Here is a 117,724-nt window from a genome sequence, read left to right as displayed (position 1 = left end):
CTCCACTTTTTCACAGCATTTGGGGTGTTTCATTATGTTATACATTACACACAACATGATGATCTCAAGATTCATCCATGAAAATCAGTATGGAGGCTCCTCAAAACACTGAAAATAGGGGTTGGAGGTGTGGCTCAAGTAGTAGAGCACCAAGCAATAAGCAAAGGCAAGCATCATGAGTCCTAGTCCCAAACAAAACAAAAACCCCACAAAAAAATAGACAAACTTCCTGACCTGCTATATATCCAAAGGAAAATCAGCATACAGAAAAGAAAATTGCATTATTTTCCGCTCTGTTTATAAGAGTTGGACAGTGGAATCAGCCCAACAACTGATGTCTGGGCAAAGTAAAGAAAAATATATACCATGTATGTATGTATATATGTATGTATGTGTGCATATATGTGTACATATATACATGTAACACCATGCAATATTATTCAGCTGTTTAAAAAATGCAATGTGCTGGGCCCTGGTGGTTCATACCTGTAATTCTAGCTACTCAGGAGGCTGAGATCTGAGGATCACAGTTTGAAGACAGCCCAGGCAGGAAAGTTGGTGAGATTCTTATCTCCAATAAACTACTCAGAAAAGACTGGAAGTGGTGCAGTGGCTCAAGTGGTAGAGCATTTGCCTTGAGCAGAAGCAGCTCAGAGACAGTGCCCAGGCTCTGAGTTCAAGAACCAGGATTGGCAAGAAAAAAAAGAAAGAAAGAATGGAGGGAGGGAGGGAATGAGGGAGGAATGTCATTTGCAGAAAATGGATTTATCTGTTAATTTTGAATATGATCTTGCTTCCTTTCCCAGGTTCATGCCTAGACTATGATTTACCTATTTTAAGCTTTCTGTAGTAGTTGAGGTGATAGGCATGCCATACCACCATGCCCACATACAGATACAGTTTCCCAGAAAGCTAGGATTACAGGAATGCCCTAGGCTTGCTTGAATGATTCCATTTCAACTGGTACTGGAAAGTAAAGAAGTCTAAAACTAAACTCCCCACCTTCCTCTTGAGAAAGACTTCTCCTGATGTTCTACTTCCATTAGGCAATTATTGCCCACTTACTCTGGAATCAAGTCCTGGCACTCTCTTTGACTCATCTTTCTAAATGGGTCCCACCCTTGCCTTTGCAACTCATCTAATTGCTTATGAAATCCTTTACCCTTGAATCTGCTCACACTCTCACCCTTTTTCTGCTACTATATCCAATTCCAAACTAGGCTTCCAATTCCAACTCATTCTAGCTACTCAGGCTAATTCATTTTCCCAAAGGAAAGCCTTAATTTTTGGTCAAAAATAGTTCCCTTTTACATACTTTGTGAAATATAACTTCCTTAGCTTTCTACTCAATGGCCTCCAAGAACTGCTGCTAACTTTCTGTCAATCTTGTGTTCTATTATCCAATATAAATCTTGCCCTAAAATCAAATGTCCAATCCCATATATACAATGTATTTCCTTCTCCGTGCCCTGGCTTTTACTTTTATGCTATTAGAAATTCTCTAGGGGGCTGGGGATCTGGCATAGTGGCAAGAGTGCCTGCCTCATATACATGAGGCCCTGGGTTCGATTCCCCAGCACCACATATACAGAAAATGGCCAGAAGTGGCGCTGTAGCTCAAGAGGCAGAGTGCTAGCCTTGAGCAAAAAGAAGCCAGGGACAGTGCTCAGGCCCTGAGTCCAAGCCCCAGGACTGGCCAAAAAAAAAAAGAAAAAAGAAATTCTCCTTGCTGCGCGCACACTCTCACACACACACGTTGCTTATATATATGAATATATAATATAGAATGTATTTTATGAATGATGATATATAAATTATATGAATATATATCAATGGTAAAATATTGATTTACCTTTCTGAAGGAAATTACAGGAATATTCTAACCATATTCAGGCATGCTCACACATATTCATTTATATCCATATGTAATACAATCATTCCACATATGCTTGTTTGAAATTTGTCTTTTTTCTATTAATAATACAATTTGTGCATTTTTCTACTCCAGCAAATATAGGTTAGCCACATTCTTTTTTGAACAGTTGCACAGTGTTCTATTAAGTAATGTCCATCATTTTTGTAGAAACTTCCCTATTGATGGACATGTATATTCCAGTTATATTCCTCTCCTCAGTAAACATTCTTGTACATTTTTCTTTGCATACTTGCATAGGTCTATAGGATAGCAATGGTTTTACAGGGCCAGATAATCTGTAGAGTTTACACCTGAGTTACTGCTGAATTGTCCTAAAAGTTTTCACCAGTTGTATGCTTATCAACACTAAGTTTGAGTTTCTGTTTCTCCAAATTTTAGCCAGCCAAAGGTGGTTGAAGTTATTCATCTTTACCAATTTAACAGATAAATATGAACAAAATATGAGAAACAGTAATTGTTTTATTTACTTTTCCTCACCATAGCACCATCATTTAGCCTGTTGGTAATCTATATGTCCTAAAACATTGATTTTTCCTCCCCATGGTTGGTGATAAGACTGCAGCCTCGCCAGTGTTAGGCAAAGCCATACCACTGATTTATATTCCTAGCTCATATATGTACTTCAAGTATCTGATTAAAAGTCCAGGGCTGGGGATATAGCCTAGTGGCAAGAGTGCCTGCCTCGGTATACCCGAGGCCCTAGGTTCGATTCCCCAGCACCACATATACAGAAAACGGCCAGAAGCGGCGCTGTGGCTCAAGTGGCAGAGTGCTAGCCTTGAGCGGGAAGAAGCCAGGGACAGTGCTTAGGCCCTGAGTACAAGGCCCAGGACTGGCCAAAAAAAAAAGTCCATCTCAGCCAGGTGCTGGTGGCTCATGCCTGTAATCCTACTGGAGGCTGAGATGTTAGGATTGCAATTCCAAGCTAGGCTAGGCAGAAAAGTCCATGAGTCTCTTATCTCCAATTAATCACAGAAAAAGCCAGAAGTAGCACTGTGGCTCAAATAGTAGAATGTAAGCTTTAGCAAAAGGAGCTCTGGAACAACACCCAAGCCCAGAGTTCAAGTACAAGGACTGGCAAAAAAAAAAAAAGTAAAAAAAGTCCATCTCTTAGCCAGGCACAGTGACTCACGTCTGTAATTCTAGCTACTCAAGAGGCTAAGATCTAAGGATCATGATATGAGGCTGTCCCAGGAAGAAAAGTCCAAGAGACTCTTATTTCCAATTAGCCACCAAAAAGTAGGCCCAAAGAAAAGTTGTGGCTCATGTGGTATAGCACCAACTTTGAGTAGAAAGCTAAGGGGGCGGTGCCTATGCCCCAGTGCCTGCACACAAAATAGTCCTCCACAGAGATTTTCCATCACATTTCTCCCATTGCTAAACATCTACAATTTTTCATTTGTACATAGTGTTCACACTACTTTGAATTCAGAGTTGGGTCTATGTTTTATTTATTTGTGGGTTTTTTTTTTTTTTTTTTTTTTTGCCAGTTCTGGGGTTTGAACTCAGGGCCTGAGCACTGTCCCTGGCTTCTTTTTGCTCAAGGCTAGCACTCTACCACTTAAGCCACAGTGCTACTTCTGGCTTTTTCTGTTTATGTGGTGCTGAGGAATTGAACCCCAGGCTTCATGGATACTAGGCAAGCACTCTATCACTAGGCCACATTCCCAGCCCTGTTTTATTTATTTGATGACTGTATATTACAAACTTTGGGAGTAAGGACTTAATATTATTTATAGAAATGTTGAGTGTAGGGGTAAACATTAATTTTGAGGAGCATACTAACCAAACCACTCTTTTTGCCAGTCCTGGGGCTTGGACTCAGGGCCTGAGTACTGTTCCTGGCTTCCTTTTGCTCAAGGCTTTTTCTGTTTATGTGATGCTGAGGAATGGAACCCTGGCCTTCATGCATGCTACGCAAGCACTCTAGCAAGCACTCTACTACCGCTAAGCCACATTCCCAGCCCATCCACTCATTTTAATAAAAAGAGTACAAGCATGTGTAGAATGTGTTACAGTTCACAAGGGCCCTTCAGAGGCATTCATTATATTAAATCCTAATATTAAACGTGTAAGAAAAACACTATGGTTATCCTATCTTACATAAAAGGAAACTAAACCCCAAATTTACTGAGAAAAGCGATTGGCTCAAAGCAGGTACAAAACTAGCATCTAGCGTCCTTGACTACTTCCAATACATCCTGGCCACCTCCTCTCTTGTTTTCCTTAAGTACTGAACACCATCATCAATATTTGTAAATGCAAGGTCTCAGAAACAGAAGCGTCGGTGACAGTTTAACCATCTGCAATTAAAGCAAATACGCTGATGGCTGAGGACGTACAGCTAGCTCTACACAGATCTTACGCTCTTCCCAGGGTAGTTAGCAGCTTTCCAGTCTCTGGTTCCGGACAGACGTGAGAGGCTAAGCTTCACGGTCACTAGACAAACACGGCTGCGCGGGGACCCTTTAAGACGGCAGGCGGCGCGTGCCCGCAGCCCTTTCAAACGGACCAATAAAGGGGAAGCAGGCGGTTCACCGCGGACCAATCAACAACGAGAACACTGCGGGGTGTGCGGCGGCCCAAGCGGTTTCAAACGGCTTTGGAGCAGGCCCCTCGGTTCTGACCCGGCGGAGGTGAGTGGACGGTGGGCCCGACCCAACAGGCTTAGGCCTTCGGAACCGGGCGTCGCGCGCACGGAGAGTCCCTCAACCCGGGCGGGAGGCCTCCGCGGACGCGCGCCTGCTTTGCCGCACGAACCCGGCAGGTCTGAGGCGGCGTAGCGGGGCGGAGGCCGGGAGGAGACCCGAGGAGGGCCGGCCGGGCGGGGGGGCGTGGGCGCTCGCGTGCGGTGCAGGCCGGGTTGGGATTCGGATGACCTGGAGCGCGCTGCAGTCGGGCGCGGGAGGCCGAGGCCCGGGGTATGCAGGCGGCGCTGGGCCGCCCCTGGACCTGCGGTGCGCCGGGACTAGGGCGGGGGCCTTGCGAGCCGGCCCCGGCGGAGGGGAGCTTCGCCTTATAGCTAAATGAATGAATGAGGAAGAGCCTGCGAGGGTTGTGGTGGTTGGGAAGGGCCCGTTCGCCTCCGAGCGTGACAAGGACGAGTGGTACCGGGGCCTGGCCTCTCCTACATCCCTGTCCCTACCGGCGGCGGCTTGAATGATTCCGATCCTTCTCCGGTCCGCCCTTTTGCATGGCTTCCGCCCGAAAGGTATCGAGTAGGAGAGTTCAAGTATCTTTCCTGCTCTGAAGGTTTTAACCAGCAATACAATAGCGTAGCAGCGTAGGCAGGCCTTGCTGCATGCTGAAATATAGAGGAGCTAAGTAAAGCTAGATTCTTACTTTTTGGCTCCCCTCCCCTGGTGCCCCCCATTTAGTTGAGATCGCTACCTACAGTCATTATCATCATCTTGGTCGTCGGGCGAGGAGATTTAACTCGTTTTGATCCTTGCATAGAAAAAATGACGGGAGAAATATTGCTAGAGTGGCTGTTGTGTGTTAGAAAAGAGATCCACGTTCACGAATCTTTTAACAATGAAGTTTTTCATTCGGCATCAATAGAGGGGGAAGTTTTTGCAGAACTTGCTCCAAATTGATGCATGGCTCTAATTGAATTCTCTTGGGAACCAGGACTTCGAATCTTGGCCCAGATATGATGCGTCTCTCTTATTTTATGCATAATTATAGTAACTCAAAACTCATTTTTAAAAAGGTGAGCGCCTCTTTTCTTCATTTCCACCACCCAGATAAGCCCTTTGACCTACCAAGCAAATAAATTAAGCTAACAATCTTTTGAAACTTTTCTGAAGTTCCTGGACAGACTATAATGTTACAAAATAATGACGTGAAGGTAAGTTGAATTACTTGGCCAGCACAAATTGAACCTAGTTGGTAAGCTTGTGAGGAAAAATTTTGCACGTTTTTTTTTTTTTTTTTTTTTGGCCAGTCCTGGGCCTTGGACTTAGGGCCTGAGCACTGTCCCTGGCTTCTTCCTGCTCAAGGCAAGCACTCTGCCACTTGAGCCACAGCGCCGCTTCTGGCCGTTTTCTGTATATGTGGTGCTGGGGAATCGAACCTAGGGCCTCGTGTATCCGAGGCAGGCACTCTTGCCACTAGACTATATCCCCAGCCAATTTTGCACGTTTTTAAAGGCCATGCATCTGTGGCAATGGCAAGTAAAGGTATTCCATCACAATATGTCCTATACTTTGCTAGTTTTAAAGTTGTTTTTTTTGTTGTTGTTTTGTCGTTGGTGATACAGTGATTTGAACTCCAGGCCCTACGCTTGGTTGGCAGGTACTCTCCTGCACTATGTCCCCACTACTTTTGCTTTGGTTATTTTTCAGATAGTGTCTCAAGATCTCACCCGTTCTGGTTTTAGATCCGAACCCATTTACCTACAGCCTCCAGAGTAACTGGGATGACAGGCATATTAAGACACCTGCTTATTGAATAAGATGAGTTCTTGAACTTTTTGTTAGGACTGGCCTCAAATCCTTCAATCTGCATAGCTAAGAATATAGGTGTGAGCCACAGTGCTTAACCTACTTTTAAAGTTTTGGTTTTTTGTTTTTTTGCCAGTCCAGGGCCTTGGGCTCAGGGTCTGAGCACTGTCCCTGGCTTCTTTTTGCTCAAGGCTAGCATTCTACCTCTTGAGCCACAGCGCCACTTCTGGCCGTTTTCTATATATGTGGTGCTGGGGAATCGAACCCAGGGCTTCATGTATAGGAGGCAAGCACTCTTGCCACTAGGCCATATTCCCAGCCCTACTTTTAAAGTTTTTTTTTTTTTTTTTTTTTTCAGGCAGGAGAGAAAAGTTTATTACCGAACTGCTAGCCTGTGGCCAAGATGATCCATGGCGGGAGAGAAGGGAGAGAGAGAGAGAGAGCGACCTCCATACTTTTAAAGTTTTGATCACCAAATTTCAGTTATAAAGATATAGTCTTCTATAATTGATAGTTTTAGTGGCAGCTATAAGTGCAATAGTGAATATCTCAATATTATGAGCAGCTGTTCTAGATTTGGGAGAATTAAAAATAGGGAGAGAGCAAGGGAATGGGTGACATTGTCCAATAAGAAATGCACTCTTTACCTAAGTTTTGTAACTGTAACCCCTCTGTGCATCACCTTTATAAAACAGTAAAAATTTAAAGAGAATTAAAAATAATGTATTTAACAATACCTTTAGATAGTGTTAAAAATGATGAGGAATGAAAGCTTCATATATCAGTAAAGGTAGGCTTTCTCATGCTTCTTTGACAAGATGGGATTTTTGTTTATTTATGCACTGTTTTGGGCTTAGGAAACACACTGATGGGGGGGGGGGGGTGGTGTGGAAGACCAATCCTTTGACTTAGGGAATCTGACAGTTTAATTTTTCAAACAGACAGACTTCTGCCTTAGTACTGGTCCTTGAACAAAGTAAATTCATAAATGCTTTTGCAAACTAGCATTTACTGAAAAAAAAATTTTTTTTTAGAACCTATACTGGGGCTTCAACTCAGTGCCGTGTGCTGTATTTTAGCTTTTTTGCTCAAGACTAGCACTTTACCACTTGAGCCACAGCTCCACTTAGCTTTTTGGTGGTTAATTGGAGGAGATAAGAGGCTCCTGGACTTTCCTGCCTGGCTAGCTTCTAACCTGGATCCTCAGATCTCAACCTCTTGAATAGCGAAGATTATAGGCGTGAGCTACCAGTGCCCTGCTTACCTTTTTTTTTTTTTTATCTGTATTTTACAAGTGAAGGAGCTGAGGAAGGTGATAAAAAATCATATAAGTGATAGAATCTAAATTTAAATCCAAGTTGTCTGTCTCCAGAGCCTTTTTTCTTAAGGTTGTACTATATGAGCCTTTCTATTTAAGAGAATTCAAGAACAAATTTTGGGCAGTCTTCTACTCCTTCTACACCTCTTTTGCTTTGCTTTTCTTTCTTACAATTTACCAGATGTATGGTGAAATATGAAGGACAAGCTGGTAGTTTTTATAAGGTCAGCTCAAAAATCAGTGTTTTGAGTAACTGTGACAGTAGAATAGGTCTAGTGGGGTGTTTAAAATTGAGATCTTAATCTAATTCTGGTGGAAAGATTCTTGATGGTATTGGAGAAGTCTGAGGTTTTTATTTTTATTTTATTATTATTATTATTATTATTATTATATTTTTTTTTTTTGCCAGTCCTGGGCCTTGGACTCAGGGCCTGAGCACTGTCCCTGGCTTCTTTTTTGCTCAAGGCTAGCACTCTGCCACTTGAGCCACAGTGCCACTTCTGGCCATTTTCTATATATGTGGTGCTGGGGAATCGAACCCAGGGCTTCATGTATATGAGACAGGCACTCTTGCCACTAGACCATATTCCCAGCCCCCAAGTCTGAGGTTTTTAAATGGTTAAATTAACCTTACATTCTTACATCTTCAGTTCAGAATAGGTGACTTGAGTTCTTTTTTCTAATTCTTTTTTTTCCCCAGTCCTGGGATTTGAACTCAGGGCCTAGGCACTGTACCTGAGCTTCTTTTGCTTAAGGCTAATACTCTACTACTTGGGCCACAGTGCTACTTCTGGTTCTTTCTGTTTATGTGGTGCTGAGGATTCAAACCCAGGGCTTCATGAAGCATGCTAGGCAAGCACTAAGCCACGTTCTTGGCCACTTGAGTTCATTTTTATCAGGGTAGAGTGCTGCCTACTTGAAACACCTATAACAAACTAAGCTTATTCCTTTGGACTTTGCATTTGCTTTTCTGTAGCCTGGGATGCTGCACCCATTCCAGCTCTGCCTCAAGCTTAAGCTCCACCCAGTTCTCAACTCTTTTTTTTTTTAATAATATCTTTTTTTACAAGTTTAAACCTTTAATTTTTTTTTTTTTTTTTTTTTTGCTAGTCCTGGGCTTTGGACTCAGGGCCTGAGCATTGTCCCTGGCTTCTTTTTGCTCAAGGCTAGCACTTTGCCACTTGAGCCACAGCGCCATTTTTGGTTTTCTATATATGTGGTGCTGGGGACTCAAACCCAGGGCTTCATGTATACGAGGCAAGCACTCTTGCCATATTCCCAGCCCTATATCAACTCTTTACAGAGGCATTTTTCTAAGTTCCCAATTACAGTAGCGGGCTGCCTTGGTGACTTTTCCTTACTTTACTCTATTTACTGAGTTTATTGTTATGTGATATGTTGTTTTGTTTGTGTGTGTCCGAATTCCTCAGAAGCATGCTTTATTTTCTAACTGAGGTTATCTCAGTGCTTCAAACAATGCTTGGTGCAAAGTAGATGGTTAAAAAGTATTTGTTGAGCCAGAGGGACCATAGTTTTCTTTGTGGGATAAAGTGATACAGTGTATAACTAACCAGTTGGATGTGTTTCTGTATCTTTTAATATGAGCAGCATCTAAACAGACTACCTCAAAAGTCCTCCATTAAGAAAACTAGAGTGGGCGCTGGTGGCTTTCACCTGTAATCATAGCCACTCAGGAGGCTGGGATCCGAGGATCATGCCCTAGCAGGAAAGTCCCCATGAGACTCTTCAATAAACTACTCAAAAAAGGTGGAAACAGCACTGTGCCTCTAGTGGTAGAGTGTTAGCCTTGGATACAAAGAGGCTTGGGAACAGCACCCTGACAGTTCAAGCCTGAGGACAGGCAAAAAATAAAATAAAACTAGAAAAATTTATATATGTTTATGTCCATTGAAAAGGAATGTAAAGCTAGGTCTCTCCTCCCATTTTATTTTCCAATTTAAAAAGGTTTTGGGGCTGGGAATGTGGCTTAGCAGGTAGAGTGCTTGCCTAACATACACAAAAGCCCTGGGTTTGATTCCTCAGCACCACATAAACAGAAAAGTCCGGAAGTGGCACTGTGGCTCAAGAGGTAGAGTGCTAGCCTTGAGCACAGAGACAGCGCTCAGGCCCTGAGTCCAAGCTCCAGGACTGGCAAAAAACAACAACAACTAAGGAACAATCCCCATCTTACACTTTACAATACTACTGTTGTTCACATTGTTATAGTTTAGTTCATTTGAGAGCTGGGGTATTTTAATGTATGTATGTTGGTTAATTTGGTTGACTCTTTTATTTATTTGAGTTGTTTTGAGCACTTCTTTACTTTCTGACAATAGAAGATAATCCTTATTCCCCGTGCAGAGCTAGAATTAGTCATTTCTTCAAGAAATCTTGCTTCTTATTGGAGAATGGTATTAGGAATCAAGGGATAACCACTATGTGTTCTCATTGTTATACAACATTAGGTTCTTTCAACTAATACCTATATTTGAATTTTAAATGTCTCCCAAAGACTCTTAAAGACTTAATATCCTCCTTGGCAACATTGAAAGCTGGTGGAAATTTAAGATGTATGGCCTTAGCCAGGTGTGGTAGCTCATGTCTATGACCTTAGCTACTCAAGAAGCAGAGATTAAATTATAGTTAAAGGCCAGACCAGATAACAAGGCCCTATTTCAATAAATTGTATGTGATATTGTATGCCAGTCATCCCAGCCTCACGGGGAAGCATAAAACAGGAAAATCATAATCTAGGCCCACCTGTGCATAATCATAACTGCAAGACTCTGTACCAAAAATTACTAAAACAAAATGGACTGAATTATGGTTCAAGTGGAAGAGCTTGTACCCAGCAAGTATAAGGCCTTGAGTTCAAAGTCCCAGTAATGCTAACAAACAAGTAAGATGTGGGGCCTAGTGAGAAGTCTTCCAGTCATTGGAAGTATCTCCCTTAAAGGGAATATAGTGGTCCTAAGCCTTCCTTTTTACTTTGCTTCTGGCTATGAGATGAGCAGTTGCATTCTTCTAGGTACTTTTGCCATGATGTGCTTCTGCTATCACATGCAGTTGAGCCAATCCATCATAGATTAAACCGTACAAAACTATATGCCAAAATAAACCTCTTTTCTTTCTGTCTCCTTTTTAAAAAAGTTTTTTTTTCCCTTTATTTTGCAATACTCAGGATTGAACCTAGGGCTCTACACATAGTAGACAAGCATTTTATCATTTAACTGTATCCCCATCCCAACCTTTTTTCTTCATAAGTTTATTTATATCTAGTATTTGTTATAGTAACTGAAAGCTGACTCATAGCACAATGTGTATATATAAGCAAATCTCAGTTATACAGATATATCTATAAATATTTCTGAATATAGCTATCTGTGTTTATATTAATCTAAGCATAAATTCTTACTGATGTCCAACTGAAATCTCACCTTGCTATAAATTTACAATCCAACAGCAGAAAGCCTGACTTCTATCTCGGTTTGGGGATATATGTATAGCCTGATTGTTAATCTGGACTCCTGTAAAAAGCAACTTTATCAACTAGAGTACAGTATATTTGCCCTTTTTTTTTTTTTTGCCAGTCCTGGGCCTTGGACTCAGGGCCTGAGCACTGTCCCTGGCTTCTTTTTGCCCAAAGCTAGCACTCTGCCACTTGAGCCACAGTGCCACTTCTGGCCATTTTCTACATATGTGGTGCTGGGGAATCAAACCCAGGGCTTCATGTATACGAGGCAAGCACTCTTGCCACTAAGCCATATTTACAGCCCTATATTTTCCCTTAACCTTACAAACTGCACTCAACTCATTTCCGAAGTTACTTAGGTCAATACCATTTCCCTACTCCCTTTGGTGAAGTTGTTTCACACACTTGTAATAGAGTTAGATTCTATTTTTGTAGTCTTCATTTTTTTCTGCATCCCCTCAAACTCTTAAATGTCTTCTTAAAATTTGCACACATTCAAGTTCTCTCTTCTAAGAGTGTATATATTTTGACAGATGAGATACATAGTGTCATTTTTCCACCATTATAATACAGAACTACAGTGCATAAAGCTAATTCCCAGGGACACAGAAATGGCATCAAGAAACTGATTACAAAGATGAGTCCAATTACAAAGGCTCATTTATTGTTTTGCCTTATTCTCTGTGCTTTTTGTGTCATATTCAAAAATATTGGCAAGTTTAGTGTCAAATGGAGGAGTAACTTCATTCTTTTGCATGTGGACTTCCAGTTTCCCACTACTATTTGCTAAAAAGACTTTCTTTTCTCAATTGAGTAGTCTTGGCACTATTACTGAAGATGAGTTGACTATATGTGGAACAGTTCATTAATCTACTTATCTTCATGTTAGTATCTTACTGATAGGTATGTGTGTGTTTGGCAATGTTGGGAATTGAACCTAGTTCTTCATGCATGCTAGGCAACCATTCTACCGTAGAACTACACAGACAGTTGATTACGTAGCTTTGCAGTAAGTTTTCAAACCAAAAAGTGTGAGTTCTTTAACTTTGTTTATTTTCAAAATTATTTTGTCTATCCAGGGTCCCTTTAGAATCCATATGATTTTATAGTGACTTTTTGTGCTACTGGGAATTTTAAATGGAAATATTGGATCTGTATGTTGCTTTGGGTGGTATGGACATCATGCAGTATTAAGTTTTCCAAACCATGAACATGGGATGTCTTTCTACTTAGTTACATCTTCCCTAATTTCATTCAGCGGTGTTCTGTAGTTTTTAGTGTAAAGGGGTTTTTGTGTTTTTTTTTAACCTCTTTGGTCAGAGTTATTTATCTCTCATGTATTGTATCCTTTTCTATACTGTCATAAGTTTCTTAGTTACTTTTTTGGATTATTCATTGTTAGTATGTAAAAATATAGTTGATTTTGTGTCCTGCAACTTTGCTGAATTCTTATTTTTTTGTACAATCTTTAATTTTCTTACATGAATTAATTCATCTTTGAAGAGAAATAATTTTGCTGCTTTTCTAATTTGGACAAACTTTATTTCTTATCTTCTCTAAGATTGTTAATCCTATGTTGAGCACAAGTGGCAGAAGCCACTTTCTTGGCTCAGGAAAAGAATTAGTCTTTTATCAGTGTGATAGGTTTTTCCATAATGAATAATATTTTGTTTTGTTTTTACCAACATTGGAGGCTTGAACTGAAGGCCTCATATTTTCTCAGCTTGCTTGTTCTGCTGGACCTTTATCTACTGCTTTGAACCATGTTTCTATCCAGGCTTTTTGTTAGCGCTTTTGAAGATGGAGTCTCATGGACTTTTTTGGTGAGTGTAGCTTCAAACCATAATCCTGTAGATCTCAGCCTCCTAAGTAGTTAGACTGATGGACATTAGCTACTAGTTCCTGGCTAGAGTGCTGTATTTTGTTTGCTTGCTTTGGTAAAAGGGTATTAAATCTTATTAAAGGGCTGGGAATGTGGCTTAGTGGTAGAGTGCTTGCCTAGCATGCATGAGGCCCTGGGTTCAATTCTTCGGTACCATATAAACAAAATGTTAAAAAAAAAAAAAAAAAAAAAAAAGGGCTGGGGATATAGCCTAGTGGCAAGAGAGCCTGCCTCGGATACACGAGGCCCTAGGTTCAATTCCCCAGCACCACATATACAGAAAACGGCCAGAAGGGGCGCTGTGGCTCAAGTGGCAGAGTGCTAGCCTTGAGCGGGAAGAAGCCAGGGACAGTGCTCAGGCCCTGAGTCCAAGGCCCAGGACTGGCCAAAAAAAAAAAAAAAAAAGACAAGCTGGGCACTGGTGGCTCATGCCTGTAATCCATACTTCTGTATGTAGAAGGAGGCTGAAATCTAGATCTGAGGATCACAGTTCTAAGCCAGTCCCTGCGAGACTCTCCAATTAACTATTCAAATCTATTCTTCCACTCCAGGAGTAAATCTTTCTTACTTGATCATTAAGTGTCATTCTTTTAATGTGCTGTTGAATTTGGTTTTCTAGAATTCTACTGAAGATTTTGCATCAGCATTCTTCAGAGACTTTTATCTGTAGTTTTTTCTCCCTTTCTTTATGCTGAGATTTAAACTCAGTGCTTCCCATTTGCTAGGTAAAGCAATCTATACTTTAAGCTAGATTTTCACCCTATAGTTTTAATAGTATCTTTGTTTGGCTTTAGTGTCAGAGTAATGTTGGCCTCTTGATTTTTATTTTTGAAAAATTTGGGGTTACTGATGTTAATTCTTTTGTTTTTAGTAGAATTCTTCACTGAAGTGTATTACTTATTTTGTTTGTTTGTGTCAGAGTCTTCTATGTAGCCTAGTCTGGACTCAAACTCATGATCTTTCTGCCTCAGACTCCTAAGTGCTGGTAGTATGTACCACCATGCCTGGCTAGTGTATCACTTTCAAGTCCCTTTCCAGTAATCATTGATAATAGAATATTCAGGTAGGTGTGGCACCTTGTAAACAAGTCATAGGAAGGCCTGTTCAGAATCTGATACTACCTACTTAGTATAATAAGTTGTATTGGGTGTGCTAAGATGATCAGAAACTCTCCTCAGTACTCTGTATGCAGAAGGAAATAAAATTCAGAATTCTGACTTCCTTGGGTTGGGAATTTAGCTCAGTGTAAGAGCATTTGCAAAGCAAGTGCACGGCCCTGGATTTAGTCCTCTCCTTTGGGGGAGAAAAAGAATTCTGACTTTCTGAATTAGTGTTTTTCATTGTCTAACACATTACTTTCTTTTCTAGACTTAGTAAGCTGATAAATTTTACTTTTCTGAGTAACCTGTTTGAATCCCTACTTTTTTTTTTTGGCCAGTCCTGGGGCTTGGACTCAGGGCCTGAGCACTGTCCCTGGCTTCTTTTTTTTGCTCAAGGCTAGCACTCTGCCACTTGAGCCACAGCGCCACTTCTGGCCATTTTCTGTATATGTGGTGCTGGGGAATCGAACCCAGAGCCTCATGTATATGAGGTAGGCACTCTTGCCACTAGGCCATATCCCCAGCCCCGAATCCCTACTTTTTGACTGCATGTACTACCAGAGCTAAAGTGCTTGAAGAAGGCAAATGACAGTTTATACAAACTATCCTGATTGTCATTACTGATATAATACTAAAATAAAATCAAGCTACCACTTTTAAGGACAAAGTGGTTTTTTTTTTTTTTTGCCACTGTTGCAGTCATCTTAGTACTGAGAAACTTGGTATTGCATGTGTGTTGTGGAGTACTACTTCATAATTTTCAGAGGTAGAAAAGACTTCTTTTTTTTTTGGCCAGTCCTGGGCCTTGAACTCAGGGCCTGAGCACTGTCCCTGGCCTCCTTTTGCTCAAGGCTAGCACTCTGCCACTTGAGCCACAGCGCCACTTCTGGCCATTTTCTGTATATGTGGTGCTGGGGAATCGAACCCAGGGCCTCATGTATATGAGACAGGTACTCTTGCCACTAGGCCATATCCCCAGCCCCAGAAAAGACATTTTTGTTCTTTCTTTCTTTCTTTTTTTTTTTTTTTCCTTGCGTGGGTACTAGAGCTTGAATTTAGGTCTTCAAGCTCAGCATGTTCCCTCATAGCTGGCACTCTACCACTTAAGCCATGCTTCTTTTTTCAGGTTTTGCTGGTTAATTGGAGATAAGAGTCTCTTGAATTTGTCTGCTCAGGCTAACTTGAAACCACAACCCTTAGATCTCCTGCACACTCATTGTTTTATTAGAACACTAAAGCCTCCAAAGATTAGGTAAAATCTCTGGAATTTCACGGGAATGTTTTTTCCTTTCAGGTCTGGGCCCTTCTCAGATTAAAAAAAAAGTTTGAACTGAGTGTGGTAGCACCTGTCTGTAATCTCAGCACTTGGGAGGCTGAGCCAGGAGGATCATGAATTTGAGGCCAGCCTGGGCTACCCACCTCCTCCCCCACAAAATATCTTCCAACACTTCTTGAACACTATAGGAAAAATTTAAATTATAAGATCCCTTAAAGCCCTACCTATGTCTTAGCTACTCAAAAGGATTGAGGCTTAAAGTCAGCCCCAGAAAACAAATCTAAGAGGCTATTATCTCCAATTAACCGGTAAAAAGCTGGAACTGCAAGAGTTGATCAAGTGGTAGAACACCAGCCATGAGTGAAAAAGCCAAATGAGAGCTCAAAGTCCTGAATTTTAATCCAATTACCAGTACTATAAGAACACCTCCTCCCATTTTCAAACCCAAACAATAGTTAATATTAAAAATAATTGTTGGCTGGGCACTGGTGACTCCCACCTGTAATCCTTGCTACTTAGGAGACTAAGATCTGAGGCAAAAAAGCTCTTGGGACCCTTTTCTCCAGTTAACATTCCCCAAAAGCCATAAGTGGAGCTGTGGCTCAAGTAGTAGAGCACTAGACTTGAGCATAAAAGCTCAGCTACGGGCTAGGAATATGGCCTAGTGGCAAGAGTGCTTGCCTTGTATACATGAAGCCCTGGGTTTGATTCCACAGTACCACATATGTAGAAAACGGCCGAAGTGGCACTGTGACTCAGTGGCACTCTGTGGCAGAGTGCTATCCTTGAGCAAAGAGAAGCCAGGGACAGTGCTCAAGCCCTGAGTCCAAGGCCCAGGACTGGCAAAAACAAAAAACAAAAAATAAGAGCTCAGGTACAGCACCCAAGCCCTAAGTTCAAGTCCCAGGACTACTGGGGGGAAAAATTGCACTAGAAATCAGTAGTTATGTTTCTTGGTGTTTGAATTCTCATAATTACTGTGGGCCGCATGTGTAAGGATGTTTCTTATAGTTACTTTGACACTCACTATACTGCTTAGCATTCCCACTCTTGGAATAAAGATTAAAAACTAATGTTTACACTAAAATCTGTATGAGAATGATGATATTTATTTCATAATATGGAAGCCTTTAAATGTCTCCAGCTGGTAAAATAGATATCTAAAATGTGTTTATATTATGTCATGGATACAATTCAACAATAAAAAGAAACTGTCATGACATGTACCTGCATGGATGACCTCAGTTGTTTTTGTTTTTGGTTGTGCTGTGAGGGAGGTGCTTGTGAACATACAGCAGCCATTGCTCTGAGTTGAATTATGCTAAGTGAAAGAATCCAGACCCAAAAGATAGCCTACTGGATGACTATATGTGTTGATGTTAAGATTGTTGAAAGAACGAAACAATAGGAACAGAATACTTACCAGTGGTTGCCTAGGAGTGAGGACAGGAGTTGACTACAAAGATCACAAGGGAATTTTTTGGGCTGATAGAGATTTGTGGTGATGAGGATATAACTCTGTATTTGTCACAACTCATACTTGTATATAAAAACAGTGAATTTTACTATATATCTGTTATAGTTCAATAAATGTGATTTAAGATGAAAGCTCTTAGCTCAGGGAATCTCCCCTCTCCCTCAGTACTCCTTAGTTATTATTGCTTATACATTTAGGAACACTGGAACCTAGGATCAGCCAGTACAAGGAATATTTGCTTTTTAATTTAAAAAGGAATATGGCAGAGGTAGTATTTCTTGGGAATCATAAATATTATTCAATGTATCCAGAATTTTTCTAGGCGTTATTCTAGATGCTTTGTAAATCTAATAGTAAACATTTAATTTCTCTAATAACCTTGAGCCTCTACTATTTTTCTCATATATTCTCATAGAGAAACCCAGAAAGGTAGGAATTTCCCCAAAGCCACAACATCTAATAAATGGCACAATCAGGTTTGAGTTTCTTTTAGCTTTAGAATCAATACTATTAATCACTGTATTTGGCTTTTCTTCATTGAATGTGATTTGATAAATAATTCTGATAGATGCTTAGAACTTTCTTCCCTTACTAGTTATATGTGTATTATTTATTATTCGGTCTTAACATTGACATTACAATGAAGAGATTTTTCTTAAGCACAAGTGCCATCTCTAATACATGAATTTTCCCATTTTCCTTTCCAGGTTCCATTCATGTACATGTGTACTATTTATAAAATTATTCTCAGTAGGGGGAGGGAGGAGGGCATGAGGGACAAGGTAACAAACAGTACAAGAAATGTATCCAATGCCCAACGTATGAAACTGTAACCTCTCTGTACATCAGTTTGATAATAAAAATTTGAAAAAAAAATTATTCTCAGTATTTAGGAAGACTTTACTCCCAGTAATTTATAGAATTATAAATATTTTGTGTCTAGTTTTTTCTCTGTATAGAAAAAAATACCAGGCTGAGAATGTGGCTTAGTGGTAGAGAGCTTGTCTAGCACGCATGAAGCCCTGGGTTCCATGGGCCTGGGTAACATGTAAACAGAAAAAGCTCAAAGTGGCACTGTGGCTCATTTGGTAGAGTCTTGAGCAAAAGCAGCTCAGGGACAGTGACCAGGCCTTGATTTCAAGCCCCAAGACTGGCCAAAAAAAGCCATAACTAAATTAAGAGTAGAGATGTAACTCAGTGATAGAGCATTTACTGTGAAACAGTGCTCTGGGTCCAATACCAGCACCAAAAATAATAACTAATTATTATTAATGATAATAATTAAAGTGTTTTTCTCTGATTTTTAGTTCACTAAAAAACACACCACTGGATATTCATTTATGTGTGTATCTATGCTTATTTAGATCATATAAATTACCAAAAAAAGTTATATAACAGCTTTCTGTTATATAATGACCATGTCTTTTGTAATCAGTATTTGTTGAGTACTTACTTTGCTTAACACAATGGAAAAAAAGATAATTAAGATATTTTCCAGCCCTTGCTGCACTCAAAACTTGACCTACAAACCTCACTCATGGGTGGACTTAATTGGGGCTGCCTTCAAACTGTGGTCCTTAAATCTCAGCCTCCTGTGTAGCTAGAATTACACATATGAGCCACCAGCTCCTACCTTTCTGTGCTTGTCTATCCCCCTGGAGGGGGATTAGGATTGTGACATTGGAAACTGGTCCTTTCCTTTGTCACTGGAGCATTATACTCGAAATAAGTCCACCCAACTTCAATAGTCTTCCTAGTTAGTTTATCCTTAATTTACCTTAGAAAACTTGTAGACTGGATGTAGCACCCTGACGCTTGCAAATCTCTGATTGAAGGTTCTATATGTTGCTGCCCCTTTAAGCCTCTGATGAGCATGCTGAGGGCCCTTCGTGTGCTTTAGTTCCTGCCCAAAGGATGTGTTTCCAAGCAGCCAGCCTTACCAAAGTTTCTGGCTCCTTTCCACCGGCTGCCGAAGGATCAGCAGGAATTGGACAGTAGTGCCCAGACCCCTCCCTGCCAAGGGAGCATAAGTGTCAGACTGGGAATGAGGGGCAAGCATCTTATACCTGTGTTCCTGTATCCCTGTGCTAGAAATCCTGGTGGACAGTCCCAGAGACTTCTCTGGCCTATCAGGCTAAGGCTTTGAAAAAGTATAAACAATGCTGGCTACAGGAAGCTAAAGCCTGGACATCTGCTCTACTTATGAGTAGTGACAGCAGCCCTGGGGTGCTAGTTTGGATATGCAGTGGGTGAGCATTGCCTACAACCTGGTATTGCCATAGCTTGGTTCCTCTTTATAGTGAGGAAAGAATTGTTTTTACCCAAGTATAGCTGATTTGGAGACCTTGAGTAGTATCATTGGGATGAGTAAGCATAAAGTTTTCAGCCTCCTTGGTACAGTTGAGCTGTATCTCGAAAAGTTGACCTAATTTACAGCCAGTTTAGCTTTCTATCTCCCTAGAGGCCTGTGTTGGTATTTGGTCCCCCCTTTGGAAACATTGACAGTGGTCATCTATTAGAGTCCAGTTTAACCTTCTTTCCTGCTGATAGAATAGCACAATGTGAAAGACAGAGCTCTTTACTCTGTCTCTGAGGGAATATGTGGGAGGCCTCTGTCCTAGAACAAGGAAAGCAAATACACCAAAATTTGTTAAGATAACCTTCTAGGGAAGTAGTTCAGATTCCTAGTCCCCTGATAATACACAATATGCCAGCAAGAGGATAGCATTTGTCTTTTCATTATAATGGGGAGTACCTAGAGGCAGTGGAGGTTTTGTTTTAATGAAGGAAAGACTTGGCTTTTTTTTTTCTACCTGCTAGATTTTACTTACTCATAGTCTGTGATAGCTACATAATTGTTATGCTACTTTAATCCAGTTGTCTCTCCTGGACACAGTTTAATAAATTTCTCATCATGCATTGTTTTATTTCATTACTACTCTGTGTGTGGGTGTGGGTGTGGGTGTGGTGTTTTACTTGAGCCCATCATCACACATAATTATTGGTCATTTAAGAAATTTTGTTTGAGATGGATATGGGTATGTTGTCCATGTTGCCCCCAAACATCCAGGCTCAAATGATCTCCTGCCTCCACCTCCTATGTAGCTGAGAATAGCATGGGTTACCTTTAGACTATGAGAATACAGGAATTTTAAATGAAAGGCTACCATACTTGAACCCTTGGGTGGTTGGGGAGAAGACTATGAAGCTGGAAGCTGTCTAGTTCTAAGCCCAGCCCTAATATTGCTCATGTGATCTCTTTGTGTTTTACTTTTAGTGGGTTGGAGAATGAGAAAATGCTTGATTTCTGTGGCTACGTTTTATGATAGGACATGGTACATATTTAATAGGAAATTTGTTATTCAACCACTAAGCTGAGAAGTTAATATGGATTTTATTCTATGTTTTACCTTAATGTATAACCTTGAAAACAATTCTTAGCCTCTAATCTAGAAATAAACAATTACATCTCACCCTTTTTCAGTAGCAGTGTGTACTATATGACATTCGAGGTCTTTGGAGCCATTATTAGATAGGTCAGTAGTATAAACTGATCATGTTTCTGTAGAAATTGTAGCTAGTTTCTTTGCTTTTGCCTCCATTTTAGATTGAAGCAAAAGCTCTCGATAATTGTGACTATTTTAGTAGGGATTGGGACATAAGAACCATAGCAAGCATCATATATAGTTCAGATTAATTGTACTAATGCTTCTCTTTGTTGGCAGTCTTATTTTCCAACAAAGACATTAAATCATGCTGTTTAATAAAAACCTTAAGTTTTTTTCTGTTTATGTTTATAAAATCCAGACTCCTCTGTTTATTCCTGATCTACATTTCTATTTCTTTTTTTTTTTTTTTTTTTTTTTTGTCCAGTCCTAGGCCATGAACTCAGGGCCTGAGCACTGTCCCTGGCTTCTTTTTTGCTCAAGGCTAGCACTCTGCCACTTGAGCCACAGCGCCACTTCTGGCCATTTTCTGTATATGTGGTGCTGAGGAATCGAACCCAGGGCCTCATGTATACGAGGCAAGCACCTTTGCCACTAGGCCATATTCCCAGCCCCTGATCTACATTTCTAAACACTTGAAGATCATATTTCGGAAGTCTAAAACCAGACTCCTATTCCCAGTTTCTCCTCTTCTCCCCATGTACAAATAACTCAAAACTCCTTTCCTTAACTGCTAGACTGGGACTGGAGCCTTCTGTTCCCCATCAGACTTACCCTCTACTTGCACCTTCTTAGTTACAAGGTGTTATTTTTCTCCTCTCTCCCTCTTCCCACTCCTCCCACTCCCCCCTTTCTTCCCCTCCCAGAACTAGGGGCTTGAATTTCCAACCTTGTTGGAGAAGTACTCTGCCACTCGAATCACATCTCCAACTTGGCTGGCTTTGAACCATGGTCCTCCTACCTATGCCTCCTGCATTGTTGAGATTACATGCATATACCACCATGCCTGGCTTATTTGTGAGATGTGGTTTTCCTTATTGCCTTGGCTGGCTTTGAACTTTGATCCTTTCCAAGTAACAGGGGTTGTAGGTGTGCCCCTCCTTTACTTCTATTTTTTGGGGAAAAAAAATATCACATCTCTTATTGAAACATTCATCATTGAGTTCAGATACCATCTTTTTTGTGATGTTGACTAGTAGTTAGCTCACTGGTGATTAATGGCATCTTCAAACTCCCTTTATATCTCCTTGAACTCATCTTTATCTCTTCCTTCTATGGAATTTTCATATTATGACCATTTGTTTACATGTCTTATTTGTACTATTGTAAACTCTTTGAAGACATTATAGTTTACTCATAGGAAGACAGTGAATGAGTGAGTATTTTTGGTAAAGTTGCGTGAGTAATCCCTTATTAAATCTCGTTATTATTTAAGAAGAATCTAACCTTTACAATTAACCCATTCTTACCTCCTCTGGACTTTGGTTAGTAAACTTTGTTAGTTCTTATGTTCTTTTATGATTTCTTAATTAGTGTGTATTAATTGTACAATTCTGTTTTGTTTTGTTTTTTTCCCAGTACTGGGGTTTGAACTCAGAGATCACACTTTCTTGGCTTGCTCACTTAGCTGCTACTCTGCCACTTGAGCCACATCCCCAATAAACTTGCTTATTTGTAGACTTTTCTGCCTAAGCTGGCATCATAATACTAGCCTTCAACTAGCCTTCAGATCTCAGCCTCCTAAGTAGCTGGATTATAGGAATGAGCCACCGGTGCCTATCTAATTTCGTTAGCCTTTTTTCTTTCTTCTTTTTAAAAAAATTAATTAATATGATGGAATCTTTGTGTAGGTTCTATTTGCATTTTCTTTATGGATAAGAATAATGAATATTTCTTCATGTATCTCTTGACCATTTGTATTTTTCTTCAAGAACTGTATTCAGTTCGTTGGTCCATTTATTAATTGGGTCCCATGCTCTCTTACTGTTTAATTTTTTTGAGCTCTTGGTATGGTCTGGACACTATCTTTTATCTGTTGAGTAGCTTGAGAAGATTTCCCATTCTGAGGGCTGTGTCTTTGTTCTGGAAATTTTGTTTCTTTTGCTATGTAAAATTTTTAATTTGATACAGTTCTACTTGTTCATTTTTTTCTGAGCTGTAGAGTCATAATTCAGAAAATAATTGCCCCAAGTTGTGGTGCTTTCCCTTTGTTTTCCAGTAGTAATTTAAAAGTTTCTGATCAGCCAGGTGCCAGTGACTCGTGCCTATAATCCTAGCTACTCAATGCTGAGATCTGAGAGTCGTGATTTGAAGCCAGCCTAGGCAGCAAAGTCCATGAGATTCTTCAGTTAACCACAAAAAAAGCTTAGAAGTGGAGCTGTGGCTCAGTTGGTAGAGCACTAGCCTTGAACTCCATTTGGAGTTGAACTTTTGGTAAAGTAAGAGGGAGTAGTCTAGTTTCCATCTCCTGCAAGTAGATAACTAGTTTTCTCAATACTGTTTGTTGAAAAGCTGTCCTTTTTTCTGTTGTATATGATTTGATTTGTTTTCTGTTGTATTTGTCAGAAAATAAATGACTGTAGCTGTGTGGTTTTATTTCTAGGCTTTCTGTTCTATTCCATTGGTCTTATGTATGTCTTTTTAACAATAGCATGCTGGTTTTGTTATCATGGCTCTGTCATATAATTTGAAGTCCAGAATTATGATCACCTCTATCTAGCATTACTCTTTCTGCTCAGTATAACTCTTGCTATTCAGAGTTGTTGGTCTTTCTATATGAACTTTAGGATTGATTTTTCTTTTCTGCAATTTTTTTTTTAATTGAGGTAGGTGCTAGAGGCTCTTGCCTGTAATTCTAGCTACTCAGGAGGCTGCAATCAGGATTTTGATTCAAAACCAGCCTGAGCAGACAAATCTGAGAGACTGTTACCCTCAATTAACCAGAAAAAAAAAAAGAGAGAAAAAAGCAGGAAGAAGAGTTAGGCTAAAGTGGTAGAATGCTAGCCTTGAGCACAAACAGTAAGTACAAGGCCCTGAGTGCAAGCCCTAGTACCGGCCTATAATAACTAATACAGACACACACGTATACCAGATATTGTATATTTTCACTTCATATGTGATCATTATACCTAAAAGACATACTTATCATGGCTAGTGGCATACATTTGTATTTATACCTATCTATGTAAATATAGATTTAGATAAATGTAAAACCTAACTAAAAGACTACTTCGAAAAGGAAGGGGAGGGCTGGGGATATAGCCTAGTGGCAAGAGTGCCTGCCTCGGATACACGAGGCCCTAGGTTCGATTCCCCAGCACCACATATACAGAAAACGGCCAGAAGTGGCGCTGTGGCTCAAGTGGCAGAGTGCTAGCCTTGAGCGGGAAGAAGCCAGGGACAGTGCTCAGGCCCTGAGTCCAAGGCCCAGGACTGGCCAAAAAAAAAAAAAAAAAAAAGGAAGGGGAAAGGGAAAAAGAAAGAGTAAATAATTTTGAAATACTTTGCAGCTGTATATGAAAACTGTTGATGAGTAAGATATTGGGAAAGAGAAACAGTTTGGGAGAGTACTAGCTGGAGGAGGTTGTGTTAACAGAGAGTATGAATATAGTGTGTTCAAAGTGAATGGTTTACTGGTATAAAAGCAGAACAGTGAAACCTGTTAAAATTGTTTTAGGAAGGGACTAAGTGATAGGATGGGACTGGAAAATATTGTATACAAGAGTGTAAATGTCACAATGAAATTCCTCTCTGTATTACTCATGTATACTAATAAATATTGTCCTTAATGGAATTAAGTAGGTATCCTATGAGAGAATGGGCTTTTTTACTCTTGTTAATACATGCATTATAAAAGAATCTTAAAAGTCTTCTGATTTCTTAAAAGATTACCTGATTGCTAGAGTTAATAGGTACCTACTTTTATCTGACAGGAACTACTATTAATTCCAAGGAAAAACTGGAAGCACAATGGGAGATGACAGCGAATGGTTGAAACTGCCGGTGGATCAGAAATGCGAGCACAAAGTAAGGCTTTTCTGCAATTTAAATTTCAGTATCATTGGTTTGTTTTCTCAGCCAGTTACATTATTGCCTTATTCAGACATATTGTGATTTTTAAAAACACTAAAGCCTTCTTAAATACTGTTATTTTATGTCATTAAAAATAGGTCAATGTAAAAAGTTTTTTTTAATCTCTGGAAAAATCCAAATATGAAGTGAAAGTGCTTTTAACTTTAAGAAGTGACTTCCTACGGATTTTTTTTGGCCAGCCTGGCACTTGAACTCGGCCTGAGCACCGTCCCTGAGCTTCTTTTGCTCAAGGCTAGCACTCTTACTACTTGAGCCACAGTGTCACTTCTGGCTTTTTCTGTTATGTGGTGCTAAGGAATTGAACCCAGGGCTTCATGCATGCAAGGCAAGCACTCTACCACTAAACTACATTCCCAGCCCTTCCTAGGTGATTTTATCATAAGTGATACCACCCTTGGGCATTTACCCATAGCATTCCAAATCAGAGTAGAGAAGACACTTGCACATCCATGTTCATTGTTATACTGTCCACATAGCCCATTTATGGAAACAGTCCAGATACCTTATAATGAATGAGTGGATCAAGAAAATATGAGTGTAGGGCTGGGGATATAGCCTAGTGGCAAGAGTGCCTGCCTCGGATACACGAGGCCCTAGGTTCGATTCCCCAGCACCACATATACAGAAAATGGCCAGAAGCGGCGCTGTGGCTCAAGTGGCAGAGTGCTAGCCTTGAGCGGGAAGAAGCCAGGGACAGTGCTCAGGCCCTGAGTCCAAGGCCCAGGACTGGCCAAAAAAAAAAAAAAAGAAAAGAAAATATGAGTGTGTGTGTGTGTGTGTGTGTGACTTTTACTTACCCATTCAGGATAATAATACTATGTAATTTACCGGGGAAAGGTATGGACCTGGAAAATATTATGTTAAGTGAAGTAAGTCAGGCTCAGATGTAGAAGTTAGATCTAAGTTATAAACATATGAAACATAGACAGGTCATATGCATGTATACACAAACAAAATGACTAAGTATAGTATATGCAGGGGAGAATTCCAGTAGTGTAACTGCTTTGAACTACTAATTTACAGTTTAACAAAATGAATACTAAGAAGCTGACATGTTTTATCAAGTTATAGGAAAGTCAAGGTAAGAATGGCAGATGAATGGAGAGCAAGGGTTGGGCAAATGTAGTCATAATCAGTGTACATATGTAAAAATAGAACCAGCTTGGTTCAAGGTGGGCTTCAGAGAGATGGAGAGAATGATGGACGAGATGATGTTAATCAAGATGCATGGCACTCATAAACTGACATGTTGGATTGAAATCCCCTTGTACAACTCTTTTTGGGGTTTATTTTTATTTTTTATCTTTTTTCTTTATTGTCAAAGTGAAGTACAGAGGGGTTACAGTTTCATATGTAAGGCAAGTACATTTCTTATCCAACTTGTTACTTCCTTCCTCATTTCCCCTGCCTCCCCCCTTCCTATTGCTGTTGCAGTGGTTTGTCTTTTTATCCTTTGTCCCTTGATTTTGGTATTCCCTTTCCCTTCCCTAGTTCCAATACACGTATATACAGTATCCAGGGTTGTGCAACTTCTTAAAGATAATAAACAATAATTAATTTAAAACAATTTATGGAGAGCTGGTGGCTCAAGCCCAAAACTAGTTACTTAGGAGGTAGAGGATAGCAGTTCAAGGTTATTGTCAGCATATCTCTCATCTTTCTCTCAGACAGGATTTCGTTGAGTAGTTCAGACTAGCTTCAAAATCACTGTATAATCTAGGTTGTCTTCAAACTTATCCTACTCCCTCAGTTTCCTAAGTGCTGGAAGCTGTGTCATCTACCTAGCTTTATCAATGAAGTCTCTTTCTTGTTTATTTTTGTTGTTGTTTTGTGTGATAGAACTGGGGCTTGAACTCTGGGCCTGGGCACTGTCCCGTACTTTTCATTCAAAGCCAGCATTCTACCATTTGAGCCACAGCTCTACTTCCCTGGCCATCAGTATAATTTCTCCTGTTTGAATTGGTGTGTGTGTGTGTGTGTGTGTGTGTGTGTGTGTGTGTGTGTGTGTGTGATAGTATAATAATACCTGGATACAAGCTGGGCACCAGTGGTAATCCTAGCTACTCTGGAGGCTGAAATCTGAGGAATTCAGTTTAATGCCACCCTGGGCAGGAAAATCAATGAAACTCTCATCTCCAATTAACCATCAGAAAAACAGAAGTGGCACTGTGGCTCAAGTGGTAGAGTGCTAGCCTTGAGCTGAAGAGCTCAGGGACAGTACCCAGGTCGAGAGTTCAAGCCCCACTACCGACAATAAATAAAGCCTGGATAAAAAGTAAATAAAATGCATTTATATTGTATAATTACTAAGAATTTTAGATAACCTTAGTAAAGCATTCATTAGAAGTTTTTTTACTAATCTTTTTTGAAAACTGTTTCTTTAACTCTTTTTAATCAGTTAGTCTGCAGACATTGGGTTTATTATTTAAATTACCTAGTGTGGGGATGTACTCATTTTTTTATCTTTTCTCCTCCAGAATATTAATAGATAATATATTTATGCTTTGTTTCAAATACTTTTCTTTTAGTTGTGGAAAGCAAGATTAAGTGGATATGAAGATGCCCTGAAGATCTTCCAGAAAATAAAGGATGAAAAGAGCCCAGAATGGTCCAAATTTTTAGGATTGATTAAAAAATTTGTTACGGATTCCAATGCAGTGGTTCAGTTGAAAGGACTAGAAGCTGCACTTGTTTATGTTGAAAATGCTCATGTAGCAGGAAAGTAAGTAGTTTTATCACTGTTCTGATAAAAAAAAAAAAAAAAAAACCTTGACTGGTACTAAGAGAGTAATTTTTGAATGTTTTTAGATCCTTAGTTGTGAGCAGCTTTAGAATATACTCATTTTCATTGGGCACTGGTGGCTTACACCTATCATTCAAGATACTCAGAAGGCTGATATCTGAGGATAGTGATTCAAAAGCAGCCTGGTCAGGAAAGTCTGTGAGGGTTTTTTTTGTTTGTTTGTTTTTTGTTTTTTGTAGTGGGGTTTGAATTCTTGGCCTGGATTCTCTCCTTGAGCTTTTCAGCTCAAGTGAACCACAGTGCCACTTTCAGTTTTCTGAGGGTTAATTGGAGATAAGTGTCTCAAGGACTTTCCTGCCTGGGCTGGCTTTGAACGGTGATGCTCAGATCTCAGCCTCCTGAGTAGCTAGGGTTACAGGTGTGAGACACTGGCGCCCAGCCTGTGAGACTCTTAATGTACTTTACATCCCCTTTCAAAACATCTTTCCTACTGTTTCTACTAAATTGTGTCCTTTGTTTGTGGTGTTGATTGTTTATATTACAGAACCACAGGAGAAGTTGTGTCAGGTGTTGTAAGTAAAGTGTTCAATCAACCTAAAGCCAAAGCCAAGGAGCTGGGCATAGAGATCTGTCTTATGTACATAGAAATTGAGAAGGGAGAGGCTGTGCAAGAAGAACTACTGAAAGGCCTGGACAATAAGAACCCGAAGATCATAGTGGCCTGTATAGAGACACTGAGGAAAGCCTTAAGGTAAGATACTTTATGCTTTAGTTTTGTTATAGTGTATCAATTGAGTTTCAGGTATAGATGGAAATAGAAACTGCTAAACTTGCCTGGGCATGCTATCACACCAGGGAAAAAAGTAAAAGTGTTCCTTAAATGTGGCCCTTGGCATTGAGTAATTTTTAGCCTTCAAGTGTATTATATATTACTTTCTTTAAATCTCATTCTTGTAAAGGTAAACAGCAGAGTCATTGTAATCTGTTTTCAGATTGAAAATTGACATGTAAGCATTTTCTCTTGTTATCCTCGGTATATATGCTCATAAAGACATAGTTTGTTGGCTAAAGCAAACTATTGACAAAGTAAACCTTATTTATAATAATAAAGCCCTTGTTTTTCTGAGACAGAGTCTCACTATTATATCTTAGGCTGGCCTTGAACTCTAGATCCTTCTGCCTCAACCTCCTGAGTGCTCAGATTAAAAGGATATACCACCATGCCTGGTATATTAAGTTATTTTCAATTCTATAATTTCTTATTGTTTGGCATTGATGTTTTTTATTAATATGATTTCAGGACAAGTGACTGAAAATTAGATAAATCACTATTTTATTCTAATTATACCTTAGTCTTCTAATGTGATATCCTCTCTCCAGTTATTGGCCATGTTAAATACTTTAGTGTGTGTGAAGGGGTACTGGAATCCAGGGACTTGTGTATCTGCATTATCTACTTTAGAAAGAACTTCTAGTGTGTGTGTGTAAGCTTAGAAAGAATTGGCTTACCAAAACAGGGCTGGGAGAAATAGAGAAGGGAAAAAGAGTGATATATCATCCCCACTCAACTAACTCTCTTGCAGTTTTATGTATGATCTATGTCTTGGAGAAAATGTTTATTTTATGTGCAAGTATCAGCCTTCTTGTTTTGTTTTTTTTTTTTTTTTGGTCAGTCCTGGGGCTTGGACTCAGGGCCTGAGCACTGTCCCTGGCTTGTTTTTGCTCAAGGCTAGCACTCTTCCACTTCAGCCACAGCGCACTTCTGGCCATTTTCTGTATATGTGGTGCTGGGGAATTGAACCCAGGGCCTCATGTATAGGAGGCAAGCACTCTTGCCACTAGGCCATATCCCCAGCCCAGTATCAGCCTTCTTGATTTTTGTTGAAACTCGCTTTTTTATGTCTTAAATGTTTTCATTGTCTTTTACTTAGTTTTGAATGTTCTGTTATAAAATTTGACTTTTATCTGGATTCTTTTTTTTTTTTTTTTTTGCCAGTCCTGGGCCTTGGACTCAGGGCCTGAGCACTGTCCCTGGCTTCTTTTTGCTCAAGGCTAGCACTCTGCCACTTGAGCCACAGCGCTACTTCTGGCCATTTTCTATATATGTGGTGCTGGGGAATCGAACTCAGGGCTTCAGGTATACGAGGCAAGCGCTCTTGCCACTAGGCCATATTCCCAGCCCCTTATCTGGATTCTTGTATGATAACAGTTTGTCTGTTTCTGGCCTACTTGTTACATTACAGCAGGCACGTATTTTTTTGAACAGTAAATAATATTCTTATTCTATCATCTTAGAAATTTAATGAATTAACTTAGTTATCAGAACTGTGCTTGTATCAGCAGGCCAATTTGTCCTGAATAAGATAAAAATGTATGTTTTATTATAATTTACCTTTAAATTAAAATGATCTAGTCTTGTATATTGTATGTCATTTCATCTTGAAGCAACTGGGAGAGTAAGGATAGGAAAAGAACAAATTAATTCTGTCTTATGTTGGTACTATCATCATCATTATCATTTGTTCTGCTGCAGATCAGTTCTCTAAAACTGAATTACATCCATAGATCCATAGTCCTGTCTTCCTTGTTGATGTTATTTTGACCATCCCTGTATGATTGTTTATTTGTCCTAAAGCATTTTAGAATCTAGTAGAACTAGGTAAGTCTATAGGCCCTTGAGGCCAAATTCTTAGTTCTTTAAATAATAGCTTTAAGAGACCAGAAATAATAATAATAATAATCTTCTCCTCCTCCTTCTTCTCCTTCTCCTTGTCTTTCTCCTTCTCCTTCTCCTTCTTCTCCTTCTCCTTCTCCTTCTCCTTCTTCTTCTCCTTCTTCCTTTGCCAGTCCTGAAGCTTGAATGTAGGGCCTGGGCACTGTCCCTGATCTTCTTTTGCTCAAGGCCAGCACTGTGCCACTTGAGCCACAGGGCCACTTTCAGCTGCTTCTGTTTATGTAGTACTAAGGAATTGAACCCAGGGCTTCATGTATGCTAGGCAAGCACTCTACCAGTAAACCACATTCCCAGCCCCGAGACCAGAAATAGTCTTGTCCCTAGAACCAGCTTCTAGAAAGAATCCTTTCATTTTGTTTCCCCTGTAGTAATAAGTGTGTTAAAATTAGGTTTTGTTTCATTACCTATTTTTTTTGTAGACTTGTCTTCAGCAGTAGGCTCAGATGATACAGAAACAAAAAGAATGAAATAATAAACAGTAATAATGTTAGGAAAAAGTTTTTAGTTTCTTTTTGTCTAAATGAAGAGAAGAAACTAAATGTTAGGGGCTGTAGGCACTATATTAAGTAACACTGAAACAAACTAAAGTAAGATCACGATAATGTCTTATTTTTCCTTTAGTCTTGGGGTCTAACTAAGATAAGTCAAATTTCTTTTCCAGATGTGTAAAGTACATTTTAAAGGAAATCTTGGTGGTCATCTGGTTTATTTTCATGGTATGGTATCTCTATTTGAACATGATCAGATACCTTATTAAAAATCACTTTATAAAGGAAATGTTTTCACAGTTTAATCTGCTGGTCTACTTCTTATTATTGAATAGTTTTGTTACATTTATGCAAATGAAATAACTTGTGCATATTAGTTAACACATTAACAATATATTCAGCTGAGCATAATGGTGAACACCTATAATAATCCCAGCAGTTGGGAGGCTGAGCCAAGATGATTTCAGATTAATGGCCAGTTTGAGCTACATAAGAAACCCCACCTCAAAAAATGAAAAAGGCTGGGTGCTGGAAGCTCATGCTTGTAATCCTAGCTACTCAGGAGGCTGAGATCTGAGGATCCTGGTTCAAAGCCAGCCCAGGCAGGAAAGTATGTGAGTATCTTCAATTAACCACCAGAAAACATGAAATAGAGTTATGGCTCAAAGTGGTAGAATGCTAGCCTTGAGCTAAAGAGCTCAGGGACAGTACATAGGCCCTGAGATCAAGCCCCATGACAAACAAAAATATAAAAATATATAACAAAGAAAGCTACTACTTTTTAGTTGGGAACTTGGAAAATATAATACTTGGGCTGGGGATATGGCCTAGTGGCAAGAGTGCTTGCCTCGTATACATGAGGCCCTAGGTTCAATTCCCCAGCACCACATATACAGAAAATGGCCAGAAGTGGCGCTGTGGCTCAAGTGGCAGAGTGCTAGCCTTGAGCAAGAAGAAGCCAGGGACAGTGCTCAGGTCCTGAGTCCAAGCCCCAGGACTGGCCAAAAAAAAAAAAAAGGAAAATATAATACTTGGCAGATACAGAAAGTTAAATATTCTTTCTTTTTCTCTCTGTGTGTGTGTGTGTGTGTGTGTGTGTGTGTGTGTGCGCGCGTGCGTGTGCGCGCGCACCTAAGTGCATTTGTTCTGGTCCTAGGGGTTGATTTCAGGTCCTGGGCACTATCTCTAAGATTTTTCACTCAAGACTAGAGCTCTACCACTTGACCCACAGCTCCTTTTCCAGCTTTTTTTTTTTTTTTTTTTTTTGCCAGTCCTGAGGCTTGCACTCAGGAGCTAAGCACTATCCCTGGCTTCTTTTTGCTCAAGGCTGGCACTCCACCACTTGAGCCACAGGGCCCCTTCTGGCTTTTTTCTATGTATGTGGTACTGAGGAATTGAACCCACGGCCTCAAGTATGTGAGGCAAGTACTCTACCAGTAGGCTATATTCCCAGCCCCTTTTCCAGCTCTTATGCTGGCAAATTGGAGCTTCCTGGCTGGGCTGACTGTTAACCACAATCCTCAGAACTCAGCCTTCTTAGAAACGAGAATTATAGGTGTGAGGTACCAGTGCTCAGCTAGACATGCTTTCTTTTTAAATAATGTGAGAATACAATTGTTTTTCCCATAGAAAACACTGAGTCAAAGAAAGTTAAATTGCCAAGAGTTACAGTATGATAGTTGCAAAGAATGAAATGCACATTGCCAGGATTTGTGGTTTAATTATGGGGATATTATATTTGTGTGTCACTTTAATTTTTATATATATTTAAGTTTTTACTGCCCCTTTATATATTTTAAATCCTCCTTATCTGATTACCTACAAAGCTAGGTTTTAAATGTTAGGATTGTTTTGGGTCTTAGACATAAATATTATTGGGAGAATGACACAAATATTTTCATGAGAATGTATTCACAATAGTAAATTCATTTTGTTGCCTTAAAGAAACTTAGCCTATGTAACTATTAATATGAAGTATCGAACTATTTATACCTAACCCAAGTACATTGCATGTTGATTTTCTTTTCTCCACCACTTTTCACTTCTAGTGAGTTTGGTTCCAAAATTATTTTACTTAAGCCAATTATCAAAGTATTGCCAAAACTCTTTGAGTCTCGTGAGAAAGCTGTTCGAGATGAAGCCAAACTAATTGCTGTGGAGATTTATAGATGGATTCGGGATGCTTTGAGACCCCCATTACAAAATATAAATTCTGTCCAGGTGAGTTACAAAGTTCTCCAGTTGTCTTTACATGAAGTGAATATGAAGAGATACTTTCTTGTTCTTGTTGTTATTATCTCCTTACACATATTTTTCATTCATTTGAAAGTCAGTTGAATTTTCCTACATAACTCTCTGTATTGCTGCTTTGCTTTTCAAGTATGTCTTCTGTGAGTGTAGTATGATAGTAATCTAGTATTAAAGGTAATGTAGGGCTTGGAATATGGCCTAGTGGTAGAGTGTTTGCCTCACATACATTGAAGCCCTGGCTTCTATTCCTCAGCACCGCATATACAGAAATAAGCCAAAAGGCACTCGCACATATACTAAAATTGTAACAATACAGAGAAGATTAGCATGGCCCCTGCGCAAGGATGACACGCAGATTTGTGAAGCATTCCATATTTTTTAAGAGCTCCTGAGCACCACACCCACAAAAGCAATAAAGAATTGTCAAATTTCTTTACCACCAAAAAATAAGAATGAAAGAAGCCAAAAGTGGTGCTGTGGCTGAGTGGTAGAGTGCTAGCCTTGAGCAAAAAGAAGCCAGGGACATGCTCAGGCCCTGAGTTCAAGCCACAGGACTGGCCAAAAAGAAAGGTAATCTAATCTTTTTGAGGGGAGGTGTCCTAGGAAGTAAACCCAGTCTTGACTATAGTAAGGACTAATCACTGAGTTAAATCCCTTTCTTCTAATATTAAAGTATAAAATGCTATTATCTGGCAAGATTTATTCGTTGTGATGAAATAGTCTACCTTCTTGAGTAAATTATTCTTGGTGATTTTTTTTCGATTATGCAAATAGAGATGGGCTGGGAATATGGCCTAGTGGCAAGAGTGCTTGCTTCGCAAATATAGATGAATTCATGAAATAGTGAGAGTGTCCTAAAAAGTGGACTTAGTACTCTTCTTCCTTAGTACTTAGACATAAATATTCAGTGTAGTGACTAATGTGAGTCAGTTTCACTTATGCTACAAAATATATATAATTTAAAGTTTTTTTCTTGTTTGCCTGGTTAGAGCTACATACATGAGTTCTAATATATGAATGAATACAAATATTAAGTATATTCTCTAGTGGTGCATTGTAAATAAGATTTTTTGCTTATATGAGTTATATGGGGAGATTTCATTATTACCTTTCAATGTATGTGTAAATAAGTTTTTAAAATATTTTGTGATAATTTCAGTTGAAAGAGCTAGAAGAAGAATGGGTCAAACTGCCAACAGGTGTTCCTAAACCAACTCGGTTTCTGCGTTCCCAGCAAGAACTAGAAGCTAAACTGGAACAGCAACAGTCTGCTGGTGGCGATGCTGAGGGGGGTAAGCCTTTTTTTGTGTGTGCCAGTCCTGGGGCTTGAACTCAGGGCCTGGGCACTGTCCTTGAGCTTCTTTTGCTCAAGGCTAGCACTCTACCAGCCCAGTAAGCCAATTTTATACATTAGTTTATATAAATATTATCAAGAATTAACACTGCCACAAGAATCTGTGTTTACTATGAATATTTTAAAAGGGTGTTTTTAATAAAATTTAGATTGAGTGTGGCAAGAATAACACTCATCCTTTCTGTTAAGATTTGAACTGTTAAGATTTCATCAGGGAGCTGGATGCCATTGGCTCACACCTGTAGTTCTAGCTACTCAGGAATCTGTGATCTGAGTCCATGAAAAAGCCAGAAGTGGAACTGTGTGGCTCAAGTGGTAGAGTGCTAGTCTTGAGCAAAAAGCCCAGGACTTGGGGGGGAGGAGAGGTGGTGGAGAAAAAGATTTCATCAGGGATGTACAGGAAAGTCCTTGAGACTCTTATCTCCAATAGACTACTCAGAAAAAGTTGGAAAGTGGCGTTGCATCTAAGTGGTAGATTGCTGCTAGCCTTTAGCACAGAGAGGCTGGGGGACAGAGCGCAGCTCCTGAGTACAAGCCCCAGGGCCAGCAAAGAAAAATAGGACTGACAACTAACAAAGAAAAAACCATTCCAGCCTTTTAACATTTGTTTTGTTTTTCTCCTGGAAGGCGGTGATGATGGTGATGAGGTGCCACAGATAGATGCTTATGAGCTTTTAGAAGCAGTCGAAGTCCTTTCCAAACTTCCCAAAGACTTTTATGACAAAATTGTAAGTAATAGTTAAACTTCCTTCATTTTAAATTATAATTTAGATCAGAGAGTACTATGCCTAGTATTAGCTCCACACTCCTTGACCCTGAATCTCTCCCTTAAGAGAGCAAGTTACTGCTTCTGTACCTTAACATTACTTTGTAGATGCAATTATTATGACACTTTCTTTTAAAATTTTGTCAAAACCACAACTTTGTTGTTGTTGTCTGATAATTTTTTTATTTATCTTTAAATAACTCTCTGGTTTATCTAGCCACACATTATGGCTCATGTTTGTGATCCTAGCTGCTTGAGAGTCTATGATTATGGTTCAGGATTAGCCTGGGCAAGGACAAAGGTTGCCAAAGTTAGTGAAATAAAGCTGGGCTTGGTGGCACAGTCCTCCCAGTTGTGTGAGAGGTATAAAGTAGGAGGATCAAGGTCCGGGCTGGCTGGTCAAAAGAAGTGAAACCCTACCTATAATTAGTTAAAGGAAAAAAGACTGGGGTCATGGCAAGCATGACTTATGCCTGGCATGCATAAGGCCCCAAATTCAACCTTCAGTACCACCAAAAATAAAAAGTTATCTCCTTTTGTTCATCCCCTTTGTCATTTCTTGAGCCCAGAATTTCTTGACACTTTTGTCAGATGACTTCTGTTTTGGTGGGGCTATTCTGTTTATTGCAAGATGTTTACCCACCAGGCATTAGCAATACCCTCTTCCCAGGTCATGACAATCAAAAATTTCTGTAAACATTCCTCTTTTTCCCTCTTCCCTTCCTTCTCTTCCCCTTTCTCCTTCCATCATCTTTTACCTTTTAAACATTTTTTATTAGCTTACATAGTTATACAGAGGGTATCCTCCCATAATATTAAGCATCATTTTCTTAGGAGAGATCCTACTTGACTGCTTAAGTTATGTTCAGTCAACAAGGCATGATGGCAACATCTGTAATCCCAGCATACTGGAAGCTGAAGCAGGAGAATTGCATCAATGAGTATTCCATTGAATCTGTAGATAGCATTTGGCTGTATGGTCGTTTTCATGATATTAATTCTGCTAATTCTTGAGCATGTGAGGTCTTTCCATCTTCTGACACCTTTTTACTTTCTTTCTTCAAGGTTTTATAGTTTTTATTGTAGAATTCTTTCACTTTAACAGTTAGATATTTTCTTGTTTTGTGGCTGTTGTCAATGGAATTGTTTACCTGATTTCTCACTGTATTCATTGTAGATATACAGAAAAGCAACAGATTTTTTGTTGTTGTTGTTGGTCCTGGGGCTTGAACTCTTGGCCTATATGCTATCCCTGAACTTTTGCTCAAGGCTAGCGCTCTGCCACTTGAGCCACAGAACCACTTCCAGATTTTTCTGAGTAGTTTATTGGAGTTAAGAGTCTCACATACTCTACTGCCCTGGCTGGCTTAAAACCTTGACCCTCAGATCTCAGCCTCCTGAATAGCTAGGATTACAGGAGTGAGCCACCAGCACCTGGCATCTATGGATTTTTGAGTACTGATTTTATTTCCCTCTACATAATACAGTTTCTATTTCTCTTTGATGCTTTTTTACTAACAAAAATGAGAACATGGCAGTTGACTTATTTCTGTTGCTTTATGACTATGAAATCTTAAGAAAATACATTTTATATGTGAATAAAAATTATATGAGCAAAATATTTGGCTGGATATACAGTTTTTTTTTTTTTGTTTTTTTTTTGGCCAGTCCTGGGGCTTGGACTCAGGGCCTGAGCACTGTCCCTGGCTTCTTTTTGCTCAAGGCTAGCACTCTGCTCCTTGAGCCACAGCGCCGCTTCTGGCCGTTTTCTGTATATGTGGTGCTGGGGAATTGAACCCAGGGCCTCAGGTATACGAGGCAAGCACTCTTGCCACTAGGCCATATCCCCAGCCCCTGGATATACAGTTTTGCAGGTTATTTTGTTTGTTTTTTGTTGTTACTGGGGTTTGAACACAGGGCCTTTTGAACTTCCTAGGAAGTATTCAACTCACTTGACCTTTTTTGAGATAGGGTCTTGCTTTATGGTCCGGCCAGCCTAGATTTCGATCTTCTTATTTGTGCTTTTCCACATCACTGAGATGACAAGCTTGAGTAGACTGACAAACACCATCACAAGATGAATTCTCAAGAACTTTTTCCCCCAGGCTCGTCTCAAATCATGATCCTCCATCCTCTTAACAAGTAGGTAGGATTACAAGCTTGAGCCACCACATACAGCTCTAGTTTTTTTTAAAAGTTTATTTATTTTCTGGTAGTACTGGAGTTAAACTCATGGCCTCCTACTTGCTAGGCAGGCATTCCACCATTTGAGCCACATCTGTAGCCCTACAGTTTTAATTTTAAATTAACTTTTGAAACCAAAACAGAAAAATTGTCTTTGAATAAGTAGAGTGTAAGAAATATTATTTTATTCTCTTTTATTTTCTATTACAGGAGGCAAAAAAATGGCAAGAGAGAAAAGAAGCTCTGGAGGCTGTAGAAGTACTAGTGAAAAACCCCAAACTGGAAGCAGGCGATTATGCAGATTTAGTAAAAGCATTAAAGAAGGTAAGTGGGAGGAGTTTCAGTTTTGATATGTTGGCAACAACCCAGACCATTGATTTTTCTCTTTATCAATAATTTAGTGATCTTTTCTTATCACAAACATATTACCATTTAAGGGACACTTCTAATAGTATTTGAATTGAAGGCTATATTTTAAAAGAATTTTAAAAGTTTGTTGTCTTAGTTTTCAAGATTTTTTTCCCAGTCTTTATACATTATCATTTTGCCTTTCACACATGGTTTGATATCTTCTGCACACCTCTTGCCAATCTAGAACTAAATATTGCAATTTTATAATTCTGTAAGATGAACTATTGAAATAAGCTATCCTAATCTATAGTTATAAGGTTTTTGTTTCATCGCAAAGAATACCATACTTATTATATCAGCATGTTAAGCAAAATGTAGTAATATACAATGAATTTTATATATTTTTTAAATCATAAGATATAAAGGATTTGAGACAACTTTTTCCCAGAAGAATTGGGTATTTGGCATTATGTTCTTAGTAAATGAAATATGTTTGTCAATAAAAATAGAATTGAAAGTGAAGCTTTTTTTTTTTTTTTTTTTTTTTTTTTGGTGCTAGTCCTGGGACTTGAACTTAAGACCTGGGTACTATCCAGAGCTTTTTTTTTTTGCCCAAGGGTAGTGCTCTACTACTTGAGTCATAGCTCCACTCTGGTTTGTTGTGGTTCATTAGAAATTTCTGCCTAGGCTAGCTTTGAACTGTGATCCTCAAATCTTAGCCTCTTGAGTAGCTAGATGTCAACTACTGGCTAGTAAATCAGCTCTTTAGCACCAAGTTACTTGGTAATTTGCCATAGTAAAAATATTACCAGGAAGGAACCCAGTCTTTCCGAATTGACACTGATGCATCTACAATCCTTTAGTTCAGATAAGTGCTGGGCTCTTTGAGTCATGTAAGTGCAGTAGTGTAAACATGAAGGACAATAATCTGCTAAGAGCCTCCAAGTACAAACTTAATGATCATTATGTGAGTAAAATGGTATCTGCAGGGCCAGGAACTCCCTCAGAGAGAAGAATGATTGCAATAGCATTTGCAATTTAGAATCCCTGTGGACTTCCAGAAGATGCCTAAGATAAGTTTCTACTGTAAGAATATTACAGAGCTGCTGCCTAATGGTGTCTTTTACAAAACAGTATCGCTTCTGCTTCTCTCCTATTATCAGGGTTACCCTCCTGCATTTGTATCATATACCACGACTGAAAAGTCAATAATTTGAGATTGTGGGTTTATATGTGTGTTTTTTTGTAACTGTTTAAGATAGACTACATGTAATGGAGGGAGAGACAGGAGGATGATGGTGAGTTCAAGGATAGCATGGGCTACATAGTGACATTCTTGTCTTCCATACAACAACAGAAAAAAGTCATAATAGGTTCCCAGATTCACTATTATAAAAATTTTCTCTTGTAAGAAATAATATTAGCCATCTATTAGCATAATAGCTTTCAGAGCTCTTTTGAATACATTTTAATACCATTCAACAAAATTGTGATTTTTTTTTTCTTTTCTCCTAGGTGGTTGGGAAAGACACCAATGTTATGTTGGTAGCTTTGGCAGCAAAATGCCTTACTGGCCTGGCTGTTGGGCTAAGGAAAAAATTTGGACAATACGCAGGACATGTAAGTAACACTCTTTTTTTAGCTATAAACCTGCAAATTTATTAAAAATGCTAATCTAGATTGCTTTATGCTTTAGAACAACTTTCTAATGTAAATCTTTGTATGTTGGACAGTGTAAATTTCTCATTCCTTGTTAATATGCAATCTAGTATCTCATAACTACCAGGTTTGAAGCTGTAATAACTTTTTTTTTTTTTGCCAGTCCTGGACCTTGGACTCAGGGCCTGAGTACTGTCCCTGGCTTCTTTTTGCTCAAGGATAGCACTCTGCCACTTGAGCCGCAGTGCCACTTCTGGCCATTTTCTGTATATGTGGTGCTGGGGAATCAAACATAGGGCTTCATGTATACAAGGCAAGCGCTCTTGCCACTAGGCCATATCCCCAGCCCTGTAATAACTTCTTATGTAGAGTATCTGTCACTTTAAAATATGTACTTGAGTTGATTTATATGCTTAGTATTTACTTAAAAAGATCTTGCTTCATTTTGGTGACTATATATGTATAACAAGAAGAAGTAAAATTTGTAATAACCATGGGATTGTATATAACTCATGGGTAGAACACATGTTGAACATGTATAACACCTTGGGTTTCAGAACCTCCCCTACTTAAAATACAAAACAGTTCCTAGTAACCAGTACCATAATGAATTTGTGTGTTGGAAAACACTGTAAAACTGTGAAGTTAATATATAAAATGTATTATAGTGTTAACCCACTTAAAAATTATATACTTGAAGCATTTTGTGTATATTACTTGATAATCTCGCAGTTTATTTGAAGAAAATCGGAAGACAGTTTTTGAATATATTTTTTTCTTTTGCTGGTAGTGAGATTTTTTTTTTGTTTTTTTGGCCAGTCCTGGGCCTTGGACTCAGGGCCTGAGCACTGTCCCTGGCTTCCTTTTTGCTCAAGGCTAGCACTCTGCCACTTGAGCCACAGCGCCACTTCTGGCCATTTTCTATATATGTGGTGCTGCTGGGGAATCGAACCCAGGGCCTCATGTATACGAGGCAAGCTCTCTCGCCACTAGGCCATATCCCCAGCCCGTGGTAGTGAGATTTTTGTTGTTGTGCTGGTACCAGTTGTGCTGAACTCAGGGCCTGGGTGTTGTACCTTAGCTTTTTTGCTCAAGGCTGGTGCTCTATCACTTGAGCCATAACGCCACTTCTGGCGTTTTTTTGTGATTAGAGATAAAAATCTCACAGACTTTTTTTTCCTAGGCTGGCTTTATACTGATCCTCAGATCTCGGCCTTCTGAGAGCTCAGATTATAGGCTTGAGCCACTAATGCGAGACTGATAATAGGTCTCTTGCTTGCTTGGCTTACTTGCTTGGCTAGAGTTCTACCACTTGACCATGCCTGTAGCATGATTTTTTTTATTTTTTTTTCTTGGCCAGTCCTGGGGCTTGGACTCAGGGCCTGAGCACTGTCGTTGGCTTCTTTTTGCTCAAGGCTAGCACTCTGCCACTTGAGCCACAGCTCCACTTCTGGCCATTTTCTATATATGTGGTTCTGAGGACTTGAACCCAGGGCCTCATGTATACGAGACAAGCCATATCCCCAGCCCTGTAGCATGATTTCTGCTGGTTATTTGAGATAGAGTCTCATGAGCTTTTCTGCCCAGGTTGGCTTCAAATGATGCTTCTTAGATCTCAGCCTCCTTTGTACCTAGGGTTGCAGGCATGAACTACGAGTGCCTAGATGATTTTCTTTGAATAAGTATGGTAGCAGTAAGTTTAATAATAGAGGTAAATGCTCACTTTGGCACCAGATATATTAAAACTAGGATGACAGGGAGAATAGCATGGCCCCTGTGCAAGGATGACATGCAAATTCATGAAGCATTCATATTTTTTGATAACTATAAAAAAAAAACCCACTGGAGTTAAGGAGTTGAGTTGCTTTCTTTAACTATGGAAATTATCAACAGACCTCTAAATCTGACCTGAATTACTTAGAATGTCTTACCATCCTAAAAATTGAGTATATTGAACTTCAATTTCTAACATGCTAGTACTGTCAAGTTATTTAACTTCCTACACTTGACTTCAAGTTATTTGACTTCTAGTTGTATCAGTCTTATGGTATGAAATTAATATGCAACCTCACTTGAGGTATGGTATTTGAACTTGCATACTCATAACATTAAAAATAATTTCTGAGGGACTGGGAATGTGGCTTAGTGGTAGAGTGCTTGCCTAGCATGCATGAAGCCTTGTGTTCAAATCCTCAGTACCATATAAACAGAAAAAGCCAGAAGTGGCACTGTGGCTCAAGTGGTAGAGTGCTAGCCTTGAGCCCAGAGAGGCTCAGGGACAGAGGCCGGGCCCTGAGTTCAAGCCCAAGGACTGGTCAATTTTTTTTTTCTGAAAACATGACTTCACAAAAGTAGACACTGCCAAATAAAAATCATCTCTATTTAAAAAATCATGTCTATTAAAAAGGTCTAATGTAGCTGGGTGCTAGTGGCTTATGCTTTAATCCCAGCTACTCAGGAAGCTGAGATCTGAGGATCATGGTTCAAAGCCATCCTGGGCAGGAAAATCCGTGAGACCCTTATCTCCAATTAACCACAGAACCCTGGAAGTACTGTTATAGCTCAAAGTGGTAGAGTATTAGCTTTGAGCCAAAGGGCTAAGGGACAGCACCCAGGCCCTGAGTTCAAGCCCCACAACTGACCCCTAAAAAAAAGTCTAATGTGGGTGTTCGGTAGTGTATACCTGTAGTTAGAGGGCTAGGCAACATATTGAGACCTTTATTCCCGGGGCTGGGGATATGGCCTGGGGATATGGGGATAGTGGCAAGAGAGCTTGCCTCGTATACATGAGGCCCTGGTTCAATTCCCCAGCACCACATATACAGAAAACGGCCAGAAGTGGCGCTGTGGCTCAAGTGGCAGAGTGCTAGCCTTGAGCAAAAGGAAGCCAGGGACAGTGCTCAGGCCCTGAGTTCAAGGCCCAGGACTGGCAAAAAAAAAAAAAATCAGGAAACCTTTATTCCCAAAAAATAAAATAGGTAAAGTATAAAATAAAACAATAAAACCCTTAGACTTGGTGAAAAATTCGATCAAAATTATTTTGTGGCAGTACACATAGCTGTATATTTATATGTACAATCAATACATTAACTTTTGGTCAATTTTATATTGTTTATTGAGATAATTTATACTTTTGCATTAGGAATCACGTATTTTCAAGATAGAAAACATTTTTTTTCTTGTTGGTTGTGGAACTTGAACTCAGGTCCTGGGCGCTGTCCCTGAGCCTCTTTGTGCTCAAGGCTAGTGTTCTACCACTTAGGTTACAGCATCTACCACCAGCAGGCAGAAAACAATTGTGTGTGTGTGCGCGCATGCGTGTGCGTGTGTGTGCACACGCATGCACATGGCCAGTCCTTAGGCTAGAACTCAGAACCTAGGTGCTATCCCTGGTTTTGTTTGTTTGTTTTGCTCAAAGCTAATGCATTACCACTTGAGCTACACCTCTACTTCTGGTGACTGCAGATAAAGAGACTCAGACTTTCCTGCTTGGGTTGGCTTTGAACTGGGATCCTCAGATCTTAGCCTCTTGAGTAACTAGGATTACAGACATAAGCCAATAGTAGTTAGGATTACAGGTAAGAGTGCCTGGCTAAAGTCCATCTTAGTTGACAAAACTGAGTTAAGTTTATTCTGACTTTGTTTTAATTTGTTGTTCAGCTTGAAGATGCCTCCAGTGCTCCATAGTTGGAAATTTTTTTCCTCAACAACTATATACTATTTAGTATCAAACTATTCAACAGTTTATATTTCTCATGGAATCATATTCCTGGTCAATATCACCTCTGTAAGCTTTTAAAAAGTCTTTGAAGCTAGTGCTAGTGGCTCACACCGGTAATCCTAGCTACTTCGGAGTCTGATATGTGAGGATCGAGGTTCAAAGCCAGCCCAGGCAGGAAAGTCCATGAAACACTTATCTCCAATTAACCACCAGAAAGCTGGAAGTGGTACTGTGGCTTAAAAGTGTAGAGCACTAGCCTTGAGCTGAACAGCTCAGTGACAGTGCCCAGGCCCAAAGTTTAAGCCCCACAACTGGGGGGAAAAAAGTCTTTGGTATTAGAGATACAGCTCAGAGATAAGACTGCATTCTTTTTTTTTTTTTTTGCCAGTCCTGGGCCTTGGACTCAGGGCCTGAGCACTGTCCCTGGCTTCTTCCCGCTCAAGGCTAGCACTCTGCCACTTGAGCCACAGCGCCGCTTCTGGCCGTTTTCTGTATATGTGGTGCTGGGGAATCGAACCTAGGGCCTCGTGTATCCGAGGCAGGCACTTTTGCCACTAGGCTATATCCCCAGCCCCAAGACTGCATTCTTAACATGTGTGAAACCCTAACATTCTCCTAAAAGAATCTCTTCTTTGGGCTGGGATGTAGCTCAGTGGCAAAGTGCTTGCCTAGCAAGTCCAACATCCTGAGTTCAATCCCCAGTACCAAAAAAGAAAAGACAAAGAAAAAAGAATCTTTTCTTTGCCTGCTAACACAGTGCTTGGCACTTTGTGTTTGTGTGTGTGTGTGTGTGTGTGTGTGTGTGTGTGTGTGTGTGCATGTCATGTTTTATGTATGAACAGTGCTTTAGAAGATAACACTAAAAATTCTTTTTAAAACTCCCCAACTGTACTACCTAAAATTATTCTGTTCATAAGCCAGGTGTGGTGGCTCACGCCTGTAATTCCAGCTACTCAAGAGACTGAGGTCTGAGGATCAGGGTTCAAAGCAAGCCAGCACAAAAGTCCCTAAGACTTATCTCCAGTTGACCACCAGAAACCTGGGGATGGAGCTATTGCTCAAGTGATAAAGAATTAGCCTTGAGCAAAAAAGCTCAGGGACAATGCCCAGTCCCTGAGCTCAAACCCTAGGACTGACACCGAACCAAAAAAAAAAAAAAAAAATCTGATCACAAATTGGTATGCTTTTTTGTTATTACTTCTTTTATTCTTTGGTGTTGTGAAGGGGTGGAAGACATCTCACCCAGTCCAAAGAAGTATATAGAGAAAACCATTATGTACTGAACCTGTTCTCCTACACTGAACTCTCAGTCTCATTTTGCAAAATGAAAGATGTTATCGTAGAAGTGACTCTATGGCTGCATGCAAGTTATAGAGGCAGAAGATAGAGAATTCGAAATTGTTACGATGTAAGATATTTCTTTTCTTCCAAAAAGGAAATCACCAGCCAGCTGCTGTGGCTCACACCTGTAATTCTTTTTTTTTTTTTTTTTTTTTTTTTGGCCAGTCCTGGGCCTTGGACTCAGGGCCTGAGCACTGTCCCTGGCTTCTTCCCGCTCAAGGCTAGCACTCCGCCTCTTGAGCCACAGCGCCGCTTCTGGCCGTTTTTCTGTATATGTGGTGCTGGGGAATCGAACCTAGGGCCTCGTGTATCCGAGGCAGGCGCTCTTGCCACTAGGCTATATCCCCAGCCCCACACCTGTAATTCTTGGTACTGAGGAGGCTGAGATCTGAGGATCACAGTTCAAAGCCTCCCAGGCAGGAAAGTTCATGAGACTCTTTTCTCCAGTTAACCACCAGAAAAATGGAAGTAGTACTATGGCTCAAAGTGGTAGAGTCCTAGCGATGAGCAAAAAAGCTCATGGACAGTACCCAGGTCCTGAGTTCAAGCCTCACGAACTGACTAAAAAAAAGGAAATCACTGTGTATTCAACTTTTGTTTTAGTGATGTAATTGTTTTTAATAACAGCTTGAGAGGTAACTTAAATATTATAAAATTAATGGTCTTAGTGGATACAAGGAAAAGATTATTTAATCCTCATTGTCTAATTTCATAACATTTTCAACACCTTCCAGAGAAGCCTAGTATTAGCAGTCACTTCACATTCTTTTCTGTCTTAAGACCTCAGTATCCATGAATCTCTAAACCCTATATCTATAAATTTGACATTTCATTTAAAATACAGAATCCTACACTATGTGGTCATTTGTGACTGGCTTCTTTCACCTCACACAAATTTTGAGATTTTGTTTCAGCTATGTTATAATAACATGTATCACTAATCTTTTCTTATTGCTGAATATTACTCCAGCTGTTCACTTTTGTAGGTTGTACCAACCATTTTGGAGAAATTCAAAGAAAAAAAGCCTCAAGTGGTACAAGCCCTGCAGGAAGCAATCGATGCCATCTTCCTTACTGTAAGTTGCCTGTATGAATTTGTGGGTTTTTAAAAGTAAGTTTTGTCATTATGATATTTTGAGTAGTTACAACTTTAAAAAGTTCATTAACCACATTTTTTTCTTTTTTTTTAAAATTTATTTATTAAATTTTTTTGACAAGGTGTTGTGCAAATGAGGTACAGTTACACAATAGGGCAGTGTGTACATTTCCTGTGATATCTTACACCCTGTTTTTCTTTCCCTTCCCTAGATCAGGTAGATATATATACAATACACAGTGTACCAAAAACATATGCAGTAGCCACGTGGCATACGCCAAAGGAAATTCGCCTAGGACTTTAAATATAATAGAGTTTGCTTATGCTTGTCTTTTATAATCATACATACATAGCTTTTGAGCTATTGTGATCCACTGAGAGGTCTATTTTTGACCTTTATATGTTGAGTAGTTGTTTGGTTTTAGTTACATAATAGAAGGTCGCTGACCCAAACCTGTGGGAAATACCATTTGACAAGAAGTTTTTTGTTTCACAGACCTGGTCTCTACTGTCTCCCCCTTCCCACACCTTAACAGTCATATATCAAGGAGATTACGCTCCTGTGTTTTCTGTGTTCTAGGCTTGTCTTGCTCAACATTATTTGTTCAAGTTCTGACCATTTCCCTGCGAATACCAATATTTCCCCATTTCTAATCACTATGTAGTATTCCATTATGTATAGGTACCATATTTTTTGGATCCATTCATCTGTAGAGGGGCATCTGGTTGTTTCCATATTTTGGCTATTGTGAATTGTGCAGCAATAAACATGGAAGTGCAGATGTCTTTTTGATATCTTGAGACCTGTTGTTCAGGATAGATGCCTAGGAGTGGTATGGCTGGGTCATAGGGTAGGTCTATGTTGAGCTTTTTGAGGAACCTCCATACTGTTCTCCAAACTGGTTGTATTAATTTGCACTCCAACAATGGAGAAGGGTTCCTCTTTCCACGTACCCCCTCCAGCATTTATTAACCACATTTTCTTTCCAAAGACCACACTACAGAATATCAGTGAGGATGTTTTAGCAGTAATGGATAATAAAAATCCAACCATCAAGCAGCAGACATCTCTTTTCATTGCAAGAAGCTTCCGGCACTGCACTGCTTCTACCCTGCCAAAGAGCCTACTAAAGCCCTTTTGTGCTGCTCTACTTAAGGTATGGACTGTCAGTGTAACTGGGATGATATATGTTATACCTAGGCAAATTTTTGTTCTTACAGTAACTAATTTTCATGATGCAAATTATGGTCTAGTCTATTTCTATTCTTCCAGGAAAAGACAAGTTAGCTTTACAATTCCACTAACTGCTGCACATTTTGTTAACTTGGCCACATAGTGGTATAGCCAAGCATAGACATCAAATCTGGATTATCTGAAGATCATGTGGGAGTGAGACATCTTAAGAGGAAACAAATCATGTACTTACTGTATTGATACAGGAGGGTTCTATAATCCAGAAACAATTTGTGAAAGAATAACTGTTAGTTGATAACTTCAGTAAATTACGAAAGGTGTATTCTTTGCCAATAATTACTGATCTGAATTAAAATTAATAATACCTCAGGTGCTCTATATTAAAGATCATTTTGCTTATTTCTGGAGTATAGCACATCAATGATTCTGCTCCTGAAGTCAGAGATGCTGCGTTTGAAGCATTGGGTACTGCTTTGAAGGTTGTTGGTGAGAAAGCAGTAAATCCATTCTTAGCTGATGTAGACAAACTCAAACTTGATAAGGTAGGTCAATAACAATTGTTATAATGAAAGTGAACAAAAGAATTTGCCTTTTTGTATACAAGGAAAGCACTCTTGCCACTAGGCCATAATAGTAGCCGAATTTGCCTTTTTGTATTGTGAATTTACCTTTTAGAAATTTGAAAGTATAGATACCCATTTGATAAAAATTTCTCGAGTGTTTTCTTGTTGTTGTTTTTTTTGGTTTTTTGGTTTTTTTTTGCCAGTCCTGGGCCTTGGACTCAGGGCCTGAGCACTGTCCCTGGCTTCTTTTTGCTCAAGGCTAGCACTCTGCCACTTGAGTGCACAGCGCCACTTCTGGCCATTTTCTGTATATGTGGTGCTGAGGAATCTAACCCAGGGCTTCAAGTATACGAGGCAAGCGCTCTTGCCACTAGGCCATATCCCCAGCCCCTGGGTTTGATTCCTTAGCACCATATAAACAGAAAAAGTTGGAAGTGGCTCAAGTGGTAGAGTGTTAGTAGCCTTGACCAAAAAGAAGCTCAGGAACAGTGCTCAGGCTGAGTCCAAGCCCCGGGACTGGCAAAAACAAAAAAAATAGGCTGGAAGTGGAGCTATGGCTCAAGTGATAGAACACCAGCCTTGAGCTAAGGGAGAGTGCTCAGGTCCTAAGTTCAAGCCCCAGTACCACATACACACAAAAATAAAGTAGAAAGGAAATTTCATATTATACATACAATGCAATTTTTGGAGAAGGACTGCTGAGGATTGAACTCCTGCTAGGGAAACACTACATGTGTGGCAAGTGCTCTCTACCTCTTGAGTCATGCCCCTAGACCTTTTATTTTCATTTTACTAAAAGAGGATTTTGCTATTATCTTTTCCTAAGCTGGCCTCGACATTGTGATACTCCTGCTTCTGCCTCCCTAGGAGCTCAGATTATAAGCATGCTCCACCACTCCTGGTTCTCTTATCAATTGTGTGTGTTCTGTTTCATTTAGAAAAAAATACAGATAATCCACTCATGAAATTTTATTTTATGCTCCACTGGTAGTTAAGACTTGAAGTATGAAAACATAACTTTTGAAAATGTAAGTTTTATTCTAGGCTGCATTGGTGATATTAGTAGAATTACTGTTCTAATTATAGCCAAACAGAATTTGAGTGACCTATCTGTAAAGAAGGCAACTTGGGAAGTGAACATTTTAAATATAGTCTTCCATCAGAACTATGGCCATTGTCTGTCAGAAATCTTAATTCATGAAAAAGTAAAATGGGCTGCCAAGAAGGTCAAATAATTTAATATTTTTTGAAAAGGAAATTTTTCTGAATTCTCATGTATAGTTGAAAAATGCCTTATCTCCTCCCTCCCCGCACACTCCCCCAATACTGGGATTTTAACCTAGGTCTGGCAGGCTCTCTACTACTTGAGCCACACCTTATTTTTCCTGATTTCTCCCTCACAGAAATTACTTACTAAGAAACTAGTGGATGTGCTTAAAATTAAGTGCAGCATAATGATGTTCATTCTAACTTTCATTCTGCAGATCAAAGAATGTTCGGAAAAAGTGGAGTTGATACATGGTAAGAAAACTGGACTTGCAGCTGAAAAGAAGGAATTCAAGCCTGTGCCTGGAAGGGCTGCTGCTTCAGGGGCTGCGGGAGACAAGGACACGAAGGATGTTTCAGCACCAAAGCCAGGACCCTTAAAAAAGGCACCAACTACTAAGGTTAATAGATGGCTGAAAAATTAGAATTGGATAATGCAGAGTCTGAGTGTCAGGTTCATGATTGTTTTTCCAGTGTAGCTTACAGATAGGTCGTTGAACACCATGAATACTTGTTAATGACTACAAAGTGTTAAAAAATACATTTAGCTTTTTTAAACCTAATTAGAGATTAAAAGTTGTATTGAGCTTAGGGCCAGTAGTCCATGCCTATAATCTTAGCTACTCAGGAAGCTGAGATCTAAGGATCTCAGTTTAAAGCTAGGCTGGGCAGGAAAGTCCATGAAAAGAACTAGAAGTGGGGGCTGGGGATATAGCCTAGTGGCAAGAGTGCCTGCCTCGGATACACGAGGCCCTAGGTTCGATTCCCCAACACCACATATACAGAAAACGGCCAGAAGCGGCGCTGTGGCTCAAGTGGCGGAGTGCTAGCCTTGAGCGGGAAGAAGCCAGGGACAGTGCTCAGGCCCTGAGTCCAAGGCCCAGGACTGGCCAAAAAAAAAAAAAAAAAAAAAGAACTAGAAGTGGAGCTGTAACTCAAGTGGTACAGTGCTGTGCCTTGAGTTCAAGCCCCAGAACTAGCACCCCCCCCCCCAATTATTTTTGGTGTTGTGCAAAAAGGGTACAGTTACATAGTAGGGCAGTGTGTACATTTCTTGTGATATCTTACGCCCTGTTTTTCTTTCCCTTCTCTAGGTCAGGTAGACATATATACAATATACAATGTATCAAGAACATATACAGTAGCCATGTGGCCAGGCCCAAGAAAATTCACCTAGGGCTTTAAATGTAATGTCGATATTAGACAATATGTTGACAGTAGTCTTATATGAACGTACATACATAGCTTTTGAGCTATTGTATTCCACTGAGAGGTCAATTTTTGACCTTTATATGTTGAGTAGTTGTTTGGTTTTAGTTACATACTGTTGGGTCGCTGCCCCAATCCTGTGGGAAATACTATTTGACAAGCAGTTTTTGGTTTCACAGACCTGGTCTCTACTGTCTCTTCGTCTCCCTTTCTTTTTTTTTTTTAATTTAATTTATTAATTGAACACAAATTTTTTTGACAAGTTGTTGTGCAAAAAGGGTACAGTTACATAGTAGGGCAGTGTGTACATTTCTTGTGATATCTTACGCCCTGTTTTTCTTTCCCTTCTCTAGGTCAGGTAGACATATATACAATATACAATGTATCAAGAACATATACAGTAGCCATGTGGCCAGGCCCAAGAAAATTCACCTAGGGCTTTAAATGTAATGTCGATATTAGACAATATGTTGACAGTAGTCTTATATGAACGTACATACATAGCTTTTGAGCTATTGTATTCCACTGAGAGGTCAATTTTTGACCTTTATATGTTGAGTAGTTGTTTGGTTTTAGTTACATACTGTTGGGTCGCTGCCCCAATCCTGTGGGAAATACTATTTGACAAGCAGTTTTTGGTTTCACAGACCTGGTCTCTACTGTCTCTTCGTCTCCCTTTCTTTTTTTTTTTAATTTAATTTATTAATTGAACACAAATTTTTTTGACAAGTTGTTGTGCAAAAAGGGTACAGTTACATAGTAGGGCAGTGTGTACATTTCTTGTGATATCTTACGCCCTGTTTTTCTTTCCCTTCTCTAGGTCAGGTAGACATATATATAATATACGATGTATCAAGAACATATACAGTAGCCACGTGGCCAGGCCCAAGAAAATTCGCCTAGGGCTTTAAATGTAATGTCGATATTAGACAATATGTCGACAGTCGTCTTATATGAACGTACATACGTAGCTTTTGAGCTATTGTATTCCACTGAGAGGTCAATTTTTGACCTTTATATGTTGAGTAGTTGTTTGGTTTTAGTTACATACTGTTGGGTCGCTCCCCCAATCCTGTGGGAAATACTATTTGACAAGCAGTTTTTGGTTTCATAGACCTGGTCTCTACTGTCTCTCCATCTCCCTTTCTTAACAGTCATATATCAGGGAAATCATGCCCCTTTGTTTTCTGTGTTCTAGGCTTGTCTCGCTCAACATTATTTGTTCGAGTTCTGACCATTTCCCTGCGAATAACAGTATTTCACCATTCCTAATCGCTATGTAGTATTCCATTGTGTATAGGTACCATATTTTTTGGATCCATTCATCTGTGGAGGGGCATCTGGGTTGTTTCCATATTTTGGCTATTGTGAATTGTGCTGCGATAAACATGGAAGTACAAATGTCTTTTTGATATCTTGGGACTTGCTGTTTAGGATAGATGCCTAGGAGTGGTATGGCTGGGTCATAGGGTAGGTCTATATTGAGCTTTTTGAGAAACCTCCATACTGTTCTCCAAATTTGCACTCCCACCAACAATGGAGAAGGGTTCCTCTTTCCCCGTATCCCCTCCAGCATTTGTTGTTGCCTGAGTTCAGAGTATAGGCCATTCTAACTGGGGTGAGGTGGTATCTCAGGGTTGTTTTTATTGCGCAACTATATTTGTAAATGAAATGTTATAAAAAAAAAAAAACAACCTATTCTTATTATGAGAGTTCTCAATTTTATTATTGATTTTTTTTTTTTTATCAATTATGGGGCTTGAACTCAGGGCCTAGGTACTGTCCCTAAGCTTTTGTGTTCAAGCCTAGTGTTCTAACACTTTGAGCCATAGCTCCACTTCTGTTTTGGGGTCGTCAATTAGAGATAAGCATCTTATGGACCTGCCTTGGTTATTTTTAAACGGTGATCCTCAAATCTCAGCCTTCTGAGTAGCTAGAATTACAGGAATGAGTGACCAGTGCTTGGCTTTCCTCGTGAGTGCCTGTGTCTAGACAAAATAATCTAGATTCAAAACCTGTCTGATTTTCTTACAGTATCCTACTTCTAGCTACTCAGGACCCTGAGGTCTGAGAATCATGGTTCAAATCCAGCCAAGGCAAGAAAATTCATTTAAAAAAAAAAAAAAGGCTGGCCAGGCAGTGGCTCAAGCCTGTAATCCTCATTCACAGCTCGGATCACAGCTCAAGCCAGCATAGGCAGGAAAGTTCTTGAGACTGAAGTGGTGCTGTGGTTCAAGTGGTAGAGCACTAACCTCGAGCTGAACTGCTCAGGGATAGTGCCCAGGCCCAGAGTTCAAGCTTGTGACTGACCAAAAACAAAAACAAAAAAACTTGAAAGTGGAACTGTTGCTCAAGTGGTAAAACAGTAGCCTTAAGCACAGGACAGCGCACAGGCCCCGAATTCAAGCACCAGGATCGACCCAATGATAAAAAGAATTTTTTTTCTTCCATCTCTCTCTTATTTTCTCCTCACTGGTACAAGGTTTGAATTTGGAACCTAGTACTTATTTTGCTCACTTGATCATCTGAAATTGTACCATCTAAGTCACTACTCCAGCCCTGCTTTTTGCTGTTTATTTTGGAGATGACTCTCTTGGGCTTTTCTGCCCAAGTTGTCTTCAAACGATACCCTAAAATATTTGACTACCTGCAAGATAACATTAGCTTCATGAAGGGTGTAGATTGTTGAAGATGAACTTGGTGCGGTATTTTGGGGTTTTTTTGGCCAGTCCTGGGGCTTGAACTCAGGCACTGGGCACTGAGCACTGTCCCTGAGCTTCTTTTGCTCAAGGCTAGTTCTACCACTTGGCCACAGTGCCACTTCTGACTTTTTCTGTTTATGTGGTACTGAGGAATCAAACCCAGGGCTTTGTGCATGCTAGACAAGTACTCTACCACTAAGCTACATTCCCAGCCTTCCAGGATCCTTTTCAACATGGAAAATGACATTTGTGAGGGTTTTTTTGGTTTGGGTATTTTTGTTGTTTTTTTTTTGTTTTTGTTTTTGTTTTTTTTTGATTGGTCCTGGGGCTTGAACTCTGGGCCTGGTCCCTGAGCTCTTCAGCTCAAGACTAGCACTCTACCACTTGAACCACAGTGCCACTTCTAGTTTTCTAAGTGGTTTATTGGAGATAAGAGTCTAACTGACTTTCTGGCTCAAGCTGGCTTTGAACTGCCATCCTCATCAGATCTCAGCTTCCCAAGTAGCTAGGATTAGAGGTGAGAGCCCCCAGCACCAGCACCGGCTTGTGGTGTTCTTTTTTTTTAAACTTTCACTATTAGCTCATGCTGGCTTCAAACCTAAGATCCTTCTGTAAGGCTGCTATTACAGATGTGAGCCACCAAGCCTGGAAACATATATCCTTGATTAAAATTCTTAACCACATAGGAATTAATTGATATTTTGACAAGCATTATTTAATGCAGCTGGGGATATGGCCTGGTGGCAAGAGTGCTTGCCTCGTATACATGAGGCCCTGGGTTCAATTCCTCAGCATCACATATACAGAAAACGGCCAGAAGCGGCGCTGTGGCTCAAGTGGCAGAGTGCTAGCCTTGAGCAAAAAGAAGCCAGGGACAGTGCTCAGGCCCTGAGTCCAAGCCCCAGGACTGGCAAAAAAAAAAAAAAAGCATTATTTAATGCAGAGAGGTCTAATGTACATAGCTAATAAAGAACACATTAAACAAAAGCTGTGTGTTATGGTTAATAAAATTGTGACATACTGGATGTGTTCCTGTTACAGTGACAAAACTAAACAAGATTCAGTGAGATTGCTGTCTTTAACAATAACTCAAGGTTTCTTTTACAACAACTCTTAGCTTAGCAAATCGTGCAGTTTTTTTTTTTTTTTTTTTTTGGCCAGTCCTGGGCCTTGGACTCAGGGCCTGAGCACTGTCCCTGGCTTCTTCCCGCTCAAGGCTAGCACTCTGCCACTTGAGCCACAGCGCCACTTCTGGCCGTTTTCTGTATATGTGGTGCTGGGGAATCGAACCTAGGGCCTCATGTATCCGAGGCAGGCACTCTTGCCACTAGGCTATATCCCCAGCCCCAAATCGTGTAGTTTTACAATGAAAAATAATAAATTCTGATATTGGGAAACATTGGGATTAAGTCTTGAGTAAATGTTAAAACTATCTTTTACTATTGTTGTAAAGATTTAGAGGCATTTTTAAAACATCAAGATGTCATCTTCACATTCATTTGCAAACATAGCTCCATCATTTTTTTTTTTTTTTTTTTGGCCAGTCCTGGGGCTTGGACTCAGGGCCTGAGCACTGTTCCTGGCTTCTTTTTGCTCAAGGCTAGCACTCTGCCACTTGAGCCACAGCGCCACTTCTGGCCATTTTCTGTATATGTGGTGCTGGGGAATCGAACCCAGGGCCTCATGTATATGAGGCAGGCACTCTTGCCACTAGGCCATATCCCCAGCCCCAGCTCCATCATTTTTGTTTCATTAACTTATTCTGAATTAGAAGTGCTGTATGCAGACTATTTCCCAGGCTTTGGGACCTGTGCTAAATTCTGTGTACAAGTTTAGCATATATATTGATTTTTTTTCAAAGGTTTTGTTTTTGTTGCCAGTCCTGGGGCTTGAACTGAGGGCCTGAGCACTGGCCCTGGCTTCTTTTTGCTCACTCTGCCCCTTTGCCACTTCCAGCTTTTTCTATAGTTGTGGTGCTGAGGAATGGAACCCAGGGCTTCATGTATATAAGAGGAGCACTTTACCACTAGGCCATATTCCCAGCCCTTGATTTTTTTTTTATTAGCCTCTAAATTTAATCAAAATTTCAAGGAGTTGGAACTATTATTCAAAATTCTTATTTTACTCTTTAAAATTTTCTTCTAGGTTGGTGGGCCACCTAAGAAAGGGAAACCAGCTGCTCCAGGAGGAATAGGGAGCACTGGAACTAAGAATAAGAAAGGATTGGAGACCAAAGAAATAGTAGAGCCAGAACTCTCTGTGAGTATCATACTCTGTTTCTCCAAGTTTGCAACTGAAATGTTGAGCTCTATAAGGACATTTGAGTTCTTTCTTTGCTGTGTTCTACAATAGAGAATTACTATATTATTGCTTATTGAAAGTACCTTGGAAAAACTTTCCCATGTTCCCAATGTTCTTTATAATTGTAGCAAAGATATTCTTTCTGCCACTATTTCTCTAATACTTAATTTTTAATATAAACTATTTATTAACAGAAAATGATTTTTAAATATTTATATTAAGTTATACAAAGGGGTTTTATTTCCATAAGCCAGATAATGAGTACAATGCATCTTGATCAGTGTTACCCCTTCCGTGTTCTCCATCTTTCTCCCATCCCATCCCTGTCCACAAGCTCCATAATTTAGTTCTTATATACTGTACAACCAGTTCCTAATTTTATTTTTGAATCCCACAGCTAGAAGTGTGTGAAGAAAAAGCTTCAGCTGTCCTTCCCACTACCTGCATACAGCTTTTAGATAGCAGTAACTGGAAGGAAAGGCTAGCCTGTATGGAAGAGTTCCAAAAGGTAGGTGTGAAGGAATGAATGGAGTATGAGAAAAAGATTATGTGAAAGCAGTGAAATTGTACATGAAAGTTTTTTTTTTTTGTAGCTGCTTCATGTTTTATCTCTCAACACCTGCATTGTATGGCTTTTTTGGTCAGTTTGTAGATTAATAACTTAAATAAAATTTAAATGTTGATATTTGTTGATAAACTAAGCACATAGCTTAAGAAGTATAAGAGAAAAAAAGTTCCGCTTATTAACTCTTTCTCAATGGTTCTATTCTCTTGCAGAGGTAAGGAATTAATTGACTTTGATATTACCCTACCTTTGGAACTACTCTTTAACCCTTTAACTGTCTTATTTTCTTATTTTATTTTAAGGCTGTTGAACTAATGGAGCGAGCTGAAATGCCCTGTCAGTCATTAGTGAGGATGCTTGCCAAAAAGCCTGGATGGAAAGAAACCAATTTTCAGGTATTTTTTTCTTTAATTTCTAGACTTAATGTTTTTACTTGAAATAATTTATATTCTATGGGTCAGCTTATGTAATTAGAACTTTGTAAAGAAAATGTTGGGGCTGGGAATATGGCCTAGTGGCAAGAGTGCTTGACTCATATACATGAAGCTCTGGGTTTGATTCCCCAGCACCACATATATAGAAAATGGCCAGAAGTGGCACTGTGACTCAGTGGCACTCTGTGGCAGAGTGCTATCCTTAGTCTACCCACGTTACAACACCTCAGCGCTATCAATTATCTATATGTATTCTTGTCCTGCCTTCTTGCCCTCCTTCAACCACTTCAAACTTTAAAACTCTTCATGCAGTTTCTATGTATGTGAAAGGATACCTGATCTTCATAAACAGAATAATTTTATGCCTATATGTTTCATAACAAATTAGAGACTGTAATAATACTGTTCTAAATTAATATAGTACAATAAGTTTTACTTCTGCAACTCTGATTTTATAATATTTTCATCATCCACAAGAACAAACACATACTAAGTTGCAGTCACCTACTACTGTCCTCTAAGCCCCTAGCTTTTTTACTTTTTTATCTCTGGATTCACTTCTCTTAGATATTTTAGATAAATAGAATCTTATTACCAGACAATATTCTATCTTATAAATATATCCCATACCCCATCATTCATCAATCATTGGGCTTTTAGGTTGTTTCAACTTTGTGCTATTGTGAGTAATGCCACTATGATCATTGGCATACAAATTTTTATACCAACAGTTTAATTCTAAACAGGTATTACTCTAGTAGAATTACTGAGGTCACATAATAGCTGTTTAACCCTCTAAGGAATTGACAAACTGTTTTCTAAAATTACTGTAACATTTTATATTCATAACAGCAATATATTAGATTTTTATTTTCTCTACATTCTCACCAATAATTATTTTCATTTTTTATTCTAATCATTCAAAATATCAAGTATAATTTTATTATAATTTTGATTTGTAGCCACCAAAGTCTCTGTTCAGTTGGCATCATAGCAAGCCAGTGACTAACAGAGATATCCTTAAATGTTTTGAACTGTTATGCTTCCCACCCTTTACCAAAGTAATCTACCTGTATGTGTTGGGGCAAACCTTCAGTGCTCTGACACTTTCAACATCACTTTTGCCTTCACTTTATTTAGCTTTTGCAGAGTCTGAAGGGCATCCAGAGGTGAGCAATTAGAAGATCTTTTGTATCTTTCCTGGAACTGCATACAGCCTTGAAAATACGTACAGTTGTCTAGATTCTTATAAATAGGAACTTTTCAAAATCATCTGACATCTTAGTCTCCCAACTTTTAAGTATTTTACCAAATTTCTTTGTGTCAGCTGGCATTGCTACCTTGGGCCAGCTGCAATATTACAGTTAACACTGATTATTTTCAACAAATTTCCTAGGAATAGAGCTTTTCCCACTGAGCTAGCCAGAGTCAAGTCAAATAACAGGTCCTTCAAATGGAACTTTTGCAGGAAATTGTCGGATAAGTCAAATAATGACAATGTTTTGTTTAGGTTGGGACTTTTTAAGGAGCTCTAAACTTATCCGCTACCCTGTAGTAATATTACATCTCTAGTTTACACAGTTGTCATGATTTTGAGACTGCTGGTTTTGAAGATTATGATGGATCTGGGGAAAGGAGGATAAGAGTAAAGTAAATTAAATCTCTGGAAAATTCAGTCTTCTTACTGAGACTTGGTAGCTTTTCTTTAAATGTTTGCTGTATTAATTGAAGTCTGTAGAAAGCTGAAGGCATGAGTCAAGTGATAGACCTCCAGCCTTGAGCAAAATTTGAGTGAGGGCTATGAGTATAAGTTTTTGGGTAATTTTCAGAGTTCAAATTCTTCCCATTGCTCTTAATGCTTTTAGGAGCATCACCTTTACCAGAGGTACTTGGTCTGGTAGTCCCATCTAAGATAATTGCACTTTAAAAGAGGGTACTTATTTCCTAAATGGATCTGTAGCTGATGGAAATTCTAGTAGCTTAATAAATAAAATATCCAGACAATACACAGGAAAAAACTTGTGAGCAAAGAGGTCCTAACTCCCATTAAGCATGTGTAGTACTAACTCTGAGCTATGCAGTTACTATGGCCATTTATTATACATTTTATTCAGATTGATTTTTTAAAAATATGAAAATCATAAGAATAGGAGAATGTGGGAAACTGATTTTTCAGCTCAAACTTCTGTATAGAAACTGGTTTGGGTTTTTTTTTCTCTTCACTGTCATCTAGGTACTAATATGTTTTAAAAGAAGAAGAAACAAAGAATACTTTTTCTTTTTCAGATTTTAATTTTAGTGTGGTTGTAGCAGTTTTTTTCTACTGGTATTGAATCTAAAGGCTGCTGTATGATTAAATAAATGTTTTATGGCTGACCCATAATTTTATGATACATATCATTGTCCAGGTGATGCAAATGAAGCTTCATATAGTTGCTTTGATTGCCCAGAAGGGAAACTTCTCCAAAACATCAGCCCAGATTGTATTAGATGGCCTTGTAGATAAGATTGGAGATGTAAAATGTGGAAACAATGCAAAGGAAGCTATGACAGCAATAGCTGAAGCATGTATGCTGCCATGGACAGCTGAACAGGTTAGTGTCACAGAGCTTTCTTCTCTAAGTTGCCCTAGTGTTTTCCCTCCCCCCTTCCCCAGGAATTAGGGATTAGACTCAGGTCCTAAGCTCTCTTGGTAAGCAGATACTCTACCATTTTATCCACATTTCCATACCTTTTATGCACTGGTAATTTTGAAGATACTACCTTCCTATATGCCTGGACCTACTTGGGCTTTGATGTTCCTACTTCCGCTTCTCCATGTTGCTGAGAATGACATTGTGCTTCCCCTGTAGCAAGAATAACATGTGCTCCACCATGCTCAGCCATAGATTGAGAGTCTTGTGACTTTTTATTCCTAGGCTAGCCTCAAACTATAGTCTCTTAGTCTCCACACCCCAAGTACCTAGGATTACAGATTTGAGCCATTGCACATGGCTCCAAATATTAATTTTTTGCTTACTAATATACTATTGATTGATAATGAAAATTTAGTCCAGAATACTTAAGAAACTAAAATCTGAGGATCATAGTTCAAAGTGAGCCTGGACAGAAGAGTCTGTGAAACTCTTACCTATAACTAGTAAAAAGCTAGAAGTAGAGGAAAGCCAAGACACCAAGCTCCATGACTGGCACAAATAAATAAATAAACAAACAAATAAATAAGCAAGCAAGCTGAGAAAATGGCTTTGTGGCAGAGCGCTTGCCTAGCATGCATGAAGCCCTGGGTTCGATTCCTCAGTACCACATAAACAGAAAAGGCTGGAAGTGGTGCTGTGGTTCAAGTGGTAAAGTGCTAGCCTTGAGCAAATCAGCTCAAGGACAGTGCCCAGGCCCTGGGTTTAGGCCTCAGGACTGGAAAAATAAATGAATAAAAAATAATAGCATTCTGTAGGAAATTGCAGTGATTTAAAAAAAAATAGAAACATTATAATCCAAAATAATAACTAATGAAAAGTTTTAAGCAATCAAATAAGGCTTTTTTGTGGTTCTAGTTCTGTGGCTTGAACCTCGGGTCTGGGTGCTATCTCTGTGCTTTTTGGCTCCATGCTAGTATTCTACTACTTGAGCCACAGCTCTGTTTCTAGCTTTTTGGTAGTTGGAGACATGAGTCTAAGGATTTTCATACCTGGGCTGGCCTTTTCCCCCAATAAATCATGAGGCTTGAACTCAGTGTCTGGCCCCTGGCCCTGAGCTCCTTTGCTCAAGTTAGTGCTATACCACTCAGAGCCACAGCTCCACTTCTGTTTTTCTAGTGATTAATTACAGATAAGAATTTCACAGCCTTTCCTACCTTGGCTGGCTTTGAACCTTGATCCTCAGATCTCAGCCTCCTGAGTAGCTAGAATTACAGGTCTGAGCCAGTGTTACCTGGCCCATAAAGCTTTTGTGTTTGTGTGTATGCCAGTACTAGGGCTTGAACTCAGGGCTTCCCAATCTCATTCTGCTTTTTTGCTCACAACTTGAGCCATATTTCCACTAATAATTCATTAGAGATAAGATTTGTCTGCTGGGGCGGGCTTTAAACAGAGATCCTCAGATCTCAAGTCTCCTGAGTAGTTAGGATTATAGATATGAGCCACTGGTGCCTGGCTTTTCATACTACTGTCACTTACGTTGTTTTCTTGTATATGTTAAATCTTTTGTTGCTAAGCTCTTGTAGTTGTAGAAAAGACAAGTTTAGCTGGGTACTGGTAGCTTACACCTATAATCTTAGCTAATTGGGAATCTAAAATTAGGAGAACCATAGTTCTAGGCCAGCCTGGACAGAAAAGTTAGAATTCACCTCCACACAAAGAAGCTGGGTGCGGTGATGTGTGCTGGTCATCCAAGCTATAATGGAAGATCTAAAACAGGCTGATTACAGTCAAGAGATATACCCCAGGCAGAAAGTGAAACACTATCATTAAAGCAGCAGTGGCTCAGGAGGATCAAGATTCAGAAACACTCCTACAGAAAGTTTGTGAGACTCATCTCCAATTAATAAGCAAACTGCCAGACAAAGTGTGGCTCAATGGTATAGCACTGACTATTAACATAAAAAAGCAGAGTGAGGGCTGGGGATATGGCCTAGTGGCAAGATGCTTGCCATGTATACTTGAAGCCCTGGGTTCAATTCCCCAGCACCATATACACAGAAAATGGCCAGAAGTGGTGCTGTGGCTCAAGTGGCAGAGTGGTAGCCTTGAGCAAAAAGAAGCCAGGGACAGTGCTCAGGCCCTGAGTCCAAGCCCCAGGACTGGCCAAAAAAAAAAGCAGAGTGAGTGATTGAGATCTGAATCAAAGCACTGGTGCTGGCACCAAAAAAAAAAAAAAAAAAAAAACACACAAAAAAGCAAAACAAAACAGTAGTAGACCACCTACCTACCAAGCAAAATCCTCAATACTGTACACACACAGAGAAACAAAGTACATTTATACCTAACCCAGTTTTGCTTAAACCCATGTTACATTTCTAGGAGAAACTACAAATCTGATGTTCATTTTCCATTTCTCCAGGTTATGTCACTGGCTTTCTCACAAAAGAATCCAAAGAATCAATCAGAAACTCTGAACTGGCTAGCAAATGCAATAAAAGAATTTGGTTTTTCTGGGTAAGTCAGAAAGAAATAAAATAGAAAATATTTGGCTCCTCTTTAACTTGTGATTATATTTTTTACTCTCTCTGATTATTTCTAAAGAATGAGTTACCAAACTTACTTATAAAAGAATCTACCTTTGTTTTCAAAAGTCTGTATTTGTTTGTCTTGCTTTTTTTTTTTTTTTTTTTGTGGCCAGTCCTGGGCCTTGGACTCGGGGCCTTAGCACTATCCCTGGCTTCTAAATTTGCTCAAGGCTAGCTCTGCCACTTGAGCCACAGTGCCACTTCCAGCTTTTTCTATATATGTGGTACTGAGGAACTGAACCCAGGGCTTCATATATATGAGGCAAGCACTTTACCACTAGGCTATGTTCCCAGCCCTACTTTTCCTCAAGTTTTAATAGCTGTCTCACAGAAAGCCAATTCCAGAGATTTCTAATCAAATGTATTCAGAAATTACTACATATAATCACATTTGTTAGAAAACTAGAAAGCATGTTGATGAATTAAATGTTCTTAGAAATCTTGTAATAGAAGAGCTTGTTTAACCCACTGTTTACCAAATAATTTGTATATAAAACACAGTTTGGTGTTTTATCTAGGCTAATAAACTACTGGACTCAAAGAATCCTCCTGAGACTATATGTGTACACCACTAATCCCAATTACTTTTCAGAATTGCCTTTCAAATGATAATTATTTGATCTTCCTGAAGACCACCTACCTGTAATATATGTTTTGGGTTTTTTTGCCAGTCCTGGTGCTTGAACTCAGGGCTCATCCTTGAGCCTCTCTGTGCTCAAGGCTAGTGTTCTACCTACCACTTGAGCCACAGCACCATTTCCAGCTTTTTCTGTTTATGTGGTACTGAGGAATTGTACTCAGGGCTTCATGCATGCTAGACAAGCACTTTGCCACTGAGCTACATTCCCAGCCCTGTAATATGTTTTTGAGAGGGGTTGGGGGCAAAGCTCAATGGTAGGAGCACTTTTAGCATGTATGAGGCCTTGAATTTGATTCCCGGCACTACAAGGGGAAGTGTGCATATGCAGAAAAGTAGCAGAGTCATTCTTAATATAGTCAGAATGAATAGACAGCCAAAGACAGGGATAATAATGGTAGGTTAATCAAGTAATTCTTGCAAGAAATTATAATGTTTAGGCCTGGGGTATGGCTCAAATGGTAGAGCACAGATTGTAGAAATGAGTGTTATAAATCAAAATATGTACATATATTTTTTAAATTGTTACTATGAATGTGATATACAGAGAGGTTATAGTTACATAAGTCAGGTAAAGATTTCATTTCTCAGTGGTGCCAGCAATTCATACCTTAATCCTAGCTGTTCAAGAGACTGAGATCTGAGGATGGTGGTTCAAAGCTAGCCTAGGCAGGAAACTCCATGAGACTCTTATCTCCAATTTATCACATAAAAATACATAAGTGGGACTGTGGCTCAAGTGGTAGAGTGCTAGCTTTGAGCAAAGTGAGCCCAGGAACAGCACCCAGGCCCAGAGTTCAAGCATCAGGGCTTGCAAAAAAAAAAAAGTACGTTTCTCTTTGGAAAATGTCACCCAAAAATTATATAGTTCATTTTCAACATAGTGTTTAGTGCGTATCACTCTTTGTCCCTCCATTTCTGTGTCCCCTCCTTACCCTCCTAAAGACAGATAAACAAAATAAAAAGAAAAGGGAAAAAAAACAACCTGTTTCCGTTTACTGGAGTTCATTTTGATAATTTTTTTTAATTTGTTTTGCTTTTGTTGCCATTCCTGGATCGTGGACTCAGGGCCTGAGCACTGTCCCTGGCTTCTTTTTGCTCAAGACTAGCACTCTACCTCGTGAGCCACAGCTCCATTTCCGGCTTTTTTCTATATATATATATATGTGGTGCTGAGGAATCAAACCCAGGGCTTCGTGCATAGGAGGCGAGCACTTTACCACTAGGCCATATTCCCAGCCCCGATAAATATTATTTTATATGATCAAAGGTACATAGGCATTATGCCTTTGTGTTCCTCCCCTAGGAGTATCCTCCTTTAGTCTCACTGTGTGTGAATGCCTGGAGTCCTGTATAATTTATCAAATCCTGGTATATTTTAGATCTAGCTTCCACATATGAGAGAAAACATATGACTTATGTCTTTCTGAACTTTGTTTACCTCAATATAATTTGTTTTAGGTTCATCCATTCCTCTGAAAATGACATTCTTTCTAATGGCTGTGTAAATCATAATATATTTTAAAAATAGAATTGTATATTGAGAGAGAGAAATCAAGGATGAATCTGAAGAGTGAAGGATGGCTTAAGCAACCAAGAATAGTTTGGCTTTTTACTAAGTTATAGAAAACAGGGAGTAATATGTTTGGGGGTTATGGTATGAACAATCAAGAGTTTTGATGTACCGAATATAGACTATCTAATCTGAGTTCAGCAGAGTTCAAGACTAGACTTAGGAATCTTAATCATAGTAGGATTATTCAGTAAACAGACTATGTTTAAAGCACACTTTCAGCATGGGGAAAGAATAAGAATTCCTCCAGTAGGAGCCAGTCTTATAGTCTGGCTTTATAAACTATTGCATATTTTGAAAGTCTCATTTGTTTTCATTTCTAAATGTTGTTTCATCTAGGTTGAATGTCAAAGCTTTCATTAGCAATGTGAAGACTGCTCTTGCTGCAACAAATCCAGTGAGTACATTCTAGCACACATAGAAATATTGTAGACATCTTTATGGGTCTGTTCTGATTTGAAAAGTTGTGTTTGTTCTTTCTGCAGGCTGTGAGGACTTCTGCTATCACCCTTCTTGGTGTAATGTATCTATATGTTGGTCCATCTTTGCGAATGTTCTTTGAGGATGAGAAGCCTGCTCTGCTATCCCAGATAGATGCAGAATTTGAAAAGGTAAAAAGTTTCACAACAGTAAAATCCATTGGTTGACATGAGAATCTCATATTAAGACAAATTTGTTTTAAGTCTTTAGAATAAAGAGAGAGAGAGAGAGAGAGAGAGAGAGAGAGAGAGAGAGAGAGAGAGTGTGTGTGTGTGAGTGTGTGTGTGTTCAAGCAGTGTCCCTGGAAGAGTTCATATGAAATACATGACTTTGTAAGGAAGAAAACTGAGAAACTGTGGTGTAAGGTGAGAGATTTTCCTCTGTGTCCTTTTGTGCCTCTTGAATTGCAAGTATCATGAATGTATTGATTATTTTTGAAGTACATGAATTTTCGTTTAATAATTTAAAGTAGCTAAGCACCAGTAGCTCATGCCTGTAATCCCAGCTACGCAAGAGGCTGAGATGTAAGGATTGTCGTTCAAAGCCAGCATGGGCAGGCAAGTCCATGAAACATCACACACACACATACACACACGCTAAAAGTAGATCTGTAGTTCATGCAGTAGCTGTGAGCAAAAAACTCAGGGATAGCACTCAGGCCCTGAGTTGAAGCCCCAGAATTGGCACCAAAATAATAATAACAATCATAGGAATTCAAAATAAAATATTATTCCTCCTTGAATAACTTATCAACTAAAATTGCTCAGTGTTAAGCAAACTTTCTCTATATTATCTAAGAGATTGATACAAGACAAACAGTTTTATTATAGAGAAGTCAGATTTGAATAGGCTTATATAGTTTCAGAATTAGAATTTCAGTCATAATTAAAATGTCTTTTAAAATACTGTGTGAATAAGTACTGTGAAAGAATGAGAGACATTGACCCAGGCACCTTCTTCAATCTGTTTGCTCTCATATTCTTCATCAAGTTCATTAGCCTCATTGATTTGTGTGTAGATGCAGGGGCAAAGCCCCCCAGCTCCAACCAGAGGAATTTCTAAGCACACCACAAGTGGTACAGATGAAGGAGAGGATGGAGAGGAACCAGATGATGGAGGCAATGATGTTGTTGATCTTTTGCCAAGAACAGAGATCAGGTAGCTTTCACTTTGAGAAAGTTTATTTGATTCATTGTACTAAATTCTCAGTGATGCCTTATTTTTTAACAGTACTTGGAATTTCTGTGATATAATATTTAAGAATCTAGAAATTTAAAAAGCTTTTGTTTTTCAGTGATAAAATTACTTCAGAGTTGGTGTCTAAGATTGGTGACAAGAATTGGAAGATCAGAAAAGAAGGCTTAGACGAAGTGGCTGGAATTATTAATGAAGCAAAATTTATCCAACCAAACATTGGTGAACTTCCAACGGCCTTGAAGGGTCGACTCAATGATTCAAATAAAATCTTGGTATGTAGAGCATTTGCCTTTTCTCTTCCTCTATAGGAAGTTCCTTTTCAATGCAGACTTCACTAGCAAAAAATGAGTGATTCAGAATTCTAGATACTGACATACAGTGAGACTAAAAGGATAGTCTTAGGAGAGAACCACAAAGGTGCAATATTCAAGCACCTCCTCAATATGTACATAATATAATATACATACCAAAATGATCTCCACAGATAGGGTAACAAAGGACTTTTTTCTTAATTTGGTTTTTTTTTTTTCCCCCCCTTATATAAAGTGTGTTCACATGCACATCTGCGGGGGGAGGGGGCACAGAAACAGAGGGAAAGTGGGAAAAAGTGCAGCAGTGGATAGCACTGGCTGGTCATTGATGAAAGTGAGCTATGGGCTCTCTTTCCCTTTCTCTCTTACTCTGTCTTGCTCTTTTCTCTCCTTTTCCCTTCTTCTTTCTCCTCTATCTCCCCATACCTCCATCTTGTATGTGCTGGCAGTTTGCTTTCCCCCCCAACCAAGGGACAGCTGCTACTTGCCTTCTCCCAGAGGAACCACATCTACACCTTTTACCCCTAATGTCGACGCCCCTTGCCAGAGAGTCGGCACCCTTTTTCATAATTATTAAAACGCCAGAATGTAATGTCCACCCCCAGGAGGGCTCCATGCAGATGCCCCCAATTGTTTTAAGTCTACGCCCAGTACTTGATTTAAGTAGATAACTGGCACTCCTGGAGGCAGTTACTTCCTCCTTCTCTGAGGTCACATCCAATCCACCTGGCCATATCTCCTGCCTTTCCGTATATATTCCGGCTCAACATGGTCCCCTTTCTCTTTCCTTTTTTCTCTTACTCTCTCTTGTTCTTTTCTCTTTTATTCCCTTCTTCCTTCCCCTCTAAATAAAAACTTATAAACAGAAAATAAAATAAAAAAGAAAGTGAACCATGCAACTTGCCATAGGTAGAGATGGGAAGGAGTGAATGGGAGAGAATGAGGGAACAAATAACACTCTTTGAAAGGAAATGTACTTATTACCTGACGTATGTAAATTACCCCTGCTGTATATCACCTCTAAGACAACAGTAAATTTTTTAAAAAGAATAACCATATTAAATGAATATTCTTATACTCATTTAATAAAATAAAATTAAGAATTTAAAAAATGTTCATAGTAAACAATGATTGATTGCTTTAAACCAGAAATAGATTCCTTAAATTCTTAAGTATATCTCAAGATGTACAGCTTTATTAATGAAATATTCGTGAATTTCAGAGTTTACTCTTTATAAGCAATGTAGTGTTAAATAACTTGTTTCTTATATATAAGATTGCTTAATTTCTAATTTTTAAATATGTTTTTATGTCAGGATTTTTTAAAATTGTAAAGTGGGAGAAAAAATGTAAAGAATAACATCTAGGCTAAAATTCTAATAAGACAGTTTTATGAACTCTTGATAAAAACAGGAGCCTAAGCAGGGCACTGGTGGCTGGTGCCTATAATCTTAACTACTGAAGAGGCTAAGATCTGAAGAGTACAGTTTGAAGCCAGCCTGGGCAGGAAAGTCCGTGAGACTCTTGTCTCAAATAAACTACTTAGAAAAAAACTGGAGGCTGGAAATATGGCCTAGTGGCAAGAGTGCTTGCCTCGTATACATGAATCCCTGGGTTTGATTCTCCACCACCACATATATGAAAAATGGCCAGAAGTGGCACTGTGGCTCAAGTGGTAGAGTGCTACCTTTGAGCAAAAAGAAGCTGGGACAGTGCTCAGTCCCTGAGTTCAAGGCCCAGGACTGGCCAAAAAACAAACAAAAAACTGAAAGTGGTGCTATGGCTCAAGTGGTAGGGCACTATCCTTGAGCACAAAGAGGCTCAGGGACAGCACCCAGGTGCTGAGTTCAAGCCCCAGGACTAGCAAAAGAAAAAAAGAAAAACCTATAAATTACTTATGGGCTAATTATGATAGTGTAAAACAAGTTGATTTTCCCAGATATTTTTTTGTTCTTTTATTTTTAAGTATGCCAAAAATCTGCTATATTAAATGTATAACTGCAAGTCTTGGCTCTTAACCACTCAGGTGCAGCAGACATTGAATATCCTACAGCAATTGGCAGTAGCCATGGGCCCAAACATCAAGCAACATGTAAAGAATTTAGGCATCCCTGTGATAACAGTCCTTGGAGACAGCAAGGTAAATTTAACTTTTCTACTACAACTCTATTCTGGAATAAGCCAGCTTTATTCTTAGGTTATGATATTTACTTTTCTATAATTTTCTATAATGTAAATTTAAAAGTTTGTAAAAATAGGGCTGGGGATATGGCCTAGTGGCAAGAGAGCTTGCCTCGTATACATGAGGCCCTGGGTTCAATTCCCCAGCACCACATATACAGAAAACGGCCAGAAGTGGCGCTGTGGCTCAAGTGGCAGAGTGCTAGCCTTGAGCAAAAGGAAGCCAGGGACAGTGCTCAGGCCCTGAGTTCAAGGCCCAGGACTGGCCAAAAAAAAAAAAAAAAGTTTGTAAAAATAGCTGGGCACCCATGGCTCATGGCTATAATTCTAGCTACTAAAGTGGCTGAGATCTGAGTATCAAAGCCATTCTAGGCTGGGAATATGGCTTAGTGGAGAGTGCTTGCCTCGTATGCATGAAGCCCTGGCTGGGTTTGATTCCTCAGCACCACATATATAGAAAAAGCCAGAAGTGGTGCTGTGGCTCAAGATGTGGAGTGCTAGCCTTGACCAAAAGAAGCCAGGGACAGTGCTTAGGTCCTGAGGTCAAGCCCCAGGACTGACTGGCCAAAAAAAAAAAAAAAAAAGCCATTCCAGGTAGGAAAGTCCATGAGACTTTGTCCAACGAACTACAAAAAAAAAAAAAAAAAAATCCAGAAGTACTAGCCTTAAGCAAAAGAAGCTTAGGAAGAGCACCTTTGGCCCTAAGTTCAAGCCCCAGGACACCGCCCCCCAAATAAATAAATAAAAAAGAAAGTGTAAAAATGAGCTATGTGTGGTGGCATAATCATAGAAGTTCAGCAACTCAGGAAGCAAAGGTCAGATCAGGAATTTGAATACAACCAGGCCAAGTTAGAATGGCCCTATATCTAAACACAAAAAATCCTGGAGCTAGAGATTTGGCCCAAGTACTTGAGAGTTTGCAAAGTTCCTGAGTTTAAACCTAGTGCCACCAAAAAGAAAAAGCAATAAGGGCTAGAGGCATAGCTCAAGTGATACAGCACTTGTTTATTAGCAAGTAGTAGAGCACAGAGTCTAGCATGCTCTGGGTTCAGTTCCCAGTATCTCCTACTCCCTGTTCTCCAAAAAGAGAGTTTATAACGATCAGAATACTAGAAAAAGAATAGTAAACATGTCTACCTTCTAGGCAGTGTTAAGGTGACTAAATATATCATCAGTTAACTTTGTGATCCTTAGATAGTTACATTATCTGGGGTTCAGTTTCTTTATCTGAAATTTCTTTCTTACAAAATTGAGTCTTTATGTAAAGTACATTGTATTTGTGCCTATTTCACAAAAATGCACTCATTTACATAAGTGATTGCTGCTTACTATTATTAAATCATTAAAAAGCTTTGATGCATGTGAGTTTTGAGAGTCTTAAAGTTAATTTCTACTATTTTCTCCCTGAACTGCTAGAGCCCTGGAGCCTTTTAGTAGTTTAGTAAGATGTTTGTAGTTTCACGGCCCTAAAAGTTATTGAAATGTAATTGAGGGTGGCAGCCCTTTTATATTTTGTCCTAAACTGAATATTTTAATGTGTTTCCTTTTGTGTTGTAAACTTAATTTGAAGAATTGGCTTATTTTATATAATTAGTCTTTTTTATTCAGTGAATTCAAGTATAAAAACATTTGAATATTCAGATTGTTAGCCAGTACAATTTTAACCATGTTGAAGTCTTTAGCATATAAAATTACATTCTTTACCAAGTAGTCAGAGACCTAAGAGCACTAAAGATTCAGAAAGCAAAATCTTAAGATTTTTATGCCCAGATTGCTGTTCTGCCTAAAAAAAAAGTATAGGACTTTTTTTTTTCCAACTTAGAGTTCTATATTTCTACTTTTTTCTGGAATTTTAGTATAACCATAGAACTAGTTTCTGTTTCAAAGAAGATCATTTCAAGTATATTATGTGAGCTGTAGAGAAATGCCATTATCTAAGTTTGTTAAGAAGAAAACTTTTCATTTTCAAAACTATTTTTGCTGTTTTTGCCATGCAGAATAATGTTCGAGCTGCTGCCCTAGCAACTGTGAATGCTTGGGCAGAACAGACTGGCATGAAGGAATGGCTGGAGGGAGAAGATCTTTCTGAAGAACTCAAAAAGGAAAATCCTTTTTTGAGGCAAGAGGTTAGTACTATAAGTCAACCCTATGCTTTTTCTCATGTCTTTTACCTCATTAGCAGTCAGGACCTCCATAATAAACATATATTTATGGCTAGAATTCTGTGCCAAAAGTTAGTAGGAAAAATAAATCAGATATAGTGACATAGTACTCAGGAAGTGGAGACAAAAGGATTATGAGTTCAAGGCTACCCTGGGCTACATAGTAAATTCCAGGATAGACTAGGCTACACACTGAGATACTATTCTCAGAAAAAAAAATTTTAATAATTTAAAAAAAAATTCCTGCAGCTTTTGTATTTATGTGATCTGTTTCTGTGCTTTCTTTAGTAGTAAAACTTTAAAGAACTGGCTTTTTAAATAGAATTTTTATCTTAAAATCTTAAGTGGTAAAATTAGAGGTTTCAGTCATAAAAATAGAGTCCAGCATTTAAAATCTTATTGTTGGCTGTGCACCGCTGGCTCACTGTTTTAATCCTTGCTACTCAAGAGGCTGAGATCTGAGGATCACGGTTCCAAGTCAGGCCTGGCAGAAAAATTCGTGAGACTCTTTATCTTCAATTAACCACCAAAAAACCAGCACTATGGCTAAAGTGGTAGAGCGCTAGCCTTGAGCTGAAAAACTCAGGGACAATACCCAGGCCCAGAGTTCAAGCCCCACAACCAAATAAAAACAAATCCTATTATTGCAGGCTGGGACTATTGACTCATACCTGTAATCTTAGCTACTCTGGAGGCCAGCATGGGCAAAGTTAGTATAAGATTCTATCTGAAAAATAAAATGAAACCAAAAGGATAGGGCATATGCCTCAAGTAGAATAACATGTGGCTAGCAAGCATGAAGTCATTAATTCAATCCTCGGTTACCACAAAAAAAAAGAGAGAGAGGGGCTGGGGATATAGCCTAGTGGCAAGAGTGCCTGCCTCGGATACACGAGGCCCTAGGTTCGATTCCCCAGCACCACATATATAGAAAACGGCCAGAAGCGGCGCTGTGGCTCAAGTGGCAGAGTGCTAGCCTTGAGCGGGAAGAAGCCAGGGACAGTGCTCAGGCCCTGAGTCCAAGGCCCAGGACTGGCCAAAAAAAAAAAAAAAAAAAAAAAAAGAGAGAGAGAGATCTAATCCAAAGACTAGGTATGTAGTTACGTGGAATAGCACACATAAGGCTCTGGGTTTAATTCCTAATCCTGAAATATATATATTTAATGTTTGGTACTAATGACACCATTAGGCCTGACATAACTAATTTTTAAAAATAGTAAATTTCCCCTTGAAGTGAGTGACTAGTCTTTATTTCTTTTGGCAGCTTCTGGGCTGGCTGGCTGAGAAACTACCTACTCTTCGTTCCACCCCCACAGACCTTATCCTTTGTGTTCCTCATCTTTACTCCTGTCTAGAAGATCGAAATGGAGATGTGCGAAAGAAGGCCCAAGATGCTTTGCCATTCTTCATGATGCATTTAGGATATGAAAAAATGGCCAAAGCTACTGGGAAGCTAAAGGTACTTCTTGTTGATGCTGTTGTTATTATAAGCTATTAGAAAAATACTAAATATGAATTTTTCTTTTCTGGCAGTTGTGAGGCTTGAACTCGGCCTGGCACTGTCCTTGAGTCTTTTGCTCAGAGCTAGCACTCTACCACTTTGAGCCACTGCTCCACTTCCAGTTTTTGAATGGTTGATTGGAGATAAGAGTCTCTTGGAGACTTTTCTATATGGGCTGCCTTTGAACCACAATCCTCAGATCTTAGCCTCTTGAGTAGCTAGGATTCCACAGGCATGAGCCACCAGTGTACAGCCTGAACATGAATTTATATAACCAAAAGATTATATTACTTATTGAGGCTTACTTTGAAATCCTGGTAAGAGTAAATATTTTTTAAAAGTAAAATGTTTAGTGGTATAAAGCGTGTATTAATCTACAAGGGTGAAAACTATACCTACTAGAATGATAGCTACCTGAACATGACTCCATAGCATGTGTTACTTCTTTGATAGTGTGTTGCCTCCCTTCATTGATATTTCAGAAGTAGCAGCTCAGTCACTTACCTCAGTTATTTTTTACTTATTTTTACTTTCTCTCTAGCCAACTTCTAAAGATCAAGTATTGGCCATGCTAGAGAAAGCCAAAGCTAACATGCCAGCAAAGCCTGCCCCACCTGCTAAAGCAGCATCTAAACCAATGGGAGGGTCAGCTCCGGCCAAATTCCAGCCTACATCAGGTAACTTAATTTGAGGAAGCTAAAGGGGAAAGCGATAACCCAAGGAAACTCTTAAAATGACATTCAACATTCATGTGATTAAAAACATGAAAGCTGGTATAAGATGACTGGTTTCCAAATCCAAAAAAGATATTTTGGTGTAGCACATTGAAATATTCTAATGTCGAAATGCTCCAAACTGTTTTTAAGGTTTCTTCAGTTGTAATAGGTCCATCTAACGTAATCCATCTCACTAACAGGTGAGGGAACCCAAAGTTAATTACTTGCACAAGGCCAAGTAGCTAATCATCAGATTGAAACACTATTTAATCAAAAATGTCTCCTTCAGGGCTGGGGATATAGCCTAGCGGCAAGAGTGCCTGCCTCGGATACACGAGGCCCTAGGTTCGATTCCCCAGCACCACATATACAGAAAACGGCCAGAAGCGGCGCTGTGGCTCAAGTGGCAGAGTGCTAGCCTTGAGCAGGAAGAAGCCAGGGACAGTGCTCAGGCCCTGAGTCCAAGGCCCAGGACTGGCAAAAAAAAAAATGTCTCCTTCCACTTCATTGGCTAGCTGCTAATCCAGTCTACTACTTACTGATCTTTTTCTTTGGGGTGGAGGGTCATGGGAAGAAGTTGGCACTGGGGATTGAACCAAGATACTGAGACATACTAAGTTTGCACTCTACCACTGAGATACTTGGAAACCCCTAATAATCCTTTTTCTTGTTTTCGTGTGTGTGTGGGGGGGGGGTGATTAGTTGGTCATGGGACTTGTTGAACCTCAGGGCCTGGGCTCTGTCCCTGAGCTCCTTGATGTTCCTTTGCTCAAGACTAGCACCACTTTGAGCTACAGCACCACTTCCAGTTTTCTGGTAGTTAATTGGAGCTAAAAGTTACTGACTTTCCTGCCTGGGCTGGCTTTGAACCATGATCCTCAGATCTCCTCAGCCTCCTGATTAGCTAGGATTACAGGCATGAGCCACCTGAGGCTAGCCCTAGTAGGCTTTTAAGTGTGTGTCTGTATGCTGGTACTAGGGCATGGACTCCGCCTTGTACACTTGCTTTTCTTTTTTGCTCAAGGCCTATACCTCTACTCTTTTTTTTTTGGCCAGTCCTGGGTCTTGGACTCAGGGCCTGAGCACTGTCCCTGGCTTGTTCTTGCTCAAGGCTAGCACTCTGCCACTTGAGCCACAGCGCCACTTCTGGCCGTTTTCTGTATATGTGGTGCTGGGGAATCGAACCCAGGGCCTCATGTATACGAGGCCGAGGCAAGCACTCTTGCCGCTAGGCTATATCCCCAGCCCCCTATACCTCCACTCTTAATCATTCATAAGAGTTCGTGTTCTTTGCTGCTTACTCAAAGATAAGTGTCTTACAGGGACTGGTGGCTCACGCCTATAATCCTAGCTACTCAAAAGGCTGAAATCTGAGGAGCTTGAGGCCAGCCCGGGCAGAAAAGTCCCCATGAGACTCATCTCCAATTAACCATTCAAAAAAAAAAAAGTAGAAGTGGTGCTGTGGCTCAGGTGGTAGAGTGCTAGCCTTGAGCACCAAGAGGCTCACAGACAATGCCCAGGCCTTGAGTTCAAGCCCCACAACTGACAACAAAACAAAAAACAGATAGGGATCACATAGAATTTTCTTCCCTCACTGGCTTTGAACTGTAATCCTCAGATCTCAGCCTCCTGAGTAGCTAGGATTACAGACTGAACCACCTGAACCCAGCCCTAATAGTCTTTTTAAAGAAAATAATTTTCTTTTCTTTATTGTCATATCAAAAAAATCTATCATGGAACAGGAGCTAGTTGCTCATATTTGTAAATCCTAACTACTCAGAAGGCTAAAATCTAACGATTGCCATTTGAAGCCCAGGTAGAAAAGTCCAGGAGACTCTTATTTCTAAATAATGACCAAAAAGCCTGAAATAGAGCTATGGTTTAAGTGGTAGTGCACCATCCTTGAGCAAAAAAAGTAAAACAATCTTCAGGCCCTGACTTCCAAGCCCCAGTACCAGCAACACACACACACACACACACACACACTCTCTCTCTCTCTCTCTCTCTCTCTCTCTCTCTCTCTCTCTCTCTCTCTCTCTCTCTCTCTCTCTCTGTCCCTCTCTGTCCATTGGGTATAACATGTAACAACTTTATTTCTAGAATTGTTTCTGTGTACTAGGCTAGAAATTGATGACGCTTATGAAGTTAGAAATCTTGCATGTGTTAAACTGTATCATAGTACGTACAATTTTAACATGTATTGGAATCTTGCTTTGTAGAAAATAATGATCTTTCATATGCAATAGCCACCTATCCTTAAGGGAGTATTAATTTTGCATAAGATATTTTTTACTTATTTAGAAAAACTTTTATTTTTCCAGTACTGATGATTTAACATTGGGATTTTATTATTGCTTGCCTACCACTTGAGCCACACCTCTAGTACAAACAAATGAACTTTTTTCTTTTGGGGTTGGAGTCAGTCCTGCAGCTTGAACTCTGGGCCTGGGTACTGTTCTTGAGCTCTTCAGCTCAAGACTAGTGCTCTGAGCCATGGTGCCACATTGGTATTCTGGTGGTTAATTGGAGCTAAGAGTCTCATGGACTTTCCTGTCCAGTCTGGCTTTGAACCATGATTCCCCAGATGTCTGCCTCCTTAGTAGCTGGGATTACAGGTGTGACCCACCCAGCTATTCCAGTGGTTAAGATCTGTGAATTTCGGCTTGAAGCCAACCTGGGTAGACAAATCTGAGGGACTCTTTTTTTACCTTCAATTAATAGGCGTGGCATAAGTGATAGAGTGCCAGTCTAGCCTGAAAAAGCTAATTGGAAGCACAAGTCACTGAGTCAAGCCCCAGTATCCACATAAAAAACAAACAAAAACTATATATAGTTTAAATATTGGTAAATGAGGTGGAAATTTTCTGAATTAATTTCATCAGGGTATCCTTACAAAGAAACTTACAGGGTTGGGAATGTGGCTTAGTGGTAGAGTGCTTGCCTAGCATGAATGAAGCCCTGGGTTTGATTCCTCAGTACCACCAATACATAGAAAAAGCCAGAAGTGGCACTGTGGCTCAAGTGTTCAAGTGCTAGCCTTGAGCAAAAGAATCTCAGAGGTAGTACTTGGGCCCCCAGTTCAAGCCCCAGAACTGGCAAAATAAACTGAGAAACTTACAGAGGAAGAAAAACTGAAAAGAATACTAACTCTAAAACATTAGGCTTTCATTTTATGTTTAATTTACCCAGAATAAAGTAATGATAGTTAAAATTTAACTAACATTGCTCATGCTTTTCTCCAAAGCACCTGTTGAAGATTCTGTTTCCAGCACCATAGAAACCAAGCCTGATCCAAAGAAGGCCAAAACTCAAGGAGTTTCCTCAAAAGCAAAGGTGTGTTAACTCTGCATGCTTAGATACTGATTTGCTTTTGTGTTGCTTTTTACACAATAAATTATTTTATTAGATCATATTGTCGGCTGGGAATGTAGCTTAGTGGTAGAGTGCTTTCCTAGCATGCATGAAACCCTGGGTTCCATTCCTCAGCACCACGTAAACAGAAAAAGCCAGAAGTGGTGCTATGGCTCAAGTGGTGGAGTGCCAGCCTTGAACAAAAGAAGCTCAGGGATGATACCCAGGCCCTGAGTTCAAGCCCCAGGACTGGCAAAAATAAAAATAGATCATATTGTCCATTGAAGAATAACACTACTGTTGGTAATATCAAAGTAAGTCTAAAAATTTTTAATTAACTAGGCAAGTATTCCCCTTTGCTTTTGCTCCCCCTATCCCCCACCCCCGGTTTGTTTTCTGGATAGGGTCTCATATTAACTTTGCATGGGCTGGCTTTGAACCTCAGCTCTACTGCATCCTGAATAGCTATAATTACAGGGATGAATCACTACACTAGTTTGTGGGATTTATTTTGTCTTTTTTTGTTGTTGAGTTTTACATGATACAGGTTATCTAGCCAGGGCCTTGCATTTTGGGCATGTGCTTTAGCTCTGAGCTATAATATCCCAAGCTTCTGGCTTTTTTTTTTTTTTTTTTTTTGGTATAAGGCCTGGGTGCTGTCCCTTAGCTTCTTTTGCCCAAGGCTAGCACTCTACCACTTGGAGCTTACAGCTTCACTTCTGGCTTTTTTGGTAGTTTAGTGGAGAGAGCCAAACAGACTGTCCTATCTGGACTGGCATCAAACCATGTTCCTCAGATCTCAGCCTTCTGAGTAGCTAGGATTATAGGCATGAGTCACTGACAACTTGCCCAGCTTATTTTTAATACACCACAAAACAGAGACTTCATGTTGTCATGAGATACTGTCATGCGTGAATAGAGGAGTAAAGCATACATAGCTCTGGCAGAATGAACACTTTAGACTGATTTGGATTTGAAATAAGAAAGGTAATCATCTTTCTTCTACTTTGGCTTCATTAGGTCATCATATACTTAGAAGGTATTCTGGGGCTGGGAATATGGCCTAGTGGCAAGAGTGCTTGCCTCGTATATATGAAGCCCTAGGTTTGATTCCTCGGCATCATATATATAGAAAAAGCCAGAAGTGGCACTGTGGCTCAAGTGGCAGAGTGCTAGCCTTGAGCAAAAAGAGGTCAGGGACAGTGAAGAAGGTATTCTGAGTGGCTTACAAGGCAATATCTTTTCTACTCACATTTAGTAGTATTTGAATCACTAATCTTTTCAATGATTAAAAGAAACATGATTTGGATAAACACATCTCCACATGTTTTACTTTAAATATCCTCTTTACTTTAAATATCTCATTTAATTACACTTTTGGATCACAGCAAAAATGTCATCAGTTTCTTTATCCAGACTCAGAATTAGTCACTGTGTTAATTATACTGCTGATCATTCAAGACTTACAAAAAGAAAATTGCAGAACTGGACAATTGGTAGCAAATCTACCAGTAAATAGTAAAGCTAATAATCTAAGAGGAGAAAACTTTTTATTGAGTGTATGTAATTAATGAAAAAATGTAAGAGTAGAAGCTTGTTCCTCATTGTATTATAGAGTAGGCATTTCTTTGTTTATTTGTTTTGTTTTTGTTGCCAGTCCTGGGGTGTGGACTCAGGGCCTGAGCACTGTCCCTGGCTTCTTTTTGCTCAAGGCTAGCACTCTACCACTTGAGCCACAGCGCCACTTCTGGCTTTTATCTATATATGTGGTGCTGAGGAATCAAACCCAGGGCTTCATGTACACGAGGCGAACACTACCACTAGGCCATATTCCCAGCCCCTAGAGTAGGCATTTCTATATGGTGTTCTGGATATTAAAACATCTGTTTTTCATGCTGGGAATGTGGTTTAGTGGTAGAGTGCTTGCCTAGTGCATGCATGAAGCCCTCACTTCGATTCCTCAGAACCACATACACAGAAAAAGCCAAAAGTGACACTGTGGCTCAAGTGGTAGAATGCTAGCCTTGAGCAAAAGAAGCGTAGGGACAGTGCCTAGGCCCTGAGTTCAAGCCCCAGGGCTGAATTTTAAACTATCTGTTTTTCTTCTCTGTTTGACTACTCTTTTAGCACTATGAGTTAATTGAAAATTTCTTCTGAGCTATCCAATGAAGCTCTTTTCTTATACCTCTTCATATCTTCATCCCAAATAGAGTACATGCTTATTTTAATGTTTTGATCAGAAGTGCTTTGAATTATTTGTCTCTAGTAAGTATTTTGTCAGTAGTAAGTCTGGAACCTAAAGTAATAGCATGCAAATGTCCTACCACTGAACTATGTTCCCAGCTTCTGTTCTCTTCTTAATGCCTTTTTTTTTTTTTTTGCAATTTACAAAACAATTTCACATAAATTTGTTTGTGTTTGAGCTAACCAACTAGGGATAGTAAATTCTTGCTATATTTATGATAATGTTAATGAAATTCATATTGTACCTTCATATAAAGTTAGGTGCTGGTTTCTTTCTATCTGATACAAAGGTTCTGAATCTTAAATTATTTATTTGGCGATACTGAGTTTTGAACTTGGGTCCAATTTTACACTTACTAGGCAGATATTCTACCACCACTGAGCCACACTCAACTACTGAATTATTTTTAAAATTATATTCATGGGGCTGGGGATATAGCCTAGTGGCAAGAGTGCCTGCCTCGGATACACGAGGCCCTAGGTTTGATTCCCCAGCACCACATATACAGAAAACGGCCAGAAGCGGTGCTGTGGCTCAAGTGGCAGAGTGCTAACCTTGAGCGGGAAGAAGCCAGGGACAGTGCTCAGGCCCTGAGTCCAAGGCCCAGGACTGGCCAAAAAAAAAAAAAAAATTATATTCATGAATAAAGTATTTAAAGTTGTTTACTGTAACCTTCAGTAAAAGAAGATTTAAATATTTCCATTACAGTGCTGTGGTAGAAATGCATTAAATAGAGGTTGAAACTAAAGAGCTTTCTCAACTAAATGATATATAATATATAAATACCTTTCCAAATGTTTACATGAAAGTAATGAAGATTTCAAGGGAAAAAAAAGAAGTATTAAATAATTTAAAAATAGGCTAGACTAAACCAGACTAATGGGAAGTAATTGCCCTTCCAACTATGTATACTCTGCCAACCCAAGAACTAAGACTTATATAAGAATCCATGTAAATACATTTCTAACTTGGTATGATATTACATTCTTACAATCTTAGCACTCAGAAAGCTGAGGGAGGATTTCAAGTTTGAGGTTATCCTGAGCTACATAATGACCCTTGTCTCCAAAAAAGTAAGAACTTTATTCTAGAGAACCTGTACAAAAGCATATTACATGCAGCTTTTTCTTGTTGGTGTATAATATAGAAAAGCTTCTCTGCTTTCTGTAATGACCTTTAACTGGTCAAGAAAAGGGGCCTAGCTAATCAGTACTCTCTAAACCTTGTTTGTAGAGTACACAAGGAAAGAAAATACCAAGCAAAACCAACTTAAAGGAAGATGAAGACAAATCTGGACCTATTTTTATTGTTGTTCCAAATGGGAAGGAGCAAAGGATGAAAGATGAAAAAGGATTGAAGGTAAGGAAAGGATAAGAATCTTTAGGAGTTTTTTCTTCTTTTATTTTTATTTATTCATTTAGCTAAAAACAGTTTTATTTAGCTGGGCAGCTGTTGCTCATGCCTGTAATCCTAGCGATTGAGAAAGCTGAGATGTAAGGATCACAGTTCAAAGCCCAGCCGAGGTAGGAAAGTCAAAAGTGGTGAGACCCTTATCTCTAGTTAACCACCAAAAAGCTAGGAGTGGAGCTGTGGCTCAATTGATAAAGCAATATCCTTGAGCAAAAAAAGCTTAAGGACAGCACCCAGGCTCTGAGTTCAAGCCCCAAGACTGACCAAAAAAAGCCAATCTGACAAAACCACAATTTGCAATCTAAGTTTGGTGGTTTATGGCTGTAATCCCAGCCCTTAGGGGGCTAAAGCAGGAAGATAGTTTTAAGGTCAGACTAGGCTATAATGACCCTGTATCAATCAATAAATAAATAAATATAAAAATGTTTTCCTGTCCAAAATTTATATTGTGAAAAACTAGACTCTTGCTCACAAACTATTTTTTTCTCTAAAATTACCCTGAACAGTAACTCCTACAGAGAACTCCAGAATATAACTATTGCCTATTTTTTGTTTAAATGGGAAGAAATTGTTTAGTAGTCTTTCTGGTCCTTTACATTTTTTTATTTAAAGATTTTTAAAATCGGATTCAATGTGGCTTAGCAGGTAGAGTGCTGCCTAGCATGCACAGAGCCCTGGGTTTGATTCCTTGGCACCACATAAACAGAAAAAGCCAAAAGTAGTGCTGTGGCTCAAGAGGTAGAGCGCTAGCCTTGAGCAAAAAGAAGCAATGACATGCTCAAGGACAGTACTTAGGCCCTGAATCGAAGCCCCAGGACTGGCAAAAAATAATAAATGAAAAATTTTAAAAATTAAGTAAATAGAACATCTACAGTAGACTGCTATTTAATTCTTTATAACATGTAATATCTTAAGATGCAGAATTTGTGCTAAAAGGGTAACACATACCTGTAATCTCAGCCCTTAGCTAGCTATGACAAGAGGGTCATGAGTCTTAGGTCCAGCCTGCTAATGTATATATTTCTCCAAGTGCTAGTGGTTCACACCTGTATAATCCTAACTACTTGGGAAGCTGAGATCTGAGAATCCTGGTTCAAAACCAGCCTTGGCAGAAAAGTCCATGAGACTCAACTCCAATTAGTCACAGAAAAAGCCAGAAGTGGAACTGTAGCTTAAGTGGTAGAGAACTAATCTTGAGCACAATAGTTCAGGGATAGTACCCAAGCCCAGAGTTCAAACCCCAGGACCAGGACCGTGCACGCACACACACGTGCACACACACACACACACATTCATGCTGCTCGCTAGGAATTTAGCATGGTATGGTATGTCTAGTGAGCCTAGTACACTGTGCACTAGGCCCAGCTTTCAAAATTCATGCTGCTAGGAATTTAGCTGAGTGGCATGGTATATCTAGTGAGCCTAGTATGCTGTGCACTAGGCCCAGCTTTCAACCCACTAATACTGCAAGAGGACAGTATTTCATGACTTTTTTTCTCTCAATGATCACATCTTAAAGATCACCCTATATGTATCTGTCCACTATATGTATATACCTTTCTTTTCCCCAGTCTACCGTGTTAGACATTTAGGCTGTTCCTTTTTTTAAAATTGTTATTATAAAGGTGATGATAAAGTTAGTCTACTTTTTGTTTTACTGTTAAGCATTTTTACACATGTGTGAGTTGTATCTGCACCGAATTCTTAGAATGAGATGTGCATTTTAGGGCTGGGAATATGGCCTAGTGGCAAGAGTGCTTGCCTCCTACACATGAAGCTCTTGGTTCGATTCCCCAGCACCACATATATGGAAAATGGCCAGAAGGGGCGCTGTGGCTCAGGTGGTAGAGTGCTAGCCTTGAGCGGGAAGAAGCCAGGGAAGGTGCTCAGGCCCTGAGTCCAAGGCCCAGGACTGGCCAAAAAAAAAAAAAAAAAGAGAGAGATGTGCATTTTAAATTGTTGTTTATGTGTTTTTTTTTCACTATTAAAATTGTGTCAGTGCTGGCAATGTGATACAATCTAATGTTGCATTCATTGATAATGCTAGTAAGAATTGCTCAAAAAACTTTTTCTTGGTAGTACTGGGGTTTGAATTCTGGGGTTTTTTGCTTTCTATGTAGACGTTCTTCCATTTAAACTACTCCTCCAACCCTCATAATTCTTTTCCAGTAAGATTTCCAGAACTGTGAAACTTGCAGAAGTAGGACAGTTGAAGCACCATTTTTTTCTTATTGTTATCTTAAAGGTGATGTACAAAGGAGGTACAGTTATATGTCATTTCTTTTTGAACAGTGTCGTCCCTTCCCTTGCTCTCTACCAGTTTTTCATTCCTGTCTCCACTTACAAGTTTAGTTCATTTTTAACAGAGTATCTAATTAGGCAACATTTTGTGTTCATATTTGATCATAAATGAATCTTGCTTAATTAAAAAACATCCTGGAACTAAGCATTGTAGCATGTTCTTATAATAGCAACACTGAAGAGGCTGAGGCAGAAGAATTAAGTGGTCAAAAGCCAACCTGGGCTACATAGTAAATTCTAGATCAGCCTGAGCTACATAGCAAGACCCTATCTCAAAAACACAAAGGGCTAGGAATATGGCCTAGTGATAGAGTGCTTGCCTCACATACATGAAGCCTTGGGTTTGATTGCTCAGTACCACATATATAGAAAAATCCATAAGTAGCACTGTGGCTCAAGTAGTAGAGTACTAGCCTTGAGCACAAAAAGAAGCCAGGGACAGTGCTCACGCCCTGAGTTCTAGCCCCAGGACTGGCAAAAAAAAAAAAGTAAAAAATATACATCCTAAATTAAATAGTATAGCTGCATTAATTAGATTGTTTCTTTAGTTGAATACTTTATAGCCAGCCCATTTTTACTATACTTTTTTTCTCTTCTTTTTTTAGGTGCTAAAGTGGAACTTTAGTACGCCTCGGGATGAATACATTGAACAACTCAAGACTCAGATGTCTAGCTGTGTAGCTAAATGGTTACAGGATGAGATGTTTCACTCAGATTTTCAGCACCACAATAAAGCCCTGGCTGTCATGGTTGATGTAAGTCTGCAATAAATAAATATCCCCATATCTCAGGCATGTGAAAATTCTGAGCCTGTAAAGTAAGTGAAAGTTTGCATGCCTTAAAGAAAGACCATACTGCATTTTTACTTTGTAGAGCTATCTTATTTGATAGAATAAATCATTGTATATTTGAGGATTTGAATTGAACCTCTCATTTTGGGGGGTGTGGTAGTGGTGTACTTCTGTAATCCAGTGCTTCAGAAGCTGAAGTATGAATTCAAGGCCAACTTGACCTATATATAGTGAAACCCTGCCTAAAAAGTAAATAAATTGGGACTGGGAATATGGCCTAGTGGTAAAGTGCTTGTCTCATATACATGAAGCCCTGGGTTTGATTCCTCAGCACCACATAGAAAAAAGCCATAAGTGGCGCTGTGGCTCAAGTGGTAGAGTGCTAGCTTTGATCAAAAACAAGAAGCCAAGGACAGTGCTCAGGCCCTGAGTTCAAGCCCCAGGACTGGCTAAATAAATTAGCCAGGTACCAGTGGCTCATGTCTGTAATCCTAGCTAATCAAGGAGGCTGAGATCTGAGAATTTTGGTTCAAACTCATTCAGAGCAAAAAAAAATCCTTGAGACTCTTGTCTCCAGTTAACCACCAGAAAACCGGAAATGGCGCTGTGGCTCAAAGTGGTAGAGCACTAGCCTTGAACAAAAAAGCTCAAAGATAGTACCCAGGCCCTGAGTTCAAGCCCCCCAATTGCGAAAAAACTGAAAAATAAGTATTTTCTTTTGGGGCTTCACAAACATTTGACAAGTACTTGCCTGACAGAACCTAACCTTTAATACAGGCTTATTTATAGGGTTTTTTTGTTTTTGTTTTTGTTTTTTTAGCACTTGGAGAGTGAAAAAGAGGGTGTTATTGGTTGCCTGGATCTCATCTTAAAATGGCTTACCCTGCGGTTTTTTGACACCAATACAAGTGTCCTGATGAAAGCGCTGGAATATTTAAAGTTGCTCTTCACTCTGTTGAGTGAAGAAGAATATCATCTTACTGAGAGTGAAGCATCTTCCTTTATTCCTTATCTCATTGTTAAGGTAATATGTTGTTCTGAGAAACCACTTACAAGGTTTGAGCTAACCTCAACCTCCTATATAATATAGGAGCTAACCTCCTATATTTTTATTTCCATGCCCCTTTTCACTTTATCTATGAGGATACTTTTCACTACTCATCTTCCTGTCAAGATAAGTCCTCATTCACTCATTATTTTCTTTTTTGACTAGGTTGGAGAACCAAAGGATGTCATTCGTAGAGATGTTCGTGCCATCCTAAACCGGATGTGCCTTGTCTATCCAGCCAGCAAAATGTTCCTGTTCATCATGGAAGGAACCAAATCCAAAAACTCTAAGCAAAGAGCTGGTAAAGCAAATTGTGTGTGTGTGTGTGCGTGACAGAGAGAGAGAAAAATAGAAATCAAACCCTGGGCATCACACTTCAAATAGTTTAAATTGACATAGGAGTCTGCAATGGGGATTCCTAGAAGTAGTTTATAGATGAGCAATAAAATTTATCCAGTTTGTGTAGCCCGTAGTCTGTATTTAGACTGTGAGAGTGATGAGTTGCACACTGGTGGAGCCATGGTATCAGGTGATACAGGCATCACTCAGTACCACCCTGCTGACAAACTCAAGTGCACAGGGGCCATCTGACTCACAGGCATCTCCTTCAGGAAAAATTGCTATAGCACTTTTATTTCATTGGCAAAGGACAATAAGGGAAAAAAAAATAATATATGTAGAGAGAGGTGGGTGCTGGTGGTTCCCACCTATAATCATAGCTACTCAGGAGGCTGATATCTGAGGATTGCAGTTCGAAGCCAACCCCGGCAGGATCTGTGAGATTCTTATCTCCAATTAATCACCAGAAAAGCCAGAAGTTCAGCTGTGGCCCAAGTGGTAGAGCACTAGCCTAGAGCAAAAGAAGCTCAGGGACAACATCTAGGCCCTGAGTTCAAACCCCAGAACCAGCACCAAAACACAAGCACACACAGCCAGAATTTGATAAGTTGTCTATGCCAAATATTTTTTGGGTCTCATTCATCTAGCCTTCCTTCTCCAACAGAGTGCCTGGAAGAGTTGGGGTGTCTGGTTGAGTCCTATGGCATGAATGTTTGCCAGCCAACCCCAGGAAAAGCCTTAAAGGAGATAGCTATTCACATAGGAGACCGTGACAATGCTGTACGCAATGCTGCCCTCAACACCATCGTAACAGTATACAATGTGCATGGAGATCAGGTGTTCAAACTGATTGGAAATGTAAGTGATGGTTCTGTGGGTATTGTCAGCCTATCAAGAAAAGAATTCTAGAGTTTTTAGCTTGGTTCCTGAAGTCTCAGATACTCCTAAGCTTTACCATTTGTTATAAAGTCAACTCATCCAAATAAGCATCTCTGATTACTGTTGAACAGTAATCACAGTAATCATTCAACAGTACTGTTGAATGTTTTACTAGAGATCAAATTCTTTTTCAGAGCATTTTATTCATAGCAGTTTGCTTTAGACATGAGAACTATTTTTGAATCAAGATTTGAGCTAGTCTAGAGCTCTAATTATATGGCAGTCTGCTGTAGAAATGTACTTAACAAGTAATTACCTTGGGAACAGTTTAGACACTAATACTGTCAAACCATAAGATTCTCAAGTGACAGCCAGGAGTCACTTTTCTGGGCACATTAGGTTCTGCCTCTGACTCCTTGCTTGATCTAGCCACTGTACTCTCTGTACCTCATTCTTTGTTTCAGTAACTTTTCATAGACCATTTATATGTGCTGTGCTTCTATCCTTCTATTCTTTAATCAAATCCTCATCACACTGTGGAGACAAAGCAGGTGAGAATTTTGAGACCAAAGGTTAAGATTATTGCCTACACACATGAGCTACTTAGTACAAGATTTATTTTAAGCCAGGTTCTGGAGTCTCAAACCTGTAATTCTAGCTACTCAGGAGACAGAGTTGAGGAATGTGGTTCGAAGCCAGCCCAGGCAGAAAAGTCTGTGAGATTCTTATCTCCCGTTAACCACCAGAAAACCAGAAGTGGCACTGTCGCTCCAAGTGGCAGAGTGCTAGCCTTGAGTAAAAGCCTCACAACCAATAAATAAATAGATAAAGATTTATTTTATTTTACTTTTGTGTGTGTGTGTGCCATTATTGGGGCTTCAACATGGGGACCTGACCACTGACCCTTAGCATTTTGGCTCAAGGCTTATACTCTGCCACTTGAGCCACAGCTCAACTTCCAGCTCTTTGGTCATTAATTGGAGATAATGGACTTTCTAGTACTGGACAAGGAGATTTAACTTTTTACCATTTTAATTGTATTTATTACTAGCCTTTCTTGTTATATCTTTGTTTTTCCTTCATAAGTTTTTTTTTATTATAGCTAAGCAGATATTAGTATTTGGCCAATGTATTGTTTTGAAAGTAAAGTTGTCTTATTCTTGTAGAACAAGTTCTTCAGTATGAAAGAAAGTGAGAGAGAGTGTTGCTAGAATTGTACACATAGTCTTTCACATACTGTATAAGTGCTCTACCACTGAGCTACATCTCCAGCCCTTTTTTAAAATTTTATTTTGAGCTAGGGTCTTGCTAAGTGTCTAGGATAGTCTCAAACTTACTATCCTCCTGCCTCAGCCTTTAAAGCAGCAATTTTACCGACGTGTGTCACTATGCCCAGCAGTAGGTAATTCTTGAGTCTTCCTTTAAGTTTGAAATTGTCATATTTTTGTTTGAATATACTAATAGGTTTAATTGGGCTATTTTTACAGCTTTCTGAGAAGGATATGAGCATGCTCGAAGAGAGGATTAAGCGGTCAGCAAAGAGGCCCTCTTCTGCCCCAATGAAGCAGGTAGAAGAGAAACCACAGCGCACACAGAGCATAAACTCGAATGCCAACATGCTGCGCAAGGGACCAGCTGAGGACATGTCCTCCAAACTTAAGTATGGAGATGGAGATAGTTGTCTGAAAGCATCTGTGTGTACTTTGCTTTATGTGCTCAGAGCTTGTCCTGTAACATAATTTTGAGTTCTTGTAGTCATTATCATGCATGACTGATAGGTATATGTCTTATAGCCAAATGTTTAATCTTCCAGTCTTCATTGTCTTTGTCTTTGTCTCAAAATCACTTCTAAATAGTCTTGTGCCTTCTTTCACTGCTTTTCCGTGGACAGAATTATGTATCGCACTTATAGGATGTAAGTACTGCCTGCTAATTTTTCATTAGCAGGGCTCTTATATCTTTTCTAACTTCTTACATGGATTCATCCCCCTCTGGAGGGTGACTGAATTTGAGTTTATAACCTTGGTACTGGGTAGCCATATTATATCAAGCCTTCTATGGAAGTCCAGTGGCTAGCAGATGTGGCAACTTGGTGTCATGTTATATTTGATTGTTCTCAGGTTCTTTCCTGAGATGTGCCTAATAAAATGCATGGTACCCAGAATTGGCTTAGGTACTCAAAATTCTACATTCTAATCAAGGCAGCTCTATTTTGAGTTGTGTCATGAGTATAATTTTAACCAATTTGCATTTCAGAACGTCACAGACCTATTTCTGAGATATAATACTGGCCATGACCTGTCTAGAGTATTCTTAAAGGGGAATGATTGTCCTTAAAGTATAAAATATACTGAACACTGCATGGAATCATGCATGTGATCAGAAGAACTTAAGTACTGGTTAATTTGGCAGAAAACAACCAGTCCAGTTTTCTTAATATTTTTACCCATAAATAGTGAGCTTTGAGTCAATATGATTATTTTACATCCCATCTGGAATAGAAGTTAGAAGTACAAGGTTCATTGTCTTGAGCAAATTATAGATAATACTTACAACTTAGCTGGTAATGAGAGTAAAAGTTAAAATTTTTCTGCTCTTTATAACAAGTATAATTATTGGCTACTCATAACCAATATTATTGCCTAAGCCACATTCTTAAACTCAAGGACTTAAATCATTCAAGGGGGCTGAAACCAGAAGTTGAACATCTGTCTTGAAGCTTTGGGGCAGCTGGAAAAGCTACACTTGGCCTTTAGTTAAAAAGTCTCTCTTAGTTCAGGAGCCTCTTTTTCCTTCTTTCAGCCAAACCCGAAGCATGAGTGGGCATCCTGAGGCAGCCCAGATGGTCCGGCGAGAATTCCAGCTGGATTTAGATGAGATTGAGAATGACAATGGTACAGTCCGATGTGAAATGCCAGAACTTGTACAGCACAAACTGGATGACATTTTTGAACCAGTCCTTATTCCTGAGCCCAAGTAAGTTCAGCTTGCTCATTTAATCATCAAAGTATATATCTGAAAAAGCCCTCTGTGGGATTATACAATTAAAGCATTTTAAAATTTACTACTATCTGATAGCATAATTTAGCAATATTTTGAGATCTAGATCTAGTACAGAATTGCATGACTCCCACTTGCTGGGATATCTTATAATAGATTGATTTTTTTCCCCCCTTTGCTTTGCTGTCTAGGATCCGGGCTGTTTCTCCACACTTTGATGATATGCACAGTAATACAGCATCCACAATCAATTTTATTATCTCCCAAGTAGCCAGTGGTGACATCAGCACAAGTATCCAGGCTCTAACACAGGTAATAAGAGTTCCTCCAGTGGTAGTAATTCCATTGATAGATGTAGTGTGTAGGAATGATAGATTACACGCTGGCAGTCATAATATTAAGAGATGCAGAGCATATACAATACTATTTAAAAAGGTTTAAAAAAAGCACATCAGAACTTATTCAGAGGGGGCTGGGAATGTGGCATAGCATGCATGAAACCCTGTGTTCAATTCCTCAGCACCATATAAACAGAAAAAGCTGGAAATGGCACTGTGGCTCAAGAGGTAGAGTGCTAGCCTTGAGCAAAAAGAAGCCAAGGACAGTGCTCAGGCTCTGAGTCCAAGCCCCAGGACTGGCAAAAAAAAAAAAAGTCACAAATTTGTTTTCAAGATTCTCTTCTCTTATCACAGCCTTCTGAAGCTATAGACTTAGAGATAAAAATCTCATGTACTTTCTCAGTCTCATGGACTGACTTCAAACTGTGATCCTCAGATCTCAGCCTCCTGAGTAGCTAGGATTATAGGCATGAACTATTGGTGCCCAGCTGTGAAACCTCCTTAAAAAATAAAAATAACACAGAAAGTACAAAATAATAACTCCAGGAGTGTTTGACCATAGAGAAGCCTGGAAGACAGTATCTTAATCCTTGAATCAGAATAAACATCATCAGTGTACCAGAATGTGCAAGTATTAATGCCCTTATTTTGATAGCTATAATTATAAAAGAAAATGTTTGTTATTATTCAAATAATGATAACAGTGGGATCCTAGCATAGTAGTGCACATCTGTAATTCCAAGCAAAGGCAGGAGAATTCTAGTTCAAGGTCAGTCTGGACTGGGAGATACTGTCTCCTAAAAAATCACAAAGGATCCAAGCACTGGTGTCTCATGCCTGTAATCCTAGCTTCTCGGGAGGCTGAGAACTGATTATTGTGATTTAAAGCCAGCTTGGACAAGAAAATCTGTGAGATTCTTATCTCCACCAAAAAGCCAGAAGTAAAACTGTGACTCAAGTGGTAAAGTACTAGCCTTGAGAGAAAAGTTCAGAGACAGCACTCAAATCCAAAGTTGAAGCCCCTGGACTAGCACACAAAAAAATTAAAGATAAAAAAATAAAAGCAGGCTGGGAATGTGGCTTAGTGGTACAGTGCTTGCCTCACATGCATGAAGCCCTGGGTTCATTCCTTAGCACCACATAAACAGAAAAAGCCAGAAGTGGCGCTTTGGATCAAGAGGTAAAGTATAGCTTTGAGCAAAAAAAAAAAAAAATCCACAAAGAAGCCAGGGACAGTGCTCAGGCCCTAAGTACAAGCTCCAGGATTGGCAGAAAAAAGTAAATAAAAGCCACACAGAAGCCAAGCACTGGTAGCTTGTGCCTGTAATCATAGCTACTCAGGAGGATTGAGGTACAAAACTAGCCCAACAAGTCCACGAAACTCACCTCCAGTTAACCAGCAAAAAGCCAAGCTGGCAGCAGCATCAGAGTTCTGCTATGTGAGCATAAGGCCCTGAGCTCAAATTCTAATACTACCTGATTAGAGAACAAATATTAAAGCATCATCAGTGAGGATGGAGACAGTCATACATTTGAAAAAAATTTAAGATCAAGCACCCACATGTAGCCTTGTAGAAATTTGAAACAACTTTTCCTGCTAGGTTTGTGTTTTGTTCTTTTTTTTTTTGCCAGTCCTGGGCCTTGGACTCAGGGCCTGAGCACTGTCCCTGGCTTTGTTTTGCTCAAGGCTAGCACTCTACCACTTGAGCCACAGCACCACTTCTGGCTTTTTCTAGATATGTGGTATTGAGGAATCGAACCCAGGGCTTCATGCATGCAAGGTGAGCACTCTACCGCTAAGCCATATTCCAAGCCCTTGTTTTTTCAAATAACTAGGAATTTTGGAATATCATTAAATTAAGGCAGAAACCCCAGAATAAATAAAAGTGAAATTTGGTCATATAAAATCTTAATCAATAGAAAATTCATATATACTAAATAAACAAGTGAAATATTGTGGCATATATTTGCAGCCCACATAACCAATGGAATCTTGAGGGGAGAGGGGAGAACATAAGAGAAATGTAAGAAAGAATAAACCAATCTTGGGCTGGGAATATGGCCTAGTGGTAAAGTGCTCACCTCGTACACATGAAGCCCTGGGTTCGATTCCTCAGCACCACATACATAGAAAAGGCCAGAAGTGCTGCTGTGGCTCAAGTGGTAGAGTACTAGCCTTGAGCAAAAAGAAGCCAGGGACAGTGCTCAGGCCCTGAGTTCAAGCCCCAGGACTGGAATGAATGAATGAATGAATAGATAGATAGATAGATAGATAGATAGATAGATAGATAAGCAGACAAACAAATAAATAAATAGTAGAAGATACTTAGAAAGTTACTGAACACATAAAAATTGATCAACTGTGTTCCACCACAGCACCCCCTCTCCCAGAATTTTAAAGTACTACAGAGTCAGAAGTTGTAAATCCTTGGTAGTGTGTGCTTAGCATGCTCAAGGCCCTAGGTTCCTTCCCCAACACACACACACACACTGTACTGTATCATTGTATCATCAAACTAAGAAATTATACTCTTAAAATACGCTTATTTTGGAAATAAAAACACAAGCACATTAGGATACACACACATACACATGCATGTATGTACATACAGAGATATTTATTGTAATAGGTAGTATACAACTGACCAAAGTAGAAACACTGAAAATAATCAGTAAGGGAATGATGGATTTAGTTTTCATACATGCATACTTAGGTTGTTATGCAGCTTTTACAAATAAAATTCTTCTTGATTTTAGTGATTTTTAAAAAAAATTTTCTATTAAAAGGCTAGGTACAGATAAGTACATAAACAGTACTTTAAACCTTGACCTAATTTATCTAAGTATATATACTTGATCATAGGTAATATTGTAAGCAGGCTGTTACTGTTAGCTCTCTAGGAAAAAGAAGGGGAATAAGCCTTCTCAAATACATAGTATTTTTTTCATGGTGTCCATGTAGAAATATTGTTAAACTGTCCTAGTTATATGACATTGAGTGGAAGCAGGACCACCGTTTCTACAACACCAGGGGCCACTACTACAGTGTGTAAGTGCTGCCTGTCTGCCTAGAGGTTTATAAGTTACAGCCCAGCTCAAAAGGAGGATTATTGAAGATGGAGCATGGTTATCTTGGAGTATTATTTAAATATTCATAAAACTGTATTTTATGTATGCAGCATAGGCCCTAGGAAGATACTTTCATACTATTGTGTAGGAGATGCATACTTTTCCCATACATAGAACATTTTACGGTTAGTGATAACCAATCTATGAAAATGGGAATACACTGGACCAAAATGTGGATACCTGAGTATTCAATTTGAGTTTTGTTTTATTCTGGATTTTTTGTTGGTCATAGAGCTTAGAACTCAGGGCTTGGGCCTCTGTGTCTGAGCTCTTTTGATCAAAGCTATCACTCTATCACTCTACCACTTGAGCCATAGTACCTCTTCCAGCCTTATGGTAGTTAATTGGAGATAAGCGATCTCACAGGCTTTCCTGCCCTGGCTGTCTTCAACCACAATCCTCAGACTTCAGTCTCCTGAGTAGCTAGGATAACAGATGTGAGCTGGCAGCGCCTAGCTAAGTTTTAAGTTTGGACTAAGCTTTATGAGCCTCACTTTGTTTACCTGGTAAATGGATATCTTTCTTCTGTTAATTATTTTTTCTTGTCAGTTCTAGGGATCAAACACTAAGCAATATCCTTTCTGGGCAAATACTCTACCACAGAGCCTGTCTTGTTGTTTTTCCATGAAAATTTTCTTTTCTCTTTAGAATTTGTCTGACAGGATCTTGCCGTGTAACCCAAGCTGCCCTGTATCTCATTTTGTAGCCCAGAGTAGTTTCCAAATGCAGGATTACATTACCGGTGTATGTCACTGACTCTAGCTTCTTTCTTTCTCTTCTTCCTTTTTTCCTTTTTTGATCCTATCAGTCTTGGCTAAAGAATCTACATATCTCTTTTTAATAAATTGAACATTTAAGCATCAAGATTATTTTTCTCTAATTTAGACACAGCCTCTTGGGCTGGGAATGTGGTTTAGAGGTAGAGTGCTTGCCTAGCATACACGAAGCCCTGGGTTCGATTCCTCAGCACCACATAAACAGAAAAAGCCGGAAGTAGCGCTATGGCTTAAGAGGTAGAGTGCTAGCCTTGAGCAAAACGAAGCCAGGGACAGTGCTCAGGCCCTGAGTCCAAGCCCCAGCACTGGCAACAAAAACAAAACAACCTCTTAGAATGGGTCTGATACTCATTTAATAGTAACTTGCTCAGTAAATACATATTGAATGGTTTAATCTCTCAGGACAAGTTATATGTAAAGTAACTATATTTTTTCTAAATGAGACATTGGAAGTGCTTTGCTAGTAAATACTCCTATAGAATCATCTCTTAGAGTATCTGCTATGCAATATGAAGCTTGAAAATAAATCTTGGAATTTTTATTATCAGATCGATGAGGTCCTGAGACAAGAAGACAAAGCTGAAGCCATGTCTGGCCACATCGATCAGTTTCTGATAGCCACTTTCATGCAGCTGAGACTCATCTACAACACACATATGGCAGATGAGAAGTTGGAGAAGGATGAGATCATCAAGCTATACAGCTGTATCATCGGCAACATGATTTCGGTAAGGTCTCTGCAATGAGAGAGCTTTCCTTTAATCTCCTTACCCAATCAACATTAGTGTGGATGTGTCAGTGAGTTCTGTGTCACTTGATAGAATTTTCATGGTTTCTATTGTAAGCTACTCACTTCTATGACAGTTGGGATATCTCTAGTTTACTTTATTGCTAGAATAAAAAGTAGAATGCTTACTTGCCACCTGCTTCCTATCAAGTTCCTTGTTTTGTTGTTGGTTTTTTGTTGTTGGTTTTTAACGGTCCTGGGGCTTGAACTCAGGACCTAGGCTCTATCCTTGAGGCTCTCTCTGCTCAAGGCTAGCGCTCTACCTCTTGAGCCACAGTACCACTTCTGGCTTTTTCTGAGTAGTTTGTTGGAGATAGGAGTCTCATGAATTTTCGTGCCCAGACTAGCTTTGAACTGCAATCCTTAGAGCTCAGCCTCTTGACTACTAGCTAAACATGATAGTCCCTATTTAGCTTTTCACAAATAAGTGTGCTTCCATTAAAAACATTATTATACAAGGAAAAAAAGCATACCAAATAATTCTGGCAATTACTGAAGAATTCCATTTGACAAATTTAAATTAAAACTCTGAAGTCTTAAAAATACAGTATAATTGTTCTGGGCATGGTAGTTCTATAACAGTTCTTGGTTAAGGCAGATTTTCAATTTCCAGGCCAGCTGAACTAGTGAGATGCTATTGCAAAACAAAGGAAAAAAAATACATATGTCAGGGCTGGGAATATGGCCTAGTGGCAAGAGTGCTTGCCTCCTACAAATGAAGCTCTCGGTTCGATTCCCCAGCACCACATATATGAAAAACTGCCAGAAGGGGCGCTGTGGCTCAGGTGGCAGAGTGCTAGCCTTGAGCGGGAAGAAGCCAGGGACAGTGCTCAGGCCCTGAGTCTTCCGAGGCCCAGGACTGGCCAAAAAAAAATAAAAATACATATGTCATGTACTAACTAGAATATATCAGACATAGTTGTCTTCTTTATTCTGTGTGTGTGTGTGTGTATTTGTTTTATTTACTTTTTTCCAGTTGTGGGGCTTGAACTCAGAACCTGGACTCTATCCCTGAGCTTTGGTGGTCAAGGCTAGCACTCTACCACTTTGAACCATAGCACCACTTCTTGTTTTCTGGTAGTTAATTCAAGAGTCTCATGGACTTTCCTGCCTGGGCTGGCTTTGAACTGCAATCTTTAGATCTCAGCCTCCTGAGTAGCTAGGATTATAGGCAGGAGCCACCAGTGCCTGGCTTATTCTATATTTTGAGTTTTAACCCCCCTAACATAGTTAGGATTCGATAGCTGTTTCAGATAGAGAGCCTGGCCCGGGAAGCCTCCACTGGAGTACTGAAAGACCTGATGCATGGCCTTATCACCTTAATGCTGGATTCCCGGATTGAAGATCTTGAGGAAGGGCAACAGGTGATCCGTTCTGTGAACCTCTTGGTGGTGAAAGTTCTGGAGAAATCAGACCAGACCAACATCCTAAGGTATATTCGTATCTCTGCATTAAAATCCAAAATAGCCTTTCCCTTGTTTACATATGAAAATTAGAAAGTTACTAGATCAGGTATAAATTCAGGTTTTCCTAAAAAGTTGGCTTATTATTCTTCTGTAGGAACCAAAATTATCCAGTCTGAGACCATAGTTTAGTAATGACTCAGTAAATGACTAATATCATGAGTTCTCTAGAATAGACTGTGAAATGTATCAGTTCTTCTAGCATGTACATTTCAGGTACATTTCTCTCTTGTCTACCAATGACACTGAAAAATGGTTAGCACACTTAACCATTTACCAAGTAGTAAGAACTTAATGATGATTTTTATCTTTAATAACCAAATGTTAAGTAATCATATGTGAATCCTCATCCATGAGTTCTCAATTTACTAGGTAGATAGAGAATGCTCACAGTTGGCCTTTCAATGATTGATTTTAATTATAATAAAGATTTGAAATAAATTAATGCTGTTATGTTGGTATGTTTGTTTTTCCAGCGCCCTACTTGTTTTGCTCCAAGATAGCCTGCTAGCAACAGCCAGTTCTCCCAAATTCTCAGAGCTTGTTATGAAGGTGATGTTTAAATCTCTTTTCTTTTCAAAGATACCATCACTTTGTTAGAAGTATAGGGGAAAATAAATTTGAGCTTAAAACATTAAAACTAATATACATCTCACAAAATGTAATTGGTAAACCTAGCATGGTAGTACACCACTGTAATTCAAACAAAAGGGTGGCAAAGGCAAGATCATGAGTTCAAGGCCAGTCTGGGCCCTATCTCCAATGAGACACAGTGAGACTGTCTCATGTGCCATATGTATGTGTACCAGCCCAAGAGTCAGCATAATTGAGCTCTTTTGCTCAAGGCTAGTACTCTACCACTTGATCACAGCTCCACTTCTGGCTCCTTTTTTTTTTTTTTTTTTAACTTTGGTGGTTAATTGGAGATGAGAGACACATGGACTATCCTGTCCCCAGCTGCCTTTAAACTCTGATCTTCAGATCTCAGCCTCCTGAGTATCTAGAATTATAAGCATGAACCTACTGGTGCCCAGTTAATAAGTACATGATTTTTAAAAAGTAAAATAAAGATTCCTGGGAATATAGCCCAGTGGTAGAGTGCTTGCCTTGTATACATGAAGCCCTGGGTTTGATTCCTCAGCATCACATATATAGAAAAAGCCAGAAGTGACACTGTGGCTCAAGAGTGCTAGCCTTGAGCAAAAAGAAGCCAGGGACGGTGCTCAGGCCCTGAGTTCAAGCCCCAGGACTGGCAGGAAAAAAAAGTTCCTCTTTTGCCAATTTATACCCTGAGCTCAAGCATAAAAATTCTTGGTATCAGACAGCTGTGTTGTAGATATTTTACCAACTCTCCTAGACTCAAAATAGCAAGAAGTTTGATATGACAAATTTTTTATCTTGGAGGGGAAAAGATACATAGACTTCTATTTCAGCCTGTAATTGGACATTCTGAATGAACATATCTATAATATTGTAAGTCTACTACATGCTAATAGTGTAAGGTATTTTGTCTCCTCTGGTTAGATTTAGTTAAACAGTTTAAGTTATTCTATTCTCAAGTGCCAAGAAACCCAAAATGGAATTTCCATCTTTTTTGGTGTGTGTGCCAATACTGGGACTTGAACTCAAGGCCTCACACCCTCACTTGGCTTTACTTTTTTTTTTTTCTTCCTTGCCAGTTCTGGGCTTGGACTCAGGGCCTGAGCACTGTCCCTGGCTTCTTTTTGCTCAAGGCTAGTACTCTGCCACTTGAGCCACAGCGCCACTTCTGGCTTTTTCTATATATGTCGTGCTGGGGAATTGAACCCAGGGCTTCATGTATATGAGGCAAGCATTCTTGCCACTAGGCCCATATTCCCAGCCGTCACTTGGCTTTTCTGCTCAGGGCTAGCACTCTCCCAGTTGAGTCACACCTTCTGGCCTTGATTTTTTTTGGGGGGGGGGTGGGGTGATTAATTGGAAATAAGTGTATCTTGGATTTATCCATACAGGCTGACTTTTAAACCATGATCCTCAGATCTCAACCTCCAGGCTAGCTAGTTTTCCAGCCATGAGCCAATGATGCCTGGCTTTTTTCTTCATTTAAGCAGTTTCCTGTGAAAATTGTCTTAAGATTCCCTTATTTACACATCTATTCAATTGTCTCCTCTTTGTATTTGCTATTCTTTTGTACTTTGTGAGATTTGGCTTCCCAGTCTTTGTTTAGTTTGAGCCTGGTGGTAACACCTTGCTGGAGTGAGCACCCACGTGAACAGTTGTCCTCTCAGCCTTTTCCTGCTGTACCTGTTCAGTGTAGATAACTTATTTCTTCCTGTAAATTTGGACTGCTTTGCCAACCTGCTGACCTTAGACCTTTTGTAATGTCCTCAAACAGCCTAAACTTCACCATCCTTTTGAAATGGACATTAAGTTTTGGCAAGAGGTCAAGATATCTTCTGCAGCTATGGAAAGAAACATTGAAATACTTTTTATGACTCAAAGAAATTAAACTTCATTTTGTCATCTGCCAATTTTGGTGGTGACTGCAAAAGACATTCACACAACATTAAGGGATGAGGGCTGGGAATATGGCCTAGTGGTAAAGTGCTCGCCTCGTATACATGAAGCCCTGACTTTGATTCCTTAGCACCACATATATAGAAAAAAGCCGGAAGTAGCACTGTGGCTCAAGTAGTAGAGTGCTAGCCTTGAACAAAAAGAAGCCAGGGACAGTGCTCAGGCCCTGAGTCCATGCCCCAGGACTGGCAACAAAAACCAAAAACAAACAAATATTAAGTGATGATCTCTATCTCTGCGGATGTGGGAGGGAAGAGTAGAGATAGATGAATAGTTAGAAGCATGACTTACTTGTCCTACTTCAGTGAATAACACAATTGAAATATTTTGTGTTCTAATAGCTGAGCAGGAAGGGTAAGATCCACATATATATCCCTGACCATCTTTTTTGAAGTGAGCTATGAAGTTGAGAATGGTAACAAATTATCCTCATTCTTCAGTCACTTTTAACTTTGTTTCTTTTTTCAATAGTGTCTCTGGAGAATGGTTCGACTATTGCCAGACACCATCAACAGCATTAACCTGGACAGAATTCTCCTAGACATCCACATTTTCATGAAGGTGTTCCCCAAAGAGAAACTGAAGCAATGCAAAAGCGAATTTCCTATAAGGACCCTAAAGACACTCCTGCACACCTTATGCAAATTAAAAGGACCCAAGGTGAATGAGAACAGCAATGGTCCCTAAGAAAGCATAGGAGAACATCATGGGAAAGACATTGCTACTATCTGAATGTGCTTAATCTCCCTCAGATCCTAGACCACCTCACAATGATTGACAATAAGAACGAGTCTGAGCTGGAGGCCCATCTCTGCCGGATGATGAAGCACAGTATGGACCAGACTGGAAACAAGTCAGATAAGGAAACAGAAAAAGGAGCTTCTCGAATAGTGAGTGGCCTAACTTCCAAGGTGAAGGCTTAGAGACTGGTCTTATCATTCTCCTGTGGTGCTTAACTATTTCCATTTTAAAGTTTTAAACCGTAAATAATTGTATGTTTGGGGGTCACCAGCAAAGTTTTCTGTGGATTCAAAACATTGGTCTTTAGATAAATCCACTGTGTCTTTATTTAATTGGGGAGGAATAGACCAGTTTCTCCTTCATTAAGTGAGGGGAAAACCTGACTGAAGGCTCATCATGTCGATGCTTCTGCTGCAGACCTGCAGCACTGATGCCTCTCTCTGTGGAACATAGCAGTAAGGTCCAGATTGTGAGATATTTTTCTGGTAAGAGCTTATCATTGGCTCCTGCTTAATTCAAGTCTAACCAGCCCACCTTTGTGCCTCTCATTTCTCAGGATGAAAAGTCATCAAAGGCTAAAGTGAATGATTTCTTAGCAGAGATTTTTAAGAAGATTGGCTCCAAAGAGAACACTAAAGAGGTAAGAAGAAAAGAGTTTAGAGTAACTAGGGGATCTGCTTTGTGTAAAAGAGTACTAAGTACTTACATTCATCCCAACTTCCTCCTTTTTCTCGTTTATCAGGGCTTAGCAGAGTTGTATGAATATAAGAAGAAATATTCAGATGCTGATATTGAACCATTTTTGAAAAATTCCTCACAATTCTTTCAGAGTTATGTTGAAAGAGGTCTTCGGGTAATTGAGATGGAGAGGGAAGGCAAAGGCCGCATTCCCTCTTCAACAGGTATGAATGGTCTCCTTTAAGAGCTCCAGGAATAAGCTCAAATTAGCTCCCAGTTTGTAAACTAATAAGCTCTGGTATTCCCTCCCCCCAAAACTGCTCAATTTGCACTCTTCTCCTTCTTGGTCCCTCTAGTTTTTGATAGATCCAAAGCTTAGGGTCTTTCCTTCTCTTGTCAGGAAATGCTTTGGGCTGGACCTGGAAACCACATGTAGGATCTACCCAAACTTCTCCTTACTTTGTTTCTGCCACAGTGGTGCACACAATACTGCCTCTCACCTAGCACTGCATTCCTACCTTCCCCTACCACCCTGCCTCCCTACATTCATTTCCACATAGAGCATCAGAATGAGGCTTCTTGTTAATTTAGAAATATCTAGAGTACTAGAGTAAAAGCTCTCCCCATGTTGATACTTCTGAGACTTCACCTACTACACTGAAACTCCACCAATCTCCTTGTTTTTCCTGGAGCACACAGTGACCTTTGGTCCTTTGCTCTGGCTTTTGGGTTTTTTGTTTTGTTTGCCAGTCCTGGGGCTTGAACTTAGGGCCTGAGCACTGTCCCTGGCTTCTTTTTGCTCAAGGCTAGCACTCTACCACTTGAGCCACTGCGCCCCTTCTGGCTTTTCCTATATATGTGGTGCTGAGGAATCGAACCCAAGGCTTCAGTATACAAGGCAAGCACTCTACCACTAGGCCATATTCCCAGCCCCAAGAGAGATGTGTTTGTGTTGAAATAAAATGGGCATTCATGCCAGGTGCCAGTGGCTCTCGTCTGTAATCATAGCTACTCAGGAGGCTAAGATTTTAGGATCATGATTCAAACCAGCCAAAGCAGGAAAGTCTGTGAGACTCACCTTCAATAAACTACCCAAAAAGGTGGAAGCGGCACTGTGGCTCAAGTGGTGAGCACTAGCCTTAAGCAAAGAAGCTCAGGAACAGGGCCCAAGCCCAGAGGACTGAACCCAGGGGGGAAAAAATGGTGTTCTTGTTTTATTGTTCTAAGAATCAACCCAGGTACCCAGGGCCTCAATGCATGTAAACCAAGAACTATATCACTGAGTCCAAGTTAGTTATTTTTAAAATGCTGCATTTTATGATTATTCCCTCTCAGAAGTTAAGGACCTGAAATAGATTTTTTCTTTGTTGTTTTGGTTTTGTTATTGGTTTTCCTTCTCCTCCCAGAATATTGGTCTTTTTGACGAGGTTACAGATACCCTAACGCTAGACATCTCAGCATCTCTCTCTCCCTCATTGTGACCTCTTAGGGGTCATAGGGTTCCCATAGTTCTGAGCTCTTTGCTGCCCTTCAGTTATAAACTGGTCTAAATTTAATCTGAATCTTCTGCAGATTTAAGGTGCACAGGTATTTCAGTTGGGCTCTTCTAGTCTATTCTGGAGTAGCTCGGGTCTTTTGGATTACTCAAGTCATCCCTGTGATTTCTGGAATACCTTTTGCATAACCAAGGTGTAGTTGGACTGTCTACCTTACATTCTACCTGTCTACCAATCCTTGAAATTCTCTTGAAGTTTATCTTGTATATTTGAGAGCACCCTTTTATCACCAACTTCAGATAAACCCTTATTGATTGTTTTGGTTTTGAGCACAATGAAGAGCTTCCAGAGATTTTTTTTTTTTTTTTGCTTGCTTATTTGTTTGCTTTTGCTTCTAGAGATTAAGCCTAAGTCCTTGTGCTTTTTAGCATGTGCTTAGCTACTGGTTACACTACCAATCCTGAAAAGTTATTTTTTATTTTTATTTAGATGCTAGAGTTTGGAGCTGGAAAAGTGGCTTAGTGGAAGAGTATTTGCCTAGCATGCATGAGGCCCTCGGTTCATTTCCTTAGTACCACATAAACAACAATAAATAAAAATTAATTTATATACTAGGATTTTAATTCAGGGCCTCATGTTTACTAAGCAAGTAGTCTACCACTTGATCCATACTGGCTGTCCTTTCACCTTGTTCCAGATGGAGACTCACATATTTTGCCTGGAGCCAGGTTTGAACTGTGATCTCCTACCTAAGACATTCTGCATAGTTCAATTATAGGCATGCACTACCATTCCTATGAGATGAAGTCTTGGTAGCTTTTTTTTTGCCTGGGCTGGCCTTGAACTACAATCCTCCTAATTGCTGCCTTCTGAGTAGCTGGGATTATAGGTATGAGCCACTGTACCACTGGAAATTATTAATTGTTCTCAGTGGCAGATTAAGCAAAGCAGTCTGGAAATGTGGCATGTATATATGTGTGTGTATATACATACACACACACATATATGTATATATACATATATGTGTGTGTTCTGTTTACGTTTCCTCTCTAGGCATCTCCCCTCAGATGGAGGGCACATGTGTGCCTACCCCCCCTAGCACAGTGTCCTCCATTGGGAATGCTAATGGAGAAGAGGTGGGGCCATCTGTCTACCTGGAAAGGCTAAAAATCCTCCGACAGCGGTGTGGTCTGGACAACACAAAGGTACTCTTCCTCCCTTCTATGTGGGTCTGGAGGGCTGCAGATCAGGGGCTGGCTGGCCCCTATGGGAGCCGCTCAGCCCTAGTGCATCCCAGCCTGCCTCCCCTGAACTTAGGCGGTGTCTGTTTTTCTCTCACTAGCAAGATGATCGGCCTCCGCTGACCTCTTTGCTCTCCAAACCAGCAATTCCCCCAGTGGCCTCTTCCACAGACATGCTGCACAGCAAGCTCTCCCAGCTGCGAGAGTCACGGGAGCAGCACCAGCACTCAGCCCTGGATTCCAACCAGACCCACTGTGCCGGAACCCTGACTTCCTCCTCTTCAACCAACATCGACGACTTGAAAAAGAGACTGGAGAGAATAAAGAGCAGTCGCAAATGAAGCTGTCTATCCCCCAACCCTGCAGCTTTAGTTTACTAAACTAGAAGCCTTGTAGTGTGAAGTGGCCGCCGCAGGCCTAGCATCCATACACAGACTGGTCATAAGTATCCGGCGGTTGGGCGTGGACGGGAAGAGCGCGGGGCTCGGGCTGGACTGGCAGCGCGCTGCACTTCCACCCACACGGCATCACGCTGGCGCCGCCTCTGCTTCCACCTCTAGAAGACTGTTGCGGATTAGCTTAGTGTACAGACCGAAACAGCTGCCCTCAGCTCAGACTAGGTTCCACATCCTCCTCCTTGGTTTTCTTTTTAATTGCTCATTTGTAAAATTGTCCTAATCTTTCCTAGCTTTTAACTATTAGAAACTCTTTAATAGTTTCCTGTTGAGTTTGTGAGCTCTTCTCTCTGTAGCCCAGAAGGGTCACTGTATTCTGTATGAATGCATGGCATGAGACAACTAATTTAAGAGTCTTTTATAAATAAAGTTTGCATTAACTATACCCATTTCCCCAAGGGCTCCACATTTCATATTAGGGAGGGTTGGGCACGTCTTTGTGCCGCGCCACCCCCTTCCCTCATCTGGGGACTGCTGGATGCTCAGCCAATGGAGGAGTGCCTGCCTACTGAGCACTGCCTTCCCGGCTCCCACCCTCCAAGCCACATCACTCATTGCAGTGGGGGGACTCACTTTGCTGCCTTCCCCACGCAGTTCCTATCGAGGCAAGGAACTCTCACCTTTCCTCAGGCAAGGCCTTGGTTGACTTCCCCCAGTCTCCCAATCTTCTCTGTTGGTTCTGAGGAACCCCTGGGATCAGTTACTTACATGCGCAAATGGACATGAGATTGTGTTGGCTGGCCTCTCCAATGGTTCCCACCCTACAACTGGATCAGTGGGAGTTTAGTCCTTTGCTGCCCAGCTTGAGTCTCTCTGAAGATTCATCCTTGGGGTAAATTCCACAGGAACTCTGTCCACAGTGAGAAATATTCCTTAGAAGCAAGGAGTTCTGGGGCTGGGAATATGGCCTAGTGGTAAAGTGCTTGCCTCGTATACAAGAAGCCCTGGGTTTGATTCCTCAGCACCACATATATAGAAAAAGCCGGAAGTGGCGCTGTGGCTCAAGTGGTAGAGTGCTAGCCTTGAGCAAAAAGAAACCAGGGACAGTGAGTGCTCAGGCTCTGAATTCAAGCGGCAGGACTGACAAAAAAAAAAAAAACAGAAGAAGTTCTGGATGCAGGGGGAGGCTTTGACAATCATAAAGTTCCTAACAACTTTCACTTCTAGCCTACCTGCTATTCAGCTGGTGTTCAAGAAATGAAAGAGACATAAAACGAATCCTCTCTTTTTTTGTCCATCAAATGAATCTTCTCTTGGTTCCAGGCATCACTTTAAAGTGACCTCTACGGCCTGGGAATATGGCCTAGTGGTTAAAGTGCTTGCCTCATGTACATGAAGCCCTGGGTTTGATTCCCCAGCACCACATATATAGAAAATGGCCAGAAGTGGCGCTGTCGCTCAAGTAGCAGAGTGCTAGCCTTGAGCAAAAAAGAAACCAGGAACGGTGCTCAGGCCTTGAGTCCAAGCCCCAGGACTGGCAAAAAAATAAAGTGACCTCTAGGCTGCCCTAAGTTGACCTTGCTTTTCTCCCTTATAGGACTTCATGGGAAGAGGTAAGTGTTTGTGAGAAGATAGAATTCATTGCTATTCAAGGACAGATTTGGGCCACAGTATTTCCCACCCAGCAACTAGATTTGAATTCATCTGCATATCTCACATATTTGACTGCACTTGGGTCTAGAATTAGGAATGCTCATTGGAAACTCCAAGATCTCTCAAAGCTTGCAACACTGATGGTGATGTTGAGATGTGAGAATGTGTGTTCTTGTTTATAAAGCAGATTCTGGATGTTCTTTTTTTCAGTACTGACTGTGTGGTTGGCCACATCTATAATTACAGCACTTGGGAGACTAAAGCCAGCCAGGGCTACATAATCCATGAGACTCCACCTCCACAATTACCAGCAAAAAAAAGCCAGACTGGAGATGTGGCTCAAGTGGTAGAACCCAAGCCAAGTAAGCATGAGGCCCTGAGTTCAAACAGCAGTACTGCCAAGAAAAGAAGAGGTCCATTTTGCCCCAGAATCATAAATGTCCCAGCAGTGTTATGGCAGTCTAAAACTGAGGAACGTGATGGAGCTCTGTGGAGCTCTCTGTTCCACCCTGCTGAGCTCTGCCAATAATAGCCTTGAAGATGGCTGCCACAGGGCCCCCTTTACAGTCCTGCACCATGGGCTCTTCATTTGCCTAAAGCCTTTACAGAGTCATGTCAACACCCTCTGGCTTCTGTTCTGGAAAATCTCTGATAAACACTGATAGGGAAATTCTGGGAAACAACCACCCAGTTTTCCCACAGCATGCTTATAGGAGAAGAAAGGAGGTGGCTAACAGAGGACCTTTAACCATGCCAGGGTAGGTGCCCAGGCCAGTGGGCAGGCAGCACTGGGAGTCAAGCATCTCTCCCGGAGGGCATCCTGGGTGGGCAGTGGGCACTGAGTAGCTGGACCTTGTGTACATGCTGCAAAATACATAGGAACAGGCTCAGGCAGGACAGAAGGAGCCTGCTCTGTGCTTACCCCTTCTCTGCCTGGAGCCACACTCTGAACCTGAGTGGTGATGCCAGGACCCCACACCCTTCACCACTGTTGCCCATAGTACTCTCAGATGAAGGCATTTTAGAATGGAGCCTCTTGGGGGGGGGCATAAATTGGCCATTTCAACTATAGGAGGAAAGATGGAGGGGCTCCTAGGAAGGTTTGCCTGTCCTCTTGCCTCTCCTCCATTTCTGGGACAAGCTCCAAAGTGGGCCTGGCAACAGAGCAGCCAGTGCCTCGGTATCTTCTATATTCTGAGTCCTCCTTGGCCCTAGCTGTGTGACTTGGCAAATCCCTCTTGACTTACCTCACTTCTGAGGACAGCCCTATCTGTTGTGTGATATAAATGAGGTGCTCGGGCTGGGAATATGGCCTAGTGGCAAGAGCGCTTGCCTCGTATACCTGAAGCCCTGGGTTCGATTCCCCAGCACCACATATATAGAAAATGCCCAGAAGTGGCGCTGTGGCTCAAGTGGCAGAGTGCTAGCCTTGAGCAAAAAGAAGCCAAGGACAGTGCTCAGGCCCTGAGTCAAAGGCCCAGAACTGGCAAAAAAAAAAAAATGAGGTGCTCCACTAAAGCCTGGAAGGTGTTTCCCCCTCTCAGCTGGCCCAGTTTAGTGATGGTGGGTTCGTTCAAATCCAGCTGTCCAGCAGCATTCCTGGCTCTTGCTGAGCCCAGCCCAGAACCTGTGCACCAACAAACAGCACAGAGAGCTCCGAGGCTCATTGACGAAAGTCACTTTTAATGGGAACTAGAGTTTAAGAAACCACAAAAATAATTCTTTCACTGGATTGTCCTCTGTGATTTTTCCAGAAGCGGCCCTCTATCCATACCGCTCAGTGACCTTCTGTATCCATCTCTTCAAGCGGAACACGTGTGTGTAGAAGCCATATTTCCCATCCCGGTCACAGCCTTCTCCCCATGACACAATGCCTATTTGATACCAGCGCTGGTTAAAGGGGTTCTGAGGAAGAGAGATGACAATTCCAAAAGAGTTAAGTCCAAGGTCATATTGGCCTTACCCAGCCAGGCTACTGATTCTGAAGAGTCAGGTTTCCTTCTCACCCAACCCTCCCTACCCCTGTGAGCCAGATCTACCACAATGGCTTACCTTCATGACGAAGGGGCCCCCGCTGTCACCTTCACAGGCATCCCCTCGCTTCCCTTCATCAAGCTTGTAACCTTGAGAGAGAAGAGCAGAGCTAGGAAACCACTCCTCAGGAGTCACAACATCCAAATATCTCCCTCACCCTTCTCTTTGACCTCCAGTTCTTAGCGTATATCCCAAATCCAACCACTACTACCTCTGTCCAGGTCCCTTAACATGTCCCCCCACCCCCCCCCCAATTCTTTTTTTTTTTTTTTTTTGGCCAGTCCTGGGCCTTGGACTCAGGGCCTGAGCACTGTCCCTGGCTTCTTCCCGCTCAAGGCTAGCACTCTGCCACTTGAGCCACAGCGCCGCTTCTGGCCGTTTTCTGTATATGTGGTGCTGGGGATTCGAACCTAGGGCCTCGTGTATCCGAGGCAGGCACTCTTGCCACTAGGCTATATCCCCAGCCCCCACCCCCCCAATTCTTAAGTCTACTCTTTCTATCTCCAGTCCATTCTCCACCCAACAAGGAGAAGGACTCAAAAAGCATCTTTAGAGCCAGAAGCTGATGGCTTACACCTGTAATCCTGACTACTCAGGAAGCTGAGACCTGAGGATCCCAGTCCATAGCCAGCCCAGGCAGAAAAGCCCATGAGACTCCTATTAGCCAGCAAAAGCCAGAACGGGGGCTGGGAATGTGGCTTAGCGGTAGAGTGCTTGCCTAGCATGCATGAAGCCCTGGGTTCGATTCCTCAACACCACATATATAGAAAAAGCTGGAAGTGGTGCTGTGGCTTAAGTGGTAGAGTGCTAGCCTTGAGCAAAAAGAAGCCAGAGACAGTGCTCTGGCCCTGAGTTCAAGCCCCATGACTGGCAAAAAAAAAAAAAAAAAAAAAAAACCAAGAGCCAGAACGGGAAAAGTGGCCCAAGTAGCACTGGCCAAGAGGAAGAGCTAACTGAGATGACAAGACTGTATTCAAAACCCAGTACTGTCACATACACAAAAAAGGAGCTACAGCTCAAGATGTAGAGCAATGGCCGTGGTGGCAGAGTGCCTAGGAAACACAAGGCCCCGTTCAAATCCCAGTACTGCCCAAAATAAGAAATTAGAAAGCAACTTGGAGTTCCTGAAGGTAAGGAGTTTATCCAAAACTCCCACACAGACTCTACAGTGCAAAACAACTACAGCAAGAATATACACAAAACCATAGGCACAGCGTAACCAGGGTATAGGAACCTCCAAACATCAGTGTCATTTACTGTATTCAGTTGTATTCATAGCACCAAAAGGAATGTAAGCATAGGTTGAGAAAATATATCAGGTGAACTGAATTAGGAATTTTGTGAATAACCCCAGATTTACAAACAGATAAGTGTTGGCTGAAAAAACTGAAGCGTATTTTAATAAAACTGTGAAGCTTCAAAGATGACAATGGAAATCCTCAAGGGCAAAGAATTCTGCTGGCATCTTTTCTGTAACGGCATGCAAAGCATGAAACAAGCTGAATGCCTGTGGCTCATGCCTGTAATCCTCACTATTCAAGAGGATGAATTTGAAGGGTCCTGATTTGAAGCCAGAGAGGGCAAGAAAGCCTGCGAGACTCTTATTTCCAGTTAACCACCAAAAATCCAGAAATGGAATTGTAGTTCAAAGTGGTAGAGACCTAGCCTTGAGCATAAAAAGTTCAGGGAACAAGCCAGACACCAGTGGCTCACACCTGTAATCCTATCTACTCAAGAGGCTTAGATCTGAGGATTGTGGTTCAAAGCCAGCCCGAGCAGAAAACCTGTGAGACTCTTATCTCCAACTAACTACCAGAAAACCGGAGTGGTGCTGTGGCTCAAAGTGGTCGAGCAGAAGAGCTCAGAGACAGTGCCCAGGCCCAGAGTTCAAGCCCCACAACCAAAAAAAAATGTTCAGGGACAGCACTCAGGCCCTGAGTTCACACACACACACACACACAGACACACACACACACACACACACACACACACACACACGAAACACCAAAGCCATGTTCTTCAAAAAGTCAAAGAAAATATGCATGTAAAGGTGTGAAGACAAGGAATAGAATAAACGGGTAACTACAACTCAGAAAAGCCCACACCTGTGATGCTACTACAGTCTACCAGTAGACAAGCTTCTTGCCTCCAGGAGATGAATGGGATACTGCCGGTAAAAGGAGCAAGCAAGAGTCCTAATGAGTAGAAATAATGCAACGAAAAACAACTGGTAGGAGTTCAAAGGCATTATTGAAAGACTTTAAAGAAGCTTTCTGGGTGACTGGCTACCTCCAGGTTGCTGTCTTCTCTGTTTATCCACCTGCTGACACCAAATTCCTATCTTACAACATTTCAGTATAAAGTAGTTATGTTTATCAACTATATATGATTTTTAAATATTCTCTTTCCTCCTTTCATTTAGAGACAATTCACGTTTTTCAAAATAAAAAGATATGAGTACTCAAAAATAACAGGCTTGGGCTGGGGATATGGCCTAGTGGCAAGAGCGCTTGCCTCGCATACATGAAGCCCTGGGTTCGATTCCCCAGCACCACATATATAGAAAACGGCCAGAAGTGGCACTGTGGCTCAAGTGGCAGAGTGCTAGCCTTGAGCAAAAAGAAGCCAGGGACAGTGCTCAGGCCCTGAGTCCAAGCCCCAGGACTGGCAAAAATAAAAAATAAAAAAATAATAACAGGCTTGAAGCAGCAATATGAGGTCCACCTAGACCCTACTCCTCTCTGAACCTGCCAAGTTGGTCCCTACCTCAGAAAGCTTTGCACCTGCTGACTCCTCTGGAGCACATATCCTCTGCACATGCCTGCTTCACTCCTTCACTTCTCCAGTCTCTGTTCAAACATCACCTTCCGAGAGGGATCTTCTCAAACCATCTCTGGCTGCTTTATTTGGGTTATCCTGTCCTCCTGTACTGGCTCCTTTACCTGGCTTCAGTTTTCCTCAGAGCACTTAGCAAGAATGTTGTTCTAGAGCTCTTTACTGACATCCCTTCCTAGAAAATCTTCCTGGGGTTTGAACTCAGGCTCTGGATGCCGTCCCTGAGCTTCTTTACTCATGGCTGTTGCCCTTCCACTTGAGTAACATCCTCACATCTAGCTTTTTGATGATTATTTGGAGATAAGAGTCTCACAGAGGGACTGGGAATGTGGCTTAGCGGTAGAGTGCTTGCCTGGCATGCATGAAGCCCTGGGTTCAATTTCTCAGTACCACACAAACAGGAAAAAATGGAAGTGGCACTGTGGCTCAAGTGGTAGAGTGCTAGCCTTGAGCAAAAGAAGCTCAGGGACAGTGCCCAGGCCCTGAATTCAAGCCCTAGACTGGCAAGAGAGAGAGAGAGAGAGAGAGAGAGAGAGAGAGAGAGAGAGAGAGAGAGAGAGAGAGAGAGAGAGAGAGAGAGAGAGAGAGACTCTCAGACTTTCTTGCCTGTCTGTCCATCCTCAGATGTCACCCTCCTGAGTAGCTAGGATTACAAGCGTGAGCCTCCAGCACTGGAGGCTCAAACTATCTGTTTTGGTCCCTACTGTGAACTCTCAAATGCTGCTTGGGACATAGTAGGTATTTAAATAACTACCGAATGATTGAAAGAATGAACTGACCTCATGCCAACTACACCATCCCATTTAAATTACATGAATTCACGGTATGTATTCCAGTTTTTTTAGAAGAAACAGCCTCTAAGAGGTTGTGCAACTTGCCAGCATCGTCTGGCTTATAAGCACCTGCAGCTAGGAGCCGAGGTCTGTGCCTGGAACGTTTCTCACTCCTGCCATCCCTGCTCCCTGCCAATCCCCAGGCCCAGAAAGCACAGACTTGCCAGCACAGAACATGTTGTCAGTGATGCGGATCCGGGTGGAGGCCTTGCACACGGGCCGCTCCACGATGGGCAGGTTCACCACCTGCAGGACGCTGGGCTGCACCTCACTGATGCTAGTTGTCCACGTCTCCCTCAGGTTGCCCCAGCCTGTCACTCGCCCTTTGTGCCCAGCCTGGAACAACCTTTGAAGAAGGAAGAAGGATCTAGTGACAACCAAACCATCCAGGAGCTTCCTGGCCCTAACACCATTTCCCAGAGCCCAACATCTAAAACTCAGCCTGGTGCTTGTGCCTCACACCTGTAATCCTAGCCACGCACGAGGCTGAGATCTGAAGATCATGGTGTGAAACCAGCCCAGGCAGGAAAGTCTGTGGGGCTCCTGTTTCCAATTTGATATCCCCAAAAAGCCAGAAGCGGAGCTGTAGCTCAAGTGGTAGAGTTCTAGCCTTGAGCAAAAGAAAATGTTCAGGGACAGTACCCAGGACCCGAGTTCAGGCCCCAAGACCAGCACACACACACCCAAAATCCACACTCATCACCTGACTCATGTAATTGTAACCCCTTTGTATATCAATTTTTAAAACCTTATAAAATCTTAAAACACACACACACACACACACACACACACACTAAAACTCCAGGATGGGAGAGAACTTGTGAGTTCACTCCATGGAGGAACCTAGAAAGGAGGAAAACCTTCTGACTAGCCCAGAACAACTCGGCCCCAACCTGGTCACGGTGTCCTTGTCCGGCAGGCACACCGGGTGAATGTGGTCGGTGAAGGTGATGGGCTTCTTGAGCTTCAGCAGGGCAATGTCCCGGTCCAGGTTCTCCCTCCAGTTGTACCTGGGGTGGATGTAGATCTTCTCCAGCATGGAGATCTTTTCTACATTCCGCTCATACCTACAGAGACCCCAGCAGAGAAACCAAGAGACTAAAAACCCATGTTCTGAGAGCATGCACTGCACGTGGCAGCCAGTTCCCAAGAAAAGGAGTGAGCAGTGGGCTGCAGAGGGCACAAGACTGGCTTCTCCCTCAGCAGCCCCTCCCTGTCCCATAGTGCCTTCTTAGTCCTAACCCGCGCACCGTGCTGGCATCAGACCTGCCAGGCAGACACGGATGGGCACAGGCTGGCTGCACTGGCCAATCACAATATATTTTTTTCTTTTGCCAGTCAAGGGTCTTGAACTTGACCTAGAGGTTGTTTCTGAGCTCTTTCACTCAAGTCTAGAACTCTACCACTTTGAGCTACAGTGCCACTTTTTTTTTTTGGCCAGTCCTGGGCCTTGGACTCAGGGCCTGAGCACTGTCCCTGGCTTCTTTTTGCTCAAGGCTAGCACTCTACCACCTGAGCCACGGCGCCACTTCTGGCCATTTTCTGTATATGTGGTGCTGGGGAATTGAACCTAGGACCTAATGTATACGAGGCGAGCACCCTTGCCACTAGGCCATATCCCCAGCCCCTTACAGTGCCACTTCTGATTTTCTGGTGGCTCATTGGAGATAGGAGTCTCATGGGCTTTCCTGCCTGGGCTGGCTTAGAGCTGCGATCCTCAGATCCCAGCCTCCTGAGTAGCTAGGATGACAGGCCTGAGCCACCAGCACCCGGCACCAGTCACTATTTTGAAGAGACTCCCATTCCAGTCCCACATCCTGATGATGGGAGCAGAGCTGAGGATACAGCAGGATTTCACTCTGTTCCAAGCTCCCTCAGGGTATGTCCTAGTGGGGACAGCTGGGGGTGTACAGAAACCCCACGCAGCCCAGCCCAGATCCACCAGAAACCCTCATGGGTGCACTCAGGCCGGGCCCCACACCCACCGGCCACACAGCTCCACACCTGGTACGGGAGTGCTTGCCGATGCGCACCAGAACATCATTCTCAGTGAAGTTCTTGTCCCAGGGTGGGTACAGGAGGCAGTGGGCAGCTGTGAGGACCCAGCAGTCACTGATGAGGCTGGCCCCACACAGGAGCTCCTGGGGACTCTTTCGGAAAAGCATCACCTGCCTGGGAAAGGGGAGCAGGAGTCGTTGTGAGCTGGGGCATGGCCCTTTGGCAGCCCTACAAGTAGAAAGAAGTCCTGGGTTCGTAGCTCAGCTGGAGGGAGGTGGGAGGAGGAAGTAGGATGCTCAGCCAGAGCCAATGAGGACAGAGGCTCCTGCTGAGCTGCGGTGCGGCAGCCTGTAGCCTAGGACGCACCAGGGAGCGATGCCAATCTCAGCTTCTGAGCCGCCCACAATGCGCCCCTCGATGTAAGAATCCAGAAGCTCCGATTCCGTTTGGTCTTGCAACGACTTCTTCTCAAACAGAGGCCGCAGGCCACAGTCTGCAGAGCGAGCCAGGTCATGAGGGGACGATCCCCGGCCACCAACCCCAGGCCCCAGCACTCGGCCGCAGCAGCAGAGGCCTCACCTGCCTCCCCTGCTCCAAACGTGGTCTCATCAAAGAAGGTCTGGAACTCCTCGGTCGTAGTGCGCCCTGAGATGGCCACGTCTCCATCCTCGCCGGCCTCCTCTTCCACTGCCTCATCTGTAAGGGCCAAGACACTGGCTGGGGCTCAGCTAGGCTGGGCCATTCCTTACCCAGACCTTAGTTCTGCCAGCCTTGGAGGGCACCTGGTCCTGGGGTTAGCACATACCCCTGGGCCACTAGGTCACCACCTACCAGAGCCGCAATACGTTCATCTGTAAAATGGGGCTAGGATCTTCCCCTGCTGAGTTTCTCTAAGGCTACAGTGCAGTGACCCCCCCCCACCAATTGCATATTCTGAAAGGGTTTTTTTAGGGGGTGGGGGAAACCAGCATAACTCTTCTTATCTTCCCCTCACCCCCAGATTTGCCCTCTTCCTGCCCACTCACCACAGTAGTGGAGGTCACAGTACTCAAAGTCGCCAGGCTGGTTTGCCACGTAGCACCAGGCACCCTCCTGGTCTCCATCGGGGTTTCGGCAGAAGTTTCCCTCCAGCTTCACCTCTGGCTTGAAGTCCTGGTCCTTGCTCAGGGCCCTGGCCTCTTCACTGGCCCAGGCCAGGCAGGGGGTTCCCAGGGCTGTTACTGCCAGCTGCCCCTGGTACTGCTGGCCACGCTCAGGGACACACTGGTCCAGTGCAGTGTCCATGTTCACCTTGGAGCCCCCAGCGCGGGGAATCACCTTCACAGTGGTCTCTCCCTCCTGGCCTGTGGTGTTGGGGTGGGGGGTGGAGGAAGCAGATGATGGAGTGGATCAGTCCACACAGGACTATTTGAATGCCTGTTTTCATGACCTCAGGCAGCAAACCTCATTGAGCTTCAGTTTCTGCCTTTCAACAGGTTTGCTCAGGCCTATTTTGCAGGATTGAGGGGATAAAATACATCACATAAATATGTAGCAAAAATAAACTAAAAATGGTGATCATCAGGTAGCCTTCCAGGCTGTCACCTGTTGACAGTAGTTCCTAGGAGTAGTTTCTGGTTTTTGTTGTGTTTGTTGGTTTCTGCTGGCACTAGAGCTTGAGTTCAGGGCCTCACTCTGTCCCTTAACCTTTTTGCTCAAGCCTGGTTTTGCTGTTTGTCTGGAAATAAGAATCTCAGCTTTATCTGCCCAAGCTAGCTTTGAGCTGGGATCCTCAGATCTCAGCCTCCCCAGTAGATAGGATTAAAGGCAGGAGCCAGTAGCAACTGACTTGGTTTGGTTTTTGTGTCTTGTTTTGTTTTTTGCCAGTCCTGGGGTTTGAACTCAGAGCCTGAACATTGTCCCTGGCTTCTTTTTGCTCAAGGCTAGCACTCTGCCACTTGAGCCACAGCGCCACTTTTGGCTTGTTTCTATATATGTGGTTCTGAGGAATCAAACCCAGGGCTCCATGTATACAAAGCGAGCACTTTACCACTAGGCCATATTCCCAGCCCGGTTTGGTTTTTGAAGGAAACTATTTTTATGGGGCTCGGAAAAGGCTGGGTGACTGAAGCCTATTCAGTGTGTCTATTTACCATGCCTGTGATGTATTTGTCATCAGTGTGTGTGGCGAGGACTGGCATCCAAAAGGTAGCTATTTCTTTTACAGTAAGTGGTAATGTATTTACCTTAAAACCAATTTCAGGATGGAGCAATGGGTCCAGAAGGGGTTCAGAGAGAATAAAGAATAGAATGTGTGTTTCGTGGGTTAAATAATGGAGACGGATTCCTTGCCCCTGCTTACATCCACATCTTTTCCTTGTGATTTTTACAGAAAGGGAGTATTTCACATCTTGACTTTGGCTTTGATCATGTAACTTGCTCCAGCCAATGGAGTGTAAGCAGGACTGACAGTGTTTCTACTTAACATTTTGGGCAGATGCCATCAGCCTGGGAAGAGCTTCCTCATGGATTTGCAGCCTTCCAGCCTCCACCCCAGTGTGGGTGTAACTGGAGCAGATCTGAGCCCACAGAAGCCAAGCGCTGCTGGACCTGTTACCCACAGCCAAACACCGAATGTGGCCCAGTCATGTGCCTATGACCCCATAGGCACTGGCAAACATGGCTGCGAGTAGCTAAGAGGAGATGTAAGAGATTAGCTTATTGGTGCCTCCCTGACATGTTGCCTGCCTACTCTGTTTCCTAATGTTGCTAGTGGCTCTAGTTGAGTAAGACACAGGAAAGAATGTGAAATGCCTGTGGAGCGGAAGCTGTATGAGGCTTGCCCTATGGTGCTCAGAAAAGGACATGTGGACTGAAGTGGTCAATGGGGGCTTCCAGGAAGAGAGGACCTTAATAGGACAGAATGGGGGTCTGGAATGAGGTGCAATTGGAAGCAAAAAGAAGTTAATATTAGGAAGGAAAGGAGGAGCTCCAGGCAGCTCACTCATGTCTCCTGGATCCCCTGGCTAGCAGGCCCATTGAGCTCTGAAGGTGGCAAGGATCTTGAAGCCCAGCCCAGGTTGCCAGACCCCACAATGGCCATGGACCCCCTCATCACTCCAGCTCACCACAGATGGGGACACTGCATTCCTCCCTGCGCACAGTGGGGTCCGTGGTGTAGCACCAGGGACCAAGGGTGCTGCCATCTGGATTGCGGCAGAAATTCTCCTGCAGTTCAGCCCCAGGGTGGGTGACAGAGTTGATGCTGCAAAAAGATATTGTTCAGCCAGAGCCTGTGTTACCCAGCTGTCCTTGCTCTCATCAAACCCACTGCTGGGCAGGCCTGCCCACCACCACTCACTCAGGCTTGTGTGGGTAGCGACTATTCCAGAGTTGGCATTCAGTGCCAGACCGAGTGACGTTCACAGTCCCTCGATAGTTCACTCCCAGATCCTTGGCACAGTGACCTGCATGGAGCGAGCCTGGGTCAGCATTAACTCCTCAGGATCGGCCCCTCCCCCCACCCCACTCCAGCAAAACTCACTCCACCATCTCTAACCTGCACGTATTCTACTCCTCCTTGGCACCCAGTGGCAGTGGCCAGATATTCCCAGTGCCCACCATATACAACCCAATGACAGGCCCTGTGCCAGGTGCTAGGTGCCTGCCTTCGTGGATTCCTCATGGCTGCTTTTCTGTTTTAGCTTGCTTGCTTTTTGTTTTGGCTCCTTGAGCCCCAAGGCTTTTGAAAACACTGTATTCTCTGCTTGGAATGCGCTGAGATTTGTTCATCATGCTCTCCCACAAGGCCAGGGAAACTCTGCTTCCAGGAAGGTTTTTCTGAGTTTGCTGTTTTGTTTTGTTTTGTTTTTTGCCAGTCCTGGGCCTTGGACTCAGGGCCTGAGCACTGTCCCTGGCTTCTTTTTGCTCAAGGCTAGCACTCTGCCACTTGAGCCACAGCACCACTTCTGGCCATTTTCTGTATATGTGTTGCTGGGGAATTGAACCCAGGCCCTCATGTATACGAGGCAAACACTCTTGCCACTAGGCCATATCCCCAGACCCCTAGTGGGTTCTTGGCACCTGGAGAACTTTCCTAGTAATCACTTTCATGTTTTTGGTCTTCCTTTCCTCAAGATGGTAAATGCCTTGAAAGTGAAAACTATTCAACACTGTAAAAAAGAAAAAATTCCCAGCATCTGCCAGGCAAGGAGGGATAATCTCAGCACTCAGGGGGCTGAAGTAGGAGACTCTGGCTGGCCTGGGCTATGTAGCTAGACTCTATCTCAAAAATAAATAAATAAATACTAATCCATTTGTTTTAAAGAAATTAAACTATGGCCAGTGACTAACACATTCCCTAAGTGGGCAAAGCATGCTGCACACTAAAGATGCATTCAGAATGCTGCGGAGGACAGAGCAGCTCCCTGAGGCTCAGAGCAGGGGGTGGATCAAGCTAGTCCTTGAAGGACAGAGGCAGGGGTAACTGCTCCAGGGAGGGACTGTGCTAGCAAAGGCCAAGAAGTAGAAACATCTGCCCATGTTGGTAGATCAGCTCACTGTCAAAGTGTGTGTTGTGAAGAAAACCATGAGTCTTGAGTTTGGTACAGCAGGAGCTAAGAGAAGCTAAGGATAGACCTAAAGATTTTGCCATGTTTTATTCTGTGGGTGATGAGGAGCCATTGAAAGTTTTATTGAAGGAATGTGCCATGCTCAGAGCTCTGATTAGATAGAGGTAAAGGAGAATGAGGCCTTAAAGATGAGTTCCTTATCCAGTCATTCCTTTTTCCTCCAACAAACCACTAGACACAGAGTCACATGGAAAGGCCTTCCCCCCAGGGGCAGAAAGGCAATGTTAGGGGCTGGAGATGGCCAGCAGGGCCACCATCCCCAATCCACCCCCTTCTCTTCCCTGGACTTTCCCCACATCCTGTCACATCTCACCTTCCATACATTCCGTGAAAATCTCCCGAGTTGTCCTCACTGAATCACAAGCTGGAAAAGACCAGAAACACCTTTGGGATTGGTGGAGGGATAGGATGGGCAGAGTAAAATGAGACGATGGAAACAGAGAGAAAGACTATGGGCTGCTGAGAAGGAGGGAAGGAGTAAGAAGGAAGGATGGAAAAAAGGAAGGAAAATGAGAGGGAGGAAAGGAAGGAAGGAAGGAAGGAAGGAAGGAAGGGGGGGAACATGAATTCGGGCAGTACCTCTGGGAGAGAATATTCTCTAGCTGGAACGCCCAGGCCTCCCTTCCTGGGGCAAACCCGGCCTGGTACTCACCTGTGTACTTGGCCCAAAAGATATCCTGAAAAGCAAGGTCTGGGGGTGAGACGAAAGCAGACACCCTCCCTGACCCCGCTCACACAGAGAAGGGCTCTGGGGAGGTACAGGCCCAGCCTCCGGCATTTGACACAAGGAGAGGATGAATGAGGGCAACACAAGACTGAACAGGCCTCCCCCAGCTATAGGGTAGACAGGAGGAGAGAAGGCCATGGGGCTGCCCAGAGCCCATGGACTTTGAGGCCTTGAGTCCAGGGCTCCTGGCCTCACCAACCCACATACCCCACTTCCGAATCATGGCATAGACGGGTAAAAAGCCTTTGTCCAAGGCCAGGTACCCCCAGGGAGCCCCACTGTGACTTGATGCTGAAGGCTGCAGTCTCATGATTGCATGAGCCTCATCGAGGCCTGGAGTCATGATACCTTCCAGGTATTGGGAGCCCCAAGAGAAGCTGAGGGTGCCCCAGTGAAATGGAGCCCAGGCCCGAAGACATCACCACAGCAAGTAGCTGAGATGCTGCTGCTTCTTGCCTCCCGGGAGGGGCCCACACCCTGGCTCCCTCCCCAGGATCAGGCCGGTGGCTCACCGTGGCGCTGGTGGACTCCAGCGCCTCGAAGGCCTCCTCGTAGCTGCACTGCTCCTCCACGCACTCCCGCTCCAGGTTGCCCTTGCGCATCTCCTCCAGGAAGCCGGTGTTGGCTCTGCGAACCCGCTGGAGCAGCGCCAGTGCGTGCTGAGGGGCCAGGAACACTGGGGTAGGAGGGGCAGGGGGCTGTCACTCCAGGGATCTGGGTGGCATTGGCTATCCTGGGCCAGGAACCAAGCCTGGCCTGGCCCTACTGGCTTCTATGAAGAGATGTCTGGGATGCGGAACTATCCAGAAGGAGGCTAAACATAGCTCGCTTCCTCCCTCTTGTCATTGGTCGCCCCTGCCCACTCAGCACTGAAAGAAGCAGCCACCTTCCTCACAGCCCTGAGCACCTGACTCCTTCCTGAAGCTGGACTCTGGCCTGAGGCCTACCTAGGGACCAGCCTTGTAACCCCCAGCCCAAGGGCTCAGCCTGCAGCCCTCCATGCCTGCCTTAGCTCCCAAGCAATCTCTTACCATGCTGGCCGTGCACAAGGGTAAACAGGGCAGCCAGGGCCAGGTAGCCAGGTAGCCGCAGGCCTCCGACGTGCGCCATAATGTGTCGGCTCCTGCGATCTGAAGGACTGTCCTGATCCCTCTGGGTTAATGTTGAACCAGTATGAAGAAATCGGTGGCGAGGGAGAGGTCAGCGGGTCAGGGCCGTGGGGACAAGTGGATAAGATCATCCTCTGGCCCACCCCCGCCATCCGGAAAGACAGACTTGCCTGGACCAGGAATGGATGGTTTCTGGTGGGCAGGGGAGGCACAGAGAAAAAAGCCATCACCTACCCCCTTTTCCCTGACGCCTATGTGAGCATGGGTTAGCACAGCCACAAGCCCTTCCCTTCCCCTGGCTCCTTCCAACCTCAGCACTGGTGGTGGTTTGATTGTCTGTGGCCTGAGTTTTCTTATCTGTACAGTGGGAAGGATACTTTGCTATGAGATTATAGAAGCCTAGAAGTATAGTGTTTAATAGATTTACCAAATACTGGTGGCTCATGCCTGTAATCTTAGTTCCTTAGGAGGCTGATCTGAAGACCAAGGCAATCCAAGCAGAAAAGCCTTTGGGGGCTGGGGATATGGCCTAGTAGCAAGAGTGCTTGCCTCGTATACATGAAGCCCTAGGTTCGATTCCTCAGCACCACATATATAGAAAAGGCCAGAAGTGGTGCTGTGGCTCAAGTTGGTAGAGTGCTATCCCTGAGCAAAAAAGAAGCCAGAGATAGTGCTAGACCCTGAGTTCAGCCCCAGGACTGGCAAAAAAACCCAACAAAAAACCCCAAAAAACAAAGAGTTGGGCTGGGAATATGGCGTAGTGGCAAGAGTGCTTGCTTCCTATACATGAAGCCCTGGGTTCGGTTCCTCAGCACCACATATATAGAAAATGGCCAGAAGTGGCGCTGTGGCTCAAGTGGCAGAGTGCTAGCCTTGAGCATAAAGAAGCCAGGGACAGTGCTCAGGCCCTGAGTTCAAGGCCCAGGACTGGCCAAAAAAAAAAAAAAAAAAAAAAGAAATAAAAGGCTTGGACTCTTATCTCCAATTAACCAGCAAAAAACCAGAAGAGGAGGTGTGGCTCAAAGTGGTAGAGTGCCAGCCTCCAGCAAACAAACCTTAGGAGAATACCCAGGCCCAGAAATCAAGCCCCAGTACTGACACACACAAAGCAGTAAATCTATGTATTATAATTACTGCAATTACAATAAAGTATTGCAATTATTGTAACCACGATGTACATATGAGGAATAGACAGGAGTGTGGCCAGATGCAAGGTTCCACCTCATTCTCCAATGCTGGGGAGATAGCAATTGGCCTCAAATTGCCCCAAACTCTCAGCTACTGGAGGTAGGTCCTCTTTCTCTCTCTTCCTGGCCAGGGTGCTGAGGGGTGTGTTTGTATGTGGTAGCTGCTTGGAAGGGAGAGCCAAGGCCTCCTTGGACCTTCTGTTGATCATCTCCCATCACCTGCATCAGAACAAAGGCCAGTCCACTTCTCTAGGTCTCCTGGGCACACGGCTTCTCATCCACTTGTCTGCACTGGGCCAGCTGAGGGGCGCTTCTGGTCCAACACAGCTCTGGAGCCCAGCCTACCCCTGTCCCTCCCCTATTTCCTGTTTGCAGGGTAAATATTAGGCCTGAGTCTAAGTGGAACAGAGGGACAAAGAGCAGGAACAC

At 41.3% G+C, this 117,724-nt stretch overlaps 2 protein-coding genes, 2 non-coding genes and 1 pseudogene across 7 annotated transcripts; 4 read left to right on the top strand and 1 right to left on the bottom strand.

Moving 5' to 3' along the window:
- The first annotated feature begins 4,492 nt into the window (after positions 1 to 4,492).
- Positions 4,493 to 100,754, top strand: Ckap5 (cytoskeleton associated protein 5). 4 transcript variants are annotated; one of them, XM_048361486.1, is made up of 44 exons: positions 4,493 to 4,572; positions 24,285 to 24,378; positions 26,973 to 27,166; positions 27,732 to 27,938; positions 32,458 to 32,629; positions 33,819 to 33,951; positions 34,641 to 34,741; positions 37,174 to 37,287; positions 38,830 to 38,934; positions 45,022 to 45,111; positions 46,124 to 46,288; positions 46,740 to 46,868; positions 48,374 to 48,556; positions 54,212 to 54,325; positions 54,765 to 54,875; positions 55,235 to 55,327; positions 57,775 to 57,960; positions 60,422 to 60,516; positions 63,137 to 63,194; positions 63,283 to 63,408; positions 64,296 to 64,435; positions 64,572 to 64,746; positions 66,812 to 66,925; positions 68,964 to 69,092; positions 70,393 to 70,587; positions 71,171 to 71,306; positions 74,590 to 74,678; positions 78,175 to 78,300; positions 81,258 to 81,407; positions 82,264 to 82,467; positions 82,657 to 82,792; positions 83,495 to 83,688; positions 85,197 to 85,369; positions 86,512 to 86,685; positions 86,901 to 87,021; positions 91,501 to 91,680; positions 92,984 to 93,171; positions 93,679 to 93,754; positions 96,230 to 96,418; positions 96,511 to 96,648; positions 97,056 to 97,139; positions 97,242 to 97,401; positions 99,727 to 99,878; positions 100,019 to 100,754. In XM_048361486.1, exons 2-44 carry the CDS (start codon positions 24,322 to 24,324, stop codon positions 100,253 to 100,255), a joined length of 6,093 nt encoding a protein of 2,030 aa, XP_048217443.1. In that variant the 5' UTR covers positions 4,493 to 4,572; positions 24,285 to 24,321; the 3' UTR covers positions 100,256 to 100,754. The 4 variants fall into 4 exon arrangements, with proteins under 4 accessions (XP_048217443.1, XP_048217440.1, XP_048217442.1 ...); XM_048361483.1 differs by having other exon boundaries at positions 100,016 to 100,754; XM_048361485.1 differs by lacking the exon at positions 4,493 to 4,572 and adding an exon at positions 4,575 to 4,703 and having other exon boundaries at positions 100,016 to 100,754.
- Positions 32,941 to 33,038, top strand: LOC125362817 (annotated as a pseudogene).
- LOC125362839 lies at positions 40,689 to 40,792 on the top strand. Its single transcript, XR_007213139.1, has one exon. It is a non-coding gene; the product is annotated as a U6 spliceosomal RNA (small nuclear RNA).
- Positions 82,978 to 83,088, top strand: LOC125362791. The gene has a single exon (XR_007213103.1). It is a non-coding gene; the product is annotated as a small nucleolar RNA SNORD67 (small nucleolar RNA).
- A 2,871-nt stretch (positions 100,755 to 103,625) lies between the features above and the next one.
- On the bottom strand, positions 103,626 to 116,592 carry F2 (coagulation factor II, thrombin). The gene is made up of 14 exons (XM_048360828.1): positions 116,031 to 116,592; positions 115,512 to 115,675; positions 114,925 to 114,949; positions 114,586 to 114,636; positions 113,003 to 113,108; positions 112,770 to 112,906; positions 110,688 to 111,005; positions 110,242 to 110,358; positions 110,029 to 110,155; positions 109,669 to 109,836; positions 108,558 to 108,731; positions 107,829 to 108,010; positions 104,015 to 104,085; positions 103,626 to 103,867 (listed from the first exon to the last, which is right to left on the bottom strand). Exons 1-14 carry the CDS (start codon positions 116,107 to 116,109, stop codon positions 103,727 to 103,729), a joined length of 1,860 nt encoding a protein of 619 aa, XP_048216785.1. The 5' UTR covers positions 116,110 to 116,592; the 3' UTR covers positions 103,626 to 103,726.
- Positions 116,593 to 117,724: the final 1,132 nt, after the last annotated feature.

Source organism: Perognathus longimembris, chromosome 13 (genome assembly GCF_023159225.1).
Source record: "Perognathus longimembris pacificus isolate PPM17 chromosome 13, ASM2315922v1, whole genome shotgun sequence".
Classification (NCBI taxonomy): Eukaryota; Metazoa; Chordata; class Mammalia; order Rodentia; family Heteromyidae; genus Perognathus; species Perognathus longimembris.
The sequence above is the reverse complement of the archived record's forward strand: the minus strand, read 5'-3'. Positions and strand labels throughout refer to the sequence as shown.

Bases quoted from the DNA above. Each gene is read 5' to 3' on its own strand.
- Ckap5 (XM_048361483.1), top strand. From the start codon at position 24,322: ATGGGAGATGACAGCGAATGGTTGAAACTGCCGGTGGATCAGAAATGC. The intron at 86,686-86,900 runs GTAAGTTCAGCT...TTTGCTGTCTAG, and splicing joins GTCCTTATTCCTGAGCCCAA to GATCCGGGCTGTTTCTCCAC. The intron at 96,649-97,055 runs GTGAGTGGCCTA...CTCATTTCTCAG, and splicing joins AAAAAGGAGCTTCTCGAATA to GATGAAAAGTCATCAAAGGC.
- F2 (XM_048360828.1), bottom strand. From the start codon at position 116,109: ATGGCGCACGTCGGAGGCCTGCGGCTACCTGGCTACCTGGCCCTGGCT. The intron at 114,950-115,511 runs GTGAGCCACCGG...CTTGCTTTTCAG, and splicing joins TGGAGTCCACCAGCGCCACG to GATATCTTTTGGGCCAAGTA. The intron at 111,006-112,769 runs GTGAGCTGGAGT...CCAACACCACAG, and splicing joins ATGCAGTGTCCCCATCTGTG to GCCAGGAGGGAGAGACCACT.